This window comes from Vidua macroura, chromosome 14, assembly GCF_024509145.1.
Source record: "Vidua macroura isolate BioBank_ID:100142 chromosome 14, ASM2450914v1, whole genome shotgun sequence".
Taxonomy (NCBI): domain Eukaryota; kingdom Metazoa; phylum Chordata; class Aves; order Passeriformes; family Viduidae; genus Vidua; species Vidua macroura.
Window position 1 is genome coordinate 20,327,417 of NC_071584.1, and position 126,764 is coordinate 20,454,180.

At 51.9% G+C, this 126,764-nt stretch overlaps 1 protein-coding gene across 2 annotated transcripts; it reads right to left on the reverse strand.

The window, feature by feature from the left end:
* Window positions 1-59,608: 59,608 nt before the first annotated feature.
* On the reverse strand, window positions 59,609-116,204 carry PCDH19 (protocadherin 19). 2 transcript variants are annotated; one of them, XM_053989914.1, is made up of 5 exons: window positions 114,064-116,204; window positions 110,803-111,130; window positions 88,045-88,103; window positions 83,902-84,071; window positions 59,609-60,285 (listed from the first exon to the last, which is right to left on the reverse strand). In XM_053989914.1, exons 1-5 carry the CDS (start codon window positions 116,202-116,204, stop codon window positions 59,702-59,704), a joined length of 3,282 nt encoding a protein of 1,093 aa, XP_053845889.1. In that variant the 3' UTR covers window positions 59,609-59,701. The 2 variants fall into 2 exon arrangements, with proteins under 2 accessions (XP_053845889.1, XP_053845888.1); XM_053989913.1 differs by having other exon boundaries at window positions 83,902-84,074.
* Window positions 116,205-126,764: the final 10,560 nt, after the last annotated feature.

Here is a 126,764-nt window from a genome sequence, read left to right on the forward strand (position 1 = left end):
AATCAGATAAGAATGGCTCAAAAACTGATATCTGCCAGCTTGTTTTCTCCCTTAATGGTGCTCCTGAGGCAGGCTGAGATGTCTTTTCCCCGAGCAGCCCAGGGGATAGGTGTGAGGAGGATGGCAAGGCACAGACAGAGGCAGACTGTGGCATCACAGCGGTGCCCGGGCTGGCGTGGGTGATGGCTGAGCACCTCTCACGCTGTGATGGATGGCACTGCATAAAGTGGAGCACTGTGGGAAGCATGCAGAGAGATACAGGAGGTATTAACCATTTCCCAGCCCCAAAAAGAGGGGCTGAGCAGCTCTCTTGAAAGTCATTGAGAGCCCACAGTACAAGAACAGCCACTGGCACGTGCTTTAGGGATCAGCACGGACTTCTGGCTGCCAAAATGAGGATGCAGATGCCAAACAAAATCCAGAGCTGTGGCTTTGACAATCACAATTAATGGCTTAGGGTTCTCTTCTTTTCCCCTACAGTATCCTGGGACACAGAGGATAAACATAAAGGACCAACAGGATCATCTTCTTCAAGCACCTAAGCAGATGCTTGCCCAGCTGGGGATAAGCACAGGTTGTCTCAGCAGCTGTGAGCTGCACTGCACACTTGCACTCTGCATCCACGGATGAACAATAACCCTGCAATGTTCCTCCTCTTGGATGTTGGAGAGGTTTCTGGAGGATGAAAGAAGGGTAAATGGAGGAGCTGTGCACTGTGATTCTTCATCTCAGTCTGCCTCAGCTGGTGAAGCACCACTCTGAAGTGAGGCATTAGCAAAGATGCCTGAGAGGAGCAGGTGGGTGGTGATTAGAGTTATTTCTTCTCTTGCCCTGGGTGAATCTTTTCTGTGCTAAAAGAATGTTTCTCACACACAGGCAGATAACTTATTCTTTCCATTGTCTGCTGCCCTCATTTTCCTCCACAGACAGTGGGTCTAGTTTCTCTCCTCAAGGCAAGGACATTCCTTGCCCTCATGTGGTCATTCCCTTCTCCTCAGACCATCATTGTGCTGCTGGTCATTAGGGCACCTCACTCAGACACTCAGCTTCCCCTTGGAGCCCTCACCACCTCACACCCAGAGCTTGTCTGAATTTTTACAAGTTCTGCACCTTGTTCCCGTGCATTCTGTATTCATCTACATCACCAGAGCTGTTTGTCTGCACTCTCATTATCTCAGACCTCCATTAACATGACACCCTCCAGGATCCTGAGGCATTAAAGCTCACAGTGAATACTGCTGCCAAAAGCAGGTCCTTTCCTGACCCCATGGCCCCTTTGTACAGCTTTCCCCGAGCCCTGGTCCCTGTGGTACCACACAGAATCTGTATCCATGTGTTCTCCCCTCAAGTAGCCATCACTCCCAGTCCCAGCTGACACTCACCATTTTAGCCTGATGGTGCAAACCTCTCCTATTCTATTCCCTGGGAAACCTTTTCTTTCTTCCTCTTCTTACCCTTCAGGATAACAGGGATTCTTTGTAAAAACATTCACCTTGTTGTCCTCCTCAAACATTCCTTAAGATGCCAGTTTGTGCTATAAAAATACAGACATCAATTAGACAGTTCACGTGTTGCAAACAGCATTTAAAGGGTGTCTTGGATGTCCAGACCATGCTCTCATTGTCTTCTATTTTTCCACCTCAATGTCTGCATTTCTGTTTGTCTTGTCTCTTAAATGAAAAGTTTTGTAAGGTGGAGACAAACTTTTTGTAGAGAAACCTGAACATCATGATCCTGCTGCACACTATAGAATCTGTGGTTGATGCTGCAGGAATAACAGGGAAATTGCTCCTTCCCCTTGGCAATTTTCCAGTGCATTGCAGGGATGGTGTCTCCCTCAGATGTTTTCTGCTGGTTTCTCCTCCTCTTCAACCCTTGCCTGTTTCTTGCCTAGTGCCTGCTCTCCAGTACAAGCTCCTTCCCTTCTCAGTTTTCACCTGTCCCCAGTTTTTTGTCTCCCTTTGGAGGTTTTGTCCCTCGGCCTTTCCACCACTCAATGCCTTGCTTCCATCACTCAGGGCCTACCAGAAGCCCCACTTTTTTTTCTGCCATCTCCTGGTCTCTGGTTCTGCTCTGTCTCCCTGCTGCATTCCTACTTCCCTGGGCTCTGTTCAGTCTTTCCACTGATAATCCACGTGGCCTGCTCTCTGCTCGTATCTTGAAACACAGGCACATCTCTCACAGATGGAAATAAAAATATATGAAAAGAGGAATGAGAGATAAGACAAGGCCCATTGCCTGTCTCATCCAGCACACTTCCACTGGCACCAGCTGTTCCAGACAAGAGTATTAAAATCCCCTGAGCAGCCTCAGGATTCAAACTCCCCCAACAGGAACATTCAACTGTAATCCCTAATAGTTACAGATCATTTTGTGTCTTAAGGCAGGAAGTTTTATGTGTCTGTATTAAAACATTATAATTCAAGACATGGATATCTCATAACCCAGATGTGGGAAGTAAAGCAGGACTTGCTGCTTTTCCAAATCATGACTCAGTGCGAGGAGGGGGACCAGGACCTGTACTGCTCCTGCTCTGGTGGAGCACAGGGGGCAAACTCCCATGAGAGGAGGGAAGTGTTGAGGGACAAAGTGGCGTTCTGATGGCTTTCTTCAGGTCACAGGACATGGTCAGTCCTTGGTGTCCCAGACAGAATGTCCCCAGCACAGGAAGGACATAGACCTGTTGGAATGAGTCCAGCAAAGATGGGCTCAGCCCTCTGCTCTGGAGCCAGGCTGAGAGAGCTGGGGCTGCTCAGCCTGGAGAGGAAAAGGCTCTGGGGAGACCTGGGAGCCCCTTCCAGTGCCTGAAAGAGCTCTCAGAGAGCTGGAGAGGGGCTTTGGACGTGGGCACGGAGTGACAGGACAAGGGGGAATGACTTCAGACTGAAAGAGGGTAGGTTTAGGCATTAGATTCTTAATTAGATATTAGGGAGAAAATCTTCACTGTGAGCATGGACAGGGCACAGGTTGCTCAGAGAAGCTGGGGATGCCCCATCCTTGGAGATGCTCCAGGCTGGGCTGGGTGCTCTGAGCAGCCTGGGAGAGTGAAGGTGTCCCTGCCCAGGGCAGGGGGGTTGAAGTGGTTAATCTCTCAGGTCCCTCCCAAACCCTTCTGTGATTCTCTAACCCAGGCATCCCTGCTATGTGCAAAAGGACCCAAGAATTCAGATTCACCTGGACTTTGCCAAAGCCCTGTGCCAAACTCCACCATCCCCTGGGACTGCAGGGCATGGGCAAGGGCTGTTGGCAGCATCTGCTGTCACTAAGAGCTGCTCCCACCCAGCTCATGCAGCATTCACAAGCATGCCACACTGCCAGGGTCTGGGAGCTCTGCTGTAATTCAGGTTGTGCTGTGATTCTGGACTGAGCTTTCAGGTTGCAGCAAAATCAAGCCCATGCCTTGCAGACCTCATTAACAAAAAAAAAAAAAAAAAAAAAAAAAAAAGAACAACCTTTGCACAGTTCTAATTTTCATTTCAACACCTCCAGGCTTACTAGAAAGCTGTGTTTGTACCAGCAGAGACCTTAATTTGTATACAGCAACAAAACAAAAATTCCAAATTAAACATATGAATTCAATTGCCGAAAACCACCCTTTTACTAAGGGTTCAAATGTAATGACACTATCATTTAGAACAGCCTCATGTGGGTGTGTGCCTCCCGAGAGCCCTCAGAGGAAAATAAACCACATTAAAATACAATTCCTCCAGCAGCTTCTGAGATGCAATCAAAGCCTTACAACGGGGATTTTTCAGAAGACAGGGATCTAGCTCAATAAAATCTATAGGTGGGGTAGTCCCAAATGGCTCATGTGCAATTTTTATTCCAATCTAAAGGTGGAAATAATCTTTATATATAGCCGTGTGCACACAGAATCCTCACCATCAGAATTGCTGAGTCCATCATGCTTGGATTCTAGAGCTTGTAGAGCCCGTGTAAAACCAGAAATTGAGGATGTGGGGCAGAGATTGAGGCACAGGCACTGATGCCACCTGTTTGTGAGTACCTTATCTAGCTGGTCTGTCCTGGCAGGTACCTGTGGGGAGCACCAAAACCTGATTATTTCCCCCTGGTGTGGGAATCAGGGGGATGCAGCTGATGTAACCCATGGGAGTCCTCAAAGTCCTGCTGGCACCGAGGGGTTTTAAAGAAACTAAGGAGCCATGGTGCAAAAATCAAAAGCTCTCTTGAAGTAACAACTGTTCCATAGAAACAAAGCAAAAAAGGGGAATAAATGGCCAGTGCTTGCAGTGGAGAAGGTTATTTGCACTCGGGACTGCCCAGCATATTTCTGTTTGAGATGGGAAATGCTCTGCTTTGGTCTGCAGCTTCTGAATGTGTTCAATAAATAAAGAGCACAGATGTGGACATTGCTGTGAAAGGGTTCCCAGCCAAGAAGCCATTACCTGGGCTGGGATTCCCTACCCCCCAGGGAAGAGGTACCTAAGGAGGCTATAAAATCAGGAATGTCACGCAGGAAAAATAAAGGGGACAATTATTTACTGTTTCCTGCAATACAAGAAGTAGGAGACATGGCTGTCTGGAAAAGATCTGCAGCTGATTCAACAGAAACTGAGGAAAGCCCTTTTTCCCTTGCTGCAGAGTTAAGCTAAAGTGCAGCAGGCCCCCAAATGCCACAGGGCTGTTGGTCACTGATGTCCAAGTGGTGGAAGGTCTTTTTATATCAAATAGAAACATATCAGGGAAGATTCTCTAGGCACACGTGGGTGTGGGCTTAGTCAAGCCTTCAGAAGACAGGACTTGCATGACAGCCCCTCAACAAAGCCCAGTACCCCGAGCAAATCCTATTTATTCACAGCTTCATTCAGTGCAAGGACCTTAGAGGCTCCGTGTGAAATCCTGACAACTTGCTCCTTGTCTCTCCAAGTCCCTAGGTGTGATCAGAGGCAATGACTTCCACCCAATAATCCTGCAGGCTCTGACCAGCCTGCTCCAGTGACGTTTGCATCGATCAGACGAACGGAGAGGGAAGTATTAGTGGGATTATGCTCTGAAAACAAATCCTAAATACCCATCACATTTAGTATCTCGTGGCTTATCCAGCGAGAGCTGCTGCCATGGTCTGCAGCAAAGATCCTGGGAGAGCCTGGGTGTGCTCTCACACAATCTCCGTGCATTTTGCGATCAGATGCGCTCCGGGCGCCGCGCTCACCAGCGCACATGACTCACTCCCAGGGTGCTAGGAAGCATGAAGCAGAAAAACATCCATAAAGCATTAGATCACAATCCCAGTGACAGCACTGCCGATTACCAAGGGGGCAGAGAAAAGGCTCATATTAAAGACTTTTACTAGGATGAGCATTTTGCAGCATTTAAAATTCTTTGAAGATTAAGTCTGTGTTAGAAGATACCCTTGCTCAGAGAAAGCCAACCTTCGGCCGGTATTATATGACACAGCTATGTGGCCATCTGGATTTTGACTTCAATCATTTCCATTGATTCACAGGCACTTTGAAATGCTTAAGTTACTACATTGGATTTAAATTTCAGATCAATGTTGTCTCTGCAGAGCTGCTCTGCCTGGGAGCACAGCTGGGTGGATGCAGAGCTGCGAGGGGCTCTGCTGGAGCTGGCACCTCTCTGACCCAGGCAGCTGCTGACCAGCACCCTCTGGGAGCTTCTTGTGGTCACTCTGCTCGTAGCCTTCAAGGTTTTGGGTGTCTTGGATGGAACGAGGCCTTTGCACATTAAATTCTCCTACTGGCAACAGCAAAAATGGCTCCTATTACCACTTTCTTGGCAATTAATTAACGAACAAATGGTGTTGGGGTGGTTTGGTTGGGTTTGTGAGAGGCTGGCAGCTGTTTGCCTCCACCTCTGTGCAGTGCAGTTGGACAGCCCTCACCGTGCTTGCTGTCCCCACCACCTGAACCTCTGCAGGTGGCAGGAGCAGCCTCAGCTCGGCCACCTCCTTCCTCCTCCTCCTCCTCCTCCTCCTCATGCCGGGAGCTCCGTGTGCCGCGCTGGGCCAGCATGGAGCCAGCCCGTGCTCTGTAGGGCACAGCAGAACTCTGCCAGCTGTGCCACTGGGAACCATCCTCTTGTGCTCAGACATAATCAGCCACAGGTTCTTGCTCAATTATCTGCTTCGTGCCGTGAGGATGAACTCCTCCCTCACCCCTGACACGAGTACCCCGCTCGGCCTGGCTTCCCGCCCGGAGTTCTCCTTCCCCTGCCAGGCCAAGCCTTCCGAGGGGGTTCACACCCTCTGGCTGGAGCTTTCTCCTTCTCCTCTGCTCCTGTCCACTGCTTTGCAAGAAGCCCTCCCAGAGGGGATATTAGCTCAATCCCCTGGTGCCTCTTTTCCGGCGCACGGTGCTAATTACCGCGTTACATCCTGCAGCCTGAAAGGAATTCCCAATGAAGCTGACAGAACTGGACTGAGCACGGTGTAAAAAAGTGAAACTTGAGTGTCAGCAGAGCTGTGACAACACCACAGGAGATAATTCAGCCAAATGCATCTGCCACCGTGGGTCCTTTGCCCCACAATAAAAGCAATGAGGATTTCGTGGTAAGCCAGAGCCTTGCATCAGTAACAAGAAATAACAAGAAATACAGCTCCTCCTGGCTGTGAGGGGCTGCCGACTGAAACAAAGACTCGTGCCAAGTTACATGTGGACGGGTCACAACCAGGATTACATTTTCCCTTCTGTATTCCAGTACAAAAGTGATTCTGTTTCACAAAGCTGGAATAGGGAAAAAAGCCCACTTCCTCCTTTCAAGCTGCACACAGTCACTAAATCTTTGTTGTTCCCTAAATGCCTGACATCAAACATTCTGAAATCAGAGGAATTACCTTTTCCCCAAGCTTTCAGGTCTGTTCTATGGGGGTAAATCATGGCTGACATGTTAAAAGCCAGCAAACTTTGAAACAATTTTAGGAGATTCTTCCTCTTTTCCTGCAGCCTCCAATGCTCTTAGGGATTAGTATCCAGGGCACCTATCATGAGAGTCTTTAACCAGAATCAATAGAAGGAGAAATGTGTAATCAATACATTGATGGGTACAGCTTGACCTTTCCACAAGGACTGCAGGGACAAGGAAGCATTTAAAGAAAGTTAGGGTAAGTTTTCATAAAACGAATTTCAAATTTGCAGAAAGTTCTCGGCTAAAAATAGATCAGGACAGGGAGCAGACATCAAACAACTGCATATGCAAAGGGCCTCTGGCCAGCTTCTGGTCCAGCTCCGACACACAGCCCATCTCCCAGACTATTTGCACAGCAGCCCAAGGTGAAAATATAAGATCAAGTAGGGAAAAAGAATAAAGTACCAATCCCCTGCTGTGGCTGCAGAGAGCTCTCGGGCAGGTCGAGCCCCCTCACCAGTGCAGCAGGGTGATCTCAGCAGAGCAGGGCTGCTGCTGGCCCAGCACCTCTGCCTCAAGAGGGGCAGCTGGGGAGAGAGAAACGCAGGAGCAGAGGCAGAAGCCTGCCCTGGCAGCTCTGGAGCTCGGCAGCAGAAAGGCAGGGCTGAGCCTGCTGCTTCGAGAAGGCACGCTATCGCTGCGGTGCCCAGGGCAGCAGCTGAATAACTCCCTCAGAGAAGTACACAGCTAATTAATTCCCCCCATACTGTGCTCTGTGCGTGCTGCTGAGCAGCCACCATTGCAACCAGAAATTAGTCTGAGTGTGAACATGACCGAGTCGTCGGGAGCTGACTTATCCTGTGCCAGCCCTCACCGCCCATCATTGGGCAGCACCAGCCTAATGAGAATTTATGGCCAGCCAGGGAAGTTCTCCTGGGCTGGAGGATGGCTCATGGCTCGTGGGCTCTTTCTTTGCTGAGAGGAGAGGTGTGCCTGGTGCTTCTCCTGGGGAAAAGGACAAGTAGTGCCAGCATAAACCAGAGCATGGCAGCGCTCAGGCTGCTTCCCACGCCCCAAAACACACCAGGGACAAACAAGCCTGGTCACAGCAGTCCCTCCCCAGGAGCTCCCTTTGCTGTGAGTGCCTGGGCTCAGCTTTCCTGCCCATGTACCTGGGTAGCCAGGTGGGGATGAAGCCGGGGATGAGGGAGGGGAGCACCTGCATGCAGCACCCCCTGTCTGCCTGGGTAGGGCCAGGGGAGCAGGCAGCACTCTGAAAGGCATGCCAGGAGATCCAACTGGAGTAGCAATCAGCATCAGGAACTGTGTAATCTTTCGCTATAGGTGATTTTGCAAGCAATTATATAATTACTGCTTTCAAGATTGGCATAAAAGCACCGAAGAACTGTGCCAAACTGAGCTCGGGACTTAAAACCACTTGGAAACCTTGGATAGAGACAAGAGGTGAGACAGGCTCGTGGCTGCAGTGCTTGGAGGGGACTCGGTGACAGAGGCCTAATTTTCTACTCTGCTGCAGATTTCCTGGATGGGACCAAATATATCATTTTTCTCCATTTCCAAAATGGAAATAACCTATTTCTATTAATTTGCAGCAGCACCATGAGCTGCTGGAGGCAGCTGTGTGTTGCCCAGTACAGCAGGGTGTCTAGCCCATTAAAATAAAAACCTCAGCCTTAATTATTGTGGCCAATTCAGGACTTGTATGACATGCTCAGGCTTTGAAAATTCCTAAGAAATCCAGCAAACCACAAGGCTCTGTTTTGCACTGACAGTGTATTTGGTTTAAAACATTAAAGACAGATAAATAGATATTACAAAGTATATGTTGTACATACATATATATACTCACACACTGAATTTTTCTTTAAAGCTTCTCTGTTACATTTCCCCTGTAAGTGCTATTGCTTTTCCTGTGCAACTTCAAACCCTGAACCACGTATTTTAAAGCAAAGAAATTATGACCAAAGGTATAAATACGTCTTAGCCTACCACTGACTGACAACATGGGCTTCATTTTCATGCTTTATAACACAACCTGAATCACTAAATATATTTCTGTTCTTGTGAGACAGCATTCCACATAACTTTTATTTGTGAATAAAAGCAGAAAGATGCACACACACTGTTGAAATCAGGAATAAATTATTTTGGCAGAGTCCATTACTCTGGGAAGTAGTCTGAATACCTGGCAACATAAATACAGACCAAGACTCACGCTAGTCTGCCAACAGCATTTGCAATGCTTGTCCCAGACTGCCACGGTCCCTCTGCTGAGCCCCAGCAAAGCATCCACTGTGAGCCCTCCCAGTGCTGCCCACAGGCCCTGGGTCCATCAGCAAGGGGCTCACTCTGCTGCCCCATGAGAAGCAACAGCCTCTCCCCTGGCTTTCCACCCACTCCCCACTGCCACAATTCAGCCTCTGCACCCTGAGCTGGGCCAGCACCAACACAGTGCCAGCACTCCCCTTGCAAGCCTGGTCACACAGAGCCCGTGGGCACCCCAAACAAGCAGCACTGTGGAGGGATGGGCTCCTTAGAAGGCAGAATTAATAGCAGACACTTCTCTGGGGGGCAAGAGAATACATTGGTATTTTTTGAGAAAAAAATGGGAGCAGTTGAGGAGGATGGCAGTAGAAAAACAGTGGGTTTTCATCTAAATATGCAACTGGCAGGATTTTTGAAGAAATGCTGAATGACAGTCAAGAGAAACATCAAAACATCCTTCAGTCACTCTTCTCTTGCATTTCATCCCCTTTTCCTCAAGTCAGGGCTGCCACAGCCTGCACCAGGCAGAAGAGGTGGCTGTGCTGTGCCACTGCCCCTGCCGTGCCAGCCTGAGCACCACACAGCCCACAGCAGCCCTGCCAGACCCCAGCTCTGGCCCCACTGCTGAGCTGCCTCCAGCTCCCTCCCTGAGGTTTGGTGTGAGCAGACAGGCTGCAGCTGCCCCGCAGCTCCTTGCAGGCGCAGTGTGCAGGGGATCCCCTTTGATCCTGTTGGGAGGGCTTGGCTTGCGTGAGCTTTAGGCTCAAAGTGGATGAAGCATTCCTGTGGCCTCCAACAACATCAGCCAGTGATAGTGATGTATGGAGCCAGCTCCTCGTGGCTACACCTGAGCTGTAATCCATGTTCATCTTCCAGCAGGCACGAGAGCAAACGTGTCTGATCTACATCTCCCGTGCCCAGCAGTGAGCGTGGAATGATCTCTGCTCAGCGTCAGCCCTGCTCCAGCCATGGCACTAAAGGCCAAAAAAAGCTACAGCCAATATGAGCCAGAGTATTTTCTGAGGTATTTGTGACCATTTATTGCAAATGCTGCTCGGCTCCTGACGACTATGTAAATTATCACAGTGCCTGCATCTTTCCTGTCTATCCACTATTCAAATGCCTTTTTCACTCCAATCTTCTCATCAGCAAAAGATACCTTCAGGGTACCCTCATATTTCTAAATATCCCAGAAACTGCAGATGATTTACTCTCACAGTCCTAATGCAGCTCAATCCATTCTCATTTTCTATTTGTGACAGCAGCAGTTTGCTAAAGAACATCGGCTCCTATCAGTTCATATCATTGGTGACAATTTCCCAGTATCTGATATAATTTCTGGTTTTTGTGCCTCGAACGGCAGCGCAGCCCAGCAGCTGCGTGTTCCAGGGAAGCGCGAAGGCACAGCCTGCATCCCCCACCAGATGGTTCTCCATATGGACACAGCAGAGGAGGACACACTGGTGCTGCATCACCAGTGGCAGTCCAGGCCCTTCCCCCCAGCTCTGACTACAGGCTCTACACGGAGCTGGGAATCCTAAATCCCAAGTTCTGACCCAAAAGGCCGCTTCACTTTCTGCTTCAGGGAGCTGCAGGCAAGCGTGGCACCCTACTCATATGCACTCCACCCCAAGCTGGTGTTCTGAGCTTGCATTTCTCTACTTCACCCACGAGCTCCTGAGCAGCATCAGGGTAGCTCTGAGCCCCATGTGGAGATGGATGGCATTTCTCCAAGGACATGTGTCCCAGTGTGCTTCGGAGGCCACAGACCAGCTGCCATTTGAGTGGAGCAGATAATCAAAGCCTGCCTGCTGCCAGCTAGAGGAGATCCTGGCCACAGCTCATTCTGCCAGAGCAGAAGAGGGAATCCCAGGGTAGTAGCCAGATCCCAATGTCTGTAATTACTTATTGACCTGAACATCTTCACTTGTACCTTCAGGTAGAAAATCTGTTTGAAATTCTGGAGCAGAACCTTCCAGACAGGATGATTGGACTGTCACCAAGGAGATTATTTTTCAGTGAAGTAACATACCCATCTCTGCATGAGCTATGGATCTGACAAACCTGTTCCTGGAAGTTTCCCAGTGCACCTCCATGGTGGATATTCACTTCCACACGAGCACTGGATTCATTTTTACCTCCACACACAGACACCAGCACTTGCACGCCCAAGTTTCTCACAGAGCCCCTCTGCAAAGCACACCCCACATCCCTCCTCCTCCACTTCCCTGTAGCTGATGGCACTAAACACCAAGAAATGTCACCCAAGGATGTGCCTGGAGACAGGGCACAGAAGAGGAACGTGCCTACTTTTTTACTGTGTGAGGAAATGGAGCATCTTCTGAGCCACCAGCCCCAGCAAAGCCTGTTAATAATGTACATAGATGAGGTCTCCTTTAGAGCCAGTTCCAGTGGTCAACAGAACAGTGGAATGACCAGCACCAGGTACTCCAAAATCCTGACTCACAACCACAAAACACCTGAATTCAGCTCAGTAAGTATAAAGAAAATCAGTGCTGGGCTCTTAGTCGCTTTCCTCCTCCTGAGCACTGAGGATGCCCTGAATTGCCACGTCCAGGAGTGAGCCCATCTGCACGTGTCCGTGTGGTCACGCAGGACCTGGCCATGCAGCAGCCCCCCACAGCTGGGGCAGCACCTCTGAGCCCTCTGCAAGGGGGCCAGTGCCCAGGGGCACGAGGAGGACACACCACCCCCTCCTGCAGCAGCCAGCCCTGCTGCTGGCCCTGCTCTGCCTGCGCTTTGCTGGTTGGCACCCCAAGAGCTGCCAGGACAGCAGGAGCCTGTGGCAAGCACATTTCTCTCTCTTTCTCTCAGGATTTTCTATTGAGGTGCACAGAGAGAAATGAAAGAGAAAACAATTTCTATTTCTGCCCCTTGTTTTTCTCTTGTGGAATGTGTTTGGAGAATTGTTTACCCAGAGTGATCGTGGTGGATTGTTTGGGCCTGGTGGCCAATCCAACCCACCTGTGTCTGGGCTCTGGAGAACAGGGTCACAAGTTGTGGGGAGTGAGATATGATAGATAAAGTAGCATGTAGTATTTAGTATCCTCTTTTATATAGCATATTAATGTATTATAACATAATTATAATAAAGCAATCATTCAGCCTTCTGAAATGGAGTTAGACATCATCATTCTTCCCATTGGGCTCGCCGACATCTACAACAGGAGCCTGCAAGTGATGCCTGGTGCTCTGTGGGGGCTGAGGGAGGGGAAGAGCAGGCACGTGCCTGAACAAGTGCTCGCTCCCAAACCCTCCCCTGCACAGAAACTGCTGAGGCTCTGTGGCCTGAAATCCCACTGGGCAGCAGCGAGCCCGACAGCTCAGCACAAACCCGGGACAGCTCCCCTGGGAAAAGGAGCTCCCAAGCCCAGCACCGTGGTCCCTCAATTCCCACCATCCCCTGAGTGCAGAGGGAGCCATCCAGTCCTTACATCCCCTTTGATCTTTGCTGGAATAAAAGGCTAAAAAAGAACAGATTGTTTTCTTAAAATGCAAGGGGGGAAGGAAAGAGGGTGAGAAGGAGCAAAATTGGTGTGCTAGGTTCATCTCAACCATTAGAAAAAGTCTTTTTAACTTCTCTTAATGAGGACTACTTTTTGCAGATACTACCTAATTATTGCAAATTGCTTCATCTTTTAATTGTTACTGCAAGGCAACTAAACATTGTTACGTTGATTGCTCAAGAGTGGATTGTTAATGGCTTTAATCATTTGATAATCCAGTAATACAATCAATGTAACTCCGCACCTTGTAGGAATAATTTTTGGATCCACACGCTAGGAAAGATATCTTGCCTTACCAAGTGTCAGGCACCAGGGGCCAGGTCCTGCCAGCCTTCCCCAAGGTCAGCTGCAGTGACTCTCTGGGAGCTCAGCTGTCCTCCAGGGATGGGGGCTGGACAGGTGGGACAGGAGGGGCCACCCTTTCCCTCACTTCTCTTGATCCCCCAATGCAGCTGTGGGTGGTTTTCACTGGTGATCACAGGGGAGTCCCCAAAATGCAACTTTGAGGCATAAAAACACCACAGGAAGGTGAATTCCTTCAGAGAAGGGAGGAGGAGCACAGCCTGACGGGCTCAGTCAAAAAAGTCAGTTCTGACAGACAGCAAGGAGACTAATGAACTAAAGAGTTGCTTTGATTTAGTCTTCAAGGAAAAGGAGACAATTAAGAGGCTCTGTAATTCAATAACAGTTAGCAGGAAAAGGAGCTGTCACAGGCACAAGCAGCAGTGCCAGAGCACAGACACCCTGCAGAGGGAAGGAGCAGTGGGACATGGCCTGGCACAGCCCCAGGGCCAGAGGGACCAGGGCCAGACCCCTGGGCTGTCCCCAGCACCTCAGGGAGGCTGAAGGAAGGCAGGGGGAAAGCATGCTGCATCCCAGGAGGGCGAGGGAAACCAGGACAGGCTCAGCTCAGCCTCCCTCTAACTCCAGATAAAATCCAAGGGCATTAAATGAAGCACGTGTGGGAAGGAACCACCAATAAACTAAAGATATGAAAGTCAGGCAAGCTCCATCCAGGCAAAGGCTGCCAGAGCAATTTATCCCCAGATTTTCTAAGATGGTCTCAAGATCAGTAGGATCCATTTTTATTAGGGTTTAATTTCCTCGTGTGTTGGGGCCATATTGTCCATCAGTGGTCAAGGGATAGGCTGATGTTTGCTGGCCAAGAATCCATGGTGTTTCCACACACACAGTGCTCCCACTGCCACCAAATCTGCCTGCAACTGAAACAGAAATGAGCTCCCCACCCTTTGGTGATGGCTCAGAGCAGTCAGGACCAAAGCTGAGGGGATGCTCCCAGCAAGCACTGGCCTTCGAGCCTTCCTGGCCCTGGCAAATGGAGCAGGACCCAGCCCTGGCAGCAGCAACCACCTAAAGCAGGAGTGGGAAAAGCTGGTTCTGGCAGTCAGAAGCACATTACTGAATTAGTGAGAGGTTTTTTTTCCCCTCTGTCACCTCTCCCTGTACTTAAAGGAAACTTCCATCCCCAGCAGAGCGAGGCAAACATGCTAAGGATAAGCTCTTTTGCAGAACAGAGCACCTGGCAGGGAGGTGAGACCACGCAGGGGCTGGAACAGCCAGAGAAGGTGTGAGATGCCAGCACCCACCCCAGAGCTGACCCTCTGGGTCATCCCCTCGCTGTAGGCAGGAGCCTGGCAGCAGCTTGGCACAGCCCCTGCCCTGCACACTGCCCCCCTTTGTGCTCTCATCAGGCAGAACCCACAGGGCTCTGAGCTGGGGCAGGGCCAGGCTGAGCACGGCCACCTCCTCACAAAGCCCAGAGTGGCCAGGGCGTGGGGCAGGAAAGTTCTGGAGAGCGGGGGAATCTCATTACACAAGCAAGGCCTGGGGGAGTTTTTCTGACAGTGCAATACCATGTTCTGATTTCAGATTTTACACAAACCCTGCCCGTCGCTATCGGCAGCTCCTCAGCAGACGAGGGCTCGAGAGCAGCGTGTCAGATGCTGCATCTATCACCAGGAACATCCTCAGGCGGGGGGTTGTGGCTACACAGATCATAATTTTTATTATCAAAACATCATATGGCTCCTTACGTAGTGTAAATGAGATGAGCTACAGGAGCGAAGATGTACTGCTGATTAAAAATACATGTGCATGCACCTCCACAGGTCAGAGTCCAGTGGGCAGAAATGTTAAGTGGGGTCCCACTGAGTGCCCTGCAAGGTCAATACGATTCAATAGTTTTATTAACAACTTGGAAGCCAGACCAGGGGTATGCTAATGAAATCTGAGCATTTTACCAAGATGGGAGGGTAGCAAATAATTTTCAGGACAGGAATAAAATACAATACGAGCTTGATGAATTAAAGAAGTGGCCTGCAATCAATACAAAGAGATTCAGCAGGACAAATGCAAAAGATTAACACATGGGAAGGAATAAACAAAAGGAGAGAGGCTGTATGGAGATATCTGGCCAAACAGCTATCCAACAGAGAGTGGGCTGGGGGGGATGATCGATTGAACAGAAGTCAATACCACCAGGCTGCTGCATCCCTGCAAGGTAATTATTCTGCTCCTCCCAGGGCTCCTCGGGCCGCTGTTTGAAGCAACACACCCAGATCTGGGCATGACATTCTAACAAAGACAGACAAGCCAGAAGGAGTTCAAAGGATGACAAAAAAATTTGCCAAAAGAATTCGGGGGAAAAAAAAAAAAATCTTTGTGTGCATGTGAAAAATGAACAGCAAGTGTGAGGCCTGGCTCTGCTTTTGTTCCCTGCCATTCCCAGGACCCTGCTGAGGTACAGCCCCAAAACTGAGGCTGGGCTCAGACACACGAGGAGAGACATGTTAAGCCACAGGGTGCTACAGATGGACTAAAGGGACAAAACATTGATGCTGGGATTAATTAGGGCTCATTTTGCCCCTGCTGAAATTGCAGCACTGGGCCAAAGCTCCAGCAGAGAAAATTCAGGGGAAACTAAACTCTGTAGTGTTTCTGCAAATTCAGGCAATGGAAAGCAATGAAATACCAGAACCCTCCTCTTGGATGGAGCTGAGACCAATCAGAACACAGCACAAAAAAAAAAGAAAAAGATAAAAAACCGATCCCAGTGCCCCAGGAAGTCTCTGGTTGGAAATGCTCTGCTTGCATCTACTCATCACACTCAGCCCCCACAGACCCTCCTGAGGAGGGGTTCCTGGATGCTGCAGAAAGCCCAGGGCACCCAGGAGCCCCAGAGACTCAGAGCTGAGTCTCACCTGAGCACACATAGAGTGCTCCCACCGCCATCAAACCTGGCTGCAATTAAAGCAGAAACGAGCTCTCCACCCTTTGGTGATGGCTCAGAACTGTCAGAAATCAAATCTCCTTGGCTGCAGTTGGAGCAAGAACCCATCAGAGCTCCCTCTGCCCCAGCTCTGAGAGCTGGAGGAGGGAGCAGGAGCTGGAGGAAGGCAGAGCCTGGAGAGGAGCCAGAGCATCTCTCAGTGCTCCAGTGTGGAGACGAAGGTCTGCAACTCCACAGCACAGTGTGCAGACTCCTGCCAAAAGCCCAATTGCACCATCTGCCAAATTAATATTCCTATTTTTAATATCTCGTTTAAAGGGAAACATTAAAGGGGGAAAGGAGAGACAAATAGAACACCACCTCACTGATTAGATTTATAAGCCCTGCAAGGAATCGCACCAGACATCGGGTCTGCTTCTTCCCTGTCCTCCTGTGATCAATCCTCTCTGCAGAGGTGCAGGGCTGCCGGGTCGAACACGGGGAAATGCACCACTGAACACCGTGCTGCTGCTGCCACTGCCACTTAGTGAGGAGAGCAGAGCGGGGAGACTCGAGGAGATGAATCAACACGGTTCATTTCTTTGTGAGGAGCTCCTGCCCTGTCCTATTTCCGTCCTGGAAGCGGCCCCTGCAACCTTGCTCTCCTGGGAGGCACACATGAATTGCACCCTGGACATGAAGGGGAAAGGGGTGAAAGAGGAGATGAGAGAGAGGACGATGGAAAATCCCTGCGGAGAGCAGAAATGGAGCGCACAAGCCATGTGTCAGGGAGGAGACAGCCTGTGCAGCGGGCAGCAGCGGCTGATGCCGAATTAGCAGGGGAGCACAAGCAAGAGGCAGATGCTGGGAGCCGCAGCAGTGTCAGCAACTGCTGCCCAGTTGGGGCAGGGGCTGCTCTGGCTCCTGGCCAGCCGCCGGCTCCCCCTTCCAAGAGCAGCACCTCCTGAGGCTCGCCCAAGCAGCTCCCAGGCTGAGCAGCGGCCACCGCCGCTGATGCTAATGGAATTAAACATTAATATGCTAAACAGGACGAAGAGTGAGAGAGGGGCTTGGATTTCTCTAGGTAGCAGACATGTCTGAGGTTAATGCCTGCCAATTCTTATTTGCTCTGCCATGTCAAAATCCATGTCCTTATTAGCCAGCCCATTAGTCCCCCGAGGCCAGGAGCCCATTAGTTCTGTCCTGGTCCTCCCAGCACTTAATGCTCTCAAGGAGATTCGCTCTCAGCCAGGCAGAGCGTTCACAGCAGACCCGTTCCCACCTGGGAGCCTTTGCAGGGGACTAGCCTGGGGCATTAGGAAGCCAGCCCCAGACAAAGTGCTCAGGGAGTGCTGGCTTTACTTCCCCCACCCCGGGCTGGTGGCAAGCAGGGTCACCCTGCCACTGTGCTCTGAGAGGTGAGACCGCTTCCTCACCTTCCTCTTCCTCCTCCAAAACACTTTGTGTCTGCTCCTACTCGCTCCTTGTTGACTTTACATTACAGATCCTACGGAACAGGAAACTTTTCTTGACCAGGAAACAGTCCAAGTTCAGTCTGGAGCCACACATTCAGTGTGGACAGCTTCCCAAAAGGAGACCGCCAAGGACACCGTGGATAGGAAATCTGCCAAGCCTCCAGAGTAAACAGTCTGCTACCTCCAGAGTAAATATTCCCACAGAAGTTTCCCCCCTGTGCAGGCAGGATCCTTCCGGTTCTTTCTATTCCCAAGCCTCAGATTCAGCAAAACACGGGAGCAGTTACTTACCTTTAATCAGGAGCATTAGTCGCTCCACTGAAGTCAATGGGACTTCTCAGGTGCTTAAAGCAAAGAATGTGCTCCGAGTGTGCTGCTAAGCCAAGGCAAGTGGTGGCTGATGGAGACAGGCAAAAAGCAGCCAACAAATGAACCAGAACCATCTGCAAATGGCTCCCAGCTGGGCAGGCTCCCTTCTATCGCCTTAGACTGCTTTGCTTGCTGAAGAATTTTTCATTATGAATACAGAGCTCCTGCTGCTGCTACTGCCTTTAAAGTGCTTAGCAATGCCAGCCCCTTGGGGTACTCCTCAGACACAGCCAGAGCCTCCTGCTTGCTGCTCGGGCACCTCCAGCCCCAGCCTGGGCTGGTCAGTGGCGGGGAGGTCAAAATATTTTAATCCGAATGGAAAATAACCCCATAGCCACCACATGGGGAACGCTGTGCTGGATGCACTCCTACCTGAGTTAGGCTGGCCCAAGCTCAAACCACGGCCCAAACATGCTGGTGAGGTCTAGAACATCATGATGAGCTCCCAAAGGAGGCCTGTGAAGGAGGTGGAGGGTCTGGAGGGGAAGCCACATGAGGAGAAGCTGAGGTCACTTGGCTTGTTCAGCCTCGAGGAGACCGAGGGGAGACCTCAGAGCAGTTACAATCTCCTTAGGAGGGGAAGAGGAGGGACAGACACGGATCCTTCCCTGTGGTGACAGTGACAGGACCCGAGGGAATGGCCTGAAGCTGTGTCAGGGGAGCTTTAGGTTGGATATTAGAAAAAGGTTCTGCCCCCAGAAGAACTGGGGCTCTGGACTGGGCTCCCCGAGACAGAGATCACAGCACCGAGCCTGACAGAGCTCAGGGAATGTTTGACAGCACCCTCAGGCACACAGTGTGAGCCTTGGAGCTGTGCTGGGCAGGGCCAGGAGCTGGGCTGGGGGTGCCTTCCACCTCAGGATCATCGGTGACTCGATGTCCTCCAGGGCCAGCTGGCAATCACGCTGCAGGGGCAAGCACCACGCAGCTCTGCGTGCCGCAGGCTGCTGCCATTTCCACCCCTGCCCGAGCTGAGTCCGTGTGAGGGCACCTTGGGAAACGCTTCCCCACAAAGTGTTCTCTGTTCTCCCCTTCTGCCTTCCTGCTTTGTGGAGTGGATCCCTCCACATTCAGCACAGCTAAGGGAGCAGCTCGGAAGCGACACGTGGGCAAGGCAGATTTGTGTTCTCGTGGAACTGTTAGGCTGTGTCGAAACCTGAGGCGTGCAGGTTGCCGTGGGAAGGTGGCTGTGCACACTTGGGAGGGAAGTGTGTGTTGTAGATGTTGGTGAACTTAATGGGAAGAATGATGATGTCTAACTCTATTTTAGAAGGTTAAATGATTGCTTTATTATAATTATGTTATAATACATTAATATGCTATATAAAAGAGAATACTAAATACTACATGCTACTTTTTCTAACTATTTAACTAATTTACAACTTGTGACTCTGTTCTCTAGAGCTTAGACACAGGTGGATCTGATTGGCTCTCAGGCTTAAACAATCCACCATGATTTAACTAAGAGCTCACTCCAGGTAAACAATTTTCTAAACACATTCTACAAGAGAAAAACATGGAGCAGAAATAGAAATTGTTTTCTCTTTCATTTCTCTTTGTGCACCTCAATAATAAATCTTGAGAGAGAGAGAAATGTGCTTGCTACAGATTTGTGTTCTCGTGGAACTGTTAGGCTGTGTCGAAACCTGAGGCGTGCAGGTTGCCGTGGGAAGGTGGCTGTGCACACCTGGGAGGGAAGTGTGCACAGTGGGAACTGCACCTTGCTCAGCCACCCGTAGCCCTGAGAATCAGCACCAGCTAAAAACACTTCTTCCTAAAAGCTCAAAATTCATGTTTTACAAATAAGCCCTTAAATATTCACCACTTTCTGCAAGTAAACTGCCATAAAGTATTTACAACTTTCAAAGTGAATCTGAATGCAAAGCTATTCTTCCCTTTTTCAGGTGAGAAGTTTCAGAAGCTCTAGTCCTGGAGCTGTTTTCAGAGTAGATTCTGCATGCTCTCTATTGCTTTTTAAAGACATTATAGGTGGCAGTTTGATTTTTATTAATTATTTCTACTGCAGCAAAACATAAGGCTGATGTGATGATGCTCTTATATTGTGTAGGAGTAGCAAATAATGAGATTACCAAGTTGTGTACTGCCTCTGAAATGCTGTATTTGGGACTTGTAACATTTGTTGCAACATACCCTGTAGACAGTATTTATCAGAGCAATGCAAAAAGAATCCATAATATTCAGCTGGCTGTTGCTGCCTGTGTGATGTGACTGCGATGGGAATTCAGGGACACAGTTTGAGCGTCCTCCCCACAAGGACCACCCGTGAGCACCAGCACAGACAATAAAATCGAGCTATCAGCCTGGTCCAGGATGCGTCCTTGGGCAGAGATGTAACTCACAGACATGCCAAGGCCCAGCCCTTGGCCCTGGGGTGACCTGCCACATCCTGGAGGAGCTGCTCCCCTTCCAGGCAAAGGCCCTGTCCCAGCAGCCAGCACCCAGGAGAGGTGTGAGTGCTGGGGGCTGCCAGCCTCCCAGACCAGCTGGGCACAGCAGGCCCCTCGATCTTTGCAGGCAGCACCAGCCCCCGTTATCAGAGATGCCCACATGCCAGACAGGAGATGGATATCTGTTCCACAGCAGGACCCACCAGGCACGAAGGGAGAGAACTGCTGACAGAGAGAATGTAGCTTACTATTTAAATCCCACTTTTAAAAAATGTCTTTTTAAATAAAATTTCCTTAGCAGAGTCTCTCTTGTGTACACAAAGCTGTGGGCAGATTTCCCAAAGGGTACGGCAGAGATTACAAGATACAGCTTAGGCTGGAGCGTCAGGGGGTGGATGCTTTGAACTCAGGGGGTTTCTAAAAGCACAAGGGAAATTATTCCAGAGTTGGAGTATTTCACAATGTTTTAATAGGGGACAAATTACTCTTTTTTTCTATCCTCTGCAGATCTGTCCAAAGAATCACAAACATTTTTCCTCCCTCAAATCATTCTCTATTGAGAGTGATAACAATACATCCCCAATAGCCTCACTCCACCTATAGATCTCAAAGCACTCGATAAAGTTTCACAGGTTTCATGAGAGCTGTTTTTCAGGGGCAAGGAGAGGTGAAGTGACTTCACTAAAGACCTAACCTAAGTGGTCGAATCAAAAAAGTCCCTTATTATAGTAACACAAAAGCTTCGTTTAAGATGCTACAATTTGACATCATCCCAAAAAATATAATGCCTTAGGGCATGACTCCACAGCCATTAACGTTTGTGTAAGGCTTTCCACTGACATCGGTGGAAGCTGGGTCTGCCTTTTAAAAGCTACCCCTTCATCCACTCAGACAAGCCTTTTTTTCCCATTTGCAGCTGATGTTCTCCAGCCTATTTTCTGGAAAGCGACGACTTTTCCATTTTCACATAGAGCAACTTTATTTCCATGGTACGCCAGCCTGCTTGGGATGTCACGGCGCGGCTCCCACGAACGCTAACGTGACATGACAGGCAGATGCAACTCGCCTCAGCAGGACAAGCCAGGGAAGAAGTTTAAAGCGGCTTTATTCCAAGGAAATGTGATGCAGAGGGAGGAGAGAAGGGGAGGACTGAATCCCCCATTTCTGCTTCCAGAGAGACTTGAAGTTTTACAGCCAGGTTTTACTGCCAGCACGGCGCCGTGGCCCCAGAGCCACTGGGGACAGCAGGGCACTGTCAGCAGAGCCAGGGACAACTGCAGCATCCCAAGCCAGGGTGACATGTCTCTCTGCTTGATTTACCAGCTCACAGTCACACAGCCAAGCTGTGTGCAAGCTCTGGTGTGCCTCTCCAAACAGCCAGGAGACATCGTCTAGCAGAGGGGCAAAAGGAATAAATGATGTCGCCTACCCAGGCTGTGATGCCCCCGAGTGACAGCAAGACACTGAAGGACGGGGGCAAGTGACAGAAAGAAGGGAACATCTCACATCTGTGATGGCACAGAGTGGCTTGTGGATGTCCAGGAGGGAGAACTCATCACCCAGATGGGCTCAAGCAGGGAGAGGATGTGCATCAGGCTGGGTGCCTCCTCACCTCCCTCCCCTGCCAGCTGAGGAGCAGGAGCTGGCCAGCCCTGGTGGCAGGTGTGAGCAGCCCCCACGGGCAGCCCCTGCTCTGCTCCCTGCACCCTCTGCAGAGGGTCTGGCTCAGCCAAGCACCCTGGCTTTGGTCTGACAGCAGCCACACAGGCTTCTTTGGGAATATTCCCCACCATCCTTCATCACGTCCCTGCGTGTGTTACCCTGCTTTCCCGTGCCAGCCTGCAGCACTCCCAGCAAGAACAAGGCTTGCATCGGGGCTGGAAGAGCTCAGTGCAGCTTTGGACTAGAGCCTGCCTTCACAAGGTGTGATATTCCAGCCACACACAAGACACCACCACCCCTTGGACAGGGTGAGTATTTCTGATGACCCCAGAGCCTGCATTAATTCATTTGCCACGATCCACAGGCTGGAAAGCAACCCTCAGCTTCAACAGGACACTGGCTCAAATCTGTATACATCAAACTGTATCTGCAACATCCAAGCTGTCCCCATCTGTTACCCTGACTGGGAAGTTCACAGATGAGAAGCCAGAAAAGTTATAAAGTACAAGGTTCAGTCCCTGCTCTCCTGCAGATGTGCAGGGCACGTTTCACTTCTCACACTGTGCATAATCTCACCCGTCCCCCTGGTCCATCAACACTGCAGAAACATCAGCACCCCTGCAAGGCTGTCAGCACTCCCTGCTCGGTGGCAGCAGAATTAAGGTCAGCTCGCATCTTGCAGAGCCCCAAACATGCACTTTTCAGAAGCTCCAAGCAGGCTGAGATAATTAATATCAATATTTACTCATATTCATTAACATCCTTTCTATACGGCATGGAACACAGTCTCTAAATCCTGCCGAGTGCTCTCCTGACTCTCTCTCAGAAGGCACGATTGCTTCTTCCAGCCAATTTTGCAGGACTGTGCCTCTCCAGCCCTGGCACCAGGAGAGCCGTGTGCTGGGCTGGGCTGGGTGATGCCCCGCTCACCCTCCCACCTCCACCTGGAGCACGGCCCTCTCCAAACCTCCCCGGGCAGGGACATCGCTGGGAGGTTTGTGACGCCCTTTGGCTGCTCACAGGAGGTGGTGGCTGCTTTCCCCGGGTTTTGGGGGTCTCTTGATGTCCCCCCCGGCCCGGCAGCGCCGGTGCCTCGCTGGCGCAGCCGCTTCCCGAGAAGGGCCGTGTCAGGATGAGCAACGACTGCGCGGCAGCACAACAGCCTCTCAACACTGAAATTACTCCAGGCACAAAGAAAACACCACCAAAGATCACACTCGACAAAGAGAGGCAGGAATTTCACAGCAGAAGAGAAGAATAGAGACTTTAAAAGCTGCTTTCATTTCACTTTGCAGCTATGTCCATGGACAGTCGAAGTCCAGAAACGTTAGGGCTTGGGGCACACTGCAGGTCACCAGGATTTCCTCATTTATTGCTTATTTCTTATATAAGCTCACTACAAACAGAGGAGTCCTCGTCCTCTTTGCATTGTTTGGAAACAGCGAGACTGAATGGGATCCTTTCTCTTCCTCTCCTTCTCCTCTGAAGGGCTGCAGTAATGAGCAGAGGATGTAGTTCACTTCGCTGAGAGGGGAGGCTATTAGAGCTGCTGCTAAACACCCACATCAGAGCGGCTGCGGACGGCGGCTCCCTCCTCTCCTCCTCCGGGAAGTCACAACCCAGCAGCTCCACTCAGCAAAGCCCGAGAGGAAGGCACCCCGAAAGGGCACAGCCGAAAGGACCGGCTCCCCCCGGTCCCAGCCTGAGCAGCTCCTCTGCTCGCAGAGGTTTGGCTGCGGGGCTGTGGGTCAGGAATGATGATGCCAAGGAATTTAGGTTCTCTGAAAACTCCTGTCACAAGGCCAGGCTGAGATCGCTGTGACCCTTAAAGAGATTATCACCTTAAAGTAGGTTAGTGTGTTAATAAATTAATTATGCATGGAGGTAGCCGGTTGTCTGAGGAGAGAAGGATTAAAATTACCTCCTAGATAAATTAGGAGCAAGACATCCTGTGGGGAAGGCAAAGATAGGAAGATCTGAACCCGGAGGATTCCTGCGGGAAGCCCAAAGATGAGCGCAGAGGTGAGACCTGCCCTGTGTGCCTCGGTGGTGTTGTGCCTGGAGTCAGCACCCTCCGTGTTCAGGGACTGCCAGAACCACCATCACCCAGGACACAAACCACGTGGGCAGACACGAGCACTGGAGGTGATGCCAACCTGCAGCTCAAGCTGCCAAAAATTCAAGGGCTGTCACTGAACACCCGGTGGGATGAGATAAAGGCTGCAGGAGCGCCGGGTCCCTCCTCCCCCGAGAAGGCAGTGATTACTAAGGACATTTCCATGAGCGGTGTATGATCTTTATTTTTCCATGCACAATGACCTTTAAAAGTACTGGCTAAGCTATTTGCATTGCCTGGCCCAGAGTTCCAACAGACAGCAGGAAGACAAGCATTAACCTTAATGGCTAAATCACTTCATGCCACCGCAAAGATGGAGCACTCCCATGAGCCGGCAGAAGACTGTTTTCATTTGATTGTTATCTATTTAAGCAGCAACAGGCGTCTCTTAAAGTTCCAAGCCTCCCAATGCTCCCCTGGTTTTCTGGAGGGGCAGCCCGGGAAGCACTGTGGGATGCTTTGGGAAGGAGGCAGGACACCTTTGAAGGGATGAGGTGGGGTGGGAGAGGCTGTGCCCAGCACAGTCACACTGCCTGCAGTGCCTCCTCTGCTCCTGCCATGCCATGCAGGAGCAGGGGTTGGAGAGCTGCAAATCCAGGTTTGACCCCCAAACCACCCCGTGGCCCTGGCTGAAGGTTTGTGGCTCCTTGGAACTGGATCTCACACTTTCTTTTCAGCGACACAGTAAAGTGTAAGTTATATTTATAACTACAGTGCAGAAACAGCACAAAGAGGTGTAAATAATATCACAGTGCCCTCAGCATGTGACTTAGGTGAAAACACCTGCTTTGGAGTGGGCTTATTTATGTGTTCATACACGCAGAGCCCAAAAGGTGTACGCAATGCTGAAATGAATTCCAAGAAATTGCCCGTGGCAAAATGTTGTGTGTTATTCAGCCAGCTCTGATAATTAAAACCTCCCATCCAGTCAAGGTCAAAACATGGCCCTCATCCAAGCATATGTACTGCCATGAAAGGTTTGAACTGATCCTAGAGATTCCCAGAAGGGATCTGTTTGCTGTACCTCTGACAGGCACACAGCCACCTCCAATCGCACGGCTGTTTCCTAGCAGCTCCCAGAATTGCTCTGTGATGATTTTGGAAGGAAGATAAGAGCGGAAGCTGCAGAAATCACACAGCAAGAGGTGTGTGTGAGAGGGTGGGTGTGTGCTCCGACCCAGCCAGGGCACCTGCTCGAGCCTCTCCCCCTTCATCACATCAGCTTTAATGACTGCTTAGAATCAGACCTTGCAGAGGTCGCAGCACCCCTAAGCCACAGGCAGTGCTTTAATTCCGACCTGGAGTGCTGTCATTAAGCCACTGATGCCACCTCTCCTGGCCCGCAGCCCCCCCAGCACTGAGCAGCACCTCTCTCTCCAAGTGTCTGTGTGTGCAAGGAGAGCCACGCTGCTGGAAACCCACCAGAGCAGCGGCCCTCACTCTGCCTGCTTGCTTCTCCCACTCACCCTCCCAAACCCGGGCTGTCTGGGACAAACACATCCCCCAGGGAGCTCCAGGCTGCAGGAACTTCCAGGCTCACAGTCCACTCCCCACACAGACGTCAGGGATGGTGGGAGAGGTGGAGCTAGGTGATATTTAAGGTCCTTTCCAACCCAGATCATTCTACAGTTCTATGGCATCGTGCCTGACCCAGCCAAAACACAGACACAAGACGAGTCCTGCTGATGAGTCCAGACCTGGAGCACAGACGTGGAGGGGTGAACATGTCCAGGGGATGTGCAGGCACCTGGAAAAGGCAGCTCCCTGCCCGAGAGGTCAGGGGCTGCTGCCAAAGGGCACAGGAGACACCAGTAACAACTCCAGTGACCAGGGGAAGATTTGACACAGGACATCTGTCAAAGCCCTCATACTACAAACTACTGAGAGGAAGCATGTGATGGTATTATTGGAGCTTGTATTGTGCTGCTGAGCAGTGCTATTCTTCATGTCCTTTTGTCATTTAAGAGAGACTTTTGTGACAGCATTTGCCTATCTCTTGTAATTCCGTGCAGGTTTGTGAAGTGCCCTTTTTTTTAAAAAAAAAAAAAAAGCCATACATTAGATTTCCCCATTCTCATTTTTCATGATGTACAATACTGTCTAAATCAGTTTAAGATCAGGCCTGTACATCATCTCTGGAAATGAATACAAATACCTCTTATTCTAGTCAAATTAAATAATCAGGAGATACAGTGGCCACTCGCATATTGAATATGAAGAGACACAAAGCCTGGAGGTTTCTGCTGCTGTGAAAGCACCCACGCTGCAGCCTCTCCATCCCGGGGTTACCACCCCAGGGAGAATCAAGGCCAGCACGGTGTCCTGCAGCAGCCTGGGGCCAGAGATGGTCTGCAAGGGGGTCCTCAGGAAGCCCCCGGTGCACATCTCCTCTCCAAAGCCAGAGGGATGCAAACGCCTCATCAGCAGGTTACCCAGGACCTGGGCACTGCCCCCAGTCACATTTACATTTCTATGCACTTTTAATCCAAAACATAACTCAGACCTTAGTGTTCACTGTCAGTCATGCCTGCCGGGCCCAGCACAGGCTGCGGGGGCTCCCCAGTCCCTCAGCCCTGCACTCCCAGGACCAGCACACGGCCACTGTCCCTGCCCAGGAGTAGCCACGGGCACCTGGGCTGGCACAGGGTTCTAACAAGCAGCAAATGCCTCACGGCAGCCTCGCTGGAAGGTGACATGGTGACAGCACACCAGAGTGCCCCTCTGGAAACCATTACCTCCTTTTAACTAGCTGCAATTAGTCTAATTGGATGGAAAGAGGAGGAGCAGGTGTGGAGGAGGCTGGGGAGCTGCAGGTACTGACCCCTACAGCCATGGGCATCTCTTGGCTGCCACGTGACGGGAACCCTTCATGGGCAGTGACCATGCAGGGCACCCCCAGCTTGCTCGGAGCACCACACGTGTCCCCACGGGGCAGTGACCATGCAGGGCACCCCCAGCTTGCTCGGAGCACCACACGTGTCCCCACGGGGCAGTGACCATGCAGGGCACCCCCAGCTTGCTCGGAGCACCACACGTGTCCCTACGGGGCAGGGAGCAGCGCAGGTTCTGCTGGGCAAACCCCAGCCCTGCCTGCACCCTGCATCTCCCCCGCTTTTGTCCCTGGCTTCAGCAGTCAGCTCGGCCACCCAGCTCCCCACCCTCGTTTTGTATGCCCAGCCATGCCTCCAGCCAGCGGTATTAGCCTCCTCCTCAGCTGCTACAGCATGATTTTGTTTGGGTGATGGAAGCTGAATGCAGTAGTCAAGGCTGACACATAACGCTGATTGATATATTGGTGCGTAAGAGTTTTTATGTTACTGGCAAGTGACTATCAGGCAGTGTGACTAGCTGCCTGCCCCCTTTCAACTCACCAGTGAAAAAATAAAAAGTAAAGCAGCAGTGGATGTGGCAGGAATGCTAAAGGAGATGCTGCCCTGCCAGCAGGCTCTGAGAACAGCCCTAGAACCTGGGGCACAGCCCAAGGACTGGAACAGCGGTGAGGAGCTCGGTTCCAAAAGGAACCTACAGCTAAAGGAGGTGCTGGAATTTGTGCTTGGGATGAGCAGGACCACGGAGGCTCGGGGCCAGCAGCATCCTGCCCTCACCCTGCCTGAAGATGGCCAAGCACACCTGTGTCCCCTTGTCCTCCCTGAGAAGGACCTGGGCCATCCTCATCAGAAGCACTGCTGGCCTCGTGGTGCTGGCAGCACCACGCAGCCCCAGGGAAGCAGCTGCCCTCTCCTGAGCTGCCCAACTTCCAGCAGCACCAGCCGGGATCAGCCGAGCCAGAGCCCGACTGAGGGAAGTGGACTCAAGCATGGGACTTGAGTAGTAGCTTTTATGAGCTTTATGCAGAAAAAATATGCCTTTATAAAAGCTTAACAGCAGGTAGGCATAAGGCCATGAGAAACAGGGAGGTGGTAATGGTCTTTTGAAAGTAATTCCTTTCAACCATAAAACCAAGACTTGATGAAAATGATAAGCCATGGGATGTGGCTGCCTGATAGTGTATTAACATAAATGCTTCAAGCAGCAGCCGCTGCGGCCCCGTGAGCCAGAGGGAGCGGGGGAATTTGCAGCCTCGTCAGCCAACACGAGGAGCTGCTGCACAAAGAGCCCAGTGAGGAGCATGGCAGTGATAATTAACTGTTTAGCTGGAAATTGGCCAAAACTGGCCCACCTGCAGGAGGTGCCCCTCCTGCCCTCCACCCAGGGACAGGACAGGCAGTGGTGCTGGGATTGAGAACTAGACCTCGTCCCATCCCATCTCATCCAGGCAGAATACACATCACCCTGTGCTTGCTCAAGAGCAGGTCTTGTTTCTACCTCATTTACCTTCTCTGCATTTTCAATTCCCCTGGTCCCTGGGAGACAAGCAGACACCCCTGCAGAGAGGGCTCTTAGGAGACTCTTTCCAATTTCAGATCACCTTCCATCAGGGAGATTTTCACCTCCTCCAGACCATGGTGTTGGCAGGCTGAGGGCAGCCTCTGTGCCCTGCACTGCCCACAAAGCTCCCCGTGACTGTTCCCTGGAACACAACTTCTGACCAATGAATTTCCAGGATTCCAACGTCCCATTCCCTTACAAAACTAATATTCCAGTTCAGTGGTGTCCCCGCCAGCAGGATTTGGTTGCACAGTCTATTATGTTCCAGAACGTGAAAGGTCAGGCTTAAATGGGATTTTTCATTGTAAAAGTCACCTACATGAAAGACACGCAGTACCACCACAAGGCATTTGTAAAGCAGACTCCAGGATTATGGATGCACCATTTACTTCTGTTTATCCCCCAAACAGGAAAGGAAAATATTTGCCTCTCCCAAGCCTCAAGTTTAAGAAATTTCCTGGAGCTCTGTGGACTTTGATGGCAGGATGTCAAACAAACAGGAATGCAGGGAGCAATAAACACAGCGGGACTGAAATCCTGCCCTGAAGTTTCATTCCACCTCGGCTCCACCCCAGGGGCTGGGAAGATGCTCTGGGGCTGGGTCCAGGTGCTGGCCAGCTGGGATGCTGCAGGTGCCAGGACCTCACAGTGCCAGTGCACAGGGATGGGGCACGTCAAGTGTGACCACACGAGAGGAGACGCGAGAGCCGAGGTGAATGTGTGCCCCAAAGTGCTCCCCTCACTGCTCTGCAGCTCCCAGCCCATCCCAAACCTCCTCTTGCTGGGTTTAAGCCCCATCTCTCTGTACCATCTTCCATCTTTCTCTTCATGCTTCCAATTTTTACTGCCAGGATGAAAGGGCTTTGAAAGCAGACTCCTCTGAGGACTCGGGGAAAAAACGGATCAAGATGTGAGACTCAAGGGGAGAGGGGAAAGGTTTTGGGGACAAAAGAACAAAGGCACTTTGGCCTTTCAGGAGCACGCGTCCTGCTCTGGTTTACTGCAGAAGACGCAGAAGAAAGGGAGAGCCCTTTCAGCATGGAAAAGCAGAGAAAGGTTCAGCACAGAGAGCAGCGGGAGTGAGAGCAGCCCCATTATCTGACAGAAGTAGAAATAAGACTGGGGGAAAGAATGACTTAAAAATAAAAGGAACATTAAAACTGATGTTTCCCGGAGCATAGTGTGTGTGTTTCTTTCCAGGAGGAGGGCATTTGGAAGGATAAGCAGGGTTAAAGAGCCTCATTCATCTTCCCCTTACAACTGTGCTGACTCAGAACCTGGTCAAACAAGTTTAATCTTTTTAGCAACAACAAAGAGAAGTGGAAGGAGGGTGGAAAGGAGCCAGCCTGGATGGGCAAAGAGGGAGAAAAAGAAAGCACAGAAAGAAAACTTCCTTTTTACAGCTTTTGGTTATTCTTTCCACGGCAGAAATCTGTCCTGATAAGCTTAGGAGGAAAACCAGAGTCAGTAGATCTGCGGCTCTCTGACTGTGCTCCTCCCTGGCGCTGTCCTGCAGGATGGACAGGGGGGACAGCGCCAGTGCTGCTGTGCCGAGCCCAGGGTGGTGGGAGGGGGGCAGAGCACGCAGAGGCAGGGTGAGGAGGAAGTCTGAGAGGTCACTGGTGGGGATGGAGCTGGAGTCTCCTTGTTCCCAGGCTCACCCACTGACTGTGGCGCATGGTGCCAGCCAAATCCTGGCAGCCCTGGCATCCAGCAAACCTCAGCCTCACCTCTGCCCTGAATGTGTGTGAGCTCCCTGGGCCAGAAGAACATCAGAGCAAGGCAAAGAAACCGTTCTTGCCTTTTTTTGGAGAAGAACAGCATGAGGACACCACCGCCGTGTCTTTCCTGAAATGGAGGTGTTCATTAACAGCACTGCTCTGGGAGGAAAATGGCCATCACAACAGGAGAGAGAATGCTTTAAAAAATCAAATACGCCATACAAAATAATCCTGCACTGGCTGGGAGATGAGGTCTTTTTCATCCTTAATTTCTGTAATTCCCAGTCATGCTGAGTATGATGCATCCTCATTTATAATGTAAGAGTTAAGGTTGGGGCAACAATTATTTTCAGGATCCTATAATCTCAACTGTAAAATTTCACCCCAGGCTGAAAATGAAAGAGCAAATCCTTCACTTTGGCATGAGCTGTGTGAGACACAAAGCAGTTCCACTGCTAGCGAGTTACGCAAATATAAATGCACATTAGATTCCCCACTTAACTTTTTTTTTCTGATCTTGAGCCAAAAATAAGATCTGAACTGAAATATGAATTTTTCATTGCATGTTTCTGATTCAAGATGCAAAAACAGACTTCCGAGGCTGCGAGCACCTACCTGTCTCCCCCACCTCCAGAGCCCTGGAGATGTGTTTGCTGAGCACACACCCTCAGACAGCCACGGTGTCTGGCTGTGCTGTCGGCTGCTGCAGAGCCTCTCTGGAGCTGCTCGCTCCAGCCCAGCTCTGGATCCCTACCTGGCTGCACGCTGCCAGTCAGCTTCAGGAATTAAAGGGGCAAAGCCTGGTGAATGCTGCAAAACACAGCCCCCCGTGGAAAGGTCTGTGCACAAACACAGATCCCAGCCTGGTTGCCAGCATGCCTGGCACCATCTGAGCCCAGCCTGGCTCTGATTTGTGCTGTGCTGAGCTCTCCTGCCCCAGCCACGCTGTCTAGGGAGCACCCAGCCTTGGAAGGGAGAGATTTTGGTGGCAAAGCCCATGCTCTCCCGAGTCTGCCAGCCTCCAGACCTCAGCAGGGCTTCTTTGCTTGGAAAGGGGATGCTCTGACACGAGGGTGCTGTGCAAATGCAGACACAAGGCCTGCAAAGCACACCAAGAACTGAAATGGTGAGGGACTGGGGATGGAAGGAGCAGGAATCCACATGGATTGATGCCACTGGCAGGTCTTCAGCACACGCCTCCAAACAACACCCACAGTGCAGGGACACCTGGCAGGCCACGTGGGTCCTCTCCTTTGGTTTGGTTTGACTGGGCTTTTCTTCCTTTGTCTCGAAGGAAAAGCAGCATTCCCTGTCAGGGATCAGCATTCCCTGTCAGGGCGGGCAGAGGGAAGTGCTGCCCTCCCATCCCAGCACAGCAAAGGAGCCCCACAAGGAAAAAGGACCGAGGTTCTTCTTTTGGTCATAAAACGTGACAGTGCTACGACAGGCTGGGGAAACATCCGTTACCATTATTGTTGCTCTGGCCATTAAAAGGAGGAATGGTCCCTGCTCTGGAGAGGTCTGCCCTGGTCTGATCTGGGAAAGCATCCCAGGGCAGCCCTTAAGCACCTGCTTAAAATTCAGCTCATGTCAAAATGTTTCCCTCATTTGGGCTGGAGTAAGCAAGCACTTAAGGGATTTTTTTTTTTCTCCAAGCAGAGACAAACCAAGGCCACACAGACACAGAGCTGGGAGGAAAAGCAGCAGGGGAGGCTTTTCCTTTTCAAAATATCAAGATGCTTTGAAAGGCAACAAGACTGAGTCTGCACAAGAGCCTGGGCCATGGGACACATGGCAGATGCATCTGCAGACCACGAGGGAGAGGGAAGCCCTGAAATTCTGTGCAGCTGCAGACAGCTGTGGGTGCAGCTGTGCCGAGGGGGCAGAACCTCATCCCCCACGCCTGCGCTCACCTTAGCTCAGGCAAGCACACCCAAAATGACCTCCAGGCCAATCCCTTCATCATTTTCAGCTTAGGAGTGTAAGTGACTGATCCAAACCAGCCTGGCTGACTTGCCTGGACTGGGTGGTGGCCGGGGCTGCTCCACCTGCAGGTGGTGAGAGTGGCAGCCCAGCCCAAGGGGGAGAAAACCAGAGTGGGACATGCCCCAGCACCTGCCTACAGCACTGCCTGAGGAGTGGACACCCCATCCTCGGGCACCCTGCAACAGCTCTGGTGATGCTCACGGGGTGAGAGGGAAGTCAGACACCAATTCAAACCTGACTGCAGTATTCACACAAATGTACATAAGGCTGAGGGATGACAGAATTATATAATTTGCTTGGTACAGATTTGCTGCTCAATTTTGCAAAATGTAGCGTGTGATGCAGATTGCTATGAGTGTTTGTTTTTAAATACCAGATTAAATGGGCACATAAAATTACCGTAGCCTTGAGCTGATCCATTGCTCTATGACATTTAACGTTGGGTTGCATCAGTCATGCCACGTTGCGTTGCATCCCATAATGTAATGTGACATGACTGATGAATCCAGAGCTCCTGCTCCATCACCAGGGAAGGCTCACCAGCCTGAGAGCCATCCCTGGGACCGATGGCACAGCTGGTGCTGCCACGCTGCTGCTCCTCCGTGGGCTCCCCATCCAGAGCCCCCCAGGATGTGCAGGCACACGGGAGGGACAAGCAGGGTTTCCAGAGCCTAAACATGCCATGACAGGCTTTTCTCTGTTTTAACTCCTTCTTTTGGGCCCGGAGTTGCTCCCCAGTGTGCTCATCTGGTGCTCAGCACCCTCAGCCCCTCCGAGCCCTCAGCACAGGAGGGGTTGAGCAGCCTCCGGGCTGGCAGAGGGCTGCACACCCTAAGTGGGCTGATGAGATGGGGATGGAAATCCACACTAAGCTGCAGGGAAGCAAAGTGGATTGGAGGGAGCATTAGCTAAATCCCCCAGTGAAAGGAGCAAGGGGGCTCGCAGTGCTGCCGATGCTGACTTTGAAGCATGGGAGGTGGAAGAGGCTGCCTGGGGACCTTGTGCCAGCTGGACGGAGGTGGAGGAGAGAGGACAGGGTCTCAAGAGGCAGCTAGAGCTGCCAAAGGATGCCCTGCACCTCCCGTCTGTCCTAAACACGCTCTGAGAGGGAGGCAAAGAAAATCACAGAGTTTTTTGCCAAACCCATGGAGAGAGGAGGAACCACTTTGCAGCACCAAGTCCACCTCCGCAGGCCCAGCTGTGCTGCAGTGATGCAACTCATCACTCTGCACGAGATGGAAATACTGCACCCACACCCTGGAGCCTCTCCTTCACCCCCCTCTGTGGCTGCAGCCTCGCCTGGGATGCTCAGCCCCCACTGCTTCCCTCTGCATCCCACCTGCCTCACGCTCCTTCTGGGCACAGCCTGGAAATCAGATCAAGGAAATGATCTGGGCTAAAAATAACCTAGATATAATCCTTTAAACTGCCAGGGAGGCAATCAGAATTACGATATTTAGGGATTTGCATGCAGTAGCTAAACGAAGATTATCGTATTTAAATTAGCAGGGGGAGGAAGGTCCATCGGGCAGGGACGGGGCAGAGGGAGCCCTGCTCTGCCCAGAGCAGCCCCTTCCCAGCAGGGCCAGGCCCCAGACAGTGCCCAGACCCACTGGCCCATCACACTTGGCACAGGGATGTTTAATTGCAGTGAAATGGGAAGGGGTGAAGGGAGCCAAATTGGCGTTGAGCTCATGGAACAAGAGCTGTCCCTGACAGGGCGTGCACAGCTCCCTTCCAGAGAGCGCTGAGCAAGCGCCGTTTATTCAGCTACCACCACTCACGTGATTTTTACAAATGATTATCCCCTCTGCGTGCCACTCTGCCCGGACACTTGGCAGCAAGGAGCAGAGTCAGCCTGGTGCTGACCAGCACAGCCACAGCAGCACGCAGTGACCCAGCCAAAATCCCTTCCCACCACTGGGCACCTCGCTGTCCACACTGCGTGCTTGCTGCTCCTCACCCACTGTATAAAGTCTCCTGGAATGCACAGGGTTTAGGCACCAAAATGTGTGGGATTTAGGAGCCACAGCCCTGCTGGGCCCAGGGATGTGGGCTGGGACACGGGAGCACATCCTCTGCTACGTATGTACGCCCCAAACCACAGCAGAAATTATCCACAGAACATCAAATACTGAACCAGGAAACTTCTCTAAGCCCAGCATGGGGTTAAGCTTTGAAATATCTCACCACAGGATTTTACAGATGATTAAAATTTACTGGAGTTCAAGAAAAGAAAGGAAATGAGTAGGAGAAAATTCCCTCGTGGGCTGAGGCATCCCAACCCAGCCCATTCCATCCCTTTCCAGCTCCTCCAGCCCACCGCAGTGCTGGGGGTGGTCAGAGCCCTCGGGGAGGCAGCGGGGCAGTTTTGCCTCTTCCTACGCGCTTCCCAGGGCTGTGGCCAGAGCCCCTCCCAGGCTGGCTGGCCCTTTGCTATGACCTGTTATGACTGCTCTTAAATCCTTAAAACAGCTTAGTTTAAATGCCAGTGAAAGATCACTGGGAAGAGCACATCCACAGCCGGTATCAGGGCTCTGCTGACAGCAGGTAATTTGTTATGTTGCTGTAACACGATCCTATCTGCAGCCAGCCCTCCGATGCTAACATTAGTTCTGAAAATGGAGTATGGGCAGCCCAGACAGGAAAGGCTTTGGAAAACTTTGTCCAGGATAGAGGCACTGCCAGCAAATCCTCCAGGACCTAAAATCCCTCCTATCCCTTTATTCTCAGCGAAGGTGGGGTTAAACATCCCGCTGTGATCCTGTAAGGAACCCAGGTGTGGAAGGGTTGGAACTAGGTGATCTTTAAGGTCCCTTCCAGCTCAAACCATTCTCTTACTGAGTTCTCTTTCCAGAAGACTTCCAAGTTCCCCAGTGCTGGTGGGTGGTGAGGACTGGGGGACCACAGGGCAGAGACAGCCTGTCCGATGGGGCTGAACTCCCCACGAGCACAGGCACATGGGCCCAGCTCTTCTCTGGGATTCTCTGTAAATAAAATCTATTTCTAAGGCCTCAAACCAATGAATTTTCCCAGTGGATCTTTACCAAGTTACTTAGCTGAAGGCTCTTGGTAATTGTGATAGATTGAGACAATCGTCCTGGCTGGAGAGTGAGCAGCAGCAGGGACAGGGGATAAACATGGACAGCGGCTCAAGCCCCTGGAACAGATTTTATTTACACCAGGGACATTCATCAGGGCACAGCAGCCTGAGAGGCACAGTCCATCTTCAGCTCAAGGGGGAAGCGTGGTGGAAGGCACAGCCCCGGGAATGAGCCTGTGTCAAGGGCTGTAGAGAGCCAGGCTAAGGATGGCAGCCTTCCCCCTGGGACAGCCTGCAGGTCTCAATGGCAAAGGCACCGGTCACCCCAGATGACTGCAGTGATTTAAAAGCCTCCCAAATCCAATCCTTTAAGGAACAAGATAGAAAACTATAGCAGTACTGGGAAAAATAAGTGGCTAACACCCCAGCTCCTGAGAGTCAGCAAAAGAGAGCAGGCAAGGAAGCTGCTATGGCAAAATCTCCTCTAAGGTTTGATGCTAAAAGAGAAAGAATTAAATGTATAATTTTACACAGCACTTTTAAAAAATCTATTTTCATTTTCAGAGATTGGATTTCCTTCTTGTCCCTCTCCCAGGTAATTTTCTCTCTGCTCGGCCTTGTGCTGGTGATTTCTCACCATGCTTCCAGCAAGTGTGAATGGTGGGCTGCTCTGCAAACTCTGTTCCCTCTAGACTCAGATTATTATTCGCTATTGATTCATTGCATCCATCCACAGAGATGCAGACTGCAAAATGTCCAGGAGCAGTACAAGGAAAGCAATACAAAATACCATTAAAAATGCAAAGAGCCAGCCACGCAGACAGAGGCTATCAAAGGGATACAAGCAGTGGCAGCATCAGCTGTGGCACTGGCCCCCAGCTGCCCTTCAACAAACCCAAGGGAATCTGAGGCATTGGAGGACAAAGCTGGTGCCTAATCCTGACTTTGCCCACAAAATCATTCCAAGGAGTAAGGGCAGCAGCCCTGGTCAAAGGCAACAGCAGCAGGTCCAACTTCTCCCCAGTGCACCAGCACATGAGGGTGTGTGTGAGGAGATCCCAAATTCCCTACAGCAACAGGGAGAGATCCCAAATTCCCTACAGCCTAGTCCCAGTATCCCACTCTGTCTTCTAGAGCAAAAAACCTTCCACCCTATATAGCCCCACACCCTACAACAGCCCCCACACCAGGGATGATGCGAGTTCCCTGGGAGAGACCACACTGAAGGTGTGGTTGTAAGAGGATCCTCAAAATCAGACTTGTGGAAATGCAGGAATGCCCAGGGACTGATCCTTCTGCTGTGTCTTTGGGGAGGTGAGGAGCCTGGCTTTCCCTGGGCAGGGCTCAGGCAGGGCAGCTAACCAAGACATCCTCTCTCTGGCCAGGGCAGCGCCCTGGGTCTCACAGCTGCAATCCAGATTTAAAGCAATTTCAAGCTCATCTTTGCAGACTCCACTGTGAGCAGCACCTACCTCACCAGAATTTCCTCGTCTCCTTTCCCTTTCCTTTCCCCCATCTCCAAACCCTTCAGGGTTTGCATTGAATGAAAGAGAGGAGGAAAAATATATGGCTCACTGCATAATCCAAGCAGAAAAACCTACATACACAGAGCACACAAATCATCTAATTTGGGGCTTTGTTTGCAGGAGTTTAATATTCATAATGCACCTATTTTTATATTAGTGCTACCCATGAATATAAGTGAATAATTGCAGCTGATTAAAGACAAAAAAGAAAGGAAATGTTAACACTGAGACAAACAAACACTGACTGTGAGATAAATAGAAACACTCAAGGATTTAATTCCCTGGATAAGAGGTGGGAGGGGGCAGTGAGAGCAGGGAGCTCCTGCCACAGAATTCCTCAGAACTGACTGCAGCTCCTGGTTGCACCTTCTGACAAATAATTTACAGTGCTAACGGGGTTTTTGCTGTCCAAATGGTCTGAGCCCCAGTGCAATACTGGAAGTTTGCCTTTCCCTATCAAACACAAGACTCAATTTGTGTGTTCCCTTCCACTGGTGGTTCACGTACAGCTAAACTGGGCAGGCTAGGATTATTGTAAATGTAGGTGAACCTGGTGGGAAGCAATGATGATGTTTGACTCTAGTTTAGAAGGTTGAATTATTTTTTTATTATAATTATAAAATTATAATTATAATTTTTATTATAATTATATGATAATATATTAATATACTATTTAAAAGAGATACTAAAACTACATATTTACTTTTTTTAACTACTAAATTAACGTACTAATAACTAATAACTTACTAATAACTTGTGACTCTCTTTTGAGAGTCTAGACACAGGTGGATTTGATTGGCCATCAGGCTTAAACAATCTTTACTAGAATCCAATCAAGCAATCACCCCAGGTAAACAATTCTCCAAAGATATTCTACATGGGAAAAACAAAGAGCAGAAATAGAAATAGTTTTCTCTTTCTTCCCTCTGTACTCCTCTATAAAAAAATCCTAAAAAAACCAAAAATATACCTACCACATGGGACCACTTCAGCTGGGCAAGGGGAGAGCAGTGCCCAGGGGATGGGAGCACTGGGAAAAGTCCCTCTCCTCTCGCTCCCCCTTTCCAGGCAGCTGTCCCTGATCCTCACCCCTTGGCACAGGGAGGTGCCACCAGCCCTGGGAGATGCTCTGTGCCCCCCTGGCCCTGCGTGAGGGGCACCCGTGGCTCCCTCTTCTCCATGGCACCAAAATGAAAGTGTCTTCATCAAGCGGCAGTCTTGAAAAAATACAATCGATTTTCTGACTTCTGGTCAGATTTTCCACCAAATTTAACACCCTCCATGTCGTGCTCAAAATAGAACCTCTAAGAGCATGAGGCATCTGTCGTTAAGGTTTATTTTATTATACAATATTAGAGCCATTCGGGATAGATTGTATCCCCCGGCAGTTTCAGAAAAGTTTTTTCCTTGTATTCATTAGAAGGAAAATAAAATGCTTGCAAAAACTGGGAAATCCCCATTTTCAGTTAAATTGAGTGCATTTCAGGGACTTCACCTTCAAGAAGGCAGCAAGATAATTTACATTCTGACCTAGATTTCTAACCCAAATGTATTTGCCTGAATGGGAAATGACATTTCATTTGCTCAAGGGTTCTATTTATTTAATTAATTATCAAAGAAAAGGGATGGAAGGAAAGGCTTTCCTTCTCAGATTTCTACCAAAGAGTTGGGAAGAGATGAGACGAATTCTCTGCTCACACATAAGCAGGGGAAGAGTGGTCACTGTGTGATACCCAAGCCCAAAAATCTGTGCTGAAGCTCAAGTTTTGGGGTCAGTCAGTGCCCCAGCCCAGTGGGACCTCAGCCCAGGGACACCCCGTGCTCTGGCCCATGTGGCAGCAGGAGCTCAGATGACAATGGCAAAGCCCAAAGATGTTTGGGGTCATACAAGACACTTCACAAATGTTTCCAGAAAGTTGGAGTCCCAAACAGTGTGAAACCAAGGGGTTTGCATGTAGGAAAAATACTGTCTCCTTCTAGGAAAAATACTATCCCCATCTATGGGAGAGTCCATGAAACAGCTCAGAAGGACCTTCAAGCACTGAACAGTTTGCCTTCGCACCCTGGGGGCTTCTGGACTTCTTTCCCAGCTAATTCAGGGCTGAGAAGGGAGCACAGCTGCTGTTTTGCAGGATGGCAGAGAGCAGCAGCCAGCACCAGGCAGCGAGAGGAGTCCTGGTGACTCAAGCGCCCTGCAGGCACCTCCCCGTCTCCTCCCGAGCCCTTGCTTCCATGTTCCTCTAACTGACGGCGTTGCCACTGCACTTCCAAACCCGCCCAGAACAGCAGTGCACAGTCCGGGGCTCCCCGTTTCACATGGGAATCTCTCCCTGCATCTCTTCTCCCCGCGCCCGTTCCTGATGGAGTCATACTGAGTCAGACGATTTCCCGCTCCCGGAGGAGCGAGGGCAGCAGCAGATCTGAGTCAGACAGCCGCAGGACCCTCCAGCAAGGCTCTTTGAAGCTCCTCACCTAACAGACTCTGCAAAAGGCACGTAAGGACGGAGACTGAGCCTAATATTGCACCAGAGAGCTAATCACCGTAAGAGAAAAGCCTTTGTGCACCGTGAAGTGCAGGTCAAAGCAGCTCAGCTCGAGTGCCGTCAACAACTCCTTGTTCTGACACAAACAGATGCTCATCACAGAGTGATAGATGAATGGAAAAAGCAGGAGAAATTGACATAATCACAAAGTAGCACCTTTAAATATGAGTGTGCTAAGATAAAACCTGCCCCTGCCCTCCACCTGCGTTCTGGCAGGTCCCTGGAATAGCTATGCCTGGTACATGACAAAAACCAAGTCATTAGCTCTCCATTTGCCGGCAGCCGATGCCTGACCTGCGGAATTCATCTGCCTAAGAGGTTTATTTGCTCTACTTCAGTGCTGACAGTTTCATCTTTCACCGGGCACACGTTTCTCCACCCTCCGAGCAGCTCAGCGCGGTCCCGCTGAGGACAGGAGCCGCTCAGGAAGATTTCCCAGGGAAATGCCTGAATGGCACCTTATCTCCTCTCGCTGGGGACCTGCTCCTCAGGCTGCATGCTCAGCCTCCAGCACCATTTCAGAGCCACTGGGAGATAAAACCTCCCTTTTGGCAGCCCTGGGGTGACTCTGGGCAAAGGGGGGGATAACCGGAGCGGCGAGTGTTTGTGCTCCGCGGAGCTCCCATTGTTCCCGGCTCTTTGTCCTCCTGCCCGATGCTCACTGGCCACCTGCCTTCCTCCGCGGCCTTTTGAAGAGGATTCTTTGCTTCCCTTTGTGGCTGTCCCTGCCCCACGCTGCCCGCGCCGCGGCGAGCACAGCGCTGACCTCTGAAAGGAGCCAGCGAAGCGACAGGGACACAGCGGGCCGGGACAGGGACACAGCGAGCCAGGACAGGGACACAGCGAGCCAGGACAGGGGACACAGCGATCCGGGACAGGGGACACAACCTGCTCCGGGACAGGGGACACAGCGGGCCAGGACAGGGACACAGCGAGCAGGACAGGGACACAGCGAGCCGGGACAGGGGACACAGCGGGCCGGGACAGGGACACAGCCTGCTCCGGGACAGGGGACACAGCGGGCCGGGACAGGGACACAGCCTGCTCCGGGACAGGGGACACAGCGAGCCAGGACAGGGGACACAGCCTGCTCGGGGACAGGGGACACAGCGAGCCGGGACAGGGACACAGCGAGCCAGGACAGAGACACAACCTGCTCCGGGACAGGGGACACAGCGGGCCAGGACAGGGACACAGCGGGCCAGGACAGGGACACAGCGAGCAGGACAGGGACACAGCGAGCCAGGACAGGGACACAGCGAGCCAGGACAGGGACACAGCGAGCCAGGACAGGGACACAGCGAGCCAGGACAGGGGACACAGCGAGCCAGGACAGGGACACAGCGAGCCAGGACAGGGGACACAGCGAGCCAGGACAGGGACACAGCGAGCCGGGACAGGGACACAGCCCGGCCCGGGACAGGGACACAGCGAGCCAGGACAGGGACACAGCGAGCCGGGACAGGGACACAGCCCGGCCCGGGACAGGGACACAGCGAGCCAGGACAGGGACACAGCGAGCCAGGACAGGGACACAGCGGGCTGGGACAGGGGACACAGCGAGCCAGGACAGGGGACACAGCGGGCCGGGACAGGGGACACAGCCCGGCCCGGGACAGGGGACACAGCCTGCTCGGGGACAGGGGGCACAGCGAGCCAGGACAGGGGGCACAGCGAGCCAGGACAGGGGGCACAGCGAGCCAGGACAGGGACACAGCGAGCCAGGACAGGGGACACAGCCTGCTCTGGGACAGGGGACACAGCGAGCCAGGACAGGGGACACAGCGGGCCAGGACAGGGGACACAGCGGGCCGGGACAGGGGACACAGCGGGCCAGGACAGGGACACAGCGAGCCAGGACAGGGGACACAACCCGCTCCGGGACAGGGGACACAGCGAGCCAGGACAGGGACACAGCCCGGCCCGGGACAGGGGACACAGCGAGCCAGGACAGGGACACAGCGAGCCGGGACAGGGACACAGCCCGGCCCGGGACAGGGCTAGGCAGGAGGCAAAGAGTGGATCTCGCATGCTAAAAACAAGTAAAACAGAGCAGAAGAAAAATGTGAAAACGAGCCCGACGTTCATGATGGGAAGTATTCACACAGCAGAGGCTGCTGGTAAATGATCCAGGAGCTGCTGGATGGGAAGGGCAGCGAGCCTGGCAGGTTCCCAGCTGCACGCCCAGGCTCCAGGCACAGCCGGGCTGTGCGGGTGGCCGTGCCCACCGCCCTCCCTGCGCCCCCAGGGCCCGACCCACGGGCACAGGCTCCATCTGGGAGGTGGCTCCGAGCTGGGCAGTGAGACAGGGGCTGTACACCGGGCTCAGAGCATCCCTCAGCCACAGCCAGCCCAGGTCAGGAGCTGCTGTGAGTGTGCCTGGCAGCGCTGTCTGTCGGGGTGCAGGTTCTGCATCTTTCACACTGTCTGGAGCTGTGAGTGTCTCTACAGAACACAGTGCCACCTCCTTCTGCCCTGCTCCTGGCTCCGCAAGGACTCCAGCCCCACTGCTGGCAGGGATAATCCTTCTGCTGTCAGTGCCCAGCATCCACCCTGCTCCCCCTTGGAGCCGCCCCAGCCTGCCTCACCTTCCCAAGCTCTCCTGCAAGGGAGGGCAGCAGCACCTTGAGCACCACCGGCGAGGGACTCAGCTGGCACCAGCCAGGAAGAGCAGAGCCTCAGCAAGAGGAGGGTTTGTAGAGCAGGTCTGTTCTCACACCTCCAGCCCATTCTGGGAGACAGAGCGACTCCACTCTGCACAAGCCACCCGCTCCTGCACTGCTCTGTGCTAAGGACAGGAGACAAGTCATTCCGTGGGCATAAACCCAGCACACAAAAATAGATAATTCTCTGTTCAAGCCTGCAGACTGTGAATGTCGTTGAGGGAATAAATTGCCCCCAGCTACCCTGTGCCCTCCTGGCCCCAGCCCACTAAGGTGTTTGTGGGAATGCTTGCAGGTCGCCGCCTGGCTCACCCTGACTCACCTGCTGCATCCCAAAATACCAGCCTCCTCCAGCGAAAACCGCGGAGCTGAATTAGCTATGGTAATCAGCTCCACACGCCGCTCCTACCAGGCGCAGGCAGCGCAGCTCCTGTCGCCTGCAGAGCCGGGCTCCACGCCGAGATGGCCCTGTCTGCAAGGACCTGCCCGGCTGTGACCCCGCCGGCCCCGGCCGTGTGTGGAGATGCCGTGCTGCTGCAGGAGATAACTGCTCTGGGAAGCTGCTTTGCACTACAGGGAGCACTCGCATACAAAAAGGCTTACAAAAAGCTGGTGTAAAGAAGCTCCTTACTGCCGTAGCTCCAGTATAACATGTACCCTGACATACATCTGCTAAGACCTGGCAGTGTGAGGTTTATTTTTTTCCCTAAGTTATTTTTTACCTCCCTCTGGTCCTTGATTTACCCTGCATGGGAGGATTTATACTTTCCAAAGAATCCGCAAAACGCTTTGTGGAAGAGTGCAAAAGAAGGGTAAAACAGCACTGCTATTTGCTGCTCCTGTGGGCTGGAGACCACCGGCCAGGGGTGAAGGAAGGGAGGGTGAGAGAAGTCCAAGGGGATGCTGGGGTGGCCACACAAGCAGCTCCATCCCAGTTCCCCCTTGCAGTGCCTGTACTGGACTGAAGGCAGGACAGATGGGGGATGTCTGGGAAAAGCATCACCTTGGCTGGCCAAGCCTGCAGCTGTGACTTGCCCAGCGTGGGATCACGCCCTGTTTGCTCCCCGCAGCCCAGGGACCTGGCAGGGCGATGCAGCTCATCCCTGGCCTTGGCTGTGATGGCAACCAGTGGCCTTGGCCAGCACAGCGGCTTCCCAGGGATGGAAGGACAGCGGGGCCAAGTGCCCTCGAGGATTTTGGCGCTGCTTCCTAGCGCCACTCGCAGGGACACAGCTGTGGCGGTGGGAATCTGCCGGCAGAAATCCCCCCGGCACCAGCAAGGAAGGGGAGCGCAGGGGGAGGCTGTCCCCCAGCCCAAGCACTGTCCAATTAGCACGTCCTGGCTCTCATTCCCACACTCTTGGCACATTCTCCCCAGGCCCCGCGGAAGCAGCAGGCGGCACGGGTGCTGCTCTCACCCTGCTCAAACCAGGGAGCCGCTGCACAAAGAGAGGCAAGTGAAACCCAAACACCATTTTGCCCAGATGCTTGACACTGGGTGATCAAAGCCTTGCCGAGAGGAGCGGCTCTCCATGAACTTGTGGGGAAGCATTTAGCCCAATTTCCTCAGGAAATGAGGCTGGTTGAGTCACAACTATTAGTCACAGCGCCTAATGAATTCTGAGCCCCTTGGCCAAGTTCAAACAAAACCTGGCTGGAAGGGGAGTCCACGAGGTGTCACATTCCAAGGGGCTTTGGGGGGATGCAGGAACCACCTCCCAGCACTGCCAGGACTCGGCTCCACACTGACCTACACCAGAGCCCCGAGGGAGGCTCATGCAGCTGAAACATCCTCAGCCTCACTTTCCTGCCTGGAGCATCCCTGGGGAGCGGGGACACCAGGATGGGCCGTGTCTCGCCCGAGGGGCAGGCAGCAGGAGCAGCCTCCGTGCCCGGCCAGGAGTTTGCTCTGCTCCAGCCCACAGTTTGCTGATTTATGTTTAAAACACAGACAATTAAATTACATGGGAGCTGATGCCGCTAAATGCATAAAGGCACTGAAATGCCAGGCCTCATCGGGTTGCCATGTAAATCACCATGGTTAAGCTGGTAACTGAGAGCACAAATAGCAGGGGCTGAGCATGCATCACCCAAAACTCCCTGCCAGCAGCAGAACCCGGGGGCACCTCGGGACAATGTGCAAGGATGGGGGGACACGACAGATGGGCTGGCATGGGGGCCTTGACCCATCAGGGGGGTTTTGTTTTGGGGATCACACCCCAGGTCACAGCCACATGGAAGGGAGAGCCAGACTCCAGCAATTTACACACCCAGCAATTCAGGTTCCAGTGAACTAAAATCAATACAAATAAAGGAATAATAAGAAGAGACATTGAAAGGACAGATGGGAAAGAAGTAGCCAGCTACTCTGCTAGGAAAAAAGCACAAATGCTGCTGAGCTCCAGGCAGTTCCATGGAGGTTTAGGGTGTTGTGGGGCTGGTTTAGGGAGGCTTAGGGAGCTGTCCCACTCCTCTACTCACCCTGCTCTTAGCTGGTGTATTGCTGAGCTGAGTCAAGCAGCTGAACCAGCAAAAACCCCAAACCTACAAAACAGAGCCCCATGGGATGACAGAGGCAGAGAGCCCCATCCCCACACGGAGCAGTGCAGCTGGCTCAGCACAGGGCTGGGCAGCACACTGCCATGCACAGCAGATCCTCTGCAGATCACAATCCAAGCCACATCAGGATTTTCTCCTGCAGGGAAGTTTTTGCTCCTCTCCAGCCTGGGAAACACCTACAGATGTACCAGCGCCCTGAGTGCTGCCTCAGAAACAGCCCAGAAGCCAAAAAAGTTTAGCATGCTTTCTTCAGTGCCCTTTCTTTACAACTCTGAGCACTGGACTTTTGCTGCTCATTAATTAACTCGTTGTTAATTAACGAGTCGCATTCCTGGCATGTGTCATTGAAGACGAGTTCAGTGCAGTGGTGGGGAAGATATGGGAGAATGGCAGAGCAGGGGAGAGGGGGAAGGCATGGGAGAATGGGAGAGGGGGAAGGCATGGGAGAGCAGGGGAGCAGCTCCTCTCAGCAGATTTTCACAGCAGGAGTGACGGAAGGAAGGCACGGAGCTTTGGGGATTTCTCTGGAAACATCAGTGCTGCCAAAGGTCACCCATCTCTGTGAGAGCTCCACAATTCAAACAAGCAGGCCTTGCAAGCCAATTAGCAGCAAATGCGACAGATCTGGATGTTATTTATGTAGCATCTAGCAAACAAAAGCAGATTTCAGCCCCTCCTAACAGGGACACAGAGCCTGGCAGGGCCACGTGCTGGGGTGCCTTGGCTGGCTTGGTGCACTCAGCATGTCCCCATGGGTGTCAGGTCTTCCACAGCACCACAGGCTGTGGCAAAAAGAACACCCCACTAATTACCACCAGTGCCACAATGAGTAAATTTAAACTGAAAAAAAAAAAAAAAAAGGAAACCCTTTTCCACACAGAGCACAATTACATGGCACTGTTTATTACCACCAGATGTTGCAGTAGCCCAGGGCACGAGCTGCTTCAAAAGAGACAACACACATAAACAGGGGAGCGGATCAGCTGGCTAGCAGGCCTGGCAGCCTGGCTGCCATCCCTGGCTCGGGGCATCCCATGTCTCTCCCTGCTGGAAGCCAGCAGGCTCTGCTGTAGGAAAGCTCAGATCCTGTTTCCAAGACCTTCTCCCGGAATTTGCTACTGGCTGAGCACAGAGCCGAGTCCTGGGCTGGCACAGGCACCCTCTGCTCTGCTCACAGGCAGCAAGGTGCTAAAGAGCAAACCTGGAGTCAATGGCACCCTGACAGGAGCTGGGAAGTGCTCCAGCTGCACTCTGCAGGGCAGGTGTTTGAGGGATGGTTCAGATCCAGGCCTCAGCTGAGCCCTCCTGGTTGGGGGTAGCCACCTGCAGAGCTTTTTTTTTTGTTGTTGTTTGTTTGAAATCAGTATACTGCACAAGTCAGCCCATCTTCACAGGCTCACTGCAGCATTTCACACACCACGGCTGGACCTGCCCTGCTGGGCACACAGGGCTGGAAGCCTCCCTGCAAAACAGAGCAGGAGCCCATCCATCCCCAGCAGCCCTGGCAGGCCAGGGGGGCACAGCAATGCCCCACCCCAGTCTCCTCCACACCTGAGGACAAGGAAAACCACTGCATCCCCTTTGCCACCAACTCAAACCCAAGTGCTGCTGCTCTGTCCACACCGGGAGCAGTGCAGCAGCAAAAGCACATGGTGCTGCAGGATTAATCACTGCCACTCACTGGCGAGGTTCACACACACATCAGCCCAGCAGGAGCAGTGCCGAGCTTTGTCACTGCAGAAGTACTTTTCAAATATACATATAACAAACCTAACATCAAAGATCCTGAAAGAGAAACTTCTTTCAGATGATATCCCAGGCTCAGCCTCTACAGAGCACAAACAGAAGGGATGAATGATGCTGGAAACAACAAAGAGAAGTAAATTGTCTCCTCTGGATGAACTCAAGCTTAAAATCTCAAAAAGGAACTTGTCCTGCTTTTGTCTCTGCTGAAAATCCACCTCCTGCCTGGACAATATATGGCTATTCAGCAGGCAAGAGGCAGCCAGAGAGCTGGGCTGGAGCCTGGACAAGCTCTGTTTACAACCCCAGAGCTCACCAGGGGAACAACTGAACCTGAGCATTTGCTTTGGTAGGCCTATTCAGACCTCCATCATACTAATGTAATATGTTAATTAACAGCAACAGGTCACCCTCTGAGGAGCCTTTCATTCTGTGACAACAATTCCACCAATGCTCATCTGCACCCCACAGAACCAAGTTACACAGGGCTCTTGTCTGTGGCAGGCACATTCTTCTCTCTCTCAGGATTTTTCATAGAGGAGCACAGAGGAAAGAAAGAGAAAATTTCTATTTCTGCTCCTTGTTTTTCCCATGTGGAATGTGCTTGGAGAATTGTTTACCTGGGGTGGTTGCTTGGTTGGATTCTGGTGAGGATTGTTTGAGCCTGGTGGCCAATCCAACCCACCTGTGGCTGCACTCCCAGAGAGGGTCACAAGTTGTGAGAGAGTTAGATATGGGAGTTAGAACAAGTAGGTTTGTAGTTTTAGTATCTCCTTTAAATAGTATATTAATGTATTCTAGCATAGTTATAACAAAAAAATCCTTCATCCTTCTGAACTGGAGTCACACATCAGCATTTCTCCCCACTGGGTTCACCTGCATTCACAATGCTTGTCTGTCCCTTTGAGGTGATTAGACAGAGGAAGAGGGAGTCTGGGTTGAAGTGGGCATTGCAGGGCAGCCCTCAGACCCTCCTGGGTGGTTCACACAGAAAACACCTGGGGGCAGCCGGGGCAGCTCCCAGCCCTCCCTCCAAGCCACTCTGCCGCAGCCCCTAAAGGTGGCAGGAGTGGCACAGCAGCAGGGACCCCGTGCCCTGGGCAGCACCCACCTGTGACAGGCAGCAGGAGCCGAGGCTGGGGAGTGCAGAGCAACAGCCGTGTGCCACCTGAGGAGAGGCATCCCCAGCCATTGCAGGAGCTGCTGGTTCGCCATTTAACAAGTTAGCATTAATATTTATTGCAGCATGTTCACAATTGTAAAGATCTTCATTTAAAATGTTTTGTGCCTCACACCCTGTCAGCAGGGAAAGCTCTATAAGGCAGAAAGCAGGCTTGCAGGCTCTAATGCAAAGTGATGGCTCCAGCTTCAGAAGGGAAGCCTATTTCCAGCAGGAACATCTGCTCTCGGCATGGAGAGTGGGTACCTGGCTGAGGAGGCTGGGAGCAGATGGAACAGGAAAGCTTCTCCTCCTCTTGTCACAGACCCGCAGCAAGGAAGGTTCACCACCCATGCCCGTGCTTCCCTCTCCTCTTGCTCCAAAGCTGTACCATGGAGCAGGGGGTGGCAAAACCACTTTAATCGTTCACTGTAGCAAGGCTATCCCAGTTTGAATCCAGTGCCAGAAGCCACACTGCTGCTGGCAAGGCAGTTCCCCGTGTCTCACAGGCCTGCAGAGCCACAGCCAGTCTGGGGAGGAGAGCTCAGACCTCGGGGAAGGTGAGAACTGTCAGCACATCAGGAGGAGGGAGAAGGAGAGGCTGAGCTGAACCAGGCAAGGGAAAGGTGAGAGGACTGTGAAGTAAAATAAAGATTAAGGTGGAAAAGTGAGAAGAACTCAATGCTAAGATCTGTTAAACCTCCCTCTTGCAAAGTCTTATGCAGGTGCTTAACTTTGCAGGCTGAGAGTAATCCAATTTAAGTCTCGGCAGGATTTAACAACTTTAATTCAGGGGAATTAACGATAGTGCGCAAAGTTAAGCACACGCTTACTGGTAAAACAGTGTGAAAAAGGCTCCTTAGGAGACAAAGCTTCGTGACTTGGAACTTTTAGAAGTGGAAAAAAACACCATCAAAGATATCGAGAAATAATCTTGCGCTGGGTTGGAAGAAGTGTTTGATGTGACCTAAAAGTCTCTTCCATCTCTGACTTCTATTAGTCTGTGACAAGACTTAAAAGGTCAGCCAGTCCACCCCTTTGCTAATGCAGGATTATTCCCCTCAGCACAGTGCCTGTTACTTTGCCCAGTCCAGTTTTAAATGAAAAGCCTTGCAAAACTTCCTCTTCCCCAGGACCATTATCCTCCCAATTCTAATGTGTTTCTTTTTGTCAATAGTTCTGTCAGTATAATGAAATCCTCACTGTGCTAAATTGCTAAAAAAGATCTAAAAGTCGAATCTTCTTCTAATATGACATGAAAGTGCTAGTATAAAAATAGGATTGTATTAGCGATTCTCCACTGTATTGTATTAACATCCTATTTCACTTAAGGGAGGCAGGACTGAATTATCTGCGGATTCCTCCAGCCACTACTCTTACAGAGCTGTGTATTTGGGGTTCAGAGTTGCATGACTTCCCATTAAAGCAATACAATAAAATCCTCTGCGGCATGCAAAACGCTGAGGCAAGCGTTTGGGGCACGTGCCAAGCGCGGAGCCCAACCCTGGAATTCCTTGCACCCAAGCAAAGCCCACAGGCTCTGCAAAGCAGGGATGTGGAAAGCAGTGCGGGAAGGCAAAACACGAGGCCCCAGGGGTGGGAAAGAGGGCAGGCAAGAGCCTGAGGAAACGGCAGAGTGAAAATGCCCATTGTGGAAGCACCTCACCCATTGTGAGGTGTGGTGGCTCACAGGTCGGAGCCCAGCCCAGGTGAGGGAAGGGAAGAGCTGGCAGCAGAGCCTTTGCATCCTCAACACAACAAAACCAGGCCTCTGCAGCCAGTTCAGACAGCACGCCAAGAAATCCTGTTGCCAGGAAGGGGTCTGAAGCTCACATCACTCTTCAAGGAACAAAGCTCCTGGCATCCTTCAGGAGGGGTGAGGAGAGGCAGAGGAGGGCTGGGGGGCAGCACGGAGGCAGTGCCTGAGCAGGCAGAACCCAGAGGTGACCCCGGAGCTCTTTTGGCACTGCCCTGGCTCAGGAGAGGCTGTGCACAGCCTCTGCCCACTGCTCAGTGACAGCTACACACAGCTCCTTCCCCACTGCAGCGGGCTCTGAACACGCTTTCCAGCGAGAAACTCCGTACATCCTGTTCCTGCCAGGATCCACAGAGGTTAATACAGACTTCTGCATTACCTTGCAATAAAACTCAACACTAGCGCAGCCCCGTTTTCCTGAAAACCAAGTCTGAATACTCTGAAGGGCCCCAAGCTTCAGTGAAGCTGTGGGGAGCATCCCATTTACCAGGAATCTGGGGAAAAAAAAACGGTTTCATCTTGTTTCAGCCCACTTCTAGTCGCTATTCCCAGCATGTTCTTCAGCCGTGCCCTCCCTGGGATTTACTGGCGCTTATTTTCCCAACACATGCTCCTTCATTGCTATTCTTTTTCTTCTTTTCCTTTTTTTTTTTTTTTTTTTTTTTTTTTTTTTTTTTTTTTTGTGAACTGCAGAGCAGAAAGCTATTGAGCAGAAAGCCAGTGGGAAGCCACAGCTATTGTATCTCTGGTTTAGTTCCTTATCTGCTGAGGGGTCCTTTTGTGATTGTGTTGTGGAAGGACACGGAGACAGCGCCTTTTATCACCAGCACAGCATCTCTGGAATGAAAGGAGAGGCAGCGGGGATGCAGATGTGACGTTAAAGTATAAAAATCCACCATATGGTAAAGATTGCTTCAGCTACAGTCTGGTCAAGATGTTGACACTTTGGTTATGAAAAGCAATATGTATCTCTCTCCTGGTGGTTTCTGTTCAAATTAAATGTTTTGTATCAGGCAGAGAACTAATAAAGAGCCAGGTTTTCCCTCGACAGAGGACTAGTAACAAATATGGAGTAATGTGAAAGCTGACTTGAAAATTACTATTCCCAAAGATGCAATAAATGTAGAGATAAGATTTGCTTAGAGGACGTGAATGAGATAAATGCTAAAGGTGCTGCTGGTGGGAAGAGAGTCCAAGGGGGACGAGCAAAAGCGAAAAAGGAGCATTTAAGAAACACAGTCTGACCTGTCAATGTTTCTGTTAGCACTGAATACCTCCCGGACATCGGGCACTCTTTCAGCCTCCCAAGCCCTCCTCCTTCCACAGCTCAGCACAAGCAAAGGACCAGGAAGAAAAGGGTACCCGGGTGTCAACCGCGGAGTGCTCGAGCAGAAAGCAGCTCCTGCCTCCCTCTTTGGGCAGGGATGCAATGCCCAGCACTGTGGGCACGTGTAGGAGGCCAGGGAGCTGCCAGGGAGCAGCTCTGCGGGCAGGGCTCGGGCACAGCCCCCGTGGCCAGGGATCGGGGCTGAGATGGAAATGGGAAACTGAGGTGCAAAGCCAGCGCTAAACCACCCGAGGCTGCTCCTCCGACTAACCGCGCTGTGGAGGCGCAGCCATCGCAGCCTGGCTCAGGCTAAAATAAACTTGGCACATCAAATATTGAAGAGCCCGAAATCTCCTCCCGAGGCTGGCCCAGGGCTGCGAGCCCCGTGCGGGCGGGCTCCGGTCCCGGCTGCCGGGCTGCGCCGCCGCTCCGGCATCCTTGCTGCTTAATGCGAGTTAACAGCAGCGGCGATGACTTATTTAAGAGCAGATCAAGAAATATCCCAGCTCCCTTTGGAGACTTCAAAAGCAGCTGAACGCTACCAGTATCGCCCGATAAAGACACAGCTTTGCTGTACCATCTGCCTCGGGGGAGCTTCCCTCCGCCGGCAGTGGGGAGGGAGACGGGGCTGCCGTGGGGACAGCTCTGCAGAGGTGGGACCCTGCCACCGCCCAGCCCAGCGGCTGAGGGCACCCAGGGGGACCCTCGCCGTGACGGGGGCTGCGTCCTGCTCATGGCTGTCCAGCCAGCCCCCACCACCTTTAAGGAGACGGATAAATTTACTATAGCAACAAGAAGAATTTTAAAAAAAAATTAAAATAGTAAAAAATTCTTTTTTTGCCTGGGAGACCCTCTCAGAATGACTGTGAGTGTCAATGCTGGCCAACTTCCCTACACCACCAGCCAGGGATGAGGCCCTGCAGGATGCAGAGCCATGCTAGGGTTTGGAGACGGGGACTGAGGATGGAGGGGGGATGGCAGCGAGCCAGAGCTCACTGCTAGCTTAGCACGGCTCCTGCCTCACCCAGCCAGGCCGGCCACTGTTGTGCTGTGCCTTCACAGCCACGAGCACCCCCTGGCAGAGGCGGAGAGTGAACCAGAGGAAAGCTGGGGAGGCAAATGGCAGCATGCTGGAGGCTTCCCACTGGAATTCAGAGGTGCAGACTTTGTCCCTTTTCTCAGTCCCAAGCACAGGCAGGCAGGGCTGGAGCAGAAAGACAGAAGAACCAAAGTGCTCCAATGGAGACCTTGGGACTCACTCGCTGAGCAAGGGAAGAATGTCCTCCATCAACGGATGACATTTCCCACTGGGAAGCAAGGAACCTACATTCCATGACCAAAGTCTCTACCCCAGGCTGAGGTTGATATTTGTTATTGATCCACTGTGGCCAGAATTTCATCCTGTGATTTAAACCTAACTCCTCCAAAGAGAATAAGATCAATTTTACAGAGAATCAAATACATAAAGAACAGCCTTTGAGCTGGTGTGCAGCAGACACAGAGAGGGGAGTTTAAAAAAAGGTTCTTTCCTTATCAGAAGGGTTAGGAAAGAAAAGGGGAGGGGGGAAAGGATCCTGGAGAATATTATTTGCTCATTTTCCCTTTCTCAGTCAAAACAATCCTGTTGCTGCCTGCTCTCCTCACGGGCACGGAGGGAGAGGAGCAGCAGAAGGTTTCTGATAGCAGTGCCAGGATGAAGCTGCTGCAGTCCCCATCCTCAGAGCCTCCTGCCCAGATCCCCACCTCCCATCCAGCCCTTCCAAGGTGGTCCCTGCCCCATGAAGCTGCATCAGAACCACAGTGGCAGGTCTGACATGCTGGGCTCTCACATCCACCAAGGCTGGCTCAGGCGAGGGGCAGCCCAAAGGGTACAGGCAGTCCCTGCCCCAGTTACCTCCACATTTGGGGATATGAGCTCCCACCGATCAGCCTCCATTCCTCCTGTCTGGGAAGCTGAAAACCCTTACACTAAGCTTCTCTCTTGGAGGTTTATTATAATTCCTTTTTATTTTTGCCTTGGAAGACAATTTATCACCCTCAGGCAGCAAAGACTGGCCTCTGCCAAGGCTGATGATCTGCTTCTGTGCCATTTTCCTCTAAAGGACAGGGCACTTGGAGCTTCTTATGTCCTAAAGCTTTGCAAGGGATGAGCCTGGTGTTTGACCCTCTGCTGCCATCCCAGCCACCTTCCCTTGCCCTGGCCAGGAGCACCTGCCAGCACCATGGCAGAGGCTTCTGCAGGCAGCCACCCCCCTGCCCATTATTTAACTGCAATCCAGAGACAATTTTTCTTGGGAAAAGCTTTTAAGCTTGATCAGTGATGGGGTTAATATTGTTTGCCCTGTGTCTCAATTTTTTATCTGTATTAATGGAAACTGCCACGGCCGGGTTTTCCACAGCAGCACCACAGTGCTGCTTCCTTGGGTTGTTTTATTTTCCAGGCTGGGTCACAGTGACTGATCACTCTGCAGCACAGCAGATTGCAGCCAAGTCCCCACAGAAGCTGCCCAGACACCCCTGCCAGCAGTGTGACGGCCACCCCAAAGCCCAGAGTTTGTCCCCAAAGAGCCTTCCACCCTGCAGAGCCCATTCTGCCAGCGGGGGCCGGGGAGCAGGGAGCTGAGCAGGGCTGCGTGCAGCAGCAGAGGTGAGCTCTGTAATTGTGCCCCTGCCTGTGTTTGTTCTGCCACGGCTCTTTGGGGACGCTCGCTTACATCACGTTCAGAAGGAAAGGACAACAACACAAAACAAAAAGCAGCTGCAAGTTAAACAAGTGGAAGCCCACTGGGGCTGTTGGACACTGCTTCCTGCCCAAGGCAAGCAGGCAGCTCCAGCACCAGATATAGGAGCAGAACCTGGATCCAGACAACAGAAAAGCAGAACAGGGACCATCACTTGCCCCTCTGGGCCCACAACAAACCCTGAGCAGAGCCCTGCTTCAAACAGAGATATATTATATATATTTTTGCTCTATGCTTCCACGCCTTTGATTCCTCCAATTTATTTATTCTTGCCTTTGTGGGCTTAACAGTCAGAGTGTACAATAAGTCATTGCTTCTTAATCCAATTTGGCTCTATTTAGATATTCCAGTTTAACATCAAATGTAATATAGAATAATGTCCAGAAGATACAGGAATGGAACCCACGGCTCTGAACCTCACCCGGTGAGGGCTGCCTGCTTTCTTTGCTAATTTATTCTCTCACCGGCTTCACGGAGCTGGCCTTCACGCTGAGCCCCTCGCTGCAGCCAGAGGCACGGCAGGGTGGGGGCTCTGTACCTCGGGGTGCACTACAGCACCCCGAGAAACTCTCCCACGGGAGAGGGCCAGCCAGCCACCTGGCCAAGCCCAGAAGCCTCTCCTAGGGAGGGTGGGGAGCTCAGGGGACCGGCGATGGACGCCCGCAGGTCCCTGGGAGTGCAGCGCACCCACAGCAGCGGCACAGAGCAGCCCCCGCAGCCCGGCCAGAGCCCCCGGTCCCAGGGACTGCCCTGGGGCTCGCTGCATCCCGGGATCCTTCCCTCGGCAGCCAGCAGCGACATCCAGCACATCCCCGGGGCCAGCGGCGGCTCCAGCCAGGAGCGCTCCGTTGTTACCGGCGGCAGACGCTCGGTCCCTCCCCCGGGCCGCCCACCCCGGCCCTTCCCGGCGCTGCTGCGGACGCGGAGCCCAGCGCCGCTGTCTCGGCACGGCGGGGGACAGGGGACAGCTGGCCGGGGACACGTCTCCGACCTGCCAGCGCCAACCCGCCAGCCAGCACAGCGAGCGGATGGATTAAACCAGGAGCAAGCCCAGCACCCGCAGGGCTCCGGCAGGTTGCGCACGGGGCTGGGATGCCACGAGAAGAATCTTCCGTCCGAGGGGGTTTCAGCCCCATCTCGTCTCCCAGCCGGGCCATGCCTAGCCCTGGGCTGGGGCTGTGCACTTTCCCCCCCCCCCCCCAGTGAACCCCACTCGGCCTGGGCAGCCCCCAGCCGCTGCCCTCCCCTGCCCGCCGCCCACTGCCGCTGCCCCAGGGCAGCTCACCTGGGCAACCCCTCCGCAACCACGCTCAGCTCCTACCTGGCAGCCGAGTCCGTGGTGCTGGCGCAGCTCCGGCCCCAGGTCCTCGGGGCAGGCAGGGTCCCGGCTCGGGGATGCCGCAGCAGCCCGGTGCCTCCTCCTCGGGCACGGGAACCGCTCTGCTGCTGCAGCACCGCTGCTCCCCAGACCGGCTGCAAACCATCCCCCTCAAACAAACACCAGCCTCCCTCCCACAGCCCGGATTATCTGCTTTTACCCACCTGCCAAATGACTCACTAAAGAGGGTGGCAAACAACTGGCACCGGGCTGGCTGTGAACCATTACCTGTGGTCTCCGTGCCAACACATACCTGTGACAAGCTGACCCCAGGCTGGTCAGATCCTGCTGGTTTGAAGTGATGGGACCTCATCCAGGTGTGATTACCTGCAGCTGGCCTCTGTTCCTGTGTGTCCCTGTCAGGCAGGATGATGCTGGGTGTGCAGCTCAAGCATCTTCCCGCGCCAGGGAAAGGGCTTCCCACACCACTGCTCTTGCTCCAGTTCCACCTTGGTGTCACCCTGACCGAGCCACTGAGTGAGCAGAGACCTTGTGGGAGCATTTAGCCTGGTAGCCACAAAGTGCTCGGGTGCTCCGTGTGTAAGTGTGGTCCATCAACCACTTAATTCAGAGGCAGTGGATGCTCCTCACCATCTCCTCCAAAGCACCCTCCTGAAAAACTACAGAAAATAGAGTCTCCTCTGCCATGCCTCAGTGGAGAAGTGTGTGCTGGATGTGTTTCCTACCCGTGCTCATCCCTCTCATAGCTGTGCTTCCCTCGAAGGTGAAGGTGGCAGTGCAGAGGACCAGAACCATGCCCAGTTTCACAGGGGCTCAGAGCCTGCCTGCCCCAGCTGATCACCACTGGGGATGGTGACGACCCCTCCTCAGGACCAGGAAAGTTCTGCCTGAGGTTTGCAGCCTCTTGGGTGCCAAAGCTGAGCAGCCATGGGACAGGGACGGGGCTGGGGTGGCACCCGGCCGCACGCTGGCTTCTGCAGGACCAGCACCTGGAGCCCATCAAAGCAAACCCACTGAGGCATATTTAACCAAACACTTACTTTCCATTTTATTCAATAATTGCTTTAATACTAAAATGCATTAGATGCTCAAAGCAGAGAAAAGAAAATCACATTTAGGTGGAAAACAAAGTTCTCATCAGATGAAAAAATCCCAATGTGGCAGGTACACCATTTGGAAACAGAATCATAATAATTTAATAAAGCTGCTTTATCATCTTCATAAAATAGACAGAATGGTGATTCTTTTTTTTTTTTTTTTTCCTTTTTCCATTTTGTTGTTTACAATGACTCAATCACCGTGAAAATGTACATAACATACATATCAGCATATACAACAATTTATTCTTCATATACTCGGCAACGGAGACACCATGACGAGACGTACCGCGCTGGGTCCCGCGGCCGCCGGGGGCGGCTGCTGCTGAGAGCCAGTTTGTGAGGGAGGGGCGTCTGGAGACTCTAGCCCAGCTCACATCAGCTGAACATCAGCTGACGCCGGCGGAGGCTCCGTCTCGGGCTCAGCAGAGCTCGCAGCGGGGGCGGCTGGGCTTCTCCCCGGCGCGTACCGCAGCTCACAGGTTGGGTCAGAGATTACCCAGAGCTGCACAAGCAGCTGTAGCAACAAGACCATCCATTTTTCCCCAATGACAGACAAATGTGTTTCCATTCAAAATTAGATTTTTTTTTTTTTTTTAATTTTTTTACTCTCTCCCTCCCCCCTCACCAAAGAATAATTTCAACGTGTTCATCAGACAGTTGTGTTCTTCACAAAAGCAACTTGTTTCCTATTTGGAAAAGTAAAAAAAAAAAATAATAAAAAAAGAAAGGAATTCACTTTTGCACAAAGTGTGATCCACAGGCCACCTCCAGCTCACAACAAACAGGGAACGGCAACAACCTCAGTAGACAGTGCTTGGGGGGTGGATTTTTCCAGCCATCAGTTGTGCCCCCCAGCCCTCCACCATCCCTCCCGGCACAGCCCTGCAGCCTCGAGGGTGGGAAAGGCCGGGGGCTCCCAAGGGAGCAGGGAAGAGCTCAGGCCCTGGCCCCCAGCCCCAAAGCTGCTCCAGATGGGGTCCTCGTCATGCTCGGGGGAGAATCGTCGGTGCTTGCTGCTCTCCTGGATAAACAGGGGAGCAGAGCAAGTCTGCCTGAAGGAAACCAACAGATCCCAGCGATTTTTCCTAAACCAAATCTGAGGACAGGTTTAAGTTATTAAAAAGCACAATAATTACATCTGGAACCCTTCCAAAAAGCCTTCCTGCCCGCCCTGCAGCTCGGAACATTTTTTGCATGGCCAGTTTCGATGCGAGGAGGAAAAAAAAAACCAAGAGACTGCAATTTGCCCAGGAGCCTGAACTCATCTGAGTGACACAGAGGGACAGTGACAGGAGTACCAAAATATTCTGGAGAGGGCCAAGGCAGCAAAGCCAGGGCTGCTCTCTGGGTCTCCCCTTGGCCCCACGCAGCAAGGCCGTACCAGGGAAGGGCCCCTCGCTCACATCCCCCACTGCAGCCTGGGTCAGCCCAGAAAACTGGTGTTTAAATGATTTTCTTGGAGGCATAAGGGTTTACTGACCTCTTTAATGCCCCCTTTTAATACAGAATTATTTCACATTCCTTCTCAGCTATGCTTTTATTCAGAGTGGCAAGGAACGTTTCCTCTGGGTAAATTAGAGAAATGTTTCTATTTTTTCTTTTTTTTTTTTTCTTTTTTTTTTTTTTTCCCTCTCTTCCTTTTCAGTTAGCATCTATTTTTCATCCGAAACACAAGGCTGGTGGTGGCAGCTCCGCAGGCAGGGGCCAAGGCTCGGCAGGAATTAAGGGCCTGGCTTTTCCAGGCAGCTGGGGATGGTGATGGGGCACCTGGGGGGACCCCCACTCCCCACCCCACCATGGGCCATGGGGATGCTGGGTCCCCTCCTGCCAGAGGTGTGGGGTGATGATGGGGCCACATGGGCCAAGAGCATCTGACAGACGGGGCAAGGCAGGCTCTGTCTCTCAGCAAACACACGGCAGAAGTTTCTCCTCCCCCCCAAAAAAAACCTCCCAGGGCTGACAAAACCAGGTAACATCAGAATAAACTCAGCTTAACAGTTACAGAACACCCAGTTACTCCAAGAGCCCCGAGCCAGCCCCTCTCCTCTTTGCTTGTGTTATAATAAAACACACATTTGGGGAAAAAAAAAAAAACAGAAATAAATGACAGCAGTAACAGTACACAGGCAGGAAATACAGCGGGAACAGAAACAACATATCCCTGAAAAATGGGCTCAGAATCCAGAAGAGGGGAGAAAACCCCCGTTTGCTTTCTGGAGGGATGCAGGACATCATGTTAACACGTGGGATGGGAGCTGAATGAGGTAGTCATCACACCAGTGAGGGAAGCATCACAAATTTCATTAGACAACTGTTTTTTTGTTGATTCTTTCCCAATTCCTGGCCCTAACAAGTGGCAGGGGGAACAGGCTGACTCTGGACCTGTCTCGGACCAGCTGTGGCTTCAGGCAAGATCAATCTGCCCTGAAGAAATAAATGGCTGGAGTTCAACTTTATTTTGAGGATAATAACAACTGGAACTTGTTTTCTTGTTGTTTTTCATTTAAATAAATCAAGTAACAAATATTTTATCATGATATGTAGACCTAGAAAGACTCTTTCTCTAGAAACCACTAATTTCAACTTGCTGGTACAGCAAACATTGGCAAGAGCTATATATTTTTCCTTCCATAATCAATTTTAAATTCTAGGAAACATTATTGAGGGTAGGAAAAATCTGTTCAGTGAAGGGTTAATAATAATAGCAATAATAACAATAATAATAATACACTAACTGAAATCCTCCTACCTTACTCATACCTCACTGAGGAATCATCACTGCAAGAGAGCAGAGAGCTGTGGAATCCCTTCCCTCTCTCCCTTCTACAAAATGGCTATTAAAGTAGCTCAATTTTCAAATCAATTTTACATGAGTAGATTTGTACCCACACAAAAAAGTCCTTAATTATGAGAAAAAATAAAGAATTGCTTTAATTTTCTCTCCATTAAGAAGGCACATTAATTGAATTAGTAGCGTTGTTACGTATCACCTGTCTGCCCCTAAATTAACATCACTATTGCTCGTTCCATACTTATTTATGATGCAGGGATAGAAAGAACTCGGAACACTCTAAATCCATGCCATGATGTCATCCCTACATACACCCTCTTGGTGTAATCATGGCTAGGGAACGCTGACTGGGAAGTGCGTGTGTCTAATTGAGAAGGTAATTTAGATCTCTTAAAATAAATCCATCTCTTTGACTTGGAAATGACTGGAGGCGAGGGATATCTAAATCTGGGAACTGGAAAAAAACCAAAATAACCAACTTCTGGAAGAAAAACCTTTCCATGCATTGCCCTGAAATTATGCAAAAGAAACGGGTAAGGGGAAAAGTTCAGCACAGTGCATCCGACAATTGCAATCCAGGCAGGATTTTCCCAAAAACGTCTTCCCATAATGCCCTGTCATTTTCCTGCAGGAGCCGGGGGAGGCTGCAGGCAATGGTGGGGGCTGAAAGAAGCGCTTGCTCCACCAGGGCTGCAAACTGCAGGTTCCCCACAGTTTACGTAAGATGATTGTGAATTTTTTTTTTTTTTTATTCCTTTTTTTTTTAAGCATGAAAGCCTTTTGCCATCACTAGACATACAGTAATTTGCAATATCAAATACAATAATAGTACAGGTAAGTATGTGACAGCAAAAGGATTCATAAATGCAGGGGTGTCCATAGCAAAACACCAACACCTTGAAAGACAAACAACCTCGTGCTGGGCGAATTTGAACTGAAACTCACCCGACTGTCACCTTGAACAGTCCCACACAAGAAACAGCCGCTACTTTGTCCAGACTACAAAACCGCCGGGGTGGTTACTAAAGATGTCCGAATAAGGAATTGGCCACTCCATTCTCGCCAGGAATGGAAATTTATCTTCGTTTTGAGATATAAAAATATATAAACTCCGAGGAGGGGATACCGAGCGCTCCTGAGGACTGGGGGGGGGGGGTCTGGCCTCTGCCCCCACCACCCGCTGCCTCCCGGCCAAAGCAAAGCACCGGCTCCTCCACTCCGGCTGCACACCCCTGCCGCCTGTCGAGACACGTGGGATTGTCACATTAACGATAGCTTCATTTATAAACAATACATTTAGGGAAAGCTTTTAAATACAGCAATCTGTGAACCATTGGTAAGCGATAAAAACAATCTGCGCTGGGAGTCGTGCGGTCCCTCATCCTCATCCTCATCCTCCCTCGCCGAGTGCTTGCTCAGAGGACGATGTCCTTTAGTCTCCGGGCGCCGGGAGAGTCCTTTTCCCGGCGCTCCTGCAGGAGCGGGTTGCCCTCCTGCCCGCTGCTCTCGCTGTCCGCGCCCCGGGGCTCTGCCTCCGTGGGCCGGGAAGGGCCACTGTTCCCAAAGGGCTCCCGGCTGCCGGCGCAGTGCCCGGCTCCGTAGGGCGCCGCCGGCTTGCCGGCCAAGGGGCTCTTCAGGTGCAGGGGCGAGGTGACGGGGCTGACGGCCTCGCAGCCATTGCCGGCCTCGCGGACGGCGCCGCTCACCTTGGGGCTGCAGGCGGCCGAGTCCACCGTTCTTTTGCCTTTGGGGTTGGCGAGCCGCTCCTCGGCCGGGGGCTCGCCGCCCTCCTTGCCGAAGGTGGCGAAGGTCCTTTTTGTGCCGCAGTCTGCGTAAGGCTCTGCGTCCACCGCCGTGGCCTCGATGGACAGGGCGATGACGTTCCTGCCGTGCTCGGGGGACTTGGCGCGGCTGGGCACGGCGCCGCGGGGCATCCAGCACCTGTCCGAGTGGCCCAGGATGCGGCACTCCTCCCGGCAGTGGAACCCCTCGCTCTGCTCTGTGGGGAGAAAGCACAAGGGGGTGAACGGGGGAGCCCGGCCGGGGGTGCCCACACCCACCAGCCACGCCGAGCTGGGCGCCGCGCTTTGCCCCCCTCCCAGGGAGAGGGGATCCTACCCCAAACAGCAGTGACTGCACTTCTAAGAGCCATCGGTTTCAAGGCTCTACAGGCTGGAGTTTAATTTCCAAAAGGTTGTGCGTCACCTGTCACCACCAGAACAGAAGCCTGGAGAAGGAGTGATGGCAGCAAATCCATCGCGACGGGGCTGTCCGTGTGTCAAGCCCTCAGCGCCAGTGGTTCCTGGGTTTAGTGACCAGTGTTAAAAGCCACCATGTTTTAAGCTTGGTTTGACGTGACATTTAAGCTTGACTTTTTGCAGAGAGGGGAAAGGAACTGAGGGAGGAAATAAAATGGGGAGGAGGGAAGGTTCTTTGTGGTTCTGCTGTGTGTGTTTTAACTTGTTGCTTAATCCCCACTGACCTCTCACACAACAGAGGCTTTATAAATCTCCGAGATTGTCCACTCCACTGAAGATTAAATGTGTCATTCCCAGTGCTGGGGCTTTAGTCATACAGGAGCAATAAAGATTCCTTCTCTCGACTTGGGGCTGTCGTCCCAGCACCACTTTACAGTGCTGAAATATGGACTGGTGGTTTAACCCTTCCCAAGGACCCTCCGTGACTAGGTCCAAGGGCTCCCAGGCGAGCGCAAACCCCGGTGCCCGGGGCCTGCGTGCATTCCTGCACCGTCAGTCAATCCCAGAGGACTGCACAGCTTCACCTCCACATCACCGATGGACAAACTGAGGCTCGGGGAAGCAGCCAGGCTCAGCCAAGTGCAAAGCTGGAAATCAAATTCAGCAGTTTCACCGCGCCCAGCCTTCGCTGAGCACCCGACCGTGGCTCCTGCCGAACACCGCAGGCTCCTGGCCGCTTTTCAGTCTCGGCTTTTCCTTCATTTGATAAGAGCTTGTAATTGCAGCTGCCCTCGTAAAGCACAGCCTTTCCCCACGCAAAGACGTGGCTCCTTCCTGCCATAACCTACGCACACTCGGAGCAGCACTGAAGCCCTAATGCCATTACCCAGACGAGCCCAGGCTCGGTCGGGGCCGGGCTGATGGATGGAAGGTGCAGACTCAGCCTGGCTTTCCTCCCCGTCCGTCTGCAAACCATTCATTCTGATGCTCTGTACATCTGTGTGCATAACCTCCGCTCCTCAGACACATTGGTATTTCCACCACATGCGAGCACTAGGGCGGCTGATAAAAATTCTCAGCACATAACACAATGCACCAAAATATGAGCAGCTTAACACTTACAGAGAATAAACGAGTAAAAGGCAGACCTCAAAAGAAAAAAAAAAACAAAAAAAGAAGAAAAAAGAAAAAAAGAACACCAAGAAAGGTTTTTTTTTTAAAGAGAAGAAGCCAATTAATTGAAAAATATATGGGTAAAACATCAGCTTTTTCTCTACATCAGAGCAGCAACCCAGTGATGTGGAGCACAGGGCTGGGTGGAGGGGAGGGGGTCTGGCTTTTGGCAGCTGCCTTTACAGCAGCTTGAGAGGATGCCCTGAGCCCTACACACAGAACAACCAGCACGGAGCTCTAAAAGCCCATGATCTTATACTTTGATTCTGCTAATTTCAAGTACTTGAGCAAAATACAAAGAAAAAAAAAGAAAAATTGCCCAGAAAATATTGCTGTCTCCCTATTTATCCACAGCTTAACTTCAAAAGGGTGCTACAGGCATACAAAGTTGTGTAGTCTGGCTGTGATAGCAGAGGACTTGGTGATGGCTGGAGGGGCTACAGAAATATCTTGGATTCTCATCCCCGATGAGACACTGATTTATTGTGCTGTGTGACCTTGGGCGTGTTGCTGGAGCACACATCACTTCAGTCTCTCCACAAACATGAAAAGCTGGATCTGTGAGCATGCTGGGCTGGCTGGTCCAGCACGGGAAGGCACAGGGGAGCTGCTTCTCCTCATCTTCCCTGCCCAGCAGCACAGCTCAGCCCTGAATCCATGGGACCACCACAGCCAAGGCAAACCTCACTCCAGAGGGAGCACAGGCAGGTTTGTCTTGCCTTGACACATTTATTCCAACTGGCACATTTTGCAGCTAGGAACAATTGGAGGAGTTCCCTGATTACTGCAAGTGGATATTCCTCAAAGCCTAGAAAGGCACCTGTGCTTTAAGAGCAGTTCACTAAAGGGCACTGGCCTGGTGCCTCTCTGCCAGGGACATGATCAGCTTTGGACATCACAGTGCTTGTCTAGAACCTGCAGCAGCTGAAATGCAGGGAGGAAAGGAGCTGAGAAGCATTAAATTAAATTACACTGTTTCAATCTTGTATTAGGAAGGGAATGTTAACAAGTCTCAAAGAGGCCAGGCTGACAGGCAGAGGGGCACGAGTCACCATCATCTACAGACCTGAGACAACAGGTAGCTCCATGGCATATTCTGTCACTCTGCCTCTGTGCTCAGCACACATCTCAGCTCTGAGACCGTGCCCTGCAGCCAGAATCCATCCTGCTTTCGGGGACAACATGTGTCCAGGCTGCCCAGAGCAGCCCTGACCTGGCAGCAGACACAAGGACCAGCACAGAGCCCCCAGCAGCAGCTTCTTCAACATGGCAGAATGGGCATCTTCAGCTACCCACCCATCCATCACTGTCTTGGCCCTGTAGTTGATATAAAATGCTATTTTTATGCCTCAAGCAAGGCCTGTTGATACACAGAAACACCATTCCTCTGCTATCCCAGATCCAAGGGCATGCACAGCAGGGTCTGAGCTCCTCCAGTGGCTGACCCCAGGGCTGATCCCTGCATCCTCCTCCTGCCCCAGGCAGAGGCAGGCAGGAGCTGCTGGGCACGCTGCTGGCACTGCCCTTTGCAGCTCAGTCTGACTCGCCCAGCGTTGATGGCACCCAGGACAGTCATTGACATTCACATTCACACTACTGTACTGTTCTGTCTCGTTCTTTATCCCTTTAACAATCAGAAATGGAACAACAGGAAATTCTTTTACAGCCCTAGACCTGCCCTAGTCAATACAACTGTTCCTGTCTGCAGTGACAAAATGTTCCTGATGCACGGAGCAAAGCCCGGGTAAGAACCACCCCAACCACGACATGGTGAGTGCCTGGCAGCCAAAACAGGCAGCTCCCCACCCCTGTGCTCATGGCAGGGGCTGAGCAGGCTGAAACTGCTGCCTGACCAGAGCTGGAGAGAGGCAAAGGGAGGGGGAGCAGAGGGGCAAAGTGGGGTGAGACCCCCCGAGCTCTGGCACTGCTCTGTGAGCGTGAGCACCCTACCCTGACACACAATCCCCCTGTGCAAGGACCTGCCAGCTGGCACGGGCTGGGGAGCACCATGGCCCAGGGACAGAGACCAGCACAGCCCTGGGACAGAGACCACCATGGCCCAGGGAATGAGATCACCTCAGCCCTGGGACAGAGACCACCATGGCCTGGAGACAGAGAACATCACAGTCTTGGCATGGAGACCACCATGGCCCAGGCCATGACCTGGGCTGCACTTTCTAAGGGGCTGAGGACACTGTAACACACCAAGGGGATAGCTCTGTTGCCAGTCAGGCTGTGGGGACACCCGTGGGGGCACCCATGTGGCGCCCAGCTGGCCCAGAGACATGCTGAGCAGCAAGAGCCCTACACAGGAGCTGCTGTACCAGAGATGTGCAGGTCCCACTGCAGCAATATCCGTGTTTCAGCCAGACTGCCCTCAGAAATCCAGAACCTTTTTTCAGAGCGCCTTTAGGGCAGGGTCACTTTTAAAACATTCTCCAGGTACAAAACATACTGGCAGAAGCCTTTTTGTCAAGAGGTGAGCAGTTATCCTGAAGTCAGACTTGGCAGGAAAAATGTCATTACTAAACATAAGCTCTTGCATAGCAAATATGAAATAACATAAAATCCACAGCCACCTCTGGAATAAATATGTTCCTCAACAAGTAAAGCAAAATCCATGTTAAGCTCCAGATTTCAGATCAGAGCTCTACTTGCAACTCAGACGACCAGCACAAAGGCAACTGCTGTGGGTCTCAGCCAGGCAGCAGCTGCCAAGGACCAGCAGCTGCAGGAAGACCTGGTGGGAGAAATAAAAATCCCCCCACCCAGCCAGGACCCTCAGCTCTTCCCAATCCCACCGTGCAAGCTCTTGGTCGGAAGAGCAGGGACACAGGATGGATGCCCAAAAGCCAGAGCCCAGGAGGAGCTGGCAGAGGACACGTGGTGGGCACTGCAGCAAGAGCCTCCAGCTCCACGCAGCACGGGCTCTGCCCTCATCCCAGGGGGGATTAAGGAATGTCCGTGGTGTACGAATCCTCCAGCCTCCTGTCCAACACCCACTACCTGCAGGAGAGCAACGTGCAGCGGGTGAGCGAGGTGTCCATTCAGCTCTCACAGCAATTGAATTATCTCCAGTGGAATTGCAACGCTGGCCAAAGAGACAAAGTTAAATCGTAGCAAGGTGCAAGTGCCTGGGAATGTAATATTCCTGATAAATGGCCAGATGACATGTGCTGTTATACAATCTAAGGTGCAATTTGGGCGATGACAATAGTCCCTGGAGTTTCCATTTCCAAACAGCCGCTCGGTTCAATCCAATCCATGTCAGAGCAGCTTTGCCGAGCTGAGTAAGTAGAGCTCATTTGTGCTATTACAGGGGAGCAGGGAAGAGGAATGAGGGGAGAAAAAGAGGGACTGCAAGAATCCCAGCCTGCTGGGACATGCACGGGGCAGGGGAGCGCCGTGCCGAGCAGCCCCAGCCCTGCAGCAGCACCAGTCATGGTGCCCGGACCTGGGCAGTGCCTGTACCTGGGCAGTGCCTGTACCTGGAATGTGCCTGTACCTGGAATGTGTCATTACCTGAGCAGTGCCTGTACCTGGGCAGTGCCTGTACCTGGGCAGTGCCTGTACCTGGGCAGTGCCTGTACCTGGGATGTGCCTGTACCTGAGCAGTGCCCATACCTGAGCAGTGCCTGTACCTGGGCAGTGCCTGTACCTGGAATATGCCTGTACCTGGAATGTGCCTGTACCTGGGATGTGCCTGTACCTGGAATGTGCCTGTACCTGAGCAGTGGTGCCCATACCTGGAATGTGCCTGTACCTGGGCAGTGCCTGTACCTGGGCAGTGCCTGTACCTGAGCAGTGCCTGTACCTGGGCAGTGCCTGTACCTGGAATGTGCCTGTACCTGGGCAGTGCCTGTACCTGGGCAGTGCCTGTACCTGGAATGTGCCTGTACCTGAGCAGTGCCTGTACCTGGAATGTGCCTGTACCTGAGCAGTGGTGCCCATACCTGGAATGTGCCTGTACCTGGGCAGTGCCTGTACCTGGGATGTGCCTGTACCTGGGCAGTGCCTGTACCTGGGCAGTGCCTGTACCTGGGCAGTGCCTGTACCTGGAATGTGCCTGTACCTGGGCAGTGCCTGTACCTGAGCAGTGCCTGTACCTGGGCAGTGCCTGTACCTGAGCAGTGCCTGTACCTGGGCAGTGCCCGTACCTGAGCAGTGCCTGTACCTGGGCAGTGCCTGTACCTGAGTGGTGCCCATACCTGGGCAGTGCCCTTACCTGGGCAGTGCCACAGGTCCCCTCGTGCAGGAGCCTGGCTCTAGCTCCACATTTTGGTGTTTCTTCAGCAACCGTATGATTACACTGTAATCACGATGACACTGCTCCTGGGTACAGCAAACAGCACGATCATTAAAAAATTCATTTCAAAATCTTCCTGGAAGCTAATAAATTTTACAGCAGTTTCAATCCTTTCTCATTGCAACAAAGAAAAGCTTAGTTCCAGACAAATTAGAAGTAAATTGATTGCCTTAGGGGAATCTATTCAAATATCACTTTTCCATGTTAGAAATCTCTTCCTGAAACAAGAAGAGGAGAACCAGGGAGAACCAGCACGGGAGCAATGTGGAAAAGCAAATCATTAAATCTCAGTTCATGAAAATGAGGGGCGGGGGGGGGGGGGGGAAATCAAACTTAAAATAAAATGCAAATGTCTCACTGGGGTGCGGGCCCAACATTTGTGACAGAATTTATGAATAATAAATATGAATAAATAGTAAACACGAAGGGATCAAACACTGTTGTGGCTGTTTACTCATGGTTAGCCATCTTTCATGGACAAAGCGCAACTGCATTATTTAACACTCCTCTTCCAGCCACTTCGGGGTTTCTTTTCAACCTCCAGCACCTTCATCTTCTCAGGACCCTCAGCACACCAGTGGAGCCCACGATCCCTCCACCCCAACAGCAGTGGCTGTTTCTGGCTCAGGGGCAGTGATCCACCACATTACACTCCAGTTAAAATAATAAGCTCCAGCAAAATACAAACAGTCCCCAGCCGTGGTTCATCATTCGCTTGTAAATTAAGACTCTGCACCTCTCCCTTATCTCCTCTAATAGCATAATATCAGGAAACGAGAGGTGGGGAATAGTGTATTATATTTTTGACCTATGGGCTCTACAGAGCCTTCCTCGCCTTTCCTAATAAGAAATCTCCAGTCAATGCAGCAATGTAATCCTGGTGTGGCTTCCTCTGCACAATGCTCAGAGGATACTAATAACCAGGGACAGTGACAAATGCTCTTTACCACAACAAGACTTTCTTTTCCACTCTTTCACCATTATTCGGGATTTATGCAGGCTAAAAATGCTGTATTTTTAATCCTGGATTGTCTGTCCCAACACAGAAGGTCAACAGTGCTTGGACAAAGCACAGGAATTATTTTAATGAAACAAGGGCTGTCATTTAGATTCAATTATTGGGCAACTGCTGATAAGGACCCGTGGCTGCACGCAGCTCGTGGGCAGTGCTTCTGGGATGTCCAGCAGAGGTGTGCCAGGGGGCTCGTCCCCAGCTGCTGCAGACACAGACAGCTCCCAGGAAATGCTGAGGACTGCCACTGATTTACACCAGCCAAGAGCTGGCCCATTCACCTCTTGCCCTGCTGTGTGTCACCACTAATAATTCCCTCTCTTCTGCAGAACTGTCCCTGTTTTATGAACGAGGACTGAGGGACAGGCAGGCCTGGGTGCCTGGCCAGCTGCAAGCCCGAGGGGAAGGACAGACTTGATGCAGAGGATTTCCTCTGGGGATGCTGATGCCTCTGGGATGAGGAGCAGGCTTTGGGAAGGAGGGTGATCACCAGAAGGAGCTGGAGTGTGGGTGTGCCGTGTGCTACAGCAGAGTCAGACCCAGAAGGTATTATGGGCTGGAATGCAATTTAATGCTGGCTGCTCCCCTTTATCCAGGACCGCAGGCCAATCCCCACCTCATTCACAAGGAAAAATTAATTCCCTTTCAGAAGGCCGGCGGAACACACCACTTAAACTCCAATTAATCCTTTTCTTAAGTGGTCCGTGGAGCTCGTGCTGGCCCCTGAGCGGCGGGGATTTCACCTCCGAAACTCCACTGCTCGTGCTTCCATGCAGGGCTCATTAGCATCCTAACTGCTCTGGGATGTGGGATCCAGCCCTGGGAGGGAGAGGAGAGCACTCTGGGCTCTGATGGACCTCTTCCATCTCGAGCCATTACTGCTCCACCACTCACGGGCACCGCTCCCATTAATGCTGACGGCAGCGCCTGCACGGGCGCAGAATACAACCCCTGACTTCATTACTGGAATTCAATTTCATTAGCACTGGATACAGGGGGATTGTCCTAAATACACTCTTCCTTATACTTTTTTCATGTTAATGCAACCATTTGAGTATATTATACCCTGCAGAGATGGAAACATTTCTAGTCTGTTTAAACACATTTCCCATGATTGGGAGCAAAACTTTGTCTCAGTTTATGCCTCTGACACCAGCTGCCTTCCATTTAATGGGACTTCAGTCGCTAAAACACATTAATCCAAAGGTTACTGTTCTCTGCTCTTGTCATAGACGAAGCAAATTCACATATTCTGTGAGGGTAAGGCAGGACCAGCCAGGCAGCCACATTCCAATGGCAGCAATAAATCAAATTATTACTCAGTCCTATTCAAAATCAGGCATCGGTCAGAAAATGGCAACTCAACGATTCTGATAAAAATCCAGCAAAACAGAAATTACAGTTGGGGGAGATAAGAAGCAATTCCTGGATGCCTGTACTGGGCCAGCTCCTGGCCCAGAGCCTGTGAGAGCACATCCCTGCCCGCTCCCCAGGGCGCTCGTGGTTAATGTTGTACTTCAACCAGCACCTCCCTTGGCCAGGACAAAACAGAACAACCCATCCTGATCCTCCTCCCGCAGGGATGTGAAGGCCAGGGTGCCATGGGGGGGCTGCCTGCCCCCTCCTCCTGCACCCACCCAGCACGGCTCCCCCTTCCCTGCGAGGATTCTGGTGGCTCCACACAACCAGTGAGAAATAAAGGAGCCGAGGTTATAAACGCTGATACATAATTTACTCCTATTATCAAGATTAAACACATCTTTGCATGCTTAGCATAAAACAACTGCCTTTCCCCAGATTTCTCAAGGACATGCGTAAACTTCATTATTATCTAAATAATCAAAAGAGTATTTCAATAGAATATTTAACTGTCTGCCTACTGGAAACTCGCAGCCTTAATCTAACACTGATCCTCTCTTGTCCTTCATGTAAATATTGTTGGGACGTCAGCCAAAGCCTAGGGAAGTGAGCTTCATCTTGGTGGATGGGAATCTCTCGTGTCAGATACAGTCAGCCTGACTAATGAGACCTACAGCTTGCCAAAACCTACAGCCTCGCTGTCTGTTCCAGCCATTGAACGCGCTCAGAAACCCAGTGGCACCAGCCCAGCAGTCTACAGATCCCAATCAACTATCAATAGCTTAAGTGTAAGTGATTGTGTATGAAGTACGAGCCAAATGTGTTTCCTTTTCCAGTTTTAGGACCTTCAGTATTGTTATTGCACCAGTAATGCTTGCACGGAATTAATCATAGACGTACCCACAAGGCAAAACATTATGAGAAGCTCTTTGTACTTTCTAAAAGTGTGCAGCTCTGAAGAGTGGAAGGAGCTGGAAGGCTTCCCAGCACAATGGGGCGTTCCCCATCATCCAGAGAGAGCTGGGGAATTTTATGCCTTTTCTTAAAAAACCGAAATGTTGGTTGCTGGCCATCTCTCATCATGACATTGACCTCCCGTGCCTCCACCCTGGAGCTCAGCATTATCCCCTGCCTGGTGCTCTACTTTAAGTCTTTTTCAGACGAACACGGGGGTTTTTCCATGCTGGTGGATCTTTACTCTGAAGCACAAGGATGTACCACGATGAGATGTTTGCCTAGAGGAGGGGGTGCATCAGAAAATCCCACAGGGATCTGGCACAACCGCAGGGACAGGTCTGCAAAAGCTGCTCTACATTGTCCAGCACCCAAGGGTGCCTGAGCTGGCACCATGACTCACAGGCACACTCCTGTTCTCTCTGCATGGCCATGGAGCTACAGAGAGGGCTCAAAGCAGGCTCCAGCTCCACACCAACGAGGGATAACAGCAATGCCAGGGAAATGCCAGCTGTGGGTTACACTGCCCTGGGGCCAACAGAAGACATGACAGAATTGCCCAAGTCTGAGAATCTGATCCATTTAATTAGATGCAACTTTGTTCTGGCAATTAATTTACCTTCATTAATCCAAAGGGCAGATAAACATGCATGTAAAACTACTATAAGGCCAATAGTTAAATCTAAAACCTCATTATAAGCTTGGGGAAATGACTTTACCTGTGAGTCATGGACAAGCTCAATTCCAGCAATCCAGCTGGGGTCCAGTCCCACCCCATCCCATTCTTCTCACCCCCACAGCCATGGGGGTGAGATGGAGAACGAGCCCTGGAGTATGTCTGGGGTTGTCAACTGCAGAGCCACAGGGAGATCGCTGAACAGCAATGGAAAATAACTGTATTTTCATGACTTGCACAAGCACTGCAAGGAAACAGTCAGCTCCACAGCTCCAGCCCTCCCAGACAAGCTGCTGCCAACCCATGGGCACCTGGGCAGTGATTCCGAGTCCCAGCTGGGGGCTGCACACCACACTGGGATCGTCCCACACACCCCTTGCTGTGGCTCCAATGCAGAGGTGGGAGGCCCCTGCTCCCCAGGTTGGGCTGCTCCAGCTCTGCCCCAGCAGCTGCCAGTGCAGCCTCTGAGGATTTCTGGCTTCCTGAGGCACATTCCTGCAGCACTGCCCTGAGGTCAGGCTGGATTGTGTTGGCTCCTGGCCCCGGTTCACAGGGCTGTCAGCTAAATTGCACCACAGCATCGTTACTCTCAGTGATGGTGTGGCAGACAGACAGAGCCCAGCTGGATTTTCAAAACCTAAGCACTTTGCAACACTGACAAGCAGGGAAAAAACAACCACCAACCCACAACCCTCTTAGTCTGAGCAGGTTTTAGCTGGAAATACCCAAAGCCAGTCAGTGTAAGACCCCACAAAGCCATTCCTCCTGAACCACTTTCCTGACCAAACCTTTTAGGTGTCACTGGGAAACAAAGAGCGATAGGTACCAGCCCCAGCCGGCGTTACCTGATTAGCCTAGTCCCCACCACATCCTCAACACCGCCCTTCTTCAAAGGGATAAAGCACGGCTGAAATGACTGATGTGACTGGTGCTTTCAGACAGAGCTGGCACAAGGAGGAGAGTCAAGTTCATTACCCTGGAGTTCAGCACAGTGAGGATGCAGCCGGGGCTGGGGCTGAGCTGCCAGGGCTCCTGACACACCACGAGCAAGGGGGCTCAACCCAAACGTGCCCCTCCGCAGTGGGACCAGCCTGGTTTGTCCCCCGGGGCACAAGAAGGAGGATGCAGAGGGAAGGCAGGCAGCACAGTCCTGCTGGAGCCTCTCTACAGGGACCCACCCTGGCTGTCTGCAGCACACGGCTGTAATGCTGCCTCCTCGCCACTGCACGCCCGCCTCGTTGCTAGAACACTTACACATGCAGCATGCATTAGAATTAAAAAACCATTAAACCTCGGAAAGGAAAAACTTTTGACAGGATGCGTAATATACTAAGTATAATTAATTAAATTGGATGAGGCACTGGGGGACGAGAGAAGAGTGGATGGAGACTGTTCTTGGAAAAGGGATGGTAATGCACTCATGTTCAGTGTGTGCCATTAAAAACCAGCCTTGGAAGAGGCGAGGATGAGCGACAGGGGCTTCGAGAGGAGGCACCAGCCAGTTGGGCACCTCGGGTGAGCAGCAAAAGAGGCAATAGCGTGAAATGGGGCCAATTAGAGCCCTAAAAAACCTGTAACGATGGTGGGAAAGGCACAAGAGAGATGGAAAAGCAGAAATAGCAGCAGGTTGCTAAACAGCAGTGCTCTACCAGTGATAGCCTCCTCCAGAGAGCTGCTCTCACCCACCCCACCAGGGCACGGACACCAGGCCACCTTCACCAACCAGCTCCAGGCTCCTTGGGGCCGAGAGGGGATTCATCCCAGAGAGCATCTGTGGGATTATTCTTCAGCTATTTGTAACTCCAGGTGCAGTTCCTTAGCGTGGGCAGCACCCTGCTGCATCCACCCATCCCCTCGGCAGCGCCTGAGGTGGGTGGGAAGCAGCAGCCAAAAACGGGGCCAGGGTGAGAGCATCAAAGGCAGCCCCAGCCAGCACAGCAGGCACAACATGATGAGACAGGCACAGTCTGGCTGTTCAGCAGGACAAAGTTTTAACAGGCTTAACAACAGCATCAGCACTGATCATTAGGCAATTACAACTGCTGAAAGTTGACAAAGCACCAGGACCAAATGAATTATCTCCCCAAATCCTGCAGGCAGGAGCACGGAAAAGAGAAAAGTCATTGTCAACAGCCTCTGATAGCTCACTGGGTGCAGAGCAGTAACTAAAAACTAAAGGGCTGTTCATTTACTTGCTGTTTTGAGAGATGAAAGGGAAAGGCCAGGAAATGAGATCTACAAAAATATTCTCATCACTCAGGGGGTGGTGGGAGGGAAGGTCCTGGAAACACTGATACAGCCAGGATTGCTCAGCGCCTGGGGACATCTGATTCAGAGGAAGGGACTGCGTGTGTTTGGAAAGAGAAGGCAGATTTTGGCCGGGGGAATTGGCTTCTGAATCATCCCCAGCCTTACTTGCTCAGTTCTGCACATTCCTGCACAGCTGCCAGCACCAGCCAAGGGACAGTCGTGAGCTCCTCTCCAGGATGTGCCAAAACCCACTGCTGCAGGGATCTGCAGAGCTCAGTCCACGCAGGGCCAGGGCGACTCCCTGCCCTGCTCCCCTGAAAGCACGGGATGCTCAGCCCTGTCACGCTGCACTTCTCAGGCACAGCTCTGAGTGACTAGGCACGCTTTTCCGAAAAACATGCAAATGTGATTTAAAGACTCTAAGTGATACAGAATATATCACATCCCCTGGGAACCTGTTCCAGGGGGTAATTATTCTAATTCCTAAAATCATGCATCTCATTTGCAGCTGGAATTTTCCAAGGCAAATCTCCATCTCCCAAGGCTCTGTCTTGTTCACTGAATTAGGGAGATGCTCAGCAGCAGAGATCTCCTCTTCCCTCAGTTTGCTTCTGAACACAGGCTGAGCTGACCAATGTCTCCAGCAAGGTTCAGAGCACACCCCTGAGGATGCCATCTCTCCCGGGTCCTATTTCAAGCCCAGTGGTCTCAGCTGAAAGAATCCTGATGGATTCAAAAGGCTTTGAGTGAGGTCCTAAACCTCCAGACACGTGTTTGGAGGGTGAAAGCCAATTTGTTCACCTATCCCAGAAGCTCCTGAACAGTGTCCAGAAAGCCAGGGGACATGTTTGCACTGACAAGGCATCTCCTCTCCGTCTGCTTGCCACAGCTCCGTGGTCCTTGCAAGGCAAGGCTGCTCAAAGAAGGGCTTGTGTGGATTTTTACAATGAATTAATTCAACATATCCACCTAGTAACAATGGAGGGAGACTGAGAAAGCAGAGGTCAGGCAATGAGGGAATTGCAGGTAGAATTGTTAATTTTAATTACTTGTCTTCATTAAGATGAGGCTCCTGGATCCTACAGTGATGATTAATGGGTCAAAATTTTTGCATGAGTGAATGTACTTCTGCTAAAGGGTGGAACTGACACAGAATTTTTTTCAGATTTTACAGGGGCTTTTCCACCACATGATGCAGAGAATTCCCAGAACCCAGCAGCGTACCAGAGCGCAGCAATCCGTAGGTGCAAGATAAACATTTTTATGAGGCACAGAAGTGCCCAGAAAAAGCACGACAAGGTGGAAGTAAGTGAAAAACAAGGTAAAACTAAGTTATACTTGAGCTGTTTGTGTCTCCTTGGCACTTGAATGAGTTGCAATACACGCATCAGGGCTACCTGTGCTCCTGACAGCGCTGAAAGGAAACAAAAGTTTGGAACAAGCCAAACACATTCAATTTGCCTGAATAATTTAGGCTGCTGAGTTATCACGTGCTTCGTGGCCTGTCATCGAGAAGAGCTGCACTGCACAGGAAAGGTCTGTAAACCAATGCATCTGAGGGACCAAAACTAACTAAAGCACCTCCTGTCAGAAGAGATGCAGGACATGGAAGTCACCGGTGAGCGCTGCGAGGCACTCGGCATTCCTGGGCTCCAGGGGTGGCTCCCCGGGAGCCTGCCACAGGACACACGTGCCACATCCTGCACACACAGTGAAACGGGCTGCTGAGCAGCAGTCAGCAGCACAAACAACAAATAAAGGGGCTACAGGAGAGCTGGAAGGGACTTGTGACGAGGGCAAAAGTGACAGGGCAAGGGGGAATAGCTTTAAACTCACAGGTTAGATAAGACATTAGGAATGAATTCTTTACTGGGAGGGTGGCGAGACCCTGGCACAGGTTGCCCAGAGAAGCTGAGGGTGCCTCACTCCTGGAAGTGTCCAAGGCCAGGCTGGACGGGGCTCTGAGAAACATGGGACAGTGAAAGGTGTCCCTGCCCATCGTAGGGGGTTGGAAGCAGATGATCCTTAAAGTCCCTTCCAACCCAAACCATTGTGTGATGATGATGATGATGATGGACTGCTAAACATAGAGAGTAAAAAACAAATCAAAGTCCAGTATACACCTGGTAACCTTCCAAGACACACCTGAGTATGCCTGACCCTCCTCAAAGGAATTTACACCCTCCAATAATGCAGCTACTGTTCCCAAAAAGCACCTTCTCTGACAGTTCCTGAATTACTACTGTGGAAAGTTTTAACTTCAGGTTTCCAGCCAAATTCCTCTTCCCACACAAGAGCTGCCCCTTTATAACTTCTCACCAAGCTGTACCTAATCCAGGATCACAGGTAGCTGAGTTGAGGAAGTTCCTCTCCTGGGGCAAAGCCGGAGGCTCCTTGCCTGGCTGGGGAGCCCCTTGCCCCTGCGGGAGCTGCCGGGGAACGTGCCCGAGCAGACGCGGCAGCGCCGTGCCTGAACTCGCACCAGCTCCTGCTCTGCCTCACCTCCTCACCGAAGCACTCACTTCCAAAGCACTCAGAGGAAATCAGGTGCTCGACCTATTTTGGTTTGCAGGAGATGAGGACACCCACCTCCCTTGGCTTCTCATGAAAATTTCCGACCGACGCTCTTCACTCTTTCGCTTTTCACACGAAACAGTGCAGAACAGCCACAAAACCTGCTCTCCCTCCAGCACGCACCTGGCAGAGCCAAGGCTTCTCCCTAGGAAGTGCCAGAAGCTCCTCACCTTTCACCCCCGCCAGCTGCAGGTCCTCAGCACCCCACGTCCCTGGCCGGAGGGACCCTGCTGTGACTGTCCCCACACCTCCAGCCCCGCGCCAGGGCGGCTCCGCGGCGCTTCCCCAGCACGCAAGGTAGCATCTGTGGTGAAATCTCACCAAATGATCCAAGATAGGTTTACTCCAGCTGGGACTGATTGAATATAGCCTGGGCACCGGATGATGTGGGAAATCAGTCGTAGCTGAGCACAAATTGCATGCAAAGAGGTAATTACTGCAGCACAAGGTTGGTAGCACCACTACCCACATGACAGTATGTCTCAGCAGTTTTCATTTCCTATTGCTTCAATTCAGAGAGGGGGTTTTTCATCTTTTTTTCTTTCCCTGCAGTTCAATTTAAACTCCCCTTTTCCTGCAGGGACTGACGCTAACCCAGGATTTCTTTGGGATAAAGCTCTGGCTTCACTACAACCAGTCATTCCACACGCCCAGATGTCCCCCTATTTATGACACCCAGACCTTGAGCCTGACCCGTCTCAACCCAGCTCCACTGCCCTGCCCCAGGTGTGACTGTCACTGCCCAAAGGTGAGGTGACACAGAGGTGACCACCTGCCACCTGCTGCCATGTGCCAGCCCCCAGCCAGCTGTGGATGCTGGTAATGAAACACAGCGTGCTGCTGGTAGCCAGTGAAGCCAGTTACAAAGCTAGTTGTTCTTCACACTTGAAAAAGGGTGAAATACAATAAGGAAAATGGAACAAAAAGGGGTTTCTGCTGAAAAATAAAAACACTAAGAGAGCTAATGCTGAGAGTGGGGAAACTGATCACTGCCATTACAGATACTCAGCAAAAATAGGGGCCACCTTATGTTACTGTGATTATACACATCGTGACTAACACAGATCTGTAATAACACTTGCTATAAAGAACTTAATTTTCCAAACAGACACAGGGGTTAAATGCAGGATGGAAGGGGAAATGACTGTGCAAAGGCAACACACACCCAGCCAGAGCCTGGCACAGCCCATGCTCCTGCTCCCCAGCCCACCCACTCCCCACGTACCTGCGTGCACTGGGAGGAAAGGCTGCCAAACTTCTTAAAAATTCTGTGACCCATTTAAAACTATCTAGTCTTACATTGATATATGCTATATGAGAAATAAAATATAGCACTCCCGAGTTCTGAGTGGCAGCACTTCCCTCAATACAGATAAAAGCTGCGAGTTCTCTTTGCTGTTTGGTGCCAATTATTACAGAGTTTTGACTTATATATTATTACATAGATCATTTAGTAAAACAACCTGCATGCAAACCCAGTGGTGTGTCTCCCTCCAGCAGATATCTGCAGGAACTGGAGCAGCTCAGACACTCACCCACATCTCTGTATTTTGGAGATGGGTGGGCTCCTTCCCCTGCACCCAGGGGAGAGACACAGTCCCTGCCCTACAGCTCTCTGCAGCGTGCAGCCTAATTAACAGAGGTCCAAATGATTTATCGTTACCACACATAGAAACGTAACTGCACCACGTTTTGGAGGGAAAAACAACAGGCACCCAAACTCGTGGCAGCCCCTCTGGAGATGCTGGCTCACACCTGAACCCCCCCCCCGTGTACCCTGGCAGGGTTTCACCTGCTGGCACCCACCTGTGCCCAGGGGGCTGCCCCGGAGCCCCCAGGCCGTGTCCCTGCCCCCGCAGAGCCAGGGGTCACCACGCTGCTTCTGCTGATTATTCCTTTAATAAAGGGCCCTGTATTTTCCAGAGGCTGCAAAATTGATGCGGGTTGCCATGGTAAGCACACACTTTCCCATTTAGCAGAATAATAGGCAGCTTTGTATAATTCACTGATTTCAGATGATTTCTCACCCCAAGTGCAAGTCGCTCAAGTTATATAAGTCACCTGTTGTTTAGTCAATCTGGCAATTTTAATTAGAATAAATTTTTATGATTCGTCTTTGCAACAGAGCAGCTCTGCCACCAGAATGCCGAGATGTCTGTAAATTATACGGGTCCCAATCACATCTTTTTTTTGCAGTTTTAATTACAGTAACATTGCAGCATTAATCATGTAAGCCTCTGTTAAACAAGTAACAGCCATCCCCTATCATAATTAAAAAGAAAGGCCAAGCAAACAGGAGCTCTGGAGTTTACCATATTTCCTCTGAAAATTATATTTTAACTTAGGAGTTTCACAAACAGTAGTTTTATTTGGCTCTAATTAGTGCTGTGAAGGAAACACCGAAAGGTTAATAAGAGATGGTTAGTTTGTAATGCAAGTTTCCCGGTGCCAGCCCCAGCAGTTCAGTCTGCTTTCAGAGTCATTAACGATGTAGATTGATTACAGGAGGAGATTGGGAAGTGCTGGCTTGCTGGGTTAGCAGAAGGTTTGGTTTTATTCATACACCTTCCCCACTGTTAAATCTGATGGCCATTACCTTGACCACTTTGCCAGGCTTAACAGCTGTGAGAAGGAAAGCGTTAAAGGTTTCCTTAGAAGTTACTGGCAGAGGGGGAAAAGAGGCCATGTGAGTCTTTTTTTGACTTGTTTGTAAGGCAAAAGGAAGCTGCAAGCTTGCCTGAACTGTTTATTTATCTTAAAATATCTTAAAATCCAAGTATTGGGTAGTGGCTCTGAAAATGGAGGCTTTGGAAGAGGCAGGGTTAGAGCCACCCCATCTTCAGCTGAACCCTGAGACAAAGATCTTCTCTGCAAAGGTTCTCCTTGGGCTGGAGTTTGGGAACAGTTAACAAAACCAAGCAGAAATAGAAGCTGAAATTCTCTAATCTGAAACACCTCTTCTTCATATCTCCTATAAATTGCTCTCCAGTCACCCAGTAAAAATATGGGTAAGCAATGACTGGATTTGACAAAATCTCATTAAAAAGTACAATAAAACAGTAGAAACTTTCCAAATTTCGGGGCTGTTCATTCATCCATTACAAACCTACACAACAGGGCATGGATTCAAGTTTTAGTTTTCCTCTCCAAGTTGCCAAAATGTTCACATCTGCTGAGTGTTCTCTGTGCTTAGGGGGGAGAAGACTTGAGGATCTAAAGGTTATAACTCCTGTGACCCTGAATGGAGTAACTTCAGTGATGAAGACTCCACAAGAACTACCTTTGAAGGAACCTGAAAACTGAAGGAAGAGTGCCAGGAATGTGGGATACAGGAAAATGCTTCTTGTGCAAACAAAGGAGGTTGCACATCTGTTTGTTATTTAGTTCTGCTGCTGCAAAGAGGGCTTGGCTTCACGTATTGCTACAAAGATGATTTCAGTGTCACCCCTGCCCCCCAGCACTTCCCAGCAAGGACTTCTCCCAGCTAAGGGAGAAGCACTAAGGGAGAGCAGCACAAGGGATCTGCCCGTGCCAACCAGCAAGTCCATGCACACATTAAACCTCCTGAAGTGCCCTGCTCTGCTCAGTGTGGAGGTGAAGGCAGCTGAGCTCCAAGGTGGGGCCACCTGTCCCTCTGGCCAGGTCTGCCTGTCCACATCGCCCTCTGAAGAAGGAGCTGAGTTACATTCAATGGTCCAACAAAAGATATTATGCCCCTCCACAATCCTGGTCAGGAAATGCCAGCAGGAGCTTGGGGAGGATGGAGAGAGCGTGGACAAAAGCATCAGTAACCTCCACACGGAGCTGGCTTAGATGCTCAACATGCAATCATCTAAAAGTGTGGGAATGATAAGACAATCAACTCCTCTTCCCAAAGACCAGCTTACCCACTGGTCAGAAAAATCCTTCTGGGGGCTTTCAGAGGACTGTGAGAAGCTGATTGCTCCCTCCAGGCTGGCCACTGCAGGAGCTCACTGAGGCTGCTTTACCAGAGCCGTGCAATAATACAGAAATCAGAGGAGCTGCAGTAATTGACACTGCCCTGTAAAGAAAGCTTACAGCATTCATCCATCTTAAGGGATGTGCTGTCACTCACATTTGAATGTTATACTTTATGTCTCGTGCTGCATGTATGAACACAAGAAATTAGGTACTTTTATTAATTTGTAGAAACTTCCAGGGAAATGCAGCCTCCAAAGCCCTAGAATATGTCACTTAGGTCTTTATGTACTTGCAGCTCTACAGAAAGGCTTTTCTGCAGAGTGAAAGGGGGCTGTAGGTAGAACGACTGCTGGAAATCAGCTTACAAGAAATCAACAGTTTCTAATACCTGTGTTTGCCTCCAGTTAATACCATTAGTCATGTTCTCAATTCACAACTGAAATACACCCAGATACTAAGGAGATGAGCATAAGAACCAATTGGAATATTCCAGATAAAACCTGATCCCCTAAATGATGATACATCTGAATAATTTGGGATGCAACCAGCAAGAAAAGTTTCAGTGACTATCACAGGCCCACTTCTCCTTTGCATCCAAATCTTATTTCTAGACTGTGTGATAGTATAAAGAAGACTTAACATAACTATTTAAATATAACCCATTTCTATTCAAAGAACCCTTCAACCTGCTGGAGTTTATGGGACTCAGACACAGTTAAATCCCCCCTGTGAGCAAAGTTACACAGATGTGGAAATGTATGCGGGATCAGGTCTTTCCAGATGACATTTCACGTGAACCTTTACTGCTGATCTGGCACCAGAAAAGTGGAAGTGATGCTTTTAGAAGCAATTCTCCATAGAGATCCATTACTGACATTGCTTAAAACCCTCTCATTTTGATTTTAAAGCTTTTTCACTATTTTATGGCTGTGGTGCCATAAACACTGCCATTTTATGATTAGCATGTACTTATTATTTTCATATTTTCTATTTTTATCTTAAATAGTGAATCACTGCTTCATTGGACCAATGATTTTCTTTCTGTAATTGATGGCTAAAATACTGGCCAGCACGGGGAATTAAGATAAGTGTGAAATCTGTTGCTTCTAACATTAAAAACTTATATTGGAAATATCTCCTTTCTGATTTCTATGCTGGCAAGAGCTCCCATGATGACTTAGAGAGTACGAGAATGGCTCTCGCTCAAGGCAAGGTGAAAAAGGCAGTAGAATACATTTAAGCATATCTAGGTGCTTGTGCACATCCACACAAAGAAAACAAGCCAAACCTGCACAAACACTGTGACTGGAAGAGGGCAAGGGGATTTAAAGAAAAAAGCACCAGTATGAGGAAAACCAAGGGAGGAATAACTACCTGAATCACAAAACAGAGTATCCAGCCTCAAAGATGCTAATTCAGGTCCTGAGGGATCTAATCAGCCTCTTTGTTGAAGTAAAGATAAAACTTTTTGACAGCAAACGCTTTCTGATAAAATGGAATTTTCAATTACCCTGTGAACATCTGGTCCGTGCTGCCATTTCCAGGGAAAACCACCACCACAGCCTGCAGTGTTGGAAAACATTTCACGCTGAGCTCTCCCCGTGCTGCTGGGGGGAAGAGGTGCCAGGAGCTCCCAACCCCACGGCAGAGCTCCTGCCAATGCCTCACCCCACACCACCGTCCTCAGGGGCAGCGTGCTGCTGGGCTCCTGCCTGCAGCACCACTCTTCAGCTGCTCCTGGAAATCAGGGCTGCCCCCAGCGCTGCACTTCGAGCCACGGGCACACCAGGACACGGAGAAAATCCACCCCATCTTGCAGGGAAATAGGCCAAGGCACAAAGGGGACGCCAGGATTTAATCCTATCCTCCAGCAGACTTCTCCAGCCATCCCAAAACATCGCTGAGATCCAGCAGCCGCTGGAAAACGCCCCTCTCCCAGAGAAATCCATCTGGAGGTTCAGCTGAGGACTGCTTAGGAAGAGAGCACATACAAACTTCCAGCAGCACTTAGCACCTCCACAAATAAACAAACAATTACAGGCAGCCAGGCAATCGCTGAAGGTGGAACAGCACCAGTGCCCGCCTTCCTCTGCATCCCATTTGGTGTCAATTAGCAAGGGAAGGAAAACAATCCTGGGCTATAATGAACTCCAAATTGGGTACATATTAGAGCAATTAAAGCCATCTTTTCATCAGATGAATTTATAATCAATAATTAAGATCCTGAGGTAAAGAGGGACTGGGCAGAAGTCCTGCTCCCAAAATACGCAATGTGGCTGAGCTCCAGGCAGGATTTCTGATGACCTGCTGCTACCCACTAAAGCTCAACACTCTCCATGCTATGGTTTGCCATTTCTCTGTAAATCTAGGTCATTTCCAAAGGAGGAGAAAGGGCTCCTGCCAGCAGGACTGGCAGCTGGTGTCACTCCCACCCAAGAGTGGCACCAGGAAAGTGAAACACCAGCAGCTCCCTGGGGCTCCCACGCCAGAGTACTCACCACTGGTGCCACTGGTTTGAGGAGACAAAGGAGCTTGGATCCATCCAAGCCTTCCTCCCTCTGCAGGAAATGCAGCACCTCAGTAGGCAAAGGCAGGCCAGACAGGTCCACACTGACCACCCTGAGCCACCACAGAGGCATCATCCTCTACCACCCAGCTACAAGGACTTCTGCCAGCCAGTGTCTGCCTGGGCAGATCCAGGGTTACCCACTGAGCAGATAAAGACTCACAACTCGTTGGAACACAGTCTGAGAGCTGGCCACTCAGGAAGGACTCGTGGTGCCTCAAGCTGAGGTCCAAGCCCAGCAGAGACTGGCCACGGGGGAACCACACCAGGCTCCCAGCCAGGAGATCATTTCCATCAACGAGCAAACTCCAACAAAAACTCCCCCACCCCATTTCTCTGGGATTACATGAGATGCAGCTGGGGCAGGGACAACAAGCGAAAGCAAAGCACGGGTACATGAGCTGCCAGGCTGCTCTCCAGGCAAGGACTGTGTGTTTGGAGCAGTAGTCGGCCAACAGTCCTGCACATCCTTGTCAATGAATTTCTGGTGTTTCCTCTCCACCCTGCCACTCTGCCCCAAAATCAGGTAAAAATTACCAAGCCAAAACCATCTCTTTAATCATGTGGGAACTGCTGTTATCACCATCATCTCAGCATCTTGATTTTCCTGATTATTTTCTGCAGTTCCTGTTTGACAAATCAGCTCAGGCAACACTCTCTTTAACCTTTTTTTCTGCTTCTGTGACAGTAACCACTCACTTCCCCGCCTGTGCTGCTCCTCTCATTGCTCCACCAGCACCCCAATCACCTCACAGGGTTACCCCGAGATCTTCCACACAAGACAGTGGGGTTCCTGCAGGACAAGAGAGCTGATTGCAGCACACCTGCCTGCAGGTGCAGCTGGATGTCAGTGCAGCACTTCCAGGCTGCTTTCCTCCCAAAAATAAACCAGACCCAGGAGCACCAAGCCCCTGGGCCATTGCAAGACCAGGACACAGACAGGTTGCCTTCAGAAGTCACCTTCTGGAAATACACCTCATTTTTGGGGTGTATTTGACATGCAGTGAGGAGTCCATGCTACAGTGGACTGAACCATATTTACTTCCATCTGACTCCTCCGATGAGCTGCGCCTCCAACTCAGCCTCTTTAACTTATTTGCATTGTTATCAGAGCCAGCACGCAGACTTATCAGAAATGTAATCCCTGTAAAACCCTATCTGCAGCCCACTGAGATTGGGTTTTTTGCTGAAGAAATGTGACAAAAAATTAACAGATGTTGCTCAGACCATTCACCAGGATGGGAATCAATTATGAACATTTTTGCTTCTACAGTCATCCCTTACTACAAATGCATCTTAGGAAACCCTCTCCTGATCGAAATGAAAAAGCATTTCTTTGTAATAGAAGAATAATAAATGATAGCTATCAGCCTGCATTCTCTGACACGGTGCTGGTCTGCAGAGAATTAAACTGCCACTGTACAGTTATATAAATGCTTAATTTTTTTTCATCTTTGGCCACAGTAGGGTTGTCTGGAAATACATTATCGCTGCGGATGCCATCCCTCTCCAATTAGTGCGGCTGGCAGCGTGGAATGTGTAGGTGACCTCTGTGTTCCCCTCCTCGTGGAGTCTTACAGGGTTAACTATGGCCATTTAACAGACTCTATCAAGAATTAATACAGAGATCAGATTCTCTCCAGAAAAATCCCACACTCGGTGGCGCAGATGGCAAGAACTCTCTCTCCCCTGTTTGACTCTTTTATGACAGCAAAACAAAGGCTTTCAATGATGTTTACCATGAATTGAATTAAACAGCTGAAGACCAGTTCATAATCACAGCATTTTGTTTTCATATCCTTAAGTCTTTTAGCAGTGGGGCTTCCAGTTGAGCCTCAGCTACAGCTTATCTCAAGATATAGCCAAGTGCCCCGAGGCTCCCCCGCGCCGGAGCACCAAACCGCACTCAGGCTTCTTAATTGAAAAAGACAGGGTGTTTGCATAGGATGTTTGCATCCCTCAGACATTAAAAGCGACATTCGTGCCCAAGTACAAACGACACTTGGGCTCAGCTGAACTCCTCTGACTTCCTTCCTCTAGCTAATACCAGTCTGATTTCAGAGCAGGACTTCATCCCTGCACATGGGGACAATAAGAGCTGAAAACTGCCACTTATGCAGGTGAAAAGATGCAAACCCTCGCCCACTGGCCTGAGCTAATCCCCTGTGGGATGGCTGACTAATTGCCCACATGCTCTGCTGACCTTTGGGAAAGCTGCTGAGCGAGCTCTGGAGCTGGGACGGGAGCGCTGGGAAGGGCACACACCACTGGTGCTCTGGAGGAGAGGCGGGCAGGGACCAGCCCTGGGCACAGCGCCTCTAATTCCTGCCCTAATCCCAACTCCAGCACTCCCTCACCGTCAGGCACCTGCTCAGGGCCCTGGGTTTTCTGCCTGTGAGTAGAGGACAATCCCAGCTGCCCGTTTACCTGACAGGCTTGGCATGAAGATCAATTGACATCTACCCCGCGCTCTGACGACGTACGGCGCTATTATCCCCAGCGAGCACTAAGCATCCCCGCTGCACACCCACCAGGGCAGCACCAGAGCCCCCGGACGGGGCGTGTGGGGGCAGTGGGCACCCCCCAGGGCACAGCAGTGGCTCACCTTGCTCGGGGCCCTGGGACCCCATGGAGGGGACGCTGGTGTTGAGCACATCGTTGACGGCCGTGTCGCAGTAGAGGCCCCGCTGCACGTCATGCTCGCTGTCCGTCTGGTCGCTCTCCTCATGGCCGCTGTCCTTCAGACTGTTCCCCTCCAAGTCCTTGAACGTGGAGCTGCTGGGGAAACACAGCTGTCACTTACTGGGTGGGACAGGGCGGCCCCCGACCTCCACAGCACCCAGTGACACTGCCCAGGCATGGGGAGCTGGGGCAGGGGCTGCGGGGGGGACGCTCCCTGACCGGCACCTCTGCCCTGAAACACAAACTTTAAGAGATTTAGAGATTTTAGAGGAGCTAAGATTTTAGTTAGAGATAAGCCTTACTAGAGTTAATTAAAATAAATGAGTAGGCCTTGATGAAGTTAAGAGTTAGTAGTTAACTAATAACTGATTGCTTGTCAACACAATGTTTAGTTAGCTGGGTTTGTAATGAAGAATATAGAAACTGACAAACAGCTTTTAGGAACATAAGACAACCGTGGGCCTCCTCTGTTCTGAAACCTATTGAAGACAAGGAATGGGAGTTCTACCAAGGTTCATTTGTCATATTTGCATTGAAAAGGTAGAAAGGTCAGAATGAGGAAGACTTCATTTACTTTCTCATTTTGGGACCCCTCCCCATGAAAGGGACCACCGACCCATTTCAAGGAACAAACTACGCATGCTTAACAGCTTTGGGAATGATTAGCATAGGAAGCGAGGAATGGGATGTACTAAATGATGAATATGTATTTGTATTTTGGGTGTTCAATTCTGGTGTGGATAAAAGGACTCTGTAATCATTGGAAAGGTGCAGTGTGGATTTGGGAGCTGTCCCGCACGCTGCCCGGCGCCGCAATGAACATACACTTTCTAACTTTAAACTGTTAGAGAGTTTTTGTCCGTCACAGTTGCATATTGGTGCTAGATCAATATCCATATTTCTTTAATAAATCAGCACCCCAAAGCACAGCGTCCAGCCTGCACCACCCTGCAGGCTGCTCCTGCCCCTGGCTCTGCTGTCAGCCTGTGGTACCCTCAGGCTGCCCTGGGTCCTACAGAAGCTCAGAGTGAAGCAGGAGTTGAAATAAAATTTTAAGAATATACATTAAATGAGCTGTTTCTACAACTTGGCTCTCCCAAGTTGCACTACCTCATACTGAAGTTACACAAGATCTAAACCCTGGTTTTTTTTAGGTTATAAGCCAAATCCTAATCACTTCAAGCTTAAAAACAAAAGTCTTCCTGGAAACAGGAATGTCTTTTAATCACGATGATGTATTCTTATTTTTAAAAATAAACCAGTGATTCTGGGTCCAAGTTCATGCAGTTTTAAGGAAATCTGATACACAGTCAAACATCCTTGACAGCCTCTGCAAGCACAGCCACTGCTGGAAGGACCAAGGACTGAGCTACTCCCAGATTTCCCCCAGGGGCTGAGCAGCCCCAACACCCCACGGAATGCAGCCCCCAGGCCAGAGGGGTGGAGGAAGGGCAGCTCCTATGAAGACAGGCTGAGAGAGCTGGGATTGCTCATCCTGGACAACATTGTGGGAAGAGCCCCTTCCAGTTCCTAAAGAGGACTTATAAAAAGGAGTAACTTTTTTACATGGGCAAATAGTGATAGGACATACAAAAAAGAGAGAGAGTGACTTTTTACACAGGCAGGACAAGGAGGAATGGTTTTAAACTGGAAGAAGAGAGGTGATATTTAAATATTAGAAAGAAATTCTTCCTTGTAAGGGTGGGCAGGCCCTGGCACAGGGTGCCCAGAGCAGCTGTGGCTGCCCCTGGATCCCTGGCAGTGCCCAAGGCCAGGCTGGACAGGGCTTGGAGCAGCCTGGGACAGTGGGAGGTGTCCCTGCCTATGACAGGAGGCTGGAACTGGGTCATCTTTTAAGGTCCCAACCATCCTGTGACTCTATGAAGAGCTGCATTTGGGACCCCAACACCCTGAGAGGGGCCATGCCCCAGGACCCTGGGGTGCTGCAGGGGCACCTCGAGGCGCACCTGCCCCAGGTGGCACAGCCACCCTGTGCTCCTTCCACGCCCAGCCGTGGCACAGGAAAACCTCACTCACTGGGAGGACCCAGCTGCACCCACTTCTCCAAACTTTCTCTCTGGCTGATTTGGTGCGAAACGTCAGCGAAAGACACGGCCTGGGCTTCAAAGCCCCAAAGAGCTGGAGATTTTCATTACTTTGAAAAGCCCTTTTGTGTCTCCAAGGAAACCAAGCAGACCACCTACCATCTAATGCTCTGCAAAAGCACACGAGGGGGGAGCTCTGAAATACATATAAATTGGTAAACCTTCAAACATTACCTTTTAAATAAAGATGTCCCTATTGAAGCCGCTGACTTTGATTCCAGGAGACATCAAAGATTTTTAAGTTAAGAAAGCACTACAAATCTACAATTCATTTGTGTGAGTGTAGATGAGCAAGAGAGGCAGGCAGACAACACAGGAAAAGTACAAATAGATTAATTAAGTGCTGGATTTGAGAAGATTCACTCACCAAAGATAGCAGAGCTACAACATCTCCATAAAGGCAAAGGATGAAAATGATGCCACAGTATGTTACAGAAAATATTTTCTGTTCTCAGATGTCTGCACAGCATTCCTGGCACCCGTTGTACTTAAGATGCAAGACAAAGGTAGGAAGCAAGGGGAACCGCTGTCCTACACGGAGCTGCTGTTCGTAATGCGCAGGCAACCCATGTTACAAGGCATTTATCTTGCCTGCAGTGAGCCAGACCATAATGCAGCAGCCACTCGACGTGTTTCCACGGCTGACACTTCTCTAAAGGATGGGCAGGTCTGGGGGAATCGGCGGCAGCAGCATTTCCCAAACAATACAGCCTCGGAGTAAGCCCCGCTGCGGCAGGCGGGAGCGCTGTTTGCCTTTATCTTAGGTGGGAACGAGGAAAGATTAATAGATTTGGGGTTTTTTCAGTGTGCCTGAAGACTCTCTGGCGAGGAGCAGCGTGGCACAGGCCAGCCAACTCTCACAGCCACATTAGCATCATTAAACACCACGGGCCACGCAGGCAAATACACCTGCCCTCCGCCAGCTGAACCCGCGCTCGCAGCTCCCTCACTGCTCAGGTTTCTAAGATATAAACAAATGGGATCTCAGCCAGGCAGATAATTGGATATTTCTACTGCTCAGATCAGATCTCAACAGTTCAGGGCCAGCTTCTGCTCTCTGTAAAACCCTTGGTTCAGTGATGGCTTCTGCAGAGTCACCGAGCACAGCCGTGCTGGGCACAGGCACGGGCACGGCTTGCTCCCCACACACCTTGGCCAGGCCCTGGGGAGAGGAGGGAGGTGGGCAAGGAGCTGCTGGCCCCATCCTGCACCCTCCTGCTGAGCAGGGAGCTGGCCCTGCAGCCCAGTGAGGAGCAGTGACCACGCTGTGTCAGTGCCCTTCCCGGGAGGGAGGCAGCACAAGCCCAGCCTCCTGCCCCTGGGGCGATGCTCACCTGCGGGCTAACACAGCCCAGCAGGGCTCAGCTGGGTGAAATCCCCAGACACAATCCCTCAGCACTGCCAGGCTCTGAGGATAGCACTATTTCACCCAAAGGGTAACTGCCAGGTTGCAGTTGAACTGATTGTTTCCTTTTACTCATGGAAAAAAAAATCAGCCTAGCCAAGCGCTGTTTGCCTTGGTATTCAAACTACAACAGTGAGCTAGAACCATCACTGCATCCAACCCAATTACCTGCCCCCAGACAACTTGTGTTTTTTTTAATTTTCCCCGCCTCACATGGCAGGGAGAGCTCACCACCCAAATCTATCCTTTTATTCCTGTGCATTCAAATGGAATAAACTCTCAGAATTTGAAAGTTGTCAGGGTAACAGCACTCTACCTCACTTACTGCACCTTCCCAGCATGAGGAAGCCAAAGAGAAGGAAAAAAATACTTCCTTTACTGCAAACCATGAGCAATGGGACTTAATGGTAAGCAAGTACTGTTTCAAAATCAAATGATTACTCTTAAAAAGTTTTGCATATTAAAATAAGCAAGTAGTATATAAGGCAGTATGAAAGAACATTAAACCCTTGGGATCTGGCTGGGCAAAGCAAGCCCCTCAAGCAAGCCTACGTACCTTTTTATTAAATGAGCTCTGCTGTTCACGTAGTTGGAATCAAAGGAGTAGTTTTCAGTCTGGAAGGAGGAAAAGAAAACGGAGATGGTTACAAGTCTGATTTCTCCATGACTGGGAAGAGCCAGGCTTGCAGGGCCAGGATGAAACCTTTCAAGAGGGAAGGAGCATCCCATGATGGCACTAACCCCTGCAAGCAGGACAGAGACAGGCACGGAAAACTCCAGTACCTGTCAGTCTTTCCACCAACTTTCACCAAAAAAAAGGCTGGCTGGTGACCACAGGACAATTTGCAGAGAAGAAACAATGTGACTGTGCTCTGTTACAAAACTAATTGCTTTTAATTCCCTGATGGACTCAGTTCTGTGTGTGTCAATTTGACTGAAAGTTCAAAAGGTATTCTTCTTATTAGTGTATAATTAACATGTTAAAATATTTATTGCACAGATATGTAAATGCCAGCAAGGTAATCCCCTGCCAGAGAATTTAATGCAGGCACTTTTCTTTGTTTTACATCATTTCATTTGCAGAGACAGCGGGCTCTGTTATTAATAAAAAAGCAAACAATGGGTGGCATGCTTAAAAGTTAGAGGGGAGTAAAGGAAGGGAAGAAAAGTCAGAGGAGTTGTTACTTGCAAGCAAAACCCACTAACTCCTTCTGCTCTTCAAATGCAGTCTTTTAACCTCAAATTACACAGCCCTGGGGCTCTAGTGCTGGCAGCAGGTGAGGAACCAAAAAAAGCAACCAGAAGGTAGGGGAGAGAGCAGAGGGAAAGCCACAAGGCCGTGGTGGGAGCCATCAGGGGGCACGTGGTGGGAGCTGTGCGGTGGGATGCCGTGGCAGGTGCATGGTAGGACGTGATGGGAAATGCATGGTGGAACATGGTGGGATCTGCACAGGATCCTTCCTGCACTTCAGGGACCCCTGAGGATGCAGGATCTTGTACAAGTCAGGCACTCCAGTCCACCTGTCCATCCACCCCGAGTGTCCCCAGACCCGCAGGGATCCCACCTGGGCTCCCACCAGCACCAGCCCTGGCCCTGAGGTGCTCCCTGCCTCCCGAGCAGCAGAAGGAGCAGGCTTTGCTCTGGACAACAGAGCATCCTCCCAGGACAGAAAAGGAACATCCACCTGCCCCCCAGCCCTGTCCTGCCTTCTCTCTGCCACGCTCCTCCTCGCCCCGGCCCCGCGGTTGCTCTCCTCCCTGAAGAGCCGCTCGGGGATACTATGGCCTGTTTTTATGGCAATTATGAACATGGTAAAAATAAATGCATGCATCTTTAATGTCTCAATAAATAAAGGAAAGCAGAGTCTGCTGCTAACGTAATCACAATGGCAGGATGCAGGGAGCGGGGCCACTGCAGCAGAGGCGAATGTGAAATCCAATCGTACCCCAGCAGAGGTTACACGGCTCTGCCAAGGTAATAAAGCAGAGGCAGCCTTGGTTAAGCGTAACCTTTTCTGAAATACAGCACAATATGTAATTTACCAAACAGGAACCTCCCAGAGAGAAACACGCGAGGAGCAGCGAGCCGGGGGAGTTGGCCTAGCACTCAGCACAGCTCCGTTATTACTTCCACACAGTAATTACTGCTGGAGACTCACGCTGGAGATTTACTGCACAAACTACTGGTCCCTGCAGCTCCTGCATCCGTGGTCCTGCCGGATGACTTTGGTGCTGAGGACGCAGGAGCAGGCAGACACACACGTATTTCCAGAGCACACGATACCCAGAACCTGAACACCACACACCTGACCCGGTGCTTGTCCGTCAGCCCCGCTGCTGCCATGCCAAGGGGGGTGGATGCCACCCCACAGCAGCCCCCAGCCCCGCAGATGAGCTGAGAGCAGCCAAACAAGGGAGGGCAGAAGGGATGGGAGCCAGTTTTGGCACAATCCTCACAGAGTGGGGAGCCTCTCCTATCACCCAGCACTGGCAGATGTGGGAACAGCTCCCACAAGGCCAGAGCCTCAGCTGGCTCTATTCCCTGCATCCCCAAGCCCCACCACCGTGCCCAGCAGCAGGGAGAGCCCCTGCACCCACCACTGCCCCCATCACCTCCACCCCTGTGTGTGCACAGGTCAGCCCTGGGAAAGCCAGGAGAGGAACAGCTGGCTGAGAGGATGCAGACAGCAAATTTCAGTATGTACAGGTACATTGAAGAGATTTAAACACTCAGAGCATGGGCACTGCCCCGCCAAGGCTTCAGGGGCCAAGGAATAGCCAAGGTCATCCACAGGGAAAGTCTGACCACTGCCACCAAAATCCCACAGGCTGAGGAGACACCACACGTGCTGCCATCAAACTGCCACAGCCCAGATACAGACCTGGCACTAAATTCCCCTCGGACCAACATCCCTGGGAGCTTTGCTATTGATTTCAAACCAAAAACAAAGACCATATCCTGGCTCAACTCGACTGTTCACCGACGAGCAAATTCCCCGTGATTTCTGTTCAATGGCCTGGAGTAATGTCCTTCCTGTGTACTCCCTGCTGTGTATTCCTGTGTATTCCACGTGTCCCCCCCTCAGGATGCTCTGCACCACTGATAAAACCCCTACATCCACACGGAACAAGAGGGCTCCTGAGAAGTAGGACACAGCATCCGTTCCCAGGCTTGGAATTCCCCCACCACTGGACACAGCACAAGTAATGATAATTACTTCCAGACTGCAGGCAAAACAAGGAGTGACATGGCCACAAGGATGGGAAATCCTCTTCCCTGGGTCTGCACTCTCAGAGGTGAGAGCTGCCTGTGCTGCCCACGCTGGCACAAGGGTGGGCTGCCCATCCTTCCCACACTAGCACACTCCTTCCAGCCCAGTTTCTTTACTTAGCCATGGGATTATCTGTCAAGGTTATCTCCATGCAGACTAGGGGATCAAACCAGAAAAATCAAAAAGAAATGAGATTTTTCATGGAGAAGGGTTGCTTTACAGCTTGCATTATTCAATCAAAGTTCACTTGATTTAGTTCTAGTCCATCCTGCAAGGTGCAACCACTTACTAACAGAGGCAAAATGATGGGAAAGGAGAGCGTTTTCGACATGTCAACATTTTAATTGGGAAAGGATCCGCTCCCTCTCTTAATGAGACCCAAAGAACAAAGTCAAAGCACAAGAAAGAGGGAAAAGGTAAGGCTGGCTGGCACCGATGAAAGTGTGCTCTTCATCAAGTGCATCACTGAGAGGCTGGCCCTCATCTTCTTCATTATTTTGGCAAAAGCAAATGAACTGTCACTTTCTCACTAATCAGCATCACTCCTGTGGAAACCAAAGGGGAGCCCAGCCCCAAGTCCAGCCTCTCCTTTCCATGTTCAGAGCCAAAGCACAGCAAGGACCTCCCAAGCATGCTGCCAACTCTTATCTGCTGCTCCTTGTAACTGAAGAAAGGATGCTCACACATGTCATGATCAGCCCCACAGCCTCCGTGCCATGAATAAACAATACATTCCAGACACTGGGAAACGCGGAATAACACCGTGCATGAAGTCTCTGGCCTCAGCCTGCATTTCTCTTGGAGGAGAGAAACCCTCCTCAGGGACAGGTTTGTCCTTGCTTTCCAGATGCAGACATGTTGGTGTCAGTGCCATCAAAAAGAGCCCTGGCTTGCCATACAGCTTACCAGTGCCTAATTTGGAAAACGCTTTTAACCGCTGCCTTAGCAACACAAATATAAATATAACAACAGACACACTCCGAATCGAGCAATCAGGAGGGAAATATTAAACTTTTTTTATTTTTCCCCTAGCGGTTGCTTTTGGTTGAAGACTGCCAATTCCATTAAATTAAAAAAAAAAAATATATGTACAGATGTCAGTATAACTCTTCTTGACCTGGATATCGATGGGGTGACTTCCCCGACAGCAAAAGCTCTGTTAGCAACAGGGCACTGCTCTAACAACTGCTCACTCTCCGCCTTAGAAACAGAAATAAACCCTGGCGGAGCCAAAGGCGGTCTAAGAGGAACTAGTGGAAGTGCCAGCAGAAAGGGCAGCGGGCTGCAGCAGCTCGGGGCACCACCAGCACCGTGGAGCGCTGGAGGAACAGAGGATGCTGGCTGGGTCAGTCCCCAGGGTGGCAGGGATGTGTCCTGGGCCATGCCAGCAGGCTGGCAGCAGCACAGCCCTGTCCCCGCAGCCCGCTCGCCTCAGGGCAGATGCCTGGCATCTGGCTCTTTATCACTCTTCCCTCTTTCCAGCAATTCCAGGAGCGGGATACTTTTCAAACCAAACTCCACGGAGGTGAAAATCCAGCTCTCTGCACGGCACGTGGACCCAGGCTCTCGATAAAGGGTTTGGTTCCTCACTCCACACATCAGCCCCCAGCAAAGCCCATGGTTGTTTGGAGCTGGACCCATCTCTCCCGACCCGAAGTGACAGGTATCCATCCATCTGCCAGCCTCTGCCTCACAACACGGCTCTACAGCATCTCAACACAGGGCCTTTCTGCCCTTCTTCTCACTTCAGGGTGAAAACATTTCTATCTTTCCACAAATTATTGTAAACCTGCTGCAACCTCCTGCCAAAGCATGTAGGGACTCTTCACAAAATCAGCTTCATAAAAATGACACATTTAGCACCACTTTTTCAGGGTTATCCCTTGAGCCTTTTTTCCCCTACGTGCCTTGTTAATAAAGCTTGCATGTCACCCTTTATTATTAAAAAACAAAGCGGACCTTTCTCCAAGGCTGCAATGTGCATCTCTCCTTTTGGGTTTCACAAAATCCTCCAGAAATGACGGAATCCTTCACAGAATCCTCCCCCTGCGACGGCTCCTCATCCTCTGCATCAAGCTGCACATCTCCACTTGGAGCACCAGTCTCCTGACTTTCCCTCTGTGCTGCAGGCATCACTGGGGACCACAGAAATGGCAAATTGCTCCCAAAAGTCCACTGGGCCTCCCTGGTGGGAAGGGTAGGGCTTGTAAGACCACTTCTCCTGGTCCTTCTGTATCCTCAGTCCTGTTCTCCATGGGCCACTCAATCACAGGCTCCAGCATCTGCAACAGAACTGATGCTGCCTATTAGGAGATCTCACCAGCATTTAATTCTTACGGCTTGAATTACATTGTGGGTGATACAGAATTCATGCAAATTAAATAAGAACGCTCCAGCTGCACTTGGGAAACAGTGAAAATTTCAAAGTAGGGACCAGGTCAAATGAAGTACGCATCAGCAATGAGGGAAAGTCATTATCATTTAGCAAGCTGCTCATTTAGCCCATGGGAAATAAGGAAGCGGTCTGAGACTCCTTCCCGCCGGGAGCAGGCGCAGTAGGAAGCCCCGTGGAGCACGGGATCCGAGCCCACGGCCCGAGAGGAGCAGGCAGGCTGGTGCTGCTGCTCTCACACCCGTGAGAGGCCTCTGGTCTCCCTCTGCACGCCGCCAGAGACTCAGATCCACATCCAGCTCCGGGCTGGGAGCGATCTCAAGGGACGTCAGGAGAGGTTTCCCCTTGTGATTAGCCCTGTGCTACTGGCCCTCCTCTGCCCAGAGCGGGGTCAGGGGCCAGGATGGTGACCAGGTGCAGTGCCTGACCCACGGGAGGAGCTCTGCTCCTGCTGGCCCTGCTGGCCACCAGCCCCGCTCCGGCACTGACGGCAGCACCCACAGCCAAACAGAGCCCTGCTCCCCGGGTCCTGACCTCCCACACCAGCTCCTCCTGCCACGGTGGTGTCAGAGGTTTGAGAGCAGCAGCAGCCCGAGGTTTTGGGTTAAACACCTGTGCAAACGCCACTCAGACAGCTACTGGGGCTTCCACCACGGGGGAAAATCAGCAAATGCTGACAGACTCAGCGGGGGGAGCGATGGCCAGGTCACACCAAGGAACCCACTGCCCTGTCCCCTGGCAGCCAAGCTGTGCTGTGGCTCTGAGACCCTGCAGGTCAGTGCCTTTGGAAAGGACCCATCTGGCCACTGCTGCCCATCAGCAGCTCCAGCCACTCCATGGGCACTGGAGCACAAGCCAGAGGAGGGGGCAGAGGAGCAGAGGACACATCCCTAACTGCCAACAGCCCCAGGCAAGACAGAAGGAAAACATGAAGCAATTCAGCTCTTTATTAAAGAGTATTTAGGAGCCAGTCACCTGGAAGAGATGGAAGGACCTGACCTCTGGCATCTCCCTCTGCAGCCATCTCCCCACACCCAGCTTGCTGACAGAGCTTCTCATACAGGAGACTGCAAACTGTGAACTACCAACGTAGTGTCTCTGAAAAAGTAAGTGCATTTAGCATCTGATATTGATGTTTTATAATTAGATGTAATACAGCAGATCATTTTCCTGCACTTGATCAATGAAACCAGGGTTGGGTTTGGGGTTAGGCTGTTTTGCAGACTCTGATTGCTGCCCAAGCCTACTGGAGCAGTGCCTCGCTCGCTTCAGCAGGAACGAGCAGAGACAAGGATGTGCAAACACAGCATCCATTTAGATTTACTATCCCCGAAATATAAACAGAATATTTATTTCTGGCCTTTTAAGTAGTAATTCCAAATTTAATGAGGTACAATGAACATTCCTCAGAGCCAGACTCTATGGCTACTTAACACCACCAAGCCTCTAATTACTACTGCAGCTTAAATAAAGGGCATTCTGTTATGACAGACATTATTAAACACTAAAGGAACTGAGTCCAGCCTCCATTTTCTCTTGATGAAATAAAAAGCATTGCAGAGAAATCACTGGGAGAGTTCATCCTTTAGCATCACTCCTCTCATCAGACTAAGCAGCAGTATCAAGCCAGACTGTACCACAGTGCAAGCATCCCACTAATCCACGCTGAACCCCTGTCCCCTCCCCAAATAAATACAGGCTTTGTCAATTTTTGTTTGGAAATGGATGGGAGGCAAGAGAAAAGCTGCTGCTGCGATGTGATTTTGAAAAAGAGGTACAGGATTAAAAACCCAGATTGAATCCAGGAGCAGCAGCACACAACAAAGCCAAAATTACACCCCACAAAGCCACAAACAGCGTCACCTGGTTGGAACTGTCAACAGATCAGAAATCTACAGTAATGTTATGAAGAGCAAAAATGCAATCCTAAAACACCTGCCTTACATTCACATGGTATATCTATAACCCCAAAGCTTTTTGGGGGTCATGGCACAGGGGTCCATCATTGGAACCATCACAGCAGATACCTGCTTGGCACCACTCCCCAAAATCTATTGAAAAACAAAATACTGACCCAAAAGTGTGGCAGGTGATCTAGAGAGGAGCATACAGACACGTTCTCACATGGGCCAGGAGCAGCCAGGAGGCTGGTGCTGCTCTGACAGCCACCCAGTGCTCCACCCCTGGCTGGCACAGGAGGGATTTGGGGGCAGCAGGGGCAATGCCTCCCTCCCATGTGCCCACTGAGGGGCAGGGGGCTCAGCTTGCCAGCCCCCCCAGCCTTCTGCACAGGGCTCCTGCCTCAGTGTGCCAAGGAAAACTCCCTGCAGGGATGTAACAGCCAATAAACCTCACAGAAGTTGGTTTCCCCATTACCTGTAGCTGGGACTTTCAGATGTGTAATGGATCCACACAGGCAGCTCCCAGCACAGACCACACCCCTCCCTAAGCAGTGAGAGAAACAATCTGGATCTGATCAGCAGGCCCAGGGTGATGGGGCATGACTTAGAGATATGTTAAAAAAACCTTTCAGAACTGTCCTTGCCCTGCCTCCTGCCATTAGGAATGAAAACAAATATAACAGAAGAACCCTTTTTTTAAATGTTCCCATCTCTAGGGCTAAATAAAACTCCCTGTCATTCACCTTCTGGAGTGGCAGGTCAGACCAATGCATTTTGTAGGGAACAGGAGAAATCACAGATTTGTCACTGCAAAAAGAAGAAGAAGAAAAAAAAAAAAGAGGAAAAAGAAAAACCAAAACCCAAAAATCATTGCAGCTGAGTTAAAAATAGGGAAGGCGTGAGATGCTGCTGCCAGCTTGGCACAGGATGCCTGGGCTGCACCCCCGAGCGTGCACAAGCCCTGGGGCAGTCAGGGGACCTTGGCCATGCCCCATTTTCCAGTGCAAACCCCATTTCTTCTGAGTTTTGGGCAAGCAGACAGAGCTTCCCAACCTACACAGCCCCTAGTCATCCTCCTCCCACGGCTTCACCAGAGGCCAGATCTGGTCCCACGCTTGCCCCTGGCACACGGGCATCCAGACCCAGCCCCGGAGTGGAACCTCTGCACCAGCAGCTCCTGCCTGGCTTCAGCTCAAATCCCCCCACGCTGGCAGATAATCAAACCAAGACAAACACTGTCCTGCTGTGCTCATGGTTTTATCATTCACACTGTTTATCTGGGATTGCATGGGAAGGCTTGCAATCAGGATAGCCTCAGGCAGCTCCCACTCGAAGCCTCGAGGGGATTTCGCTCACAACAAAACTCTTTATCAAAACCAGTTTTACCCTATTTTAATTTTTTTTTTTCCTTCTTGTGCAGGAAAAGGCAGCTCTCCAGCCCACAAAATCACCCTGCAGCCACGAGACTGGCAGCAAATCTGAGCAGGACTGGCCTTCCTCCCACTGCCGTGGGGAGTGGATGTGAAGCCTGGCTTTGCTCAGCTCAGCCCCTCTCAGAACCCACTGCCTCCCAAAGGTGCCACCAGCTCCAGCATCCCTGGGGACACCCTCTGCACAGCCCTTCCTCCCCTCTGAGCCGAGCTACCAGCTCTGGGGCAGCAGAAACTGAGGAAATTCAAGCCAACAGGAGCCTGTGCTCTCCCAGAACAAACTGTAGGGAAACAAATGACAGTACAGCGCTCACCAGATATGAGGATCCCAGTCTGGCACTAGCTGGATGCCCTTTTCCATCCCCACACTGCCCTTTCCCCTGCCCACAGCCACCCCACATTATTAACAGCCTGGTAAACACAGCCCGTTGGTTATTACAAAGATGCCAAAACCTTACTACTTCTTGTTCCTTCCAGTTAATGTACCATAGCCGAGGATAAATTGCTATTACAAGGAACTAAAAATAAAAATGTTTCAGAGGCCGTAATTGGCTTGTCTTGTTGGGCTTTTTAAGGAGCCAAAGTACCAGTTCCAGGCTATTAGCCCTAAGGTTGTAGGAGAATAGTATAAAATATTTCTTCATTAAAACCCTACCTTCTCCATAGAGGTGTTTTTCTTTAGGGTTTTTTCCCTCCTTTCCTTCTTTCTTTTTTTATTCCTCCTTTTTTTTTATTATTATTATTTTCTTTTTAAAAGACATGCGTTATCAAATGAGCTTTAGTTAAAAGAGGGCTTCGAAAGCCCAGAGGTGATATAAATAGACAGAGCTCAGTGCAGCTGGAGAACCAGCCAGAGTCTTCACTCATCTATTCAGGTCATTTTTCCACAAAACTTACGTAAGATTCCTCAGTTGCATCCATAATCTTGGGTCATTTTTAATAATCAGCACCAAATCCTGCAGTCCTTGGGGAGACAGTGCTCTGTGCTGGAAAGCACCCAGCCCAGTGCTGGGACAGGACCACCACCACCACAGGCTGCAACCAAGAGTGCCCAGGGTCCTCCCTGAGATGGGGACTTTTCCTTTTGAGTTTTTTTTCCTTCTGAGGCTTTTTGATGCTATTTGGTTATTAAGAGCTTTAATTACCACCATTACTCAATATCAACAACAACCACGACAGTCATGGTTTTGTTTTTGGAGGGAGCCAGGAGCTGGGTTCCATGATGCTTGTGGGTCTCTTTCAACTCAGGATCTTCTATGATTCTGTGAGAACCAAATCCATTTATTCAGCAAAACCCTCCTTTCAAAGGGAGCAGATGCTCTGCTGAGCGAGGACGCGGCGGTTTGGCACCTGCTGTCCTGATGACGATGGTGACGATGCATCAGCAAAACAGCTATAATTTATGGTCACAACTTTAAAATTGGCTTTAAGTCCTTGAGGAGCCTGCTCCGACTGACAGGAGCACCCTGGGACTGCCCTCACCACTCACACAGAGCCGGGCATGGCAGCGACCTCTCCGTGACAACAGCTCGGTGCAGCACAGCGTTCCAATAAATAACGATATCATCAGTAAGGATGATGATCAATTTCTTGGTAATATGGCCCAGGAGGGGAAGCAGAGCAGAAAAATTACAGCAGAGCCTCTAACCCCCTGCTTTTTCTCAAAGACAAGGTTGGATGACACATTTCTTTGTGAAACAACAACACAACAGGTATTTACTACTTTTACTTTGTGATGTGAAGGTTGCTGCTAAAATAAGACTATTTCTGTTAGGTACAATTGCTATTTTTTGATAGTGTCTCAGCAATACCTTGTTAAAAAGGGCAAAACAACAGTTATTAATTACCCTAATTAACCCAATTCATAAGACACATTTGTGTGGCTGTCATGACAACTGCTTTGACTAACTTGCCAAGAATAGCTTAGCTGTCCATTCAAATAAATCCCTGATAATTACTAGTCTAGTTTACTGGGCTTCTGTGATAATAATAATTAGTGCTACTGTACAAAAGGTCACGCTAAACAGTTTATGAATGATGCATTTCGCATGGTGATTACATGAGTCACGCAGCATCCAGCAAATGGACACAGCCCCATCTCCAGCATGGAGAGCTGGGATTAGATCCAGCCTGTGGCTGCTCTGCCTGCAAGCAGCATGGCAGGATGAGAGGGAGACAAAAAATACCCATGAGTTGGGTTGAGCTAGGACAGCCACCAACCTGCCTCCTCAACCTGGTGGCCAGTTGGCCACCACAGGAGATGGTCCTCCAAAAGAGGCACCAAAAAGCTTCCAAGCCCAACCTGTCACATGCTGGTATCTCACCTCTCCAGCTCATTTCTCTCCCTGACAAGGACAGGCGATCATGGATCACCTGTCTGGTTTTGGCACGCTCCCATTAGGTTTAGGATCAACGACAAAAGAGGGGTTAGATCACCAAAGGCAGCGTGAGCTTGGGGTGGACAGTCCCAGCCCTCCCCGTCTTCACCTTTGCAGGAAGAAGCCCTCCAAGTTGCAGTTTGGGTGTGTGCACAAGGAGCTGCAGCTGCAGCACACCCTGCAATCAGGGACTGTCCTCCTGCAGGCAGCAGGCACTGCTCAGCCCAGCACTGCTCCTCCTGAGGCTGCTGCTGGCTGCACAAGGAGCTACCTCCTCCAGGACCTGCCTGTGCTCTCATTTACCTTCGCAACAGCAAGCCCAGGCCAGTCAAATGTCACTTTAGCTTTGCTGAGGTTTATTGGTGAAAACTGACCTGTGGGATTCCCTCTGGCTATAACTACACAGAGGCATGGGAGGATGGGAGCACACTGCACCCACGCTGAAAAATCCTGCAGAACCCCAGGGCAGAGGGCAGTGGAGCAGGGACACAGCCAGGACATCCACTTCTAATACAGAGGACAGCTGCCAGCTCTGTGGAAATCTATGAAATCACTACATTTAGAATAAATTCTGATTAAATACCACATATGGTCCTTATTGTCCGTCCCTTGTTACCTATCACAGAGGCATCTGCACGTAAACAGGGTCTTAATCGGCAAATATTTGTCTGCCAGGGCCCCCTCCTCCCTCACCCCCACCTGAACTTGCAATTATTCTTATTGATTGACTTTAAGAGAGCACCAGGCACACGCCTCGAGCTGCCGAGCAAACAGGAACGACGGTGGCTCCGCTGTAGTCATTACCAGGGCGAGCAATTGCCCTGTCACACATGGCAGGTTATGGCTTCAGACTGGAGGCAGCAAGGCCAGATGAACGCTTAAAACGTCGTTACAGTGTGAAGAGCGAGGATGTAGAAATGACACCTCCTTTCTCAACAAATCTGCTCCCCGAGCATCTCCCAGCTCCGTGAAGAATTCATCTCATTAAGGCTGAAGAGCCAACAGAGCCCTTGGAGGGCTGACACGGGCTTGTGTCCTCTCCGCATGGCAAAATAAGCACTGATGAGGAAGTTTTAGATCTGGGGAAAGATGGATTTGAGGGCCCAAAAGGATTTCAGTGCTGAGCCCAGGCTCACCTGCACAACCTCCCCATTTGTAACCAAAAGTACATGCCAGAAGATGAGGTGCTTTTTTTAATCAGACCAAAAGGAGATCTTAGGGAAACCTGATGCCTGAGCAGAACACTCCCCAGTTTTCCCAAGTGAAGTTTGCAGCTCAGTTCAATATGTTAGTGCCTAATGAAGGTTTCCCCCATACTCTGCAGGGTACAATCATTCTCCTCCTAATGAGCATGTGTTAATGGCATATTAATGCTGACAACAACTAAGTGCAGGGAACAAGAGGTGAACATATTCCAAATTTCATCTCTTTTTTTTTTTTTTTTCCCCCAAACAAAGGAGCCCACCGCGTGGCTGAGCAAGCCCCAGCCTGGCAGGAGCCTGTGGCTCCCACAGCGATGCTGCCAGCTCTGGTGCAGGGGCTCAGCACAGGACACAGAGCCCAGATGCCAGGGCCATGGCTCTGCTCTCTCACTGACCCAATCCCCAAAATTAGCTGCTGTCCAGGGAGAGCCTCAGCCCAAGAGTGGTGCTGCCCCTAGGCACAGCCACCCTGGGGGCTGGACAAGGAGGCAGAGGAAGCACTCAGACACCTGAGAAGTGGTTCAGGGGTTCGGGTGCTGTATGTGAGCCACAGCCCTGAGGATTTGCCTCCTGAACGTCGCCTGAGCTGGGTCCCTGCCAGAGCATCCAGATGTGAATCTGAATATGAAAAGTCCAGGCGGGAGCAGGTGACAGAGGCGCAGGCGCGGGCTCCAGCCCCATCCTGGTGCCGGCGTCCCAGCCCATCTGGGTTTGTCTCAGCAAGTTTGCATAAGCTCTCAGGCACGGAAAAGAACACACATAATGGGTGTTTTCCTGTTTTTTCATCTTCACTTCTGAAAACAGCTCTCGAAACCCTGACAGCTCCCCAAAGCCAGCACCAGTCTGCCGCAGCATGTGCTGCCCACCACCAGGCACTGCGGGGAAGAGGAAATCTAATTCTCTAACTGTCCAACTTCCACGTGCTCCCACCATCACTTACATTTACATTTCCAGATCGATAATCGATGCCAGAATCAATAACAGGGAATTTAGCTACATTATAAAAACAGTAAAATCAGCCAATACTGAGGAATGACTATTGAGTCCTGTGTTTTCTGTACTCACTTAGTCTAATAACGGTGAATGGTATTTTCCAAGTACATTATTCAGCAATAAAACCACTGAATTATTTGATCTCTCTCTAACCTTTATGATTCTAAGCACTCTTTTTGACCCAGATTGAATGAGGCAACATCTGCAGAGCCTTTCACAAAATTGTACTCGGTGTGCACTATTGTAGCTCTGCTGCCAAAGATAAATGTTATTATTTTAAAGCCATCATCCTTCTAATAGATGAGCAAACACACTGCATTAGCATAGCCTGCAGAGCTCCAGCACGGGTGAGAAAATGCCAGAGGGGTTTAGCTTAATGGAATTTTACATACCTGACTTAGGATGGGTTAATGCAATCCACCAACACGGGAGTTGGAAAAGCTGCCCTGTGGCATACACCTGCCATCACAAACGATGGTATCATCCAACAAGCTCCAGATCCCTGGGAGAAACATGAAGGATTCACACCCAGGGCTCAACAGGGCGTTGAGATGAGGACCTCATCTACAGATGACTCTCCAACACACTTTGACCTACACGGTTTATCACCAGCCTGGGTGTCAGCTGGAGCAGTGCTGGCATTACCTGTGGCTCCATCAGAGGGTGTAGGAAGTGCAATACCTGTCACACACCTGCCTGCTGCTGCATCAGCTGCACCCCAGCCTTCACCAGGCCCAGGAGAACTCACTGCAATTCCACGTTCAACAGGGAGACACTTCAAGGCTCAGCACAAATCGCTTATCCAGCTGGCACAGGCCATTACTTCACTCCAAATTTAGACAAGGAGCTAGAGGGAGACACTGAAGCAGAGATGTTGTGCTTCTTCTCCAGCAAGCCCTCCAACAGGTGCCACAGACAAGCTCTGCCCCAGCAGGAACAGTGAAACTGGGAGCTGCCAACAGCCCCAGTGTCCCTTTGCTGGTGATGCTCTCCTGGGGACAGTGGGGACTGGAACTGTCCCCTGGGGACAAGTCCCAGCACAGCCCTGCCAGGGCAGCACTGCCTGCAGGGCACCCCACCAATCACCAATGCAGAGCACGCTCTAATTTGAATTATAATTACACTTATAAGCACACAGATTACAACTATTTATACTACAAATAAGACCATCCTGTATTTTAATTAACAGAAAATGACGGGAACTCAACTATAGCCTCTACTGGGAACAATATCTAACAATTTATTGAAGCAAGGCCATGCCAGCCCCACAAGCAGCCTGGCAGGAGAGGGGGAGTGGGCAGGGCTGGGGGTCCCACCCATCTGAGCCCTCACACAAGAGCAGGAGCTGCTGCCAGAGTGGGCAAGAGGTCAGGAGAGAGGATTCCCAGGAGAGATGGGAGGAGAGAGGATTCCCAGGAGAGATGGAGGGGAGAGGATTCCCAGGAGAGATGGAGGGCTCATCCCTGGGCAACCTGCAGGCAAAGCCTGAGGATGGAAGCAGGCAGGGCACAATGGCTCTGCCCTTGCTGGCTGATGGGAATTTAGGGAAGACCTGAGCAGGGCACAGTCAGCGAGGGCAGGAGCCCAAGGACCTGGAAGGGCACCTGGCTGAGGAGCTCCTCTGGCTCAAAGCCCTCAGGAGGGACTTCAGGAAATGGCAGCTGGAAAATACAGCTCTTCCACCCAGCCAAGCAGATGCACACAAGGTTATTCAAAGGCTACTGCACTTGGCCTCAGTGATGCCTCTGCTGCAGGTAAAGGAAATGAGAGGGAGAAACCACAGAGCTCAAATCACTCAATACAACACACGTTCACTGGGATACTGCTGCAAGAAAGCCCATAAAGTATCATGCAAGACTATCCTTTTGATGAAATTTTAAAAAAACCTTACTAGAAATCTTTCCCAATTTAAGAGAAATTTCTTATCTGCCATGTAAATATAGTTGCAAAAGCTTTTTTTATAGAATTCACAAGTTATACATTAGAAATATGCATCAGAAATTCAAATTTTCCAAGAGGAAATATTTAAGGAACCTACCAACCCAAACCATTCTATGATTCTATGAAAACAAGAGAAGCCTCTCCACTTCCAGTACAAGTGAACCATAAAACCCAAAGCAGTAGCATAAAAACAAATGAGATGTATCTGATTATATGACATATTATATACTCACACAATTAGGTGCAATATGTAATAATTCTATACACACTTTTTGTGTGCATAAGTATAGAGGTGTGAGCATGGCAGTGTTAGGTTACTGTTTCAACCTGATGATCTTAAATCTCCAACTTAAATGATTCTGTGATTCTATGTAGGATATCACAAATACAAGATGCAACATACAGTATGTAATATATAATAATATATGTATTATAATTATATTATATATATATATATATATAATATAATCACATCCACGGGAGCACTCAGGTTTTGCTATTAAATACAAGCAGCTGCTGCCACACCAGCCCTAATCCTCCATGGGCCCTTGGAGCAAACCCCTTTGGTCCCTCCCAACCAGGACCCTACCACAGGCTAGAAAACCCCTGGAAAGCCCCAAGAGCTGCCAGGATGGGGTGGCAGCCCCAAATCACCAATACAAAACATGTGTTCTTTACTGGGGAACGTGGCAATGCTCAGCTCTTAGTTGAACTCAGTCTTAACTGCCTTTTCCAACCAAAATGATTTGCTGATCTCGGGAAAAGCCAAAGAGCATTGAACCAAGGGCTTGCCTAAAACCCAGGGAGTGTGGCATGGTTAAACACGAATGGGAGCTGCTGTATTTATCCCTGTTGCAAGGTATTCAAGAGAATTTCTCCAAAATCAAGAAATTCAAGAGAACTTCCCAAATCACCAATACAAAACATGTGTTCTTTACTGGGGAACGTGGCAATGCTCAGCTCTTAGTTGAACTCAGTCTTAAGTGCCTTTTCCAACCAAAATGATTTGCTGATCTTGGGAAAAGCCAAAGAGCATTGAACCAATGCTTGCCTAAAACCCAGGGAGCGTGGCATGGTTAAACACGAACGGGAGCTGCTGTATTTATCCCTGTTGCAAGGTATTCAAGAGAATTTCTCCACGCAACAGCTTGGAGCGATTACATTAAGAGATGTATAATTTGGTTAGGCTGACCTCAGAATGGAATAAAGAGCTGCTGATTTCCATAATGTCAGCCTCCGACGCTCAGAGAGGTCGGGGAACCTACAGCGATACACAACGCACTCTGGGGGTAGTTAAGCTGAGAGATCTGCTGGGATTTGGAGCCAGCAGGGACAGCAGACAGGGAGGTTTGGGGGTGTGTCAGCAGATGACACAAGCAAAAACGACGCACCACAGCCTTGGTCACGATGAAGAGACTCATTTATTTTTTCTGACTCCAATCTTTTATAGTTCTCAAAAGGTGCCAGTGGATTGGAGGGTGAACGTGCCACCTCTCCAACGACACTGGACAAACTACCTGTACATCAAATTTCTCCGCCTCTGTGAAAGAGTGCAAAACAATAGGTTGTTTACAGAAAGTTGTGTGAGAAAGTTCTCTACAAGAATGTAAACTCAGAAGGCTTTAGAAAACTCTTGATAACCAGGGCGACAGGGGTGCCACCCCACCAGCCTGGTCCCTGGCAAGGCAGAGCGGTGCTGGTGGCCCAGGCAGGGACCAGGAGCCGTCCCCAGGGAGAGGATAAAGCAGTGCATGCCGAAAGCTGAGAGCACCACTCCTGTCTGGGGCAGGACAGAGGCTGGGGCTGGCTCCCAGGCAGGGCTGCTCGGGCTCGGGAGGGCGCGAGCCGAGCGCGACCCGCGCTTACCCGGCACGGCGCGCGGCGCGGGCACAAAAAAAAAAGTGCTGAGTTACAGTGACCTCCCAAGGAGAAAACAAGACTGGCAGCGCTGCCTGCGAAGCCAGCCTTCCCACGAGGGGAACATCATGTCTGATCCTGCTTTAATTATTGTCGCTCCTGAAAATAAGCCTCATTTCATCAGCCCGGCCCGTCTCAACACCGCAAACTTTCTCCGGGTTGGAAATCATCTCCTTTTTTCCCCCCTTTTTCCCTGCTCTATACACAGTATTACTCAGAAGCAAGCCAAATCCCTTCCAATTATATCATGACGTTTCCCCAGCGCTGCACTAAAGCGAGGCCCTTCACTTCTAAATGGCATGGTTTATAACAAATTGTCTGTTATACCAGACAGAAACTGATTTCCTCAAACCCAGCATATTAAAGTGAGTACATTCATTCTGGTTGTAACACACAAAATGTGATTATAACAGACACTTTGGGGGCTTTTTAAGGCTAGCGGAGAAGAGGAGGATAAGCTGGAGGGGAAGAAAGAATTGACAAGTAGAGAAATGACAGAGAAAGAGAAACAGCCACGCTGATTTCATTTCTTACAAAACAAAAATCTTTGTGTGTTGTAGAAATGTGCTTTAGTTAACACCGCCAGATAGCCAGAGCAAAAGCTGCCGGTGCTGCCTGAAACGAAAATTGCTCTATTGTGCTTAGAAAACCATTTCCCACAGCGAGGAGAACGCTTTCCAGGTAGTACAAAGCAGATCTGAAACCAACGGGGCCTTATCCTGTAACTGTTGCTCCCTCAAATAATCCCCGCAGCCACGAGGAGCCCCAGCTAAATCAGTGTGAGTGAGGATTATGTGGGAGTGTATCAAGGTTGGGGGATTAGACCAGGATTATCACTAAAACCAGTAATTCCCCATCTTACTGATGGTGGCCATCAGCTCAGGAGGCTGTGGATAGCCACGGCGCCCCCGGCGCTGGCCACGGCTCTGGGAGCTGTTGGGTGTGTGGGTCCTGTTGGATCAGAGCCTGCTCCACCTTGACCTTCTTCTCCAGCGGGCCCTACCAGAGCAGCTCCAGAGCAGGGCCACGCCTGACCCACGCTCTGCCACAGAGCAGTGTCAGGGCTGCCACTTCCCTCCCAACACTGCCACCAGGAGCCACGGAGCCCAGAGAGCCAGCCAAGAACTGTGGGGACACAGCACACCCCTCTCCCTGCCCTGGCTGGCTCCAGACCCTGGCACGGGGCTCAGAGACGTTGGCACCAAGTCAAAACCACCTGTGGCTTTCATTTTAGCCCGTGGGAAAAGCTGCCAACTCTGTGTGAGGAATTACAAGCCACAAGGGTTTGAGTGGTGTGGTAGTTGAGTTAACACAGCGTGAAAAAGTAGAATTTTAGGGTTTTAAGATAAGGGGCTCAAGGGGACAAGATGGAGGGATTTGGGCATGTCCTGACCTCCTTCTTCTCCTTGCCCTCCATGTCTTGCTGTGGAGGGCACTGTGGAGAAACCAACTTTTCTATTGGTTTAAGGCAGAGACACACTGTCCAACATAAATGACAGATATTGCACATTACTGTAAACATAGCACACGTATAAAGTGGTAGCACCAACCCAAGGGGGTGGGAGTCTGTCACAGACTGCCCTGCTGGACAGAGCACAGCTCCCTGAGGAAGCATGTTCTAGATAAGAGAAAATAAACAACCTTGAGCAGCCAACCCTGCGCATTCCAACTCCTCCTTTGGCCGCGCGGGCTGGGAGAACAAGACTTTTTACAATCTCGGGGTCATCTCGACCTCCAGACCCCCGAGAAAGAACCTCCCTGCCAATTCCACGCTGGGACAGGCAGCCTCCCAAAGAGGGCTCTCCATTCCCACGTCACACCTCGTGGCCTCTGGCATGCCAGGTCCTGCCACCACGGTGGCCCCAGGGGAGCCCTGGGGACAGAGCGAGCTGCTGTCCCCCCTGGGTGTTTCCCATCCTGGAGCAGCAAACAAACATCATCCCCCAAAGCGGTGCAAATCTGGGATGTAAAACTGCCCCTGGAACACAGACACAGCCATCACACACACCCTGTTTACTTTTTAAACCAACAAGTCAAAATGCAGGCACGTAAGTGCTACCCAAGGGTGGCTGCTCTACATGCAAGTCATGTCCCCTGGATCCTAAAAGGCTTGGCATTCAGACCAATTTCCACACCACCCCAATGCCACACGCATTTTTATCAAGGAAGCTGCCTAATGGCTCCTATTAATTTTGATTTTTAATCTCCTGGTACAACCCCCAGCAATATACATGCAAAACCTGACAACAAGCCCTTTTGGTTTCAAAGCTGGCTTCTCCTCCAGCTCAAGGAAGATAAAAAAGAGCTCTCAGCAGCAGCAAAGCCTCTGAGCAGCAATGCCCTTGCAGCTCCAACATGTCCCGCTCTCCCTGCTGCAAAAACAAGTCCAAACACTAACGGGGGCCAAGGCTCCTGCTGTCAGCCATGACCACCAGAGCTGCTTCTTGCATCGCTGCCTGCAGCCACAAGGATGCTGAGAGGCTGTGGGCAGGCAGCCCCGAGTGGCACCCCGGCACCCACGGGACCCCTGATTCCCAGCAGGGCCAGAGCAGCCCGGGATATCCCCCACTGCCTCCCGATGCTCTCCTGGCAGCCACACCCTGGCACAAGCAGAGCCCACAGCCAAGCCCAGCCCCACCCAAAGGGAAAAGCTTTATAAGGGTGGTCTCAAACTCCTTCTGCATCCTCAGAGCGGGGTTGCAGCCCCTCGACACCACTCTTTAATCCTTTCCGGATCATCGGGGAAAGATGAGAAGCACCAACAAACCCAATTATTCCCAGCCCCGAGACCTGCCACTGCACTAGAAGAAACATTTCCTGAAGCTCCACAAACAAGCCATCCTTGGGGACTTTTATTTCAAGGCTCCTGACTGTTAAAATAAATGAGGCTCACGTTAAAGACCAGCTACATCACAAACCCACCGCTGCTGGGGCAGCACGTGTCTGCAGAGGCAATAGCTTACCCTCTGCCACAACCACCATATGCCAAGTGACACTGCCAGAGACACATTTACCTCGTATTTTATCTGTTATCAAGCTATGCTTTGCCTTCCCATCAGGAAAAGTCACTCCTAGGTGGAGCAGCAATGAAATCTCCCCGATGCTGACACCTCACAAAGCCTCCCAGGGGAAACAACGGCAGCTTCATCACTGGAAGCGATTCAAACCAGCCCAGACAAAGTACCACTGGAAGTGCTGCAGGGAAGGCTTTGGCTCTGTAAACTCTGGGCAGGGACTGTGTTTATGAAATCCTCACCACCCGGAGGTGTGCCAATAGCACCCTGCACAGCCATGGCATCACAGCACAGTGACACGCCACAGGGGGCTCAGGGCACCATGCTCCCCCACAGAAACAGCTGCTGTGGAGTTTCTGTGTCACCCCGAGCACCAGGACAGGGCTGTCTAGCACCAGTGAACCACCTCACTCTCAGGGTCACGGGGATTTTTAGAAGCCATTAGAACCCACACCACCAGCAAGACAGCTTTGCCTGCAACAGCTGGAAGCATGACACTGGGGTTCTGCCAAAAAACATCCGCACTCCCGCCCTAAACTAAACTTCCAAACAGCTTCCAGTTGGGATTTCTCCACCCTGATCCTGCCCCTTTGTCCAGAAGCACCTCCAGAGAGGGAGCAGACCCTGCCAGGACGCGTTTGTCTCGCACGAGAGCCGCCGGCGCCGTGGCAGGACTGGCGAGCTGCCTGCTGCCCTCGGCCAGCTCCCGGGGCTCTGTTCCACTGGCACCCTGGCCACCAGAAAGAGACAAACCTCTTTCTCCAGGCAAGCTACCAGCTCTTCACAGCACATCTCACCTGCACAAGTGACGGGAAAATGGGGCGAGCTGGAGCCACAGGGAGAAACAAACATCCCGTGTCCCTCACAAGAGGGTGAACGAGGCAGGGAAATCTCTGGAGGGCACATTCCATGAGACCCCGGCCCAGCTGTTGCATCACAGAGAGGCACAGGCAGCACTGCCTCGTGCATGCAGCTGCCTGTTAACTTTATCAGCTGAGTTATGATGCTCCTTCCATCCTCCCTGGCACCTGAGACCTCCCACTGCCAGCATGCACTTCTGGATAATGCCAGCATGTGATGGATTTTGTGACTGGTGGCAGTGAATCACAGGCTGACAGGATGCTCCACTGCTCCAGTGCCCACAGCGAGGCACCAGCCAGAGATGCACTCCAGAATTCTCTCCAAAAAACACTGCTCCAGGAAGACAGGAATTCCTCAAAGACCACTGCCCACAGCATGCCAACAGCAGTGGTCACTCGTATGGGCCAACACAACCGCTCAGAGTTGGTTCTGCCTCAGTGGAAGTCAAACACCAGGGTTCAGTGAGCATTCTGCCAATACAACCACAGCAGGACCAGGCCCCTGGCACCAGCCCTCTCCAGCAGCCCTGCAGAGGGCCAGGCTTGACTCTGTGCAGCACCAGGATGAATCTGAAGCAGCTCCACTGCCTTCAGCAGCAGCATTTTGCATTTACACCGGCACACGGAACACAAAACAGAGTGAGCCATAAATATTTCAGCTGCTTTTTCAGCTTTGTTATTCTGTTCAAAGCAGGAAACATGACAAACCTTTGATTGTTTTGCTTAAAACCAAACAATAATTCAAAGAGAGACAAACAAGCAATGTTAAATGATGCCTGTGATGTACAGGAAAGCCAAAGAATTAGAAGAAACTGATGAGGATGGCGTGGATCGGAGCAGCCCCTTTCCCTGCCTTTGGCAGGTACCACACATCCCTCCCATGCCAGCCAGGGTCCTGCACAGTGCAGGGACAGCACTGGGCCAGGTGTGCAGGTGTGACAATGGTCATGTCTGCACCCCCAGCAGGGCCAGCTGGGGAGGAGCTGGCACCAACACCGCTTCCAACTACCTTTGAAAAAAACTCCTGTGAAGGCAAGTGTCTCCTCCCCCGAGCATCGCCACACTCAGAATCCTCCTGCCAAGCAGCCACCTCCAGCCTCCCGGCCACCTGGAGCCAGCCTGGCCGGGCCACCCCCACCTGGGCACTTCTGAGGCTCTCTGCAGCGTCTGGGGACGAGACATCCACCCATGGCCACACGTCAGGACTGCCCCAGAAGCCACAGGTGAGTGCTGGCTGCTCCCCCCTGCCCATCCTCCATCGCTGCCTCGCCCTGGGGTGTCCAGCACAGAGAAACCACCACAGCCTGCTCTGCCCAGCACACAGAAACCACCACAGCCCTCTCTGCCCAGCACACAGAAACCACCACAGCCTGCTCTGCCCAGCACACAGAAACCACCACAGCCCTCTCTGCCCAGCACACAGAAACCACCACAGCCTGCTCTGCCCAGCACACAGAAACCACCACAGCCTGCTCTGCCCAGCACACAGAAGCCAGCAGTGCCCAGCAGTGCCCATGTGCTCAGCACACAGAAACCACCAAAGCCCTCTCTGCCCAGCACACAGAAACCACCACAGCCTGCTCTGCCCAGCACACAGAAACCACCACAGCCTGCTCTGCCCAGCACACAGAAACCACCACAGCCTGCTCTGCCCAGCACACAGAAACCACCACAGCCCTCTCTGCCCAGCACACAGAAACCACCACAGCCCGCTCTGCCCAGCACACAGAAGCCAGCAGTGCTCGTGTGCCCAGCACACAGAAACCACCACAGCCCTCTCTGCCCAGCACACAGAAACCACCACAGCCCTCTCTGCCCAGCACACAGAAGCCAGCAGTGCCCGTGTGCTCAGGACCTACAACTGCAGGTAAAGATACCTTTGTTTAAGTGCACCTGCGGGTCTGCTTTGGTTTCTGCCCGCTTTGGCAGCGCTGGCACCGCAGAGCCGCGGGCAGCAGCTCAGCACCAAGGCGCTGCTGGCGCCCCGGGCACGAGCCCTGCCCGCAGCACTCACCTCCGGCAGCGGCATGCCGTTGATGATGAGGTCGGGCTGCTGGGGGCTCTGCCCCGTGAAGGTGTGGTGGTAGATGTGGTTGGAGCCGGCGTTCCTGCTGTTCTGGCTCTCCACGTTGAGGAAGGTGCTCTCGGAGCGGCGGCAGCCCAGCGGCAGGGTCTGCTGGTGGTAGTCGAAGTAGTTGAGGGAGGAGGTGAGGGAGGAGCAGCTCACAACGTTCATTTTATCCGTCTCCTCCACGTCCCGCGGCACCAGGCGGATATCGTTCTTGCTGATCTTCTTCTTCTTGCTTGACTTCTTCTGATGCCCGTAGGAGTACTCCGCGATTCTGGGGGACAGAGGGAAAATGAGAAGCTGAGAGCATCCTAAACCCTGCCCCGCTCTGTTCCCACACAGGAACCCAGAGGGCTTGGCCCCCACCTCCATGTAGGCTTCTTAGTCACGCACGCTACGTCATGGTTTGGGTCTGGTGGCACAACACGGTCCTTAGCTTATTTTCATATGTATAACGTTTTCAGGTCAAACATGTGAAAAAAAAAAAGGGAAGGAAGGATGCTTCTGTTTTGATCTAGTGTATGTAATTGCTGATATTTAGTTACTAGAAGTAAAGTTCAGCCTGCGGAAGAGAAAAATGGAGATGTTAAAACCCGTGAACTGAAAAGGGTACCTGCATTCATCTCCATGCATAATAAGGATTTTAAAAGTGATTTAATTTGGTCCCCATAATGAAAATTCAAAGTGAATAGCAGATTTTTTTCCCCAGTTCATTTTCCATAGCAGTAAATAAAGCAGACCCAGAAGCAGTCCTAGCTGGCAAGCTCAATTCTCTCACACTCCAAAGGCTGTTTGTTTATTAATGCTTTATCTAAATTGCTGGTGTTTTGACTGTCTCCTGATCATACCTGATCTTTTCTCCAGCTGAATTCCATTCCTGCCTCACACTGACACGCACATCCCCTTCTGCTGGGAAATGCTTTCACCTTCTCAAAATCTGAGAACAACAACCGTGTGTTTTGCAAAGAAAAATGATCCTTTTTGACCTTTTTATTTTACTGCAAGCTTGTTTTTCTCTGCCTTTCCTTCCCTCTTTGCTTCCCACCTGCCAAAAGAATCAACTGACGAAGTGTCTTGTTTGCCTTCTGCAAAACACCAGAGGAAAAAAAGTTACTGCAAAACACCACCCAAGCAAATAATGACAAATTATTTGCACCTTGCATTAGGGTCTGCTCGGCTCAGAGTGACTGTGGCTCATCTTCCCACAGGGAGCACCACAACAGTCCCTGCCATGAATTTGTACATGCACAGCACTGGGCAACTCGGTTATTTCCTAGGGAAGCACATCAAATGCTATGCACAGTCAGAAATGCACATTTGAAAGTCAGGATTTTGCTCCTCTTCTTGTTATGATAACAGCATTAAAAAAAAAAATAAAAATAAATCCAATAGCTGCAACAGAAACAACGGGATGAATAAATAATACAGTTTATCCGGAAAGGCAAATTTTGGACAAATATTCTTGTTCCAGAAAGCTAATTGCCTGAGCATGAAAATGCCACTAAGTCGAACAGCCCTCATGTGTGCCTCATAAATTAACACGTCATTTGAAGAGTCTCCAGCAGCTCTGGTGAAGAATCTCTAACACAAGGCACTGCAAAGCCCAAAGGCGTGGGGAGAGGATGCCCCATGGTCGCTGCCGCTGCTGAGCCTGCCTGGAGCTTCCCCACCTCTGCAGCTGACTCCTGCTCAGACACACACAGACAACAGCCCGAGCACCCCCCTGAGTGTGCAAATAAATCACAGGAAGGCAGGGATTGCTGTTGTGCCAACAGTCTATACGCTGCTGGCTCGTCTAACAATGCTTGATGAAGCTTTAATTGTTTTGTTTACCTAAATGTTTAAGTTTGGCAATGCGAGAGCCCAATTATTTCCTGCAGGCATTCATTTTTCTGTCCTTTCTCTATTGACCAATTATTTAATTAAACCGCACTTCATTAATCCCTAAGCCGTCACAGTAAACCCAAAGCTTATACGTATGTGGGTAGCTCTTAGGGGCACCACCACAACATGATTTTTATCCATTCAGGTCCTATCCCCTTTTAATGGGCCGAGCTGGCAAGAAATCTGGTCTGTGAGCTTTCACTTGAAGCTAGGCATCCCATAATACAGCACAGACCGACCTTTATTTGCAGATGATTTTTCCCCCATCGAGCAAAAAGGCTTATATACGCACTTTACGCTGTGAAAACGGGGTACAATGCCCCGACTCTCCGGCATTATTTCTGCGTAAATAAAACTTTAAAGACCGCACATCCCCCCGCGCCGCTGGATTGCCAGGGGCGAGCGTGCGTTTCCAAGGTAGAGCGAAATTAATTTCCATCCCTCCTCTCTGAAACGACTCGGTGCCGAAGGAATGGAGAAGTCATGGCTATTTCACTAGTAACAGGATTAAACCATTTATGAGGCATTGCAGCTGCTCTTTTATGGCATCTGATTGATATTCATGTGTGGTTAGCATTTGTCTCCTAACTTGTGTAACACAGAGAATAGTAAAAGAGAGACAATAATCGCCAGGCTGTTACATATTCAGGGGACTGGATTTCCCCCTATCAGCCTTTCAGCGGCTCCGGGCGCGGGGCTGGCCCTCCCCTCCGGCATTCCGGACCGCGGAGCGCTCACCCAGCCCGGGCAAAGCGACAGAGCGATGCAAAAATCAAAAATCCCACCCCCCCCCCCCAACACCGGCCCCATCCCCGCCGGCCGTGCCCGCTCCGGAGCCGGCCGGGGGGGGCTCTCCGCCGCTGGCCCCGCGGTGGCCGTGGCGAGCAGCCGCAGCGGGCGCACAATAGCTCCTTTGAGCGGCCGGCGAGGCTGAGGGATGCCACCGCTGCGGGGATGCTGCGGCGGCCGGGCGGCTTTCCCCCCCTCGCCAGCCCGGGGAGCTGCGCTGGGCACGGGGGGCTGCCCTCGGGAACCAGCCATGCCCCTGGCAAAGCCGTTCTCCCCGCACGGAAAATCGGGGGTGCTGCAACAGATTGTCAAGCCGCGCGATTAAGTCGATTCGTTACTCTGCTCTCCTCGCAGGGAGCAATTCCTTAAAGCTTTGCAGGAAATTTTCTTACAGGGACAGGGACCTCAGTTTTGTTCCCGAGGCAAATCCAGCCCTCCTCACCACCCCAAGTATCCAGCAGCAAAAGCAAAAGTAACCGCGATGGCAGAAACCAAAGCAGACCCGCAGGTGCACATAAACAAAGGTATCTTTACCTGCAGTTGTAGGTCCTGATTTCCTTGTTATCCCTTTTGCACTTGACTGCCACAAAGATCATGGTGACAAAAAGAATGGCTGCAATAGACCCCAGGGCAATAATGAAAATCAAGGAGAGGTTAACAGATCCTATGGACTCCTGGGCATCCAGGGCTGGAGACAGGTATATCAAAATCAAGGCAGAAGCCGAGAGAGATGTTTTCCCATGGTCATGAGCCACCACGATGAGCTCATAGGCTGTTTTGGCGTTCTCCCCAAAGGCTCTGGTGGTCCTTATCTCTCCATTGACCTGGTCGATCTCAAAAAATCCTCTGTCTCCTTCCACCATTTCGTAGGAAAGTCTGCCATTTTCACCCTCATCATAGTCATCTGCCTTGACCACTGTCACCAAGTAGCCGACCCCCGCGTTCCTGGGGATGTACACCTCGGCCGTCCCATTGACCAGCGGCGGGGCCGTGATCACGGGCGTGTTGTCGTTCACGTCCAGGACGATCACCCTGACGGTGGCATTGCTCTGCAGAGAGGGATTACCCCCATCTTTTGCCAAGACCTTGAACTCAAAGGCCTTGGTCTGTTCGTGATTGAAGGACCTCAAAGCATAGATATCTCCAGAGTTGGGGTTGATGGAGACATAGGTGAAAACAGGCATGTCCCTGACTTGGGAGGGCACGATCTGGTAGGACACGCTGCCATTGAGGCCCAGGTCAGGGTCCCTGGCTGACACCGAGAGGAGGTAGGCCCCCGGGGTGTTGTTCTCCTGCACGATGACCTGGTAATAGGGCTTGGAGAAGTGGGGATGGTTGTCATTCTCATCGGTGATCTTGACGGTGAAGGATTTGGTGGCCTGCAGGGAAGGGATGCCATTATCCCTAGCCTGGATGGTGAGGTTGTACTGGTCCCTCTGCTCCCGGTCCAGCCGCCCGTCCACCAGGATGGTGGAGAAGCTCTCGTACTCCTGGAGTCGAAAAGGCACGTTGCCCAGGAGCTTGCACTGCACGCGCCCGTTGGCCCCGGAGTCGCGATCCGAGACGCGCACCAGGGCGATGACGTACCCCGGCGGGGCGCTCTCGCTCACCTCCACCAGCTCGCTGTTGACAGACAGCAGGTTGATGAGGGGCGGGTTGTCGTTGGCATCCTGCACGCTAACGGTCACTTTGCAATGGGCAGGGATGGAGTTAGGCCCCAAGTCCTTGGCCTGCACGTCCAGCTCGTAGACGTGACCCTCCTCGTAGTCGATGGCGCCGCTCACCGTGATCAGGCCACTCTGGGGGTCGATTTGGAAGAGCTCCCGGGCCCGCTCAGAGACGTAGCTGTGGAAGGAGTAGAGGACCTGGCCGTTGGTGCCCTCGTCGGGGTCAGAGGCATTGAGGCGGATGACTGGCGTCCCCGGTGGGGCATTTTCAGGCACGCTGACGGTGTAGGCTGGCTCCTCGAAGAGCGGGTTGTTGTCGTTGGAGTCGATGACGCGGATGCTGAGCTCCACTGTGCCAAAGTTGGGCGGGTCGCCACCATCCAGCGCCGTGATCACGTAGCTGTAGTGGGACTGGGTCTCACGGTCCAGGCTCTTCTCCACCACCAGCTCAGCAAAACGCGACCCGTCGCCCCGTGTCTTGGTCTCCAGCCCAAAGAGGTCATTGGGGGTGATCTCGTAGCTCTGCACACCAAAGCTGCCCGAGTCCGGGTCATAGGCACTCTCCAGTGGCACCCGGGTGCCAGGGCTGGCCGTCTCCGAGATCTCCAGCTCGATTTGGTCCGTGGGGAAGCTGGGCGCATTGTCGTTTAGGTCCTTGATCTCCAGCTTGATCACGCAGATCTCCATGGAGCTGGACATCACCTCCAGCGAGATGACACACTTGGGGCTCTGCCGGCACAGCAGGTCCCTGTCGATCTTCTGCTTGGTCACCAGCAGCCCGGACCCGGGGCTGATGTCCACCAAGTGGGGGGCCGAGTTGGAGACCACCCGGAAGGCGGCGGGCTGCCGGGGGTCCAGCACGAAACCGGCGTCCCGGGCGTCCTTGGCGACGTTGGCGATCACCGTGCCGGCCCGCTGCTCCTCCTCCACCGAGTACTTGAGGTTGACGAGGGCCCCGGCGCCGGCCCACAGCAAGGCGGCCCCGAGCAGCGCCGGGAGAGCCCCCATGGCCCCGCCGCCCGCTCCGCCCGCCGCGCCGCGCCCCGACGGCCGCCGGCCGCGCGCCTCAGGGGCCCGCCGCGCTCATGCGGGCAGCGCCCGCCGGGCTGCCCCGGCGGCGGGCGGGCGGCTGCGGGCACCGGAGCCGCGCTTCCCCCGCGCGCACGCCAACGCCGTCCGCTCAGGCGCTCCGTGCCGGCGGCGCCGCGGAAGGGCCGGGCATGGCGAGCGGGCGCGGGAGCAGAAGCGGGGTGCTGAGCCGAGCGGTACCGAGGCGAGGAGCCGAGCCGAGCCGAGCCGTGCGGTGCAGCGCCGAGCCCGCTCCCGCCGGCGCTCGCTGCGGCGGCCGCACGCCACTGCCCGCAGTCCGGAGCGCCGGCGGGCGGCGCGGGGGCGGGCGGCGCGGGGGCGGGCGGCGCCGAGCTGCGGCCAATGGGCGCTCGGGGGCGGGGCCGGCGCGCCGCGCCGCCGCCAATGGGATCGCGCGGCCGGCCGGGGGCGGGGCCGGGGCGGGGCCGGCGGCGCGGACGGGAGCGGAGCGGGCGCGGATCGGGCGCGGAGCGGAGCGGGACGGGACCGCTGCCCAAGCCGGGAGCCCGCTGTCCCTGCTGTCCCTGCTGTCCCTGCTGTCCCTGCTGTCCCTGCTGTCCCTGCTGTCCATGCTCCCCCGCCCCGCTGCCCAGGAGCTGCGGGCGCACTGGTGTTTTGGCTCCGCGGCCGCGGTCACCGGCGGTTACTTCTTTAGCGAGTGAGCGCTGGGCGGTGGCGGATCTCGGCGGGCAGCGCGGGGACCACCGGGTCCCGCGGAGCGCCCCAAGTCGGTTCAATAGAGACGGAACCCTCTGGGGCAGGAGGACCCCGCCCGCCGGGCAGTGCTCCCGGGAGCCGGCGCGGGGCCCGGGTCCGCCCAACGCCCCCGGGAGGCTCCAGCCCCGCAGCGCTCGCTGCACCGTGCTGATCCCTGGAGAAACCACCGCGGTACCGTGTCCTCCTAACGATGAAATAAAGCGTTCCCGTGTGCCCGTGCCTTACCTCCCGTCTCCGCGAGTGCCGTCCGCAGGGTCCCGGCGGCTCCGTACAGGGCCGGGGGAAGGTGACAGCGGGAGGACCCCCGGCGGGTCGCGGCTCGGACACCTCCCAGCGCGCCGTTCCCCTCCGCGGGGTTACAGAGGGGCCGGTGCCGGTGTCGGCAAACCGCCCCGCAGCCCGCCGGTCGGCAGCGGTCAGGCGGCGCGGGGCGGGGGGGGGGGCGGGCAGCAGGGGTCCGGTGCACCTGCCGCGGCACAGGTCCCATTGGGTGGTTGGCATCGGGAACCGACGCCTGGGCGGTGCCGCGCCCCGCGGGCTCGGCTCGGCCCGGCCCGGTCCCGCCCCGCCCGGCCCGGCCCGTCCCGGTCCTGCCCCGCCCGGCCCAGCCCGGTTCTGCCCCGCCCGGTCCTGCCCCGCCCGGCCCGTCCCGGTCCTGCCCCGCCCCGCCCGGCCCAGCCCGGTCCTGCCCAGCCCGGCCCAGCCCGGTCCCGCCCCGCCCGGTCCGTCCCGGTCCTGCCCCGCCCCGCCCGGCCCGGTCCCGCCCCGCCCGGCCCAGCCCGGTCCTGCCCCGCCCGGCCCGGTCCGGCCCTGCCCCGCCCGGCCCGGCCCGGTCCAGCCCTGCCCCACCCGGCCCAGCCCGGTCCTGCCCCGCCCCGCCCGGCCCGGTCCTGCCCCGCCCGTCCCAGCCCGGTCCTGCCCAGCCCGGCCCGTCCCGGTCCTGCCCAGCCCGGCCCGGCCCGGTCCTGCCCCGCCCGGCCCGGCCGCGCCGTCGGGCCCCGCCGCGCCTTCCCAGGCACAAGGGCGCCATCTCGCGGCCGCGCGCGGGACGGCACCGGCCCGGCCCGGGAACGGCGATACCGAGACACCGGGACAACGGGACACAGAGACACCGAGACACCGGGACAACGGGACAACGGGATACCGGGACAACGGGACACAGAGACACCGAGACACCGGGACAACGGGACAACGGGATACCGGGACAACGGGACACAGAGACACCGAGACACCGGGACAACGGGACACAGAGACACCGGGACACAGAGACACCGGGACACCGGGACACAGAGACACCGGGACACCGGGACAACGGGACACAGAGACACCGGGACACAGAGACACCGGGACAACGGGACACAGAGACACCGGGACACCGAGACACAGAGACACCGGGACACCGGGACAACGGGACACCAAGACACCGGGAGACAGAGACACCGGGACACCGGGATATCGGCACAATGGGACACCGGGATACCGAGACAACGGGACACCGAGACACCTGGGCGGGGCTCGTCGGGCGGCACGGGCCCCTCCCGGCTGGGAGGGCCTGTAGAGGGTGACCGGGATACCGCCTGCCGCCAGGGACAGCATCCATCCACGATCACCGTCCCTGGGACAGCATCCGTTCAGAGACACCGTCCCCGTGATCCCATCCCGCGTGACACCGCCCGTCCGGGGACACCACCTCTCCGGCGGCACCTGTCCCGGACAGCACCCGCCCTTTGACTCCATCCCCCGGGACAGGGACATCCCTCCGGGGACACCACGCCGTGAGATGCCCCCGCCCAGGGCGGGACACAGTGCCCAGGGACAGCCGAGGGGAGCGCCCTCCTTCCCGCAGGACCCCTCCAATTCCGCTGCCGTGTCCTGGAGCAGCGGGACAAAAGCCGGCAGAGGAAAGAGCCTTTGCCAGGTGCTCCTTCTCCTCTCCGGAAAGCAGCGCCGTAGGTCACTGTGACCCACGGGGAGCGGCAGTGGGACGTGGAGGGGTGGCACTTGGGGACGGCACGAGGGGGAAAAGCCCTGTCGAAGTCTTCCATGAAAAAATTAATTCTGATGGCTTGAACTGTGCCATGTGGATTGAAAACCTGGCTGAGGGATCATAAACAAAGGGTAATTAGAAGCAGGGGGAGGTGTTTATGGGGTACTGCAGGGATCTAGGTTAGGGCTGCTCTCATTTAATACCCTCATTAATGACCTGGAAAGAGGGAGTAAACTACACATTAATGAATTTGGCAGATGATGCTATACTGGGAGGTGCTGTGAGCTCCAGCAAGCATAGAAAATTAACACAAAAAGGGCCTAGTGAGATTAGAAATATGGGCAGGAAGCAGCGAGAGGAGCTGCGCCGTGGACAGATGTGAGCGAGCGCGGCTGGGACGCAAAGGCGAGTCGGAGCGACAGCAGGACAGGCAGCGATGGCTGAGCCGAGCCAAGCCAAGCCAAGCCAAGCCAAGATCCAGAGCGACGCCCCAGAGAAAGGCCTGGGGCCAGGGGTCAGCAAGGGGGACGCAGGAGGCTGCTGTGCAGCAGGGACGGGCCAGCCCCGGCGGTTTTGGGTCCCGCGCATCCGAGGGCGGCGGGAGGCGCTGCGAGGCTCAGGTGTGGCCGCAGCGGCTCCCTCGGCACAGACGCGTTGGCGGCAGTTCAGAGGGGAAGCCACACAAATGATCAAAGGCACGGAGAGACTGATTTCTGAAAGAAGATTAAAAGGCTTAAATATATATATTGCTTGGTTAAGAGCTGTCCATGGGGAGACAAACTAAGAGCCTTACAGATCTGGTTGGAGTAAATAGAGAGGGAGGGAAGGAATTATTTAATAGAGTACAAGGGGCATCACCAGAAGGGATGACAGGAAATGAAGAAATGGAGCATTTAGGCTGAATGTCACAGGGGAAAAAAATCCCCTGTGCTAACAGCGAAAATTATGAGACTGCGACGTGGTTCCCTGGAGGGAGAAAGTTCTGTGGCCTGAGATATTTAAAACCAGACAGGATCAGTCTGAATATAAAGGCACCTGGGATCAGCTACTGGCAGGGGCTGAGCAAAGGGGCAAGAGCTGGGCAGGGATGCACCTCATTTCCCAGCTCCTTTTCCACTGAAATATTTCCTTATGGATCACACCTATAAAAGACCTGCTTTTCTTTATTTGTTGCATATAAGTATTTCCGCTGCTATGAAGGAAATCACGGACAATGGGTGCTGTGCCAGTCACCTCATAGCCAGGCAGGGCTGAAAAGGTCCTGAAATCAGAGAAATTTCACCTCTGGGTGGGTACGAAGGGGGATTAGAAGTGGGTCAATAACTGATAGGAGGTTGCTGAGCGTAGAACCTGGAGCAAGCACAAGGTCTCCAGGTCTGGCTTGTGTAGAACATCTCATCTCTCAATGCTTTTCTGCAGGATGCTCTCCAGGTGACCAAGGAGAAGCCAGGCCCCAGCTGGCCAGCCACCCAGCCCCTGTAGCCTTGGTTAGCACCCCACGTGCTCACCTCCAGCTCCCGCTCAGTCTGTCAGAGGCTGTGACGGGATCCCTTTGGAACAAAACGGGATCCCTTTGGAACAAAACAAGCATCGATTGCAGCCCCACCTCTTCCCCATCTCCTGCCTCACTGGAGGTCTGTGCGTGCTGTCAACAAAATGGATTAATAGTCCTATTATCAGCTCAGATGGATGGCCAGGGGAAGGAGAAAACATCGCGTCCCAGGGAACTCGAGTAGGCACATTAATAAAGATGCCACACGAAATCTGAAAGCTTCGCTCCACTCCTTGCAACACAATTAGCTTAGCCAAAGCCAGCACTCCTGTTGCAGTGCACCTGATGATGCCCTCAGCATCACTGCCTGCTGGCCTGGCTGGGAGGGAGGGGGCTGCTGACACGGTGCTCCCCTTGTTGCCCTTGGCCAAATCCCCTGCAGGAGCTGGCCCTGCAAGCCCATTTTGTAGCACCTCTGCTGCTGGGGAGCTGCATCATCCCCCTTGGAGCCCGGGGGCCACAGGAGGAGGCTGAGGAGCAGGATGGCACCAGGACCTGTCACTCGGCCACCTCATTGCTGGGGCTGGGCAGCACGGAACAGAGATCCTGATCTGCCCACGCTGTGGAATAAGGAAAGCTCTGAATTGTAAGCGAGAGGTACAGCTTGCAGCCCTTTGTTTGAACACTAACGTGATGACTCCTCTCCAGCCCTCATCCCTGCCAAAAAGTAAATCTCAGCATCTGAAACATGTATATTTAAAACTAAGATATCAAGGGTTTTATTAAACATTCCTTGTGCAGGGATGAGGGAAAAGGAGGAGCAGGGATTGGCCCTTGCTCACAGATATCTGCTCCCTGAGCAGCTCCTGCCTCTCCTGGGCTGTGGGGCTGCAGAGCAGGGTGGCCTGGGGCATTCAATGCCTGCTCTGCACCCTCCTAGCCCAGGCTCCCTCAGGTCCCTGCACCAGCTGGGGGACCCAAGCCCCCACTCATCCTCTGCTGGAGCCAGGGGGGAGCAAAGCCACGCCCCAGCACCCTGCAGAACTGGGGAGAACATGCACAACACAGTTGGAAATTTTGAAATTTGTTTTAAGCATCAAAGAAGAACTTTAACTTTTTAATTTTTCAGAACCTTTCTTTTAGTTTCTCAGTTCTGAAGTGTTGTTTTTCCCCTTTCCAGCACCTTTTCTTTTAGCTACTAGGTGAAGTAAAATAAATGATGTAGGTTTATTTTTTCCTTTTTTTTTTTTTTTTTTTTTTTTTTTTGCTTATCCAGTTCTGCACAACTTGAAAGCTTTTCAAAGTATCTGGTGTCAGGAGTTACAGTTTAGGTTTGTGGTTTTTCTTCTCCTTGAAATATTTCTAATATCACAGTGAAGTAGAAAACAAAAAAAAACCTGTAGCATAGAAAAAGGAAATGAAGAAAAAGGAAAATTCAGAGCAAAATCCCCAGACCATTCAGCCAAGAAACATCTACTGTGTGATGAGAAAGGAAGCCCTAAACAGAGAAAAATACAAGTTTTTATATTTAGGGGGGTGTTTGGAAAATGAGACAAAATATTCAGCTTCGATTTAAAGGCTTTTTTCTTTTCATCTCCTGGGAATTCAGTGCCCATTCTCAAGAGGGTTTGGAGTAAGGAGATCCTGGCCAGCTCTGCCCATCACCCCTCTGAGTGCCAAAGCTTATTGAGCATCTGCAGGACTTGCAGACATCTGTCTGGGTAACTCTGTTAGCAGTTTGCACATAATGCAGATAAGAGACTGCTGCTGTAAAATATTGAGTCTTTAGACTATAAAAAACTGTCTTTCTAAGCTGAAATCTAACTTTATTTGTACTCCTGCAATTCCACCCAAGTCAGCAGGGTTTTCTGGCTGTTAGCAAGGGCAGAGCCTGGCACACTCCTTGCACTGAAGAGGTTAAAGTGCCAAAGAGAGGACAACATCACTCTGAGGAATTCGATAAACTCCTATCACTCAATAGTTTAATTCACTTTTACTGATGCAGCATCTTTTATCGAAGATTACATAATGCTGAATAATCATGAAGCACATAATGCAGAGCCAGACAGGCAGTCATAATCAGATTTAAAGCCTATATTATAAAAGTGACAGGTGCAGGGCTAATTCTCTGCTCCAAACTGGTGTCAGTCCAGAGGAAGCCCGCTGGACCCACTCCCAATTTACACAGCCTGCCTGGCAGCACAGCGCGGGGAAAGGGGAGCAGTGATCAGATGGTGCTTTCTGAAGGTACCTGAGGAGCCAGGCAGGCACATCCTGTGTGAACAAAAGCAGCACAGGGCACAGCGAGGAGCTGGGAGGCAGCTGCCTCTCAGAACCTGCACGGGGCAAGAGCAAGGCAAGGGCAGCCAGCATCACACAACGGTGTGCGTTGGAAGGCACCTGAAGGATCTTCTAGTTCCAAACCTGCCCACGGCCAGGGACACCTTCCACCCTGCCAGGCTGCTCCAAGCCTTGTCCAATGAACACTCACAGAGACGGGGTATCCATGGCTTCTCTGGGCAACCCGTGCCAGGGCCTCCCCACTCTCACAGGGAAGAATTTCTTTCTAGTATCTAGCATAAATCTGTGCTCTCTCAGTGTAAAGCCATTTTCCCCTTGCTCTGTCATTCCATGCCCTTGTTCAAATCCCCCTCCAGCTCTCCTATAGCCCCTTCAGGTACTGCAGGGGGCTCTAAGGTCTCCCTGGACCTGAGACACGAAGCAAAAAATGCTGCATGATTCAGGGGGCTGCAACAAGCAATACAGCCTTTTCCCCCACCTCACTGCGCTCTGTCCCACTGGCTGCTGCAGAATCACACACAAAAAAACCCCACAGCTTGCTTGATTCAATCCCATATCTCACAAGAAAAGATGACCCGAAGGTCTGAAGGGGGCTGCTGATCACCCCCGGAGCGGCTCCCCACGGTGCAGTAGCTCACCCGCACCTGGCAGCCTGTGGGGAGACACACATTCCAGCCATGCTGGCTAAATGTTTCCCCTGCACTCAATTCCAGGGTATAAAACCATCAAACAGGATAACCTTGTGATCAAACGGCCAACAGAGAAAAGTGCTTAATATCCCCCACTCCAGGTAATGAGCCGTATTTCCAGCTCGGGCCCCAAACACACATCACCGCGCGCTAACTGCCCTGCAACCGCCTGCACAGCAAGTTAAGCAAAGATTAAAAGCGAGGAGGAGAGAGGAGGGAGGGCAGGAGATGAAGCCCGGGGAGATGGGGGATGCGTGCCGTCGGCACGGGCAGGAGGCGAGCCGGGAGCAGCTCAGGGTGCAGGACCTGCCCCGCACACGGCTCGGCCGCCTGCCCGCGGGCCAGAGCCGCTCCTGTCCCCGCACGGGCGAGCGACAGACGGCCCCGGGCTTCACACGGCAGCCGTGCCACGGATGGATTAAGAGGCAGCCAAACCTCGCTCCGCAGGAGATCCGCCTGCTGGTGAAGGTTATCCCAGGTGATGGGACAATCTCTGCTCGTTCTGCCCTGCTTACAAACGGCACATCTTAATTCAGTCTCCAGGTCCCCGCATGGACAAACAGATTGTGAAGGTCGGGGAATAAAGACACCTGGGGAAAGACAGTGATTTAGTGGAACAGAGCAGTGCAGTGCCTCGAGTCTGAACGGCTCCACAGATAACACAGAGCTCAGCCAACTCTGCACAGCCGCTCCAGCAACACCCTTCCCACCTTTCAAAACACTCATGAACAGAGCTAAATCACTCGCTCTGCATTTCCCTTTCCACTTTTCTCCCCCTTTATTCCTGCATGCTACTTAGTCTGCTGCTGACCCCATGCAAGGGGTCAGAGAGACGCTGCAATTCTTCCATCTTCCAGCACAAGCTAGATACCTGGCACCAGCAGAGCACTGACAGCTCCCAAACATTCATCTGCCTTCAGCCCTGAGCTCCTTCCCAGCACGCCAAGAGGCAGGACACATTTCTGGGATATACAGCCTCCTGCTGCAGCACTGAGCGCCAGCTGGGGGGCTTCAGCAGCATTCCTCAGCTGGTGCAATTTGTCCTGGCTCCAGAGCTGCCGATGGAGATCCAGCAGCAGCTGAGAAGCAGCCGTGGGGCTGAGAGCAGGCTCCAGCTCCATCCCACCGAGGTGCCCACATCAGGGAATCTGGCTCTGGCTCCTCGCTGGTTTTGACTTTGGCATTTCAACGCTGCCTGCCCGCATCCCACACCCAGCAACTGGCAGCCCAGGCACCAGTCCCAGAGCACTTCCCTCCTCCCTGGCATCCCCTACCACTTCTGCAACTGCAGACACAGGGAAACTGCAGAATGCACCCAATCAAAGCCCCGGCTCCCCCCAGCATTGCCATGTGGGTCATTTTCACCCGTCAGACTGAGATTGACAGGTTGTGGCTGCCCACCTGCACTGTCTGCAGTGAGCCTGATGTTCCTGCACCGCAGCACAGCCGGGTGAGCGGTGGTGTTTGAGCTGAGGATGTCAGGGAAAGTGATTCATCACATAGAATTACCTGGGAGAGAAGGCAGAAAAAGCTAGAAAGATGCCTAACAATTGCTGTAATTATGTCCTCTTGAAATGGCTACACGATGTCAGACAAGGGCTGGCATATCTTATCACAACTGAACCTGGGTGGATGCTGTTCCAAGCCAGTGATTAATAGTCTGCAAGGATTTGTTTTGGCATGGTGGAAAAAAAGGAGTACAGTGTCTCAAAAAGATGCCAGATGGATGGCCTGGAGCAGAGCCCCCCAGCCTGCCACCAGCACGCTGCAGAGCAAGGCCTTGCTCCTTATTCATGGGGTAACAGCATCCTGGCAGGCACCAGCTCCTGCTGCCATCCCAGCACTCCTCGAGCTGTTCCCAGTGCCTGGCAGAGCAGGTGGAATGCTGAATGCAAAGGGCAGCATGCAGCCAGGGCTGCTGGCTCTATCCTCCTGCAGCACAGGCATGTGGAGGCAGCTGTGTCACCGTCCCTGCATCAGCTGCACCTCCACAACACTCCTGGGCCTCACTTCCACCAGGAGTGCCATGACCAAGCCTTTCTTCTGCAGCCCAGGCTGCTCCTCCTGCCCTTCCCCAGCAGGCAGCACACATTTGCCCTGGGATGATGAGACATCCCCATGTGGGCACCCAAAGCAGCAGCTGCTGCTCCAGCAGGGCAAAAGCACAAAGCACTGTCCCTCAAGAGGCCACCAGCTGCCCTGGAGCAGGGGTACGGGGTGCCCAGCCTGGGGAGGATCTGCCTTCTCCCCAGAACCCTGGGACAGCGTGCCACCACAGCCAGCACAGACCCTGTCCTTGAGAGAAGGACAGGCTGGGGAGGTGGCAGCAGAACCCACCCAGCATCTCACATCACTCACCACTTTGGAAGGGAAGAGGCAGATCTTGGCTGTGTGTGCCATCAGGTACCAGTCTCAGTGTCTGCTGATGCCAACATATCCTGATTGTGAGGCTCAGGATAAAAGTGAGCCCAGCTGGGCCACAAGATATATTGTTTGGATCAGGCTGAGAATCACTTATGCAGTGTTTTATTAACCATAATGGATAGCTGTGCCTGGTAAAATGAGTAATAATCTTGTTTAAGGGCTCACTCCTGAATCACACAGTGTTGTTGCCAATGCTATGAACTTTCCTCGCTGCTCTGCAGGCCAAATTCTGTCCTGGAGCAAGCAATACCCTGGACAGAAGACCACAAATCAGATAGAAACAGCTTTCTGCCTTTTTTCATAAGAAATAGAGATGACAGGTAGCATCTTCCATCTCCCAGTCCCTCTGATTTTCACACTTCGTCTCATCTCAGTCCATCAGCAGTGCTATCTTATCCAGCACTTACCCAGCCTGCTGCTCCACATCCAGCTTGGGTGTTTCCCTGGGACAGAGCTCTGCCTGGGGTAAATGGTCGGTGGCTAATGGAAGGAAATAGAGGAAAAAGTAATTTACATCAGCTAAGCATTCTGAGCGCTGTTATTTTGTGATCATCTATAATTTTGATCTATTAACAGTAAAAGGTGCATCTGCTCCCTGGGTTCATCCTGTTTACAGGTGATGTAAACAAGACCAAGAGACCGGTCTGCTGTTTGAGGGAGATTTTGTATTTCTGCAGACACGAGTCACCCCTGAAAAGCGAGGGTGGCACGTGGGGAGGGACAGCACCCACCTGATGGAGGAGCTGCCTTTAGAGCAACACCTGCTCCAATATGTGACACCCTCAGGAGGCAGCCAGCCAGGAGGAGCAAGGAGACATCACAGCCATCACCCCAGCTCTGGGGACAGACACCCAGGCACTGGGCAGAGC

What these genes read in the sequence shown, in the direction of transcription:
- PCDH19 (XM_053989913.1), bottom strand. Translation starts at nt 116,204, where the DNA reads ATGGGGGCTCTCCCGGCGCTGCTCGGGGCCGCCTTGCTGTGGGCCGGC. An exon ending in ACGGCATGCCGCTGCCGGAG is followed by an intron (nt 88,104 to 110,802) that starts GTGAGTGCTGCG and finishes TCCTCCTTCCAG; the next exon opens with ACTGAAAACTACTCCTTTGA. An exon ending in GTCCCAGGGCCCCGAGCAAG is followed by an intron (nt 60,286 to 83,901) that starts GTGAGCCACTGC and finishes TTCTCCCCACAG; the next exon opens with AGCAGAGCGAGGGGTTCCAC.